The 143,361-nt window shown below is 40.5% G+C and overlaps 8 protein-coding genes across 17 annotated transcripts in view; 6 read left to right on the top strand and 2 right to left on the bottom strand.

The window, feature by feature from the left end:
- Positions 1-9,863, top strand: part of saal1 (serum amyloid A-like 1) — a 14,966-nt gene extending 5,103 nt beyond the window's left edge. The window contains exons 6-14 of one of the 3 annotated variants that reach the window (XM_053641116.1): positions 954-1,033; positions 1,171-1,230; positions 3,657-3,772; positions 3,948-4,110; positions 4,312-4,394; positions 7,408-7,578; positions 7,665-7,858; positions 8,594-8,686; positions 9,307-9,861. In XM_053641116.1, coding sequence (XP_053497091.1) covers positions 954-1,033; positions 1,171-1,230; positions 3,657-3,772; positions 3,948-4,110; positions 4,312-4,394; positions 7,408-7,578; positions 7,665-7,858; positions 8,594-8,686; positions 9,307-9,420 — 1,074 coding nt within the window. In that variant the 3' untranslated portion in view covers positions 9,421-9,861. Of the gene's footprint in view, positions 1-953; positions 1,034-1,170; positions 1,231-3,656; positions 3,773-3,947; positions 4,111-4,311; positions 4,395-7,407; positions 7,579-7,664; positions 7,859-8,593; positions 8,687-9,306 lie in introns of all 3 variants that reach the window. The other 2 variants (XM_053641118.1, XM_053641117.1) reach the window with 2 other exon arrangements.
- Positions 9,864-22,867: 13,004 nt separating this feature from the next.
- On the top strand, positions 22,868-31,242 carry tph1a (tryptophan hydroxylase 1 (tryptophan 5-monooxygenase) a). Of its 2 annotated transcripts, none has more exons than XM_053641114.1 (11): positions 22,868-23,128; positions 24,988-25,125; positions 25,657-25,879; positions 26,495-26,595; positions 26,809-26,876; positions 28,180-28,376; positions 28,517-28,652; positions 29,287-29,413; positions 29,544-29,639; positions 29,816-29,949; positions 30,327-31,242. In XM_053641114.1, exons 1-11 carry the CDS (start codon positions 23,033-23,035, stop codon positions 30,499-30,501), a joined length of 1,491 nt encoding a protein of 496 aa, XP_053497089.1. In that variant the 5' UTR covers positions 22,868-23,032; the 3' UTR covers positions 30,502-31,242. The 2 variants fall into 2 exon arrangements, with proteins under 2 accessions (XP_053497089.1, XP_053497090.1); XM_053641115.1 differs by having other exon boundaries at positions 25,657-25,840.
- Positions 31,243-34,971: 3,729 nt separating this feature from the next.
- sergef (secretion regulating guanine nucleotide exchange factor) lies at positions 34,972-52,918 on the top strand. Of its 4 annotated transcripts, none has more exons than XM_053641121.1 (12): positions 34,972-35,818; positions 37,233-37,368; positions 38,524-38,679; positions 40,211-40,305; positions 40,447-40,507; positions 40,599-40,712; positions 40,798-40,860; positions 41,148-41,306; positions 41,923-42,047; positions 47,084-47,120; positions 51,783-51,982; positions 52,795-52,918. In XM_053641121.1, exons 1-11 carry the CDS (start codon positions 35,780-35,782, stop codon positions 51,965-51,967), a joined length of 1,170 nt encoding a protein of 389 aa, XP_053497096.1. In that variant the 5' UTR covers positions 34,972-35,779; the 3' UTR covers positions 51,968-51,982; positions 52,795-52,918. The 4 variants fall into 4 exon arrangements, with proteins under 4 accessions (XP_053497096.1, XP_053497095.1, XP_053497097.1 ...); XM_053641120.1 differs by having other exon boundaries at positions 52,741-52,870; XM_053641119.1 differs by lacking the exon at positions 52,795-52,918 and adding an exon at positions 52,595-52,732 and having other exon boundaries at positions 34,976-35,818.
- A 2,067-nt stretch (positions 52,919-54,985) lies between these two features.
- kcnc1b (potassium voltage-gated channel, Shaw-related subfamily, member 1b) lies at positions 54,986-80,456 on the bottom strand. Of its 3 annotated transcripts, none has more exons than XM_053641112.1 (4): positions 79,872-80,456; positions 65,717-66,650; positions 63,376-63,549; positions 54,986-57,985 (listed from the first exon to the last, which is right to left on the bottom strand). In XM_053641112.1, the coding sequence occupies exons 1-4, from the start codon at positions 80,454-80,456 to the stop codon at positions 57,876-57,878; spliced, it is 1,803 nt and encodes a 600-aa protein (XP_053497087.1). In that variant the 3' UTR covers positions 54,986-57,875. The 3 variants fall into 3 exon arrangements, 2 of the variants coding, with proteins under 2 accessions (XP_053497087.1, XP_053497085.1); XM_053641110.1 differs by lacking the exon at positions 54,986-57,985 and adding an exon at positions 60,083-60,204; XR_008387627.1 differs by lacking the exons at positions 63,376-63,549; positions 65,717-66,650; positions 79,872-80,456 and adding an exon at positions 58,138-58,785.
- Positions 80,457-90,390: 9,934 nt separating this feature from the next.
- On the top strand, positions 90,391-106,107 carry dhtkd1 (dehydrogenase E1 and transketolase domain containing 1). 2 transcript variants are annotated; one of them, XR_008387626.1, is made up of 17 exons: positions 90,391-90,871; positions 91,163-91,315; positions 91,460-91,671; positions 93,820-94,014; positions 96,189-96,458; positions 99,243-99,414; positions 100,310-100,508; positions 100,584-100,896; positions 101,586-101,670; positions 101,838-101,977; positions 102,157-102,307; positions 103,201-103,307; positions 103,397-103,561; positions 104,103-104,185; positions 104,304-105,095; positions 105,158-105,512; positions 105,624-105,683. XR_008387626.1 is itself a non-coding variant. In XM_053641106.1 (17 exons), exons 1-17 carry the CDS (start codon positions 90,679-90,681, stop codon positions 105,723-105,725), a joined length of 2,796 nt encoding a protein of 931 aa, XP_053497081.1. In that variant the 5' UTR covers positions 90,391-90,678; the 3' UTR covers positions 105,726-106,107. The 2 variants fall into 2 exon arrangements, 1 of the variants encoding a protein (XP_053497081.1); XM_053641106.1 differs by having other exon boundaries at positions 104,304-104,473; positions 105,427-105,512; positions 105,624-106,107.
- Positions 106,108-112,731: 6,624 nt separating this feature from the next.
- Positions 112,732-125,470, top strand: camk1db (calcium/calmodulin-dependent protein kinase 1Db). Its single transcript, XM_053641127.1, has 11 exons — positions 112,732-113,191; positions 118,524-118,655; positions 122,320-122,394; positions 122,728-122,866; positions 122,964-123,093; positions 123,285-123,360; positions 123,458-123,570; positions 123,676-123,754; positions 124,346-124,433; positions 124,544-124,706; positions 124,783-125,470. The coding sequence occupies exons 1-11, from the start codon at positions 112,968-112,970 to the stop codon at positions 124,872-124,874; spliced, it is 1,311 nt and encodes a 436-aa protein (XP_053497102.1). The 5' UTR covers positions 112,732-112,967; the 3' UTR covers positions 124,875-125,470.
- A 2,693-nt stretch (positions 125,471-128,163) lies between these two features.
- Positions 128,164-133,002, bottom strand: ucmab (upper zone of growth plate and cartilage matrix associated b). Its single transcript, XM_053641126.1, has 5 exons — positions 131,936-133,002; positions 131,670-131,738; positions 131,394-131,489; positions 130,065-130,163; positions 128,164-129,039 (listed from the first exon to the last, which is right to left on the bottom strand). Exons 1-5 carry the CDS (start codon positions 132,108-132,110, stop codon positions 128,942-128,944), a joined length of 537 nt encoding a protein of 178 aa, XP_053497101.1. The 5' UTR covers positions 132,111-133,002; the 3' UTR covers positions 128,164-128,941.
- A 4,374-nt stretch (positions 133,003-137,376) lies between these two features.
- The window catches only part of hal (histidine ammonia-lyase), an 8,864-nt gene continuing 2,879 nt past the window's right edge, over positions 137,377-143,361 (top strand). The window contains exons 1-16 of the mRNA XM_053641109.1: positions 137,377-138,168; positions 138,309-138,369; positions 138,500-138,527; positions 138,764-138,838; positions 139,066-139,138; positions 139,324-139,390; positions 139,517-139,554; positions 139,678-139,803; positions 139,992-140,131; positions 140,234-140,281; positions 140,597-140,744; positions 142,576-142,671; positions 142,761-142,819; positions 142,908-142,988; positions 143,105-143,170; positions 143,275-143,361. The exon at positions 143,275-143,361 is cut by the window's right edge and continues 79 nt beyond it. Coding sequence (XP_053497084.1) covers positions 137,892-138,168; positions 138,309-138,369; positions 138,500-138,527; positions 138,764-138,838; positions 139,066-139,138; positions 139,324-139,390; positions 139,517-139,554; positions 139,678-139,803; positions 139,992-140,131; positions 140,234-140,281; positions 140,597-140,744; positions 142,576-142,671; positions 142,761-142,819; positions 142,908-142,988; positions 143,105-143,170; positions 143,275-143,361 — 1,470 coding nt within the window. The 5' untranslated portion in view covers positions 137,377-137,891. The remainder of the gene's footprint in view (positions 138,169-138,308; positions 138,370-138,499; positions 138,528-138,763; positions 138,839-139,065; positions 139,139-139,323; positions 139,391-139,516; positions 139,555-139,677; positions 139,804-139,991; positions 140,132-140,233; positions 140,282-140,596; positions 140,745-142,575; positions 142,672-142,760; positions 142,820-142,907; positions 142,989-143,104; positions 143,171-143,274) is intronic.

Consider the following 143,361-nt stretch of genomic DNA (forward strand, 5'->3'; position numbering starts at 1 on the left):
CAATAGAAATATTGTGGAAGAACCTGAAGCAAGCAGTTCATGTGAGGAAACCCACCAACATCCCAGAGTTGGAGCTGTTCTGTACTGAGGAACGGGCTAAAACCCCTCCAAGCCGATGTGCAGGACTGTTCAACATACTTTTTGTCAGTCACAGATATGTAATATTGGATCATTTTCCTCAATAAATAAGTGACTAAGTATAATATTTGTGTCTCATTTGTTTAATTGAGTTCTCTTTATCTACTTTTAGGACTTTTGTAAAAAATCTGACGATGCTTGAGGTCATATTTATGCAGAGATATAGAACGTCAAAAAGGGTTCACAAACTTTCAAGCACCATTTTATAGTCAAATAAATTGCCAGGCATCTAAACTCCACCTACTGCAGTATACAGACTCGACCCTCCACCTAAGGTTTACAGTTGCTATTCCTTCTAGATCTCGTTATATTAGTAATATAGCGTATTTATTGTATACACTTTCTCCATTATATACACTTTTTAAATTATTTTATTATTATTATTATTTTTTTTTAAGTTAACTGACTGCTTTGTTGCTGGAGCTCTGTGACATAAGAGTTGCACTCACGTTTTACAAGCTTGTCCTGTGTAAACTGTGACATGGCAGAGAGTCTAACGTCACAGGTTTCCTGAACACGGGAAGGTGAAACTAAAAGAAACATGCCATTTCTCATATGGAGTAATTCAGACACATCCTAATAAAGCAGCCATCTTAGTATCATGTACATTGCTGTCACTGTATGAGCCAGCAATAAAAAATTTTTAAAAAAAGCCTAATCCTAAACAATATTCCATAAAATATAATGTTAGTATACAATATATTATAATGATATCAGAAGAGGAGAGAGAAAAAGAGCAGAAGCGGAGTCAGTAGAATATGTGCTTGTTTTATTTATCCATAGTTTGTCAGATAAACCCACACCCTCTGTTACAGGAAATCTGTGTAGGAATTTTGGGAAATATGGCCTGTTTCCCTGATACGTGTGCGTTCATTAGCCAGAATGACGGACTAGGGTATGTAAACTTCCTTATGTACGAGCAAGTAGTTTCATTTTTAGTCTTCAAACCCTTACATTTAAACACTGAACATTTATACTAGCTCCAAAGTGTGATGATTCAATGATTATATATATATATTTTTTTCCCCCCAGTGCTGTGCTGCTCTTACTTTTGGGCGACAGTGATCCTCCCACATTGTTAGAGACATGCAGGTGAGAAACTCGCTAAAGACTCGATTATAACAGGTAGGTTGTACCTGATATAGCTGTAATGGTTTCATTTAATTTTACAAACAGTTAGTTAGACTGTGATACGAAGCATGCGGTGGCATGATACGTCATTTCATTTGGACCAGAAATGCATTTGATTTGAAATGGCGGAGCGCATTACAACAGAGAAACCCTCCTGTCTTTTATAAAAATAAAAACTTCTATGAGGAATATTTCAATTTGTAATCAATCATTTGTCAGAATGAGAAAAGCAGTGGAAGCCTGATGTCCCTGCTTAATTCTTGTGTATTAACCATTGTGTATTGAGCTGTGTACTAGCTTATCCTTTTTTTCCCCGTAGACAGCTCGCTGGTCTTCATGTTGGTTTATCCTTTCGAACAACAAACAGTCTTCTGAGCTGAAATCCAGGGCTCAAACCAAGAGTAGAAATTCAGCGCTATTAATTCTTTAAACAAACAATTTATCAGGGCACACCTGGACAGAAACACACACCTATCCAGTCGTGTGTTCCAATATTTTTGATTACTTGGGGAAAAAATGGGTGGGTGCAAACAAAAGGCAGAATGATCTAAGTTGTTTAACACATCTAGATGTAAATATGAGGAAATGAAAGCTGTAATTGTGATCTGGCGTCTTGTTCATCTTTTGACACTCAAATGTATTCAGTGTCTAGCGAAAACAACATTATTGGCCTTGCTGTTCCAATACTTGGGGGGTGGGGTCATGGTCATGGTCATGTTTATTCCTCTTTCTTGCCTTACCAGAAAACATTAACCCTTGCTATTTTGGACACAATTCAGTAACAGTGACTGAACATAATCTTGAGTGAATGATTAGATCATGCAGCAGTGTTTTCTCGTTTCAACGTACATCTCATGTTATGAAGCTAGTGCATTAAGCGTTGTTAGACAGCAAGTAGTGAAGCTATTTGAATCCGTAAGCTTGTACATAACAATTTTAGCATACACAGTATATATATTATGTGTGTCAAGTCGCCATCCTGCTTTCGGTTCACAGAAAAGAGTCGATTTACTGATTCCAGGAAAAGAAAACTAAGTCAGTCTCATAGCTTTGGAGTCACCTGCCCCCCCCCCCCACACCCCCCCCCACACACACACACAGAGCAAGCCAAACTAGTTAAGTATATTTTCAATTAGCGAGACAACCAGCGCATTTTTATTTTGCCTTTATTTTGATTTTGTCTGGTTGGAAATGCGCGTAAGATGTGCGTGTGTATATATAGTTCTGAAACGTGTGCAGATCCAGTAAATAAATAAATAAAATAAAGTACAAAATACCATCGCTTTGCTAATTAGTGTGTTACATTTGGTTTATATAAACACTTGGTAATGGGTGTATCCTGTGACAGATGATCTGATAAATGTCAGTAATGTTGTATTGTAGTTAGTGACCTGTTATTTACTGAAGTCTAGTTAAGCGTTCTGAAGTGGAATTAGTGGAATGAAATGCTGCAAATAAAGATTTTTGCTATATATATTCTGGTTCTTCCAGAAGTTAACCCAAAATCAAGCAAAGTCCACAATATTCGGCGACACGTACAATTTTTTTCTAAATTACAGCCGACATTCCTCAGATTTGGGCCGAGATGCGTCACATGACATCATCGCAATGCACATTCAGCCAAATCCCTCTTCGTTTCACGTACATCTCCATAACTACAGCTAAAAGGCCTCTTTTCATCACTGCGAAAGACCGTCAAAACAATTTTGTACAGTTGCTATTTCACCAGTTCAAGTAGTTTTCAGCAAAAAAAAAACACACAAAAGCTCATACGGACTGATTATGTTTTTAAAAAATAACGTTTAATTGAAAGGTAGAAAATTGATGTATTCATTGATTATCAATATAATCATCAGAAAGCTCTAATTCTGACAGACCTAATGTTAATGTAACTAATGTAGCTCAGGCTATGTTACAAGGAGTGCCTACTTTTCTTTTTGTTTTGTTGTTTGTTCTGTTTTTTTAACTTAAACATGACACTGAAAATCTGAAATTTTGAAATCAGATTCGCGACACTTTCCTGGCTGGTTATGTATCCGATACATGCAGGTCATTTAACCACAAAGAGGACGCACATTACAGAATCATGCAGTTTGATTGGGGATTTATTGGATTTAGATTTTGAAAATATGGTCATGTAAATCCTTTAATAGCCGAGGTCTGTTCACTATAATGAATGTGTGGCTCCAAACATCAATGTTGAACGGTCAAGGCAACAAGCTTGTAATATGACTGTAGCCGTACTGTCCTCTAACATTTATCCAGCCAGTTCATGTAAAAATATGTGACCTGTTGGGTTAGTACATGTACCAGTTTGTAGTTCTACCATCATTTATTTTCACCTTGTGCACAGGTTTCCACTGTCCTTAGTTCGTACTATTTTTCAGGCTTCTCCTGACCTGTGTCTCTCAAGCTGATGTCGCTCCCTTGTGGCTGGAGAGGATACAGCAGCAGACGGCCACATGCAACAGCCTTTGCTTCATAATGCGCAGTTCCACTAACGGTAATCATCTAGAAGAGATCTAACTATTGTTGTCTTCTTGGTTAAACACAAGTTTAAATACATTTTTCATCTTGTTTAATCTTGTTATATTTGTATGTGTGTGCCTCTATGTGGTCCCTCTCTCTCTCTCTCTCTCTCTCTCTCTCTCTCTCTCTCTCTCTCTCTTTTTTATTAGTGGAATTATTGATAAAGGTAGGAGAGCTTGTTGATAAGCTGTTTGATGAGGACGAGGAGCTGATGAAGAGCTGGCTGTCTGGACCATCTAGCGAGAGTGACCAGGACAAGGACACACACCAGGACGTCGCTTCTGCGTTACTGGAAGCCGCTGTACAGCTTCGGTTGGACACTAATTAATCGTGATAATCGATACATAAAACCTAAAAAGACACGTCAAGTGGATAATCCCTTTGCTGCACATGACCAAGCTTGAATATTACAGGAGTTATTTAATTTTCACTTGAAATTTGACATCCAAAGACTAAATTGTAGAATGTGAAGGATATTACTTACACGTGTGTGTGTGTGTGTGTGTTTTTCAGGAAGGAGAGTCCAAAGGCCCTTGAAGCGTATCTGCATGCTCTTCAGCTCTTAACTACGGTAGATGAAGGGCTGCAGAATCTCGGTGAGACTCGATTTGACTTCATGGTGTAAATACCACTGTATATGTACAGATGATCCAGTGCAAGTGTCATCATATGTGACTCTTTATTTATTACCTTCATTATATTTACAGTAGTCAGTGTGAAGGCTTCACAGCAAAAGGTTTGTCGGTTCTATCATCCTAGTTTTGGTTACCAGTGAATGGTAAAAGCCTAGGCTGCTGAATGAAGCACAAAAATCGAACTCGTGGAACAAACAGTGACGTCCACGATGTCTTTATTAGAGGTCGATTGATAGCGGATTTTAGTGTTAACGAAGTTGGGCAGTTCCTGCCGATAACCGCTTGATCAACCGATTGATACTGAATGAAATCATCCCATGCAAAGTAAAATATTTCTGAACTTTATTACAAAAATAAACAGTACTGACTGTACCGTGAAAATGTACTGTACGTTTTTAAATGAAATAAATATTCATATTTATTAACTATGAATAAATAGTAAAGTAAATAAAAGATATACATCCAAACTGAACGAAAAAGTGACCGAGACATCTAAAATGAATCAAAAAGCCCTTCAAATAACAACAGTATTTTGTCAATGATGGTTTTTATCTCACCTCTAGAGGCCTCTATCGTAGTGTATAACGACAGCGGATTCAAACACCGGATGCAACCCGGGAAAGACTACCGGTGTGGATTTTTGCCGGTAACAGATAGTTCCAGCATTCGTTTATCGGTGCCGATTAATCCGCAAAATCGGTCAACCAATAGTCTTTATATGTACAAAAAAAGGACAGCATTTATAGTGTAGAGGGAATATGGAATTAGTTCCTTCTTCATGCTGTCCAATCCCTAATTAACGAACACTCGGAGCATATTACAGTGGTGACAGTTTTGCAAGTTGAATAGGCCGTCCACATGAATCATGAATGATGTATCATGTAATCGCTCCTCTCATACAAAAGCTGTACAGCAGCAGATCGTGGACATTATTTGGCTAATCCATAGACTGTGTTTTATTTCTGTAGACCAGTCAGAGCCAAGATAACAATCTAAGATATTTCGACTGATTGTCATTTACCTAGATGACGCTACTGAATTGAAAATAAGCTCATTTATTCACTCCATGACATTGTACATTTTGTCTAACTCTCTGAAGTTTTAGCTCCTGTAGCATTAATTTGCTAACTTCACAGAGCTAAGATTAACTCGCAGTTCGTTGAATAGAAAGATTTCTGCAGAACCGTTGCTGGGCTGTGCAGTTTGGCGTATCGGCTGCTGTTATGTGTATATATCCTTATTTATATAAACCACAAACAGACACAAACTACAATATGTGAGCGTGTAAGCTTTTTTGTTGCACCAATCGGGAGAGGCCTAAGCAATCACCCTTAAGGCTACTTGTCTGTAATCTTCTTACTGATTGTATTACTGATTACATTGATTACACTTCGTGTTTAAATTTACCCTAAGGCAAATTTAGGATTTAAACTGAACAGGCTGAACAGTTCCTGTTGTCAGCTAAAACATATATTTTGGTAATACTACACCTCCCAGAGTCAATAAACTATGCCTGTGGTTTTCATTCTTCTGTAGACATACACCACTACTGACCTAAAAGCACAAGAAAAGTTGCTCAAAATCATATAAATAAGCCACAGAAGTTTTGGGATTCTGTTCTATGGAGCAATGAAACAAAGCTTTTCTGCACGATGGATCAGCGGTATGTCTGGAGGAAGAAGAATGAAGAAAGAACACTCTGTCCACAGTCAAGCATGGTGGTGGCTCGGTGATGCTCTGGGGCTGCTTTGCATCCTCTGGCACCGGAAACCTGCAGCGTGTGGAAGATAAGATGGATTCATTGGAGTATCAGGAAATCCTAGCAGAAAACGTCATGCTGTCTGTGAGGAAGCTGAAGCTTGGGTGTCATTGGACCTTCCAACAGGACAATGATCCCAAGCATACCTCAGAAGATCTCTGGTGGGATTTGAAGAAGGCGGTTACAGCATGCAAACCCGAGAATATTACTGAACTGGAGGCCATTGCTCATGAGTAATCAGCTAAGATTCTTCAGGAACGCTGCCAGAAGCGCTGCATCTCGTTTGCAGCAGGTCATAACAGCAAAATGGTGCTATACTATCTCTGGTTTCCTCCACCAGTCCAAAGACATGCATGGTAGGCTGATTGGCATGTCCAAGGTGTCTGTAGTGTGTGAATGGGTGTGTGAATGTGTATGTGATTGTGCCCTGTGATGGATTGGCACCCTGTCCAGGGTGTAAACCCGCCTTGTGCCCCATGCTCCCTGGAATAGGCTCCAGGTTTCCCCGTGACCCTGAAGGAAGGATAAGCGGTATAGAAGATGGATGGATGGATGGATGGATGGATGGGTGCTCCTACTAAGTACTAAAGATGCTTGCCATGAAGGGGTTGAATAATTTTGAAACTGGAGAAATCATTATAAGTTGCATTTTCAGTTGAATTTGGGGAAACCACTTGAAGCATTCGTTGTGTTGAACTATTTCAATTGCTTTTGTTTGATTTGTTCATCGCAAACAGTGAGATAGAGAGAGAGATTTTTTAAGGTCCTGTTCCTTACACACATACAAGACTGGTTTCAAGTTGCAGTGATAATAGTGTTTGTTCAACCAAAACCTTCTGTTTTCATTCCTTTAAGGGTCATGTAACATAATAATAATAGTTAATAATAATAATGTAATGCCGTATACCATGAAACCATGATATTTTCTGAGACCGTTCTCACTGTACCGTGAAAATCGTATACCATTGTAACCCTAAACATTCAGACAACAGGACAAAACGATGCAACAAGACTAACTCTTTTCAAGTTCATGCAGGAGTATCTGTCTATAGGAAATCTATATTTTTATACTTTAGACAATTGACACACAGCAGTACTCCTAAAGACAATTCAGTTTTATTGTAGATGAGTTTCTGCCAAATATAACTTTAATACAGAGCTGATTAATCTCTCTCTCTCTCTCTCTCTCTCCTTTCACTATGCATGTACGTGCAGTTTCAGATGGAGGGTGTGGTGTCTCAGTATGGAAGGTGGTGTGTGAAGTGGTGTGTGAGGATCTGTGTCAGCCGGACGACCCTCCTCTCATCCTGCAGGAGCAGAAGGCACTCCTGGCCCCCGCCCTCGCTCTGCTCTCTGCCTTATACGGCAACCTTCAGACAAACATCAGTGAGGACACACGCATTCTATAGACCCCGACCCCCCCCCCCCCCCCCCGACGTGTCGCACTCTTTTAATATCACCAATGTGTTTAGGTTCAGCGTTGGTGGCTAGTCTTCTTCGCATCCTGTACTTTGATCATGAAAATCAGCTTGGGGAGGAGAGTCATCACGAGTCGGGAAATGGACCAACAGACGGAAAGACGGACGGGGAAAGAGACGTACAGCTCCAGGTGTTGGCTGAGATAGCAGCGGAGTTGCTTTCTACTCTGCTCACAGATGTGCCCATGGTGAGATGTACAGAATGTATGGATAGGTTACAGACCTCATATCACTAATATTCTTGCTTGGTTATTCTCAACAAATAATTATTGAAAACATGTAGTGTTTAAATGAATTTAAATGTTTAGCCTGTAATTTTATACCTTTTATGGACAGAATGATCATTAGCATTAGAGCTACATGTCTGACTGTCTATCATGCAAACCACAGAAGGTGTAGATATTTGAATTCTTGAACAAATAGAAACCACAAGGAGTCTGATAATTTTATCATAAACTTTAACTTGTCTGATTTGCTTTTGTTTATTTATCTGTAGTGCTCTTGCTGATCTTGGCTACATTTTACGTTTCGTAGGCTACCCAACATCCTCAAAATAAAACACTTTAATGTCTCCCTAGATATATACACACACACTATATAGAATATAAGAACGTACACTGGGTATTTTAAGCACTATATGCTCTAGGCTGCTATTTGATACGTTTTCTTTTTCTAAAATAAACTCTTAGGACGTGTAGTTTTGCCTTTATATTTAATTAGAAATTAATTTTTTTTAATGAGTTATAAATTGCTTGCATTTAGACCAATTAAAGTGACGGGTCGTTGGACCAGAAAGATTACGTTACGTGTTTCGATAGACTTGCACCAGATGACTAAAAGGGATTTTGGATTGGATTTTTGTTTGCCATTGACTATACAAGTTTTTTTTAATGTAAACAGCTAATTTTATTCTGATCTTGTAGGAAGTTGTGTCAGAGTTGCTGAAAATGGATCAGCTTACCGAGAAGATCTGGGTGTCTGCGTTAAAGACACTATTGCCACAGCACAACACATCTGTGAGTCCATCACCCAGTCTGTCCGTCCACCCATCCATCCTCCCATCCACCCATCCATCCACCCACCCATTCATCCGCCCTCCCATCCACCCACCCATCCATCTGCCCTCCCATCCACCCACCCATCCATCCGCCCTCCCATCCACCCACCCATCCATCCGCCCTCCCATCCGCCCTCCCATCCGCCCTCCCATCCATCCTCCCATCCATCCTCCCATCCATCCACCCATCCACCCACCCACCCATCCATCCGCCCACTCATTCATCCACCCTCCCACTCATCCATTCATCCATCAATCCACCCATCCATCCATTCATCCATCTATCTATCCACCCACCCTCCCACTCATCCATCCACCCACCCTCCCATCCATCCACCCTCCCACCCATCCATCCATCCACCCACCCATCCATCCATCCACCCTCCCACCCATCCATCCATCCATCCACCTATCCATCCACCTATCCATCCATCCATCCATCCACCCTCCCATCCATCCACCCACTCATCCACCCTCCTACTCATCCATCCATCCATGAGTTATTTAATACACATACTGTCTTCCATCCATCCCATCCCTCCCTCCCTCCCTCAGAGTTTTTTCTTTCTCTATGCGCAGGTGCTCTGCTTCATTTCCACACTGACCGAGGTGGAGCCTAAACTAGCAGACGTTATAAAGAAGGAGTGTTCCATCACATCAGACTCAAACGAGCCTAAACCAGAGCCAACATAAACTACACCATTTTGGATTAGACATGCCGATTCGATCCTTGTATATAAAGAGGGCTAGGGAGCCTGTTGGAGCTCTTTGTGGTGAAGGAAGATCCTCTCGTGCACATTTTTTCATCTTTCAAATTTACAGCACGGAACTGGACTCTTAGATATGGTGTCCAGTTTTGTTATGGACTGAAACAAAACAATATTTGACTCTCAGATGCTGAAATTGTTGCGTTTATATTGTCTTTTGTGTGCGCGCATTGTTGTGACAGTCAGCCTATTTAATAAAGAAATGTTTCTAAAATTACTGTTACAGGTTTGATGTATGACAAGATAGCCACTTGCTTATTCTTGGAGATAGAGCGTCAAAATTATACCTTGTAAATTTATAGTCTTAATCCACCTTATTACAAATACTTTTACAGCTGTCATGCAACTATCCACTCAGTCGATCATGTGGCAGCAGCCCAATGTATAATATATAGATACAGGTCAAGAGCTTCTGGTGTAAACTTGGCTGTTAAAGATGAGGGGAAAACGCCACCTGGCTGATAGAAGTGGAATCGATAAACATGAATCCATAAGATCGTAAACATAAAAACCAGGAAGGTGGCTTAGGACTACAAGTGCTTTGTTAGATTTAGGACTGGAGTTGCCAGAAACAGTTCTGCACTCAAGTCTCCATCAGTGAACACTGGATAAGTTCAACAAAACAGACTTCATGTGAAAACTATAATGAATTTCCTGGTTACACAATGGCACTTTTTGACTATTATAGCACACAGTTATAGAAGGGGATTATTTATAATATATATAATGACTATAATATAATGACTATCCGGTGTCACCCAGATGAGGACGGGTTCCCTTTTGAGTCTGGTTCCTCTTAAGGTTTCCTCCTCATGTTGTCTCAGGGATTTTTTCCTTGCCACCTTCACCTCTGGCTTGCTCGTTAGGGATACATTTATCCATTTAAAATTTATATCCTGAATTTATATATTTCTGTAAAGCTCCTTTCTGACAATGTCTGTTGTTAAAATTGCAATCGAATTGAATTGAATAGTTCGTCTGCCTCAAGGTTCGACATGCTGTGCGGTCTGAGATGCTTTTCTGCTCACCATGGTTGGAGAGTGCTTATTGTACAGAGCGTTACTATAGTCCTCCTATAGGACCAGTCTGTCCATTCTCTTTTGACCTTTCTCATCAACAAAGCGTTTGCTCCCATAAAACCTCTGCTTGCTGGATGTTTTTTTGTTTTTTGCACCATTCTGTTTTTTCTGAATTACTCAAACCAGGCTTTAACATTCACTGAGCTCATATTTCCCCCATTCTGATGTCTGATGTGAGCATTAACTGAAGCTCTTAAGCTGTATCTGCATGATTTTATGCATCATGCTTCTTCTTATAACTATTTATATGCAGATGCATTCATTATTCGACCAGTCCTTCCGTTTAATAGTATTTTTGTGACATAACATGAAAAGTAATTCAGAATTGGTCACTTGCTTTCTGATTGGCTTGGTCTTTGAGTCCATTCTATTTCTGATTTTCAAGTTGTCTCGTGTACAGGATGTAGCCCACCCTGAATGCCATCTAAGCAAAGCAAAACCAAATTTAAATAAGTAATATACATTTTCACATCATTCACCCGGCTCCTCTCCATAGGAAACCATTGCGCACAAGATCTAGGCAGTGACGCCAGCAAGAATATAACAGCTTTTTAATTAACGCTTGGGATTGATGTGCAGAGCAGCAAACGGCTCAATTATCATGGAAATACAGAGTGTAGGAGGAAGACCTGGCGGATGCGTGCAGCAAAGGCTCAATCTGAGCAAAACCACGGTCATGATGCTTGCCTGCTGATATTATTAGTATTAAAGCTGATCTAACAGGCATGATTTTTAGGTTTTGAGTTGGCCCGAAAGGTCAGAGAGTGGCCGTCGTTTCATGGCTTACTTGGCTCGAGTTGATTAAGTGTGAAGGTGCCCATGTCTGCTGGAGATCCTGAGAGGTTTGGAGGTGCATGTGTGCTTCCTGGGCTTGTAGATTGATGAGAAGTCACTAGTGTCTGGACATCTAATTTAAAAAAATAACCCTAGCAAAGAACAGAGACACGGAACAAAAGATAATTAAAGGCTGATGGATGTTCCTAAGCTAAAATGGTTCATGGGTAGGGTCCACAACAACAGATTCAAGTTAAACAGAACACCACATATAGTATAAATCATATAAAATAAATCTAAGGATTTGGAGTATTTTTTTTTTTTTTAAATTATTGTTGTTGATTGTTCCATTTGAAAAGTAATAGAGGCACAATCATCAGACCCAAGAATAAAGGATTTTTACTAAGGATTTTATTTATTTTTGGAAGAATACATGATCATAGAAATGTGCAACACATGAACTTGCACACATTTTGTAGCACTCTTCCCGCTGCTCCCTGGAGCTCATTGAAATGAACAGACCTGAACATACAAGTCTACCTGGGAACTGTTTCAAAAGACTAACAATACAGTGATTAAAAATACATGAGCGTCGACAATACGAAGCGGTTGAAGAGGCATATGCGTGTACAAATATATGTTGCCTGGCACGTACACGGTTCCATTCATTCCTCTCTCTCCCTTGCTCACTCGCACACTCTCTTATCGTGTCTTTCCCAGTCTCTCCTCCTCCCCCCTTTCACCTGTCTCATTAAAGCGTTAGTAACTCCGTCTAATCAGAGTCGCTTTGTCATTTCCTGCAGCCGGCGCTTCTCTATCTCCTGTCAACAGTCTCACAATGAAAGTTTCCCCTCCGCCGTCACCATCATGAATCCTTCTGTTCCTGTTGGCCCAGAATAGACTGCTGACGCCATCACACCTTTGATTGCTCCTGTCTGTGTTTTATTTATTTTTTTTAATGGTTTTTTGTTTGTTTGTTGTTGTCCTCTTTGAGGATTAGATTCTTGCTTAGATTTCTTCTTACATTTCTGATATTGAGTGCAAGTGGATTGATAAAACACTGAAAGTTCACTGAGACATATCTCCAGGATTGATATGAGTGATCAGCTTCATTTAAAGGAAGCTCTTGTCATGCTCGTTGGGTTGTTCGGTAGCAATCTACAATCCCATCAGAGAAGATACATCTGTTTCTTTTGTGTTTAAGCAATCGTTCCTTAAATATCTGACTTGTGTAATGGAAAGTAATAAGGGAAATAAGTTCATGTACAATGAAGATTGTGGACACGTGTGTGTGTGTGTGTGTGTGTGTGTGTGTGTGTAGGTAGTTGTCTGGGATAACAGACCCACCTGTATTAGCGGCCATATTAGGCATGCAAAGAAATTGCAAATGTAGATGCACTTGTATTGACCTCCCACTTAGTCGGAGTCTGTTTCAGGAGAATAATTAAAAAATCCGCAGATCAAATTTCTTTTGTGCATACTGCTCTCCTTCGCTATGTAAAGTAAGGAATAAAACATGCTGGCATGCTGTAATAGAAAAATAATCAATGACAGGATGTTGTGTTGCGCCAGAAAGCGGAGGTTGATTCATTTCCAATAGCAGTGTGTTTTTTTTTATTCCTCTAATACCATAGTGATGTGTAAATGCTTACAATTATCAAATTCATAATGAATGACAGTTGCTTAGCGGTTAGCACGTTTGCCTCACATGTCCGGGGTTGGAGGTTTGAGTCCTGCCTCCGCCCTGTGTGGTGGAGTTTGCATGTTCTCCACGTGCTTTGGGGGATTTCTCTAGGTAATAGGTTTCCTCCCCCAGTCCAAAGACAAGCATTGTAGGCTGATTGGCATTTCTAAATCGTCCTTTGTGTGTGCGATTGTACCCCGTGATGTGTTGGCACCCTGTCCAGGATATCCCCCACCTTGTGCCCTGAGTTCCCTGGGATAGGCTCCAGGCTCCACACAACCCATCCATCCATCCATCTTCTCCCGCTTACTCCTTTTCAGGGTCACGGGGAACCTGGAGCCTATCCCAGGGAGCATCGGGCACAAGGCGGGGTACACCCTGGACAGGGTGCCAATCCATCGCAGGGCACAATCACATACACACTCACACACCCATTCATACACTACGGACACTTTGGACATGCCAATCAGCCTACCATGCATGTCTTTGGACTGGGGGAGGAAACCGGAGTACCCGGAGGAAACCCCCGCAGCACGGGGAGAACATGCAAACTCCGCACACACAGGGCCACGACGGGACTCGAACCTGTGTAGCATAAGCGGTACAGAAAATGGATGGGATGAATGACATCATACTTTTAAACCGTTTGGTTACTTTTAACGCTGTAGGACGTCCATAAGACAAGTTAGTTCCTGTCAGCACTTTATACATTATAGGTGCTATACACAGTTATTCCCTCACCAGCCTCTCTTTTACTCTCTCTTGTTAAGTTTTTGAAGACATCTAGTCCACCCCTAGATTCTCCCATGACAGAAATCTTATTGAGTGTTACAAAGCACTTACACCCAAGACTCCTTCCATAAAGTTTTGTCTCTTATGTCTCCTTACAAGAAAGTTCACCAAAAATAAGAAATTATACTACTTTTTTTTTTTCTTTTCTTAAAGAACATGTTTTTTTTGTTGTTGTTTTGTTTTTTTTTAGCAGTGTCAGAGATGCTATTCGAGTTAATGAATCATTTGAAAATTGGAAACAATGCTCAGGTATAAATATACAGCACATATTGTATAGACTCGGCCCTCAACATTCACGAGTTTGCAATTAGTATTTACATGGGAATTTTGTTGGAGTTTTGCAAAGTTTAGTAAGTACTATATGCATAAAATATATGTATTACTTAATCAATTTATCATTTACTACCATAAGTATATACACAAATGTATTATAAAAAGTTATAAAAAGTGTCAGTGCGCTGAAGAACTGCGGACTAAGCACTCTTTGGGGACGCCACGCTCTGAGTCTCGGTAGTAGCCAACCTCACTCTAGCTGTTTTGTGTCTCATTGTGCATTGTATCTCACTTTTCTCTCAACTATTTGCTTCTTAAAGTGCAGTATAACATCGACTGTAATCTTGTGTCCAAGCGCAGTGCCTCTGAAAGTGCTCCCAAGAGGCAAAATTAAGTGAAGACCATACAAGAAAAGGTCGAATTATTAGATATATTTCATACAGCGAAGTAAGCTACTACGGTTGCTCGCCATTACGGCATCTGTTGTAGTACAGAGTAGGCTACTGTTGTACTTTTTGTGTGTTAAATTTGGGGCCTAGAGACATTCAGGTTTTTTTCCACCTTAGCGGGGGTTAGGGTTAGCAGGACCCCTGCGAATGTGGAAAAAACGTGAATATCTTTAGGGCTGACTGTATATTCAAAATCTTTTCAAATCCTTGACACTGTGTATATGTGAAGCATCCATGAGCTTTGTTTAGCCTCGGGCATTATAGATGGATATAGCTAGTTTGTGTGTGTCCCTGTATGTACTGTCACATTGGGGTATTTGGTGAGATTAGCAGGATCTCCAAGTGTGCGTGCGTGCGTGCGTGCATGTAGGCACGTGTCTAAATCCTCTGAATAATATGAACAGAAACCACACAGATGTTATGTCTGGTTGACGTTGTTTCTTTGCCGCCTGTACACACATACAGTACATGAATGACTAGCTTCTGAAGACTCTGTATGGTTTCTGTATTATCATGCCTTTGAAATGAAAAATCGACTTTTCCATCATATTCAAATTTTTGGAGATACCCTTGTATACCTACCGAGTTGAGCGAGCATTTTCTTTGGTTTTTCCGAGTCATGTTTTTGTCGAATGCACAGACATCATATACATATAATGACTCTCTTATGTGGACATACAGTTGTCTAGATGTTACATAATGTGGAATTGTATTCAATTACAATTATTCATTAAAACCACACACAGGTGACGTGAATAATATTGAGTATCTCATTTCAGTGGCACCGGTCAAAGAGTGAGATATATTAGGCAGCAAGTGAACGGTCAATTCTCGATGACGTGTTGGAAGCAGGAAAAATGGGCAAGCGTAAGGATCTGAGCGACTTTAACAAGGGATAAATTGTGATGGCTAGACGTCTGGGTCAGAGCATCTTCAAAACAGCAGGTCTTGTGGGGTGTTGCCAATAAGCAGTGGTTAGTACCTAGCAAAAGCGGTCCAAGGAAGGACAATCAATGAACCGGCGACAGGGTCATGGGCGCCCAAGACTCATTGATGCACAAGGGGAGTGAAGGCTAGCCTGTCTGGTCCAGTCCCACAGAAGAGCTACTGTAGCACAAATTATTGAAAAAGTTAATGCTGGCTCTGATAGAAAGGTGTCAGAACACACAGTGCATCGCAGTTTGCTATGTATGGGGTTATAAGTACACCCCTTCATGGCAAAGTTATTCCCTAATGGCAGTGGCCTCTTTCAGCAGGATAACGCTCCCTGCCACACTGCACAAATTGTTCAGGAACGCTTTGAGGAACACGACAAAGAGTTGGCCTCCATATTCCCCAGATCTCAATCCGATCGAGCGTCTTGTGAAGTCCATGCTTCGACAGGTCAGAGCTTGTTTTGGGGGCACAAGGGGGTGGCGGGAGGTGGTTTCAATGTCATGGCTGATCAGTATAATTCAATAATGTTGGTCTAACTTTGGGCAGTTTGCTGGCTTTTCATCCAGGCTGCAGGTTAAACTGTAGGTTTTCAAATGACTCAGATTCGCAGTTATAATCTTCAAACGGTATCCCTTAAATTGGCTGGAATCATGAGATTTGGCGAATTGCTTCAAGGACTGCTACCTAAAGCTGGACCCAGTATTAGGGTTGATCACCGATGAATCGAGCTTTGTTGTGTCTTTTACTGGTTGTCTGCCAAATGAGCCTGTGTAATGAGGTGAGTCTGTAATGAGATGAGTGGGCACCGTTGAGCTGACAATAACACGGCGCTTTCTCTACAGCAGGAGAGAGCCTCTTCAGCACAAAGGGCTAGAAGCTGCATAATGTCAGCCTACCCTGTCTTTAATTAACACTGAGCTCCTTTTGTGCGAAGAGAAAAAGGGGAGGGCGAGAAATAAGCCCGAGCTAATACGTCTAATAAATTATTTTACTTTAGTTTATTGCTATTACGGCTCAAGTACTGCGTGTGTACTGCAGGATCGATGGCTTCATATTTACATCCTTCATATCCAGAATTGAAATATGAATTGATATTTCCAGATCCAGCAACACTGAAATGTCGGTAATCCGAAATGAATTTGAGACCAATTGTCATACACCAAGTGGTGTACGAATCCTATACCTAAACACCCAAAGGCGTCAGATGACATGACATTTCTAATTCTCACACACCATGTAATGGCTAGCAGCATCTTAACCTAATTATCAGTGTTCGGATACCAGAAAGAGCATTCCATGCTAACACTGACTGCTCATGATAACGAGCTATGACGGAGTGTCTTTTATTTCTTCTCTGTACATTTCAGCCGATGAAAGGCAGCTACATTGACACTGATGGTGTTCATAAAGCATAATTGTTCCTTTACACTAAGAGATCCCTAATTAAAGACAAGAACACAGAGCAGGCTCTGTACCTGTAGATGTGGCCTGGTGTTTATCAGGTCCATCACCAAAGTACATCCTGTCTCTCCAGATCCCAGAGGATAGCGCTTTGATCCTCTTTTCCTCCCCAATCCAGACCCCTCAATAGCTCTCTGATGTTGATGCGAGTTTGTTTGCCTTCCGCCAGGTGAGTCTTATCAGGGTTTACACACTGCCCATGACAGCATACACACTGTAAACATACACATCGGTAGCACTGTGCATTAACATCACACATTATTTTCGGAACACTGCGTAATGTTAAGTCGAGCACTTTTTATCGTTTTTATCTTATATACACTATATGGCCAAAGGTTTGTGGACACCTGACTATCACACCCATATCTGTTTTTTCAGTTCAGATTTAGTCCCTCTTTGCAGTTATAATAAGCTCCACTCTTCTTGGAAGGCTTTCCATTAGATTTTAGAACATGGCTTTGGGGGATTTGCCCATTCAGCTACAAGAGCATTAGTGAAGTCTGGCACGTAGTCGATGTAGTCGGCATGCATGAGACATTCAGCTACAAATTCCTGGGAATCCTCCAATCAAATGTTAGATGTTCTTCATATATACTGTACACTACGTGTATAGCCAAAAATATGTAGACACCTGATCATCACATCAATATGTGCTTGTTGGACATACCGTTCCAAATTCAGTCCCCACTTTGCTGTTATAATAACCTCCACGATTCTAGGAAGGCTTTCCATTAGATTTTGGAGCGTGGGTGTGGGGATTTGTGTTCATTCAGGTACAAGATTATTACTGAGATCAGTTACTGATGTTGGGGTGAGGAGGTCTGGAGTGCAGTCGGTGTTACAGTTCATCCCAAAGGTGTTCAGTGGGGCTGAGGTCAGGGCTCAGTCGAGTTCTTCATCTCCAACCTTGGCACATCACATTGTCATGCTGGAACAGGTTTGGGCCTAGAAGTTCTGAATTGTTAAGCTACAGCATACAAAGACATTCTATACAATTGGGTGTTTCCAACTTTGTGGTAACAGTTCGGTGAAGACTCACATATGGGTGTGATGTCCACATACTTTTGGCCGTACAGTGGAATGGGATACTGTGTTATCATGGTCAGAGTGCAACATTCAAAACAATATAAAACCTGTGTACACAGGACAACTGGTGTAAGATAAGATTCAGTGTTCAAAACCAGAATTCCAGTAAAACAAGCACACACATGCAGCATAATACTATTAATCCACCAGATATGCAGGTTTTTTTTAATCATGAGTAGCACATCAGATCCAGTCTACAAGAGTGATAAAACACTTACCAAAGGACAGTGAATGATTGAATGAAATGCAGTGGTGCTTGAAAGTTTCTGCACCCCAGAATTTCCTATATATCGGCATTCATAAATAAATGACCGGGTATAATATTTTTGTCTCATTTGTTTAACTCGGTTCTCTTTGTCTGCTTTTAGGACTGGTGGGCAAATCTGATGATGTTTTAGGTCATATTTATGCAGATATCTAGAAAATTCTAAAGGGTTCACAAACTTTCAAGCACCATTGTATCTAAGTATTTACTTTAGCTGTGGACTGACTGATAATATGATCACTCACTCACTCACTCACTCACTCACATTCAGTAACTGCTTTATCCTGGTCAGGGCAGCAGTAGATCTGGAGCTTATCCCAGGATCACTGGCAGGAATACACCCTAGATGGTCACTGATAACATCAGTTGTAATGTAATCATAAATTTGTAATTATTATATTTAAAAAAAAAAAACCAAAAAGGAATATAAAATTACCAAACAGCCTATAAAATACCATTCATGTTAAATATTAGTCAATATCTTTACTGGAAAAAAAAAAGATAAGATTCATAATGTAAATGTATGGTCTAATATTTAACATAATTTGTATTTTTATAGGTTTGGTATATTTTATATCCTAACCCCAGTGCCACGCCCCACCGGATGAAAACCCCTGTGTTTGCCCATAAATGCTATTTCAGAGTCTCATTATACAGCTCAGGTTTGTTTGCTGATATGTGTTTCAAGTTATCAGATATATTAATCACTAACGCACTGTGTGAGTGTGTTATTTGCTCACGACGATGGATCTCTGTGTTGAAGGAAAATTAAGTGCTTAATAAATTAAGCAAATATACCAGTATACACAGTCGTGGGCTAATGTCCCAATCATGTTTAACACCACTGATAGTGAACAATTGGTGCACATTTAGACAGGCTGACATGTGGGACAATTTTGTCAACTGCCAGTTATGTGAAGGATATTGCTTTTTATATTATTTATTTATTTATTTTTAAAGAAAATATTTTCCTAGTAACTAAATTGTGTTTTCATCAAGGTAGAACTTTGGGATTTACAGCTGAACCTCAGTGCCAACTCATGCATTTGACAATACACTTGATAAATATTAGGATAAATGCAGCAGTTAAAATCTCAGTGTATATGCAGATGGTGGTTTTAGTAAAAATAAATAGTAATCCCAGTCTCTGTTAATCTCCATTCATAGTTTACTGACTGAAATATGTCTAAATGTTATTATTTAGTACTTATTTTGTATGATACCCATGAGAAAGAATTTTTCATGGTCAAGCTTTTTTTTTTTTTTTTTTTTTTTGGAGATGCATGTTTTTCATTGGACAATTATGACATCTAAAATGCACAGTTTACATGGTCCTTCAATTGATGAGTATAATTTCGTCATTCTGATGATTTTTTTTTTTTCAATCATTATGATTGATTTTGACCTGACGATATATACCGATGACTCTAACATCAGTGAAGAGGAAAATGAATGGAAAATCCCGACTAGGCTATAATCACGCTTTCGGGTTTTTACACTGTTATTTCCAATAGAGTGTTTCTTCCCCTTCCTCTGTATGAGGAAGTGCTCTTGACTACCTCTCTCTCTCTCTCTCTCTCTCTCTCTCTCTACATGCTATAGAAGCTTGACAGCATCGCTCTGATCCTAGCTCCTTGAGAAACAACCCACCATTAAATCTGAACATGAACAAAAAAAAATCCATCTGCTATAAAGGACTTTGCGAGGGAAAGAGAGATCATGATTTCTGAACACTCTTTATTGTAGTTCATCTTACTGAAACGAAGCATCTATGTAATATGTGTCACTACGTTAGACATGAAGCCTTGGGGAGCTGTGGCCACAAAGGTACAGTGAAGACGAGACATAATCCTCTTAGCCTTTTACCCTACATGTGCATCACGTCTGAAAAATTACTGCCCCACATTTGCACGGTGCATCAGAGTGTCTGGATCAAATGGGTCACGCTGACTGTCCTGTACCACACTTTTACCCCATCAGATCTTTTATTTTAATGCTCTTTATACTACGCTTTACATGAGCAAAGGACATTTTGAAATACTGTTCTTTTCAAGAGATGCGTAAATGTACAGTATTATGGTCAAATGTACAGTACCTGTGATATCAAAACTGAATGTTACATTTCTGATATGTAGGAAAAAATATGCGTTGTAGACTGACTGGCATCTCTAAATTGTGCGTAGTGTGCGAATGGGTGTGTGAGTGTGTATGCGATTGTGCCCACCCGTCCAGGGTGTCCCCCGCCCTGTGGCCCGAGTTCCCTGGGATAGGCTCCAGGTGTAGGATAAGCGTACATGTACCATTGCAAAACAAATGAATATGAACTTACCGTACCTATGGAATAATTGTGTACAGTGGTGCTTGAATGTTTGTGAACTCTTTAGAATTTTCTATGTATCTGCATAAAAAGCCTGTTCGGTGAGGTAGGGGTCTGATTTTCTTGATGTTGTACAGGATGAACCTACAGGACCGTGCAGTTGTACAGACCACATCTCAACAATGCACGGTCCTGTAGGTTCATCCTGTACAACATCAAGAAAATCGGACCCTACCTCACCGAACAGGCTACACAGATACTAGTCCAGGCTCTTGTTATCTCAAAACTGGGCTACCGCAACTCACTATTCTCGGGCCTCCCGGCCAGCTCCATCAAACTCCTTCAAATGATTCAGGATGCAGCAGCATGCCTCGTCTTCAACCAGCCCAAGAGAACCCATGTCACACCCCTCTTCATCTCCCTCCACTGGCTTCCTGTAGACGCCCGTATCAAATTCAAGGCCTTGATGCTCACCTACAAGACCTTGTCTGGATCAGCACCCTCCTACCTCAACTCTCCTGAAGGCTTACGTTCCCTCACGCAATCTGTGATCGAGTAATGACCGACACTTAGTACTACCTACTCAGCGTGGCTCAAGGTCCCTTTCCAGAACCTTCACACTAACCGTCCCTCAGTGGTGGAATGAACTTCCAACCTCAATCCGGACCGCAGAATCTCTCACCATTTTCAAAACACAGCTAAAGACCCACCTCTTCCGTGAACACCTACCTAACCCCTAAAATAAATAAATAAATAAATAAAAATTTACTCCGGCACTTTGCTTCTTCTGGAACTCAATTAACGGATCTTATATAGTAGCACTACTTGTATTGTTCTCTGCTTGATATATCGCTTTGCTTATATTTTCTCATTTGTAAGTCGCTTTGGATAAAAGCGTCTGCTAAATGAATAAACGTAAATGTAAATCAATATGACCTCAGACAACATCAGATTTTCACACAAAGTCCTAAAACTAGATAAAGAGAACCTAATTAAACAAATGAGACACAAATATTATATTTGGTGATTTAGTTATTGAGGAAAATTTATTGATCCATTATTACATACCTGTGAGTGGTAACAGTAGGTGAACCTCTAGGATTATCAGTTTAATTTGAAGGTGAAATTAGAGTCTGGTGTCTTTAATCAATGAGATGACAATCAGGTGTGAGTGAGTGAGCGAGCGTCCTGTTTTATTTAAAGAACAGGGATCTATCAAAGTCTGATCTTCACAACACGTTTGTGGAAGTGTATCATGGCACGAGCAAAGGAGATTTCTGAGGAAATGGTCTACTTTTAGGACTTGTGTGAAAATCTGTTTTATGCAGATATATAGAAAATTCTAAAGGGATCACAATCTTTCAAGCACCACTATAGGTCAGGATGGAAAACAGAAGTTAGTGCTCTAACCGTTAAATATGTGGAGTGGAATGATATTTGAATCATTATTCTTTTTTAATAATGCATGCCTCCATTTCCACCAATGCACACAAAGCCCGCCCCCCCTCCCCATCCCCATCCCCACCCCCACCCCAATGTAGTTCACCTATGTTGAACATGTCATCACTTTCAAATGAACTCGGACATCCAACTGCTTTAAAGCCAAGTTACACCTCATGACATACAGCAGGCTATACACCTGCTCTTAACAAAGTTCTCCTCACAATGATTGAAGAGGATGTAAAGAGGATACACATACAAACAACCATTCCGGACCGGAAGGCAGGTTACCAAACTGCACCCTCCCCCAGCTTTGTAGTACAACTTTTTCTGTGAAAATGGCTTAAACTATTATTATTATTATTATTATTATTATTATTATTATTTAAAAATCATTTCTACTGTCCATAATTGTCTCCATTGCTTATACTAGTCAGAAATGACAAATATTGACTATTGCACCTTTATGGAGCAGGACACAAATTTCTAAATAAAGGACTTGTATGGTCTTGTTTTTATAGTCACACCGGATGCATTCAGAGAATATATGAGGGTTTTGACTATTATGGCAATTTTCTATAGCCTGTCCTCGTGACTTTATTGATGTTGTTGTTTGTTTGTTTGTTTCTTGATGTGGCTCATTACTCATTTGGTGACGAAATCCTCTGCGTTTACACTACGCATTTTGTGTATGAAGAGAAAATTAAAAATGCGCACACAAACACACACACACACACACACACACAAACACACACACACACACACACACACACAAAGGCGTGGGTCTTGTGGCCCATGACGTGAAGCGTGCTGCTGTTTTTTCATTCGCTATGCGGGGGAAGATTATCATCCATCCTCCTGTCCCTCCTCACTGGCGTCCATAAGTAGCATCGTTCACTCCTCCACTGCATCACTCCATCCTGCAGAATAACACACTGACCCAGGGGTCCGAATAAAAAGCGCGCGTCCAAGCCAACTCACTATGTACTCCAGCAGAAGCGAGGGGCCACGCAGAGGAAGGTCATTCGACTCCATGAACCTCGGCTTGTGTTTGGAAGAAAAGCAACTTAACAATGAGGTGAGACTCCGCCGCAGTCCGACTTGTGCACGGGTTTGAGTTCCCAGGGTTGGTTTGTGCGCACTGATGCAATTTGTGAACGTTGGTTTTTACGCACCGTGAAAGTCAACTCTACTTTATTCTTAAGCAGTATCTTTACGTTTCAAGTCGATGTGTAGGTCCTGAGATGTCTCACGCATGCACTGGTGTGTGTGCGTGTGTGGTCGAATTATTAACTAGACACGAGCTTTAATAAAGTCGTTAAGCCGAGCCACTGGGGCCAGACCACTCGTGCGTCAGGCTTTAAGAAGGTCGATGCATTGAGAAACAAAACAGCACTGACGACTCATCACATTTCACTCGAGATGTCGAATTAACCTACTTTGGGGGTAATTAGGCTATAGTCCAGTGGTCACCAACCCTGTTCCTGGAGATCTCCCTTCCTGAAGACTTGAGCTCCAACCATAATCGTGCCCACCTGACCATCTCATCATCGCCTTAGGGAGATCTTGATCATCTAAATCACAGGTGCGTTAGATTTTGGTTGGTGATGAAACCTGTAGGAAGGTAGATCTCAAGGAAGAGTGCTGGAGACCACTGGGAGACCACTGGGCTAGATCAGATTTTAGGATGAGACCCTGTGGTTCACATGGAACATGGAAGCGTCAAAGCGCAGGGGGTAAACTTAGAGAGACAACAAAAAAAAACAAAAACAAAAGAGAGGCGACTTAGGCTGTTAACTGAGGGTACTTACGAAATAAATAAATAAATAAATAAAAAGTCAGAACCTATAAACTCAGCCAAATCTACTTTATCCGGACTATTAAGGAGCATGCGTAAATGCAATGCGCGTAAGAACAGTGATTAATTGCACCACAATCCGTGTTAAGATTAAGGTAAGCCGATGTTATTAATAGCCTTCTTCGCACTCCAAATGGGATTGAGGTAAGGAGACTCGTGCTGGTTAAAGTGAACCTCATGCTCTCAGCACTACAGACGGGACAGCGCGCGCACAGACAGCTGCTTCAGCTCGCGCTTGCGCGCTCTACAGCGGTCAGTACCTGAGCTGCGTGTTTCTGAATTATATGTCTCATCTTAAATATATATATATGTTTTGAAATCTCCATATATCTTGATAAAACTAAAAGAATAGGAAAATAATCAACATGTTGGAGACCGTTCAGCGTGTGAGTGAGCTCTGTCCGTCGTGCTGAACACTGAGTACTGACACTGTAGTGTGACAACTCAAAATGTAAAAAAAAAATAAATGAAAAAAAAGAAGAAGAAATGGTATTTATTTTCTTGAAAGTATTTTACTGGAAGACTACGTGCAGAAAATTGAAACCTATTGAAACTGAATATCATTTAGGCAACTCCTTGTCTTGTTTGTAGAGACAGACAGAGAGAGAGAGACACACACAGGGAGAGAGAGAGAGAGAGAGAGAGAGAGACAGGGAGAGAGAGAGAGATGACAAGTATTTATTAGGCTATGTAATAAATTAATTAAATGGTGCTGAACACTGAGTACTGACACTAAATTCTGACTACTCAAAATGTAAAATGAATATATGAAACCAAAACATTATGTATTTTATCGAAAGTATTTTATTGGAGAACTACGTGGAGTAAATAACCTATTAGAACTGATTATCATTTAGGTTTCACGTCTTGTCTTGTTGAGAGAGAGAGAGAGAGAGAGAGAGAGAGAGAGAAAGATGACAAGTACTTAGTAAGTAAGTAAGTAAGTAAATTTTATTTATAAAGCACATTTAACACAGTGAAGCTGACCAAAGTGCTGAACAGAGTAAAGAAAAGTAAAATAGAAAACAGAATAAAACCAAATAAAGACAGACAATGTTTTGTTTTGGTGTCTTTTCCAGATGAACAAATCAACCTTTTCTAAGATCGATGAAAACAAAGATAACAAGAGTGTGTCTGGAGAAAAGGGTCGTGCAGCTATAGTATTCACACTGAAGAATGAAGTCGGGGGGCTCGTCAAAGCACTGAAACTGTTCCAGGTAATCTTATTCCGTCGCTGTTTTTAATACTTACTTAGGTCATACTGTACGATAGAGTTCAAACCAAGAACAGCATCTGACATCCGTAGGCCTATTTAAATTATTTCCCTAAAATATTAATAATAATAATAATAATAATAATAATAAAACATCGTCTTCAAATTCTTATTTAAGTTCATTTTGCAACCCTTATTATTTAAAAAAATTATCCTGTCAGATATGACCAAGCGTACTTTTAGGCTTACTGTATAGATTTTTTTAAACCACAACTGTTATTTATATCGAATCGTCTTTTATATTTCTTACTTTTATACTATATTCCTCCCTGGTTCGAATCTGCACAAGATTTTGCACATTTTCTTAAAAAATGTTGTTGATCCTTTTTATTTTTTAATATTATTTGTCCTTTATTATTATTATTATTTTTTTATTATTTTTTTTAAATTTTTTTTTACCGCACCATCCATGAGGATTTCATTGTGCAAAGAAAGATTCAAGTAACGTTCTTGAATCTTGATTTCTACTCAACAGGAAAACCACGTCAACCTTGTGCACATCGAATCCCGAAAGTCCAAGAGGCGCAACTCGGAGTTTGAGATCTTGGTGGATTGCGACAGTAACCGTGAGCAGCTCGGTGACATCATCCAGCTGCTGAGTAAACACGTCAACGTGCTCGAGCTGGACGCACCCGACAACCGCCTTCCGGAAGAGAGTGGTACGAACCGGAAATCATGGCTGCACGCCAAACAGCACAGTAAACAGTCTGACCGAACTGTACACCTATGTGGACCCCTTTACAATTTCTAACCATTTTACATCATTTTGTGTAGACTAATGACTGAATATATGATTAATTATTACTAAGAATGATACAGACCAATTACGGGGCGGCTGGGGCTCAGGTGGTAGAGCGAGTTGCCCACTAATCGTAGGGTTGGTGGTTCGATTCCCGTCCCACGTGACTCCACATGCCGAAGTGTCCTTGGGCAAGACACTGAACCCCAAGTTGCTCCCGATGGCAAGTTAGCGCCTTGCGTGGCGGCTCTGCTTCCATTGGTGTGTGAGTGTGTGTGCGAATGGGTGAATGAGGACCAGTGTAAAGCGCTTTGTAGAGCCGCTAAGGTTAAAAAAGCGCTAAATAAGTACAGACCATTTCCAATGGCTCAACCGCTTGGACACTGAACAAATGAAGCGATTTTTTCTTCAAATCAGTCTTAACATTTTCTCCAACATACATATAATAAATCAGCTAATTGTAAAGACATATTTTCACAGTTTTTTTTTTTTTAACCAGTATCTTCATTCAGACACTGTTTACAATTACACACATGTACACTGTATATAAATGAAAATGATTATTCTTTCACAGAAATGGAAAATGTCCCCTGGTTCCCCAGGAAGATCTCTGACCTGGATAAGTGCGCGAACCGTGTGTTGATGTATGGCTCGGATCTGGATGCAGATCACCCGGTAAACACTGTTAATTAGTTGACACAGAAGCATGATTTGCTAAACGATAACACAAATGAATAAATGTGCTGTACGTTTTAGCTCCTGTCTTGTGTTGGTATTTTATCGATCCTCTGCTGCTTTAATATCAAAATCTACCTACTACGACTACGAGGAACTAGACATCGGTCTTTAGAGTCTTCCTCCCCTCACTGTCATCCTTCTGTTCTGCAGGGATTTAAGGACAACGTCTACCGCAAAAGGAGAAAATATTTTGCAGATCTGGCTATGAGTTACAAGCAGTGAGTGTCTTGATAAGGATTATTTTGTAATGTATTTAATGTAAGAAGTATTTACAGTAGATATACGATAAGTAAGGAGTAAAACACAACAAGGCATGCTGTTATAGGGAAATAACCAATGACAGGGTGGTGTGATTAATAATATATTAATTAATTTACTCTAACAGCACATCCTGACGTGTCTTATTCTTTACTAATATGATCTCTTTGATTATTTTCTTAAATCACCACTCCCCATCATGTTTTATTACTCTTATACCACAGCAAATTGCCAAGGATGACAATTTTTAAAAAATGTATTCAAGAAGTACGTCATCACTTTTTTTTTTTTATCCTTTTTCAGTTACATTTGTAGAATGTCCTCGAAACAATTCAGCTCCTCTTATCGCTCTCATCCCCTCACTTTCTCTTAAAGATTTCGTTACAGATAGAAATTTACATTTACGTTTATTCATTTAGCAGACGCTTTTATCCAAAGCGACTTACAAATGAGGAAATACAAGCAAAGCGATATATCAAGCGGAGAACAATACAAGTAGTGCTATCATACAAGATCTGTTAATTGAGTTCCAGAAGAAGCAAAGTACGCTGAGAAGAGGTGTAAGTGCCAGAGTAAGGTTTTTTTTAGGATAATGTGGGGTTGGCATTTTAGGGGTTAGTTAGGTGTTCACGGAAGAGGTGGGCCTTTAGCTGTTTTTTGAAGATGGTGAGAGATTCTGCGGTCCGGATTGAGGTTGGAAGTTCATTCCACCACTGAGGGACGGTTAGTGTGAAGGTTCTGGAAAGGGACCTTGAGCCACGCTGAGTAGGTAGTACTAAGCGTCGGTCGTTGATCGATCGCAGATTGCGTGAGGGAACGTAAGCCTTCAGGAGAGTTGAGGTAGGAGGGTGCTGATCCAGACACGGTCTTGTAGGTGAGCATCAAGGCCTTGAATTTGATACGGACGGCTACAGGAAGCCAGTGGAGGGAGATGAAGAGGGGTGTGACATGGGTTCTCTTGGGCTGGTTGAAGACGAGACATGCTGCTGCATTCTGAATCAGAAATCAACAATGATATGTTTTCTTTGTTAAATAACGGGTTTGAAAATCCGTTTATTATTAGGCTTAGATTACATAGAGCATTTGCTATACAAGTCTCTTAGAATGAATGCATTAATAGAAACCTGCGATCAGAGCTGCAGGTTTTTAAAAAAAAATGCACAACAAGCTCTGACCAGTCAATGTGAGAATCTAACTAAGATATTAACTATACATATCTATCTTTTTTGTTTTGTTTTTTTTTGCCGTGTCGCCGTTTACCAGCGGAAACCCCATTCCCCGAATTGAGTTTACAGAGGAGGAGGTGAAGACATGGGGGGTCGTGTTCCGAGAGCTCAATAATCTCTACCCCACTCACGCCTGCCGCGAGTATCTGAAAAACTTACCTCTGCTCACCAAGTACTGTGGCTATCGCGAGGACAACATCCCACAGCTGGAGGACATCTCATGCTTCCTGAAAGGTGAGACAGAGGTCATTGCACTCTGAAACTTTTATTTAAATGTATTTACAGTTAAAGACAGACAGACAGAGAGAGAGAGAAAGAGAGAGTTTGTCCACAGTTTATTTGGAAATATTTTGACTGTATTATTGCATCTTCAGAGCGTACAGGGTTCACCATCAGACCAGTGGCAGGATATCTCTCCCCAAGAGACTTCCTGGCAGGACTGGCTTTCCGTGTGTTCCACTGCACACAGTACGTCCGTCATAGCTCAGACCCTCTCTACACACCTGAACCGTGAGTACACGCGGCATCATTTCATATCTCAGTATGTAAATATTGACCATGAAAGCACTAAAATTGAATTTAAGTTGGAGTAAAGTTTACTGAAATTGGCAAACCAGAACTCAGACTTAGTCACGGCCCACTGGCAAACACATTATTAAAGACTAGAACAAAGCAGTCAATAAGTCAGGCAGTGTTTAGTTGCAAGTAAGCGAAAAAATAAACGAACGATCAAAATATGGGATGCTGAGAGTACTGGACTAAGAGACTACGCTAACGAATCTATAAATTAGGGACGGTGCAGGTGATAAAGAGTGGGTAAGATCAGGAAAGAACCTGGTAGAAACCTGCTAGAGGATCATGGGAGTTACCGGTGATGAGAATCTGTGGGCGGTCGAGACAAGGACGTGATTAAAAAAGACTTTACAGTGGTAAATGCTGAGGTCTTAGATGATCAAGTTAGTTAAGAAGCCAGCCAAATGTTTCTAAACTGTTTTACCTGCTACAACACGTTCCAGATGTTCAAAATGATTAAGCAAGTAAAGAAAGTTCACATAGCGCTGAGGACGAAATATTACAAACAACAGTCCTAATATGTCTGGAAGGTATGAGTTTAGAATAGCACTAAAGACAATGTGTTTTTCAGGGACACGTGTCATGAATTGCTGGGTCACGTGCCTCTTCTGGCAGAGCCCAGCTTCGCACAGTTCAGTCAGGAGATTGGACTTGCATCACTTGGGGTATCCGATGAGGAAATTCAGAAACTAGCCACAGTGAGTAAAAAGCCCAGTTATGGATACTTAAGGATCATTTTATGTCACGCTTTGTGTATGCAAATCCTTTCAATGTTAATAGTACCATGTCTACAGATGAATATTTATCGAATGTTCTCTTTGAACGCAGTGTTACTTCTTCACCGTGGAGTTTGGACTCTGTAAGCAGGAAGGGAAGCTGAGAGCATATGGTGCAGGCCTGCTGTCCTCCATCAGTGAGCTAAAGGTAATATTTGACTTATTTACTATCTGTCTCGTCCTAGCGATCGAATGTATATGATCGCTATACATTTTTTCAAACTATTTTACACTGACAACTCTTCAAGCTGTCTTTAAATACGTTGTTGTGATGTTCCAGTACCTGCACATGCTGCTTGTCTAATTAGAACATTTCTCTCCCAGCATGCTTTGTCAGGGAACGCCTGCATCATGCCCTTTGACCCCAAAGTCACATGCAAACAGGAGTGCATTATAACAACATTCCAGGAGGTCTATTTTATGTCAGAGAGCTTCGAGGTGGCCAAAGTCCAAATGAGGTATGCAGGATGCAGAGATTAAAACAGACTTTGAAACGAAATGACTTTGCAATCTTAGCACGTGAAAATATCTTGAATATACCTAGTATTTGCTATTATAAGATTACAATAAACCAAAAATAAGATTATTCAGTCTATAGTCTTGTCCTTTTGGCAGCTAATATTAGGAGGATCATCTGCCAGTACAATATATCTGTAAATGTCTGTTTATATAATCTTATATTTGGTTTATTTTATATCTTATAATAGCAAATGTCGGCCACATTTCCCGCAGTGAATCGTCCGTCGTTGGACTTGACGTTACTGAATTTCATTGACTTGTTCTTTGCGTCTGTATGCTGTCAATACGCTTTACTCTGATTGATTTCATCTTTCAGGGAGTTTGCAAAGACAGTCAAGCGACCATTTACGGTGCGTTATAACCCCTACACTCAGAGTGTGGATGTGCTGAAGGACACGACCAGCATCAACTGTGTGGTGGAGGAGCTGAGACACGAGCTGGACATTGTGGGAGACGCTCTGAACAGACTCAATAAACACTCCGGCGTCTGAATAACTGTTCCCGTAGAAATATATATTCCGCTTTATATAAAACTTTTCAAAATGCTTCAGCATTATTATATTCTTTTCAAGGCAATCACAGGAAATTCCACGAGTTGTTGTTAACTATGTGCGTAATAAAAAGAAGAAGCAAAAGCCGTTAAAATGACGCACCTTGCTGTTAATCGTACTTTCAGTGTTGAAGGTTTATGCAAGGATATTAAAGAAAATGTATTTTTCGTTGCACATGACTATTATTTTCTCTCCGGACATGTCATTGTGCTAACGTTATGGAGGCTCTGCTCAGAGTTATGCGTTTGCGATTACAGCTTTTTGTGTAAAAGTCATTGAACTCCTTTGTGTAATGATATTTTCTATTCTTTATTATGAGCTTACTGTATATCTCATAGCGTTCGTATAATTTTTTGGCTTTTTCTCTGTGAGGGAAATGACAAGCATGTGTAATGTTTTGTCTCTGTGAACTCAATTGAACCTGATGATTATATACTATGTTCCTACATCTATATACGTTCTGTCTCGCATTGCTGTTTGTCATGTCTGATCTCTTGTCTACTAATACAGTCAGAGCTTGCACTCGTTTAGAATGACGACTATTGGTGTAAATATGTCAATGTTAATTTAAGGGTCATTTTTACAAGTGTCAAGAATGCTTAGCTAACCAAATGAGTGATGTAAAACAGTCCTTCTGCAATACAATGCAGGTTTTAAACTGCTAGATGAATGTGAATTTAGTCGCGGAAGAGGTCATTAAATAAAATTCCTTATTTTTGTAACAATGCCACACTGTGTGTGTGTGTGTGTGTGTGTGTGTGTGTGTGTGTTTGGCTGAGTGTGTATCTTTCTGAATCTCAAAAATGCAATGCAAACAGGCCATTACTGCAAAAATATATATATACAGGGGTGTCCCAAAAGTCTCTATACATATGGGGACCGTGTTTGCCAGCACAATATCGGTTGTCTTCGTCAGTGGATGTTGGTGGACGTCCACTTCTCGGTCCTCAACACTTCCAGTCTTTTTGAATTGGTTAATAAGTTTGGCAGCAGTGTCGTGTGTGATGTCCTTGCTATGTTTCCTGATCCAGCCATGAATGAGAACGATTTCAATACGTTCTTCTTTTGTCAAAGGTATTCTTAAAGGCTATCTGAAAAAATATATACAGTTGTGCTCGGTGTAAATTGTTATTATTTTGTCTTCTGGGAGATGTGTAACTGTCTTATTTACCGTCTGAAGGGCGGTACTAAATGAAAAATGAAAAAAAAGATCTTTAAACTAAATAATAACAATTTACACTGATCAACCTGTTCAAAAGTTTACACCCCCCTGGCTCTTAATGTATCGTGTTGCCTTCTTGAGCATCAGTGAATGTTTGCTCCTTTTGTAATAGTCGTGTACGAGTCCCTCGTCCTCGGTGTGAAAAGATGGATCTGAACATCATATAGTCGCTGTTGGAAAGGGGTCAAATATGCAGAAGAGGCTGGAAAAGTAAAGAATGTGCAGGACCTGGAGGATTTTTCTGAAGAACAGTGGGCAGTTTAACTGCTCAGGACAAACAAGAGACTCATGAAGAACTATCACAAAACATAAACACAGTCGCTGATCATCCACGTAACGACACATAGGTTTAATAATCATGGGTATGTAAACTTCTGTAAAATTAAAAATTTTATTATCTTATCTTGTGGACTATGGGTAAACATCTGTTATGTGAAATCGCTTATTCAGGACAGAACTAAATAAAAAAACATGGGATTTTTATGATCAATCTTATTTTGGTAACAGTGTTACGATTTAGCAGATTCTGCAAGGGGTGTGCAAACTTTTGGGCACAACTGTAAGAATAATACAAACTAAGTATAAACTAAGCAAATTCTGGATGACATTTCTCTAAAAAGTGTTCATTTCCCTGAAGTATAGAGAGTTTTGGGACGCCCTGTAGACAAATCTCTCTAGTGTTTCCTATTATAATATATCACAAAACCAAATATACGATTATTAAACCTATTTCTAGACATTTCTTTTTCAAATTTCAAGCTTTAAATGTTCTTTTTCTGTTGAAATATTCCATCTTATTCCACTGATGTGATTTCCACAATTCCAAGATGTCAGAACTGTGATACAGTTTCTGTATTAGGTTTTTATTTTAGTTAGGTTTGACTGCATTGTATATGATACCAACAGCCAGAATGAAACCACAGACAGTTTGCGAACTTATAAGCTTGCTGCAGTGGTTTCAGCTTCTGACATCCCTCGCAAAATTCATTTTATTGAAAGTATACCATGGTTTTTTAAGGTCCTCTTAATGCAAGTGCTATTAGACGTAATTAGACATCATCTCATGCGAGTTGTAAACAAGGATGACTGGTCATGGCTATAGGTCTTGGAGATGCATTTCCACATATCAAATGCTCTGAGATCAGCAGATAAATGTTCCCCTTCCCTTTGGGTCAGCTCTGTTGTTCGTAAGTCTGTGTGAGTTGATGTCTTAAACCCCCTGCAATGGCAGAGTCTGTGCATACACCTTTATCTGGACAATTGGCTGCTGGGCAGAGATTCCCACCAGCAGGTGTTTAGCTAGACAAATGTCCTGATCTTGCAGATGGACTAAAATTCGGTCACAAAATAAGTCACTTGACTCTAGATTTCAGATGTTAAATGGCATTCGGCTTGGATTACGTACCATGCAAGCCATGTAGTGTCATCACAATTATGCATACAGTCATGAAATTATGAGTGGCCACATGTCATCCATATGCAGCCTTTCTAGGTCTGGCTGGGATGCAATTATAATGTTGCACCACATACTATTTTTGTGTTAGCTAAATACGAAATACGTGTTTGCTCAATATAGCGGTTCTCTCTCACCATACTGCACTCTCCAACACCGAGCTTTCAAAGTCAGCTAGGTTCCTCTAACACACATACAGGAGTTGGAGTTGAATTTCTCTTGATTCCCACATATTGAGTGAGACCTCAGATGGGGATTGGATTCAGTCCCACAGCCTCCGAACACCTAACACAATTAAGCGGCTTGCCATGTCTACAATGGAGCTTGTTCCATTGGCCAGCCTGCTGCGCTCTCTTAATGATTCCTCTTTATCTACCCTCACTTCACCAACTAACCAACCTATGGTCCTGTAGCTAAGCGTTGCTAGTGTGTTGCGAAGCTGCTCATAACTGGAGTACTACATTAACCAGTTTGTTGATAACACAAACTGGGGTTGGAGCCAAGTCTTCTCCACTAACCCCTCTTTCCTCCAAGCGATTATATTCCCTCAACTGCAATTAGTTCCTGAGTTTCTACATCCCCTGTGTTTGAGAACTAGCGATTTTTGCTAGTGTATTCAAGTGACTCCACTATACACAGCTTCTGCTCCGATGAGTGGCTCCAAAGAGCAATGCTACAAGACTTGCACTCATGCTTTCAATGTCTAGACTTCCTGAAAGCCAAGGACAAACACTAGCAATGTGTCTGCTGCCTTGGCATTAACCATCTTAGAGAAGCAATCTAGTTTTGAAATAAACTTCCAGACTTTACAGTGATGCCGATGCAAACACAGCACGATTGGCTGGTTTATTTAGACCATAATTCAGAGTCCTGACCCAATTGCTGCAGCCATAAAAAGCTGCTGATAATAAATGTCCATCCCAGCGATGACTGATAAACAGATTAAGAAGCCAAGCTGAGAAAGCGTTTTTGGTTACCAGGCTGGAACTCAGGCTTCTGAGTTCTGTGAAGCAGAATGCAGATTAAAGTGAACAAATCCAGTGGATGGCTAGTTTATTAGACATGGATTGGACACTGGCGAGTATAAATCCCAAAACAGGTGAACATGGCCATCCTGAAAGTGAACCAAAGCCTACACAGTGCACACCAAACTACCTGCGAGTGCAGTAAAAATGCTGTTTTGCCTGTAAACATCATTCAGTCTCACAGACTGAGTCTCTTTAAATTAGCAGGGCATATGCTTGACTAACTCTAAGTTTGCTAAAGATTGATCAGAAGTAATATATCCTGCAAATAACCACTAGCTCGAATTTGACTTGCTGCCTTGCCAATTTATGTTTATCTTTTGGAATTGATGCCAGTCTACTCTGGCATTAGCCAATGAAAACTTAAATATAGCTTATATTAAATATTATATAAAAGTTAACTATAGGCAGCTGACATTAGCAAATTAGCTAAATTTACTTCAACATGCTTTTTTTTTAATTAGATGGAGTTCTAGGATGCCTTCTAGGAAATGAAAGAGGACATCTTATTTTATAGTATTCGCTTACTCTGGCATATGAAACATTTCACTGAGGTAGTGGCAGGAGCACTCATCCTCAAGTTCAACACTGCAGCCTGGTGGATTATCCATGTTCAAACACACACGAATAACTCGAACTACATTGTGTAGCATGAGAAAGTCACAGCAGATGACAAATGAATGCAATTCTTTTTAGTTTTATTCTACATTGATAAACTTGATTGGATGCTAAACTAAAGTCCATTTGATTGAGATACTGTAGCGTACATTCATCAGCTAGGATGAGAAATGAGACCTTCAAGATTTATAAGAGATGCACTGTGTGTTCTGACACCTTTCTATCATAACCAGCATTAACTGTCACAGCAGTTTTTGCTACAGTAGCTCTTCTGTTGGATCGGACCAGACGGGCTAGCCTTCACTCCCCACACAAATCAGTGAACCTTGGGCGCCCATGACCCTGTTACTGGTTCACCGGTTGTCCTTCCTTGAACCACTTTTGGTGTGTACTAACCACTGCATAGCTGGAACACCCCACAAGACCTGCTGTTTTGGAGATGCTCTAACCCAGTCGTCTAACCATCACTATTTGGCCATTGTCAAAGTCGCTCAGATCCTTATGCTTGCCCATTTTTCCTGCTTCCAACACATCAACTTCGAGATCTGACTGTTCACTTGCTAATAAATATATCCCACCCCTTGACAGGTGCCACTGTAACGTGATAATCAGTGTTATTCACTTCACCTGTCAGTGGTTTTAATGTTATGGCTGATTAGTGTAGTTAACTCATTTCCATATCAATTTAAAAACTTAAGTCATTTGCTGAAATGAAACATATTCTGATATTACAGACTTTCAATTTAGAACTAATTACCACGTAGACTGCCTGGTTTACAATTCGCTTTTAAATAATAAATAAATTCAAAATAAAACCTCAACACAAACACGCCGCACCAGACATGAAGACTCTTCAGCCCGCTGTTGCGTGACGTCATCACTCTGCGCCCACCAAAACAAATGGAAACATCGACGAGAAAATGCACACTGTACACCTGGGTAAGCTTCAGACAGTCTACTAATCACTTCACAGTGAAGACGACGCGAACTACAACACTATATTTTTATTTTATTTTATTATTTAAACGTCTTTCTCCTACTCTTGTTGCTTAGCCTGGTCCAAGCAAGGAGTGTAAGATGTAGGGCTAGAAGATTGGGGTAGTGAACAACACGACAATAAAGCATAACATACGTAGGAGGCAATTTGTTCAAGCCATAACGCTTTGCAAAACTGTCATCTCGTTTTGTGTGCAAAGAAATCTTAGAAGACATCTAGGAATACGGCCCTTTTACGGATATTTTGAATGATGAGTGTTGCTTTTTAAACATTTGTTCAAGTGTCGTTAAGCATGATGGGATCAGATCACTGCAGACGGGAGGACCCAGGAAGTTAGCTCCTGTCATGCATATGTACATTGAAATGCTGGTTGTGAGGCTCAGGTACTCTACAGCTCAGGTACTCTACAATCAGGCCGAATTGTAGTCGATGGATGAATAGCAGTCTCAGATCGTTCTTCCTCCTCATGTCTGGATGGTATAAGGTGGAGTGCAGCAGTTGGGAGATGGCATCGTTGGTACTTCTGTTGGGTCTGTAGGTAAACTCGAATGCGAGCTGAGGAAGGAGAAGCCAGTGTAGTCCTTCACTGGTCTTTCAAAGCATTTGATCAGCAGAGCTACAGGATGGTAGTCATTCAGACATGATGGTTTGTTGTTCTTAGGCACAGGTACAGTTGTGGACTGCTTGAAGCATGTGAGGACCAGATACTGAGCTTGAGATGTGCCAAAGGTTGAGGTAAATACTGTTATAAGTAGCTGGTCAGCAGAGCTGTTTATTTGACAGACATGTATCTTGGTTAATTGGACTGAAGATAGACCCTAAAAGGTGGAGTCATGTCATGAGGAAATTTTTGTAGTACTTCCACTTGAAAGAACTAGTGCTGCTGTATGGGGATGAACATGAAAAGTTGGAAAAACCTGATTACTGCATTCAGAGATAAAAACAAAAAAACAAAAACTAATAATATGATGGTCCTGAGATGATGACAGTCCTGTAATAGTAATCACAGTCAGTGGTGTCACATCATAATTGGTGGGAAATTTACAGGCATATGCCATACACCAGGTCATACACCATACACCATCAGTCTGTTCATATTCTTGTTGGAATTACCCAAACCACACAATCATCCATTATAGCACCCCCACCAAACATTATTTTTTAATACTGCTGTGTACAATACATTTGGCTATGATAGGAAAGACACTGGGCTTTAAAAGCAGCGCATGGCATTTTGGGAGTCGCAGATTCTGAGTCTTGATATTAGGTTGTTATGCACAGATTGAAATGTCGTAATCTGAAATACAGAAAAATCATGTCTTAGTCCTGCTCAGTTTCCTCTGTGACCTCTGTCAGGGCGCTAACAGTTTTGGGCAGCTGGGGCTAAAGAATGCTGAAGATCAGGTGAAGCCGCAGCGTGCAGAGTATGGAGAGGAAGCAAGAACATTACGGGCCATCACAGGCGGAGGTGGACATTCAGCATTCATTACTGGTGAGTGAAATTTATTTATTTATGTATGTATTTATTTATTTGAGAAAAGAAAAAAATGTTACATTTCAACTATTTCCTGTTCTGTAGTTGATAACAGATTCTTGGAATGCATTAAAAACCTATATAAAATACATTAATATTTAAAACAGTGGTTCTCAACCGGAGGGGGTGGGTAGGGGCGCCCCTCTAGAGGGGCGCAGAGAGATCGGAAGAGGGGTGCGAATTGTTTTCAAGAAAAGAAAACACAGACAGTACATCATTTGTGTTCTCAGTGTATTTTATTGCTTTTCAAATAGAGTGTGCATAAATGAAAAACCCCGTGTTCCCTCTCCCTCTGAATTTTCTTTTTGCTGGGGAGAGGCAGAGCTTAGCCTGTCTTTAATCTAGCTGTCAGTGCAGACCAGTGTTGCCGATTTAGCGACTTTTCAGACCCTTTTAGCGACTTTTTTTTGCAAAAAAAACAACATAGCGCCTAGCAACTTTTTGGACAAACTTTAGCAACTTAGTACAGTCTTGCAAGCGCGAGCTCTTGCTTTCCCACTGCACACTCACCTCGCTCTGCGTCTACTCTGTTCAGCGAGTGTCTGAGAGCCGGAGATTTAACAATGTCATGGATAACGAGACTCGACCATCGTCCCAATTTACATCATTCTTATGCGAATGTTTTTAGAACGCAAGACGCATGTAATGCAACGTGTTTTACATGTAAAATAGTACACTATATTACAGCCTAGTTCTCTTGTTCAAAGTAGTTATTACTATAAATAGGGTTCAGAAATATATATATGAGAACTTCTGCTTTAGAATGTTATATCAAAGATGGGAATTTTTTTTTTTTTTTTTTTCCGTAAATAAGCATGTTGTTGCATTTTAGGATTTTGCATGTGTCCGTGGTGGTGTTGGTTAAACGTGTTGATTTAATCATATACCCAGCTAGTGTTGTTCTAAAGGCTGCTTCTGAAGTCTACTCAGAATGTTGCTACCTTTGTCACTTGTCTATAAAGTTCCCAAACAGCTTTAATAACACCCCAAATAAGTTGCTAGAGCTGGCGGTTCCGCTCAGTTGTTTTGCTTGTAGGTGAGTTTATACAGTATCGTTATCGGTCTAGGGGCTCTTGGTGCAAAAATGACGACATATTTTTCTCTCTTCTGCAGAGTCTGGGGAGCTGCTGGTATGTGGACAGAATCACAAAGGCCAGCTTGGACTTGGCCATGTATCAGAGGTCATAACCTTTCAGCTTTGCCAGTTACCTGGTGCCAGGAGTGTTCAGCAAGTGTCATGTGGCTGGGACTTCACCATCATTCTTACAGGTGATGTAATCTACAAATTGATGTCATGATAAACCTTTAACACCGGCTTTACAGGCTTTGACTTATTTACCACTAGGTAGGTTGGTGTGATATAACAATCTAATAGTCCCTACACAATTTTACACTGCTACGATGTTTAGAGCCATTTACTCCGGTTATATTATATTACCAGGACAGGTTAGTGAGCCTGTTCCAGAAGCCGTGACACTACCTCCACCATGCTTCACAGATGAGCTTGTATGTTTTGGATCATGAGCAGATCCTTTCTTTCTCCACACTTTGACCTTTCCATCACTTTGGTAGAGGTTCATCTTGGTTCCAGAACTTTTGCGGCTCATCTCTGTATTTCTTTGTGAATTCCAGTCTGGCTTTCTGGCTTTTTTTATGGCCTCTATATTTCTGCTCTTGAAGTCTTCTTCGAACAGTGGATTGTGATACCTTCACCCTGTCCTGTGGAGGTTGTTGGTGATGTCACTAACTGTTGATTTTGGGTTTTTCTTCACAGCTCTCACAAAGTTTCTGTCATCAGCTGTTGTTGTTTTCCTTGGTCGACCCATTCGATGTCTGTTGCTCAGCACACCAGTGGATTCTTTTTTTTTTTTTTTCAGGACATTCCAAATTGTTTTATTCTTTTGCAGTGGCTCTGATTGATTTTCCCTCGTGCTTTTCTCCTGTAGACATCTCTCCCCTTCATATTGGTTTATCCTTTTGAACAGCAACTGCGGTCTTCACAGGCGAAACCCAGGTCTCAGACCGAGAGTAGATGTTCAGAGCTATTCATTGTTACTTTGAGCAACGCCTGCCAGTCACATGTTCCAATATTTTTGATCACAAAAATGGTTGGGTTCAAACAAAAGGCGCCATGTTCGAAGTCGTTTAACACGTCTAGACGTAAATACCGGAACACGATAGCTGAAATTCCGCTCTGCCGTCTCATATTCATCTTTTGATCTAAAACACAATTGTCATCAGTGTATAGCAAAAAGAAAAAGAAAAGAGAATTGGCCTTGCCGTTCCCATACTTTCGGAGGGGACTGTATGTACATTGAGAATGTACTGTTTTTTGTGATTGCCTCTGCCAGCAAGCAGTTTCTGCCTCCACAGCTGATGGTAATATAATTACACCTTCCCCTACTCTCCTTAAACTTGAAATAGTGCAAGTGCTCGTTTTTTTTCCTGTCTTTTTTACACCATCACTTCTGGACAGTTATATAATTTATTGCAATTTTTTATTTTTATTTTTACAATGGTAAATCACAAGAAATAAAAATCAGTGTTGTACGAGCCTACCGCTAGGGATTCATCAATACCACTTTCTCTTTTTGATACTCAGAGCCCTGTTATTGGTACTGTATCAACGGATACTCGATACTGCTACTAATACCACAAGGAATAACCCACGTCTGTAGATCGGATTGGATAATATGTCATCTGATCTGATACAATCCAGCTTTTCAAAACGGTATTGGATCAAATGATCACAAATCCTTAGATAGAATTTCAACATGAAACGTCGTGCTTTATCTTGTAGATGACGGACATGTCCTGGCATGTGGCTCAAATGCTTTTGGTCAGTTGGGCGTCTCGCCACAGGCACGATACACGGCGCAGCCTCTGCTAATCACGGTAAGAGCGTGCTATTTCTGCTCTATATATGGGTTATGCACGCCACTGAAAAAGTCCGTACATGTTTAGTGTTTGTACTTCCAGCCTTGTAATCTGTCTCAGTTAAAATGATTCTTTCGCATGTCTTGTCTTTCTCGTTAGTCTTTAAGGGAACCTGTCATCAGTGTAACAGCGGGTCTTAGACATGCACTCGCAGTAACAGGTACATGCACGATGAGCTCTGTGTTTTCTTTCATCCTTCCCTCGCTCCCTCCACACTCCATTTGTTTGTATTTCCATTTGTTTATGTGAAGGTTCAGGTGGTGTGTATCAGTGGGGTACAGGTCTGTTAAGTCGAGCGAAACGAGCACTGAATCCTCAGCCTGTCCCGGCCCACCTCAGCTCCAAGGAGCCCTGCTTAGTCACAGGTAGACTTTACGGTGGACTTTATGGCGATTTTGCAGGAAACTCTAACACTAAACACCTCATTAAACCTTGCTTCTTCACCTGTAGGGCTGGACCAGGTACCTGCCAAGAGTGTGACTGCAGGCTCTGCGCACTGTGCCTGTTTGACAGGTGAGGTCCTGATTCCTGATTAGAACAGTCTTCGTAATTTGACCGATTGTTCATATTCCTCTAAACCAGGCCATAGAGATATAGGCAAAACCTCCATTTAAAATGTCTCGTCTATAAGCCTGACCACACACAGGTCATGTGATCTCTAGTCTCATTGCAGCGGGCGGTACATTCACAGCAATAAACCATTATTCTAGCTAACCTTGTGGTGTTGGAACAGGTTCTACTCATGTAGTTTTAATATCAATGTTTGGATTGAAAAAAATCACGGGTTGTTGTTTGTCTAGTGTCCGGTGATTTGTTCCTATGGGGCAGTAATAAACACGGCCAGCTGTGTAGAAAAGAGACCTTCCTACCTCTGCCTACAGCTTTAGACCGGTCCCTATTAAATGGAGAAAGCGTTTCAGCTATACACAGTGGCTGGACACACCTAATCGCCCAAACAGGTATGAACGCAAATTAGTAATCACACATGCACTGAGTGCATTATTTGGATCTTGATGTCATTGATTTCTAATCTCTGGTTCTGACTTATTAAGTGACTTCCTGGTATAGTGGTATCATGAGACAAGGAAATGATTGGGATCACATAAACATCATTTCTGTGTGCACAGTAGTTATAAATAAAACACCCCCTAGGGATTATTTCTGTTTTTGCCATGATGCTAACACCACCATCCTTGATGGTAGAAATGGTGTTACCTGTATTTTGGACTGTATTTGCATAACATAACATTTCGCTTTCGGACAGAATGACTCAAGATCTTTTTCCATAACGCCCAGATTTTGTCATATATCATCTATCATCAACTCCAGGAATCAAAGCTAATGCTCTTGTCAAATTTCTCTTATTTCAGCCATTGAGCTCTGTAAGCTCAGTGTCGTATAAGGCTGTTCTAGGTAGCGGTGGTTATAGTTCAATATAGTGCACAAAGTTTCCAATAAACAGAACTGTTCAGGTGGAAGCAGAGTGCTTGTAAGGCTGTAGTGAAACCAGCAGATATTTGAAAAAGGCTCGTACTGTCAACGTTTGATTTTATCCCAGGCCTATCTAACTTTTAGAGAGTGGGAGAGTCCTTACATGGGGAAGAGCCAGTTATGGACAGCTTGGGAGACAAGTGACCGTCAATGACAGTACCGAATCAAGTCTTCCTTCAGAGGTCAGGACACTTCATGGAGCCACTCAGGTATGGGTTTCTCAGTGGTGTTAAAGGGAAATGTTTATGCTATTTAAACACTCCTTTAACAGAGCTGTTGCAACATGCTAAAATAGCGTTTCATTATTCTCTGGTTAATTGTCAATGGTCTTGTATCTCATTGTAAGATGTAGTGTGCAAACAGAGCCAGCAGGTGGCGACGTCAGTGTGAATATTTTCATTGTTTCTTGCATCCTGCCCAGAGACAGAGCATTCAGTCATTGAAGGTCACCACTAACCTTGGAGATGGTGTGTTTGGGTGTGTGTGTGTGTGTGTGTGTGTGTGTGTGTGTGTGTGTGTGTGTGTAAACCAATATTCATTTGAAAAGTTTGAGTCTCAGTTCCTGAAATGATTGTAAATACAAAATGTGGCTTACAGGTGCATAAGCAGACACAATACACACAATACTCGCTTGTTGTTGTTGTTGTTGTTGTTGTTGTTGTTGTTTGTGTCCTTCTCAGGGAAAGAACGTTAACATACACTCATTACTGATATTGGATAAGCATCTGTGTGTGTATGTGTGTGTGCATGCATGCATGCATGCATGCATGTATGAGTGCTTGTGTGTGTGTGTGTGTGTGTGTGTGTGTGTGTGTGTGTGTGTGTGTCTAAACATCATTTATTTAAACTGTGTCACTCTTAGACCTTGAATGTGAATAGAAGCTAGATTTCAGGGTACATGGTGTGTGTGTGTGTGTGTGTGTGTGTGTGTGCCTGTTAGTGTGTGTCTAAACATCATTTATTTAAACTGTGTCACTCTTAGACCTTGAATGTGAATGAAGCTAGATTTGAGGATTCATGGTGTGTGTGTGTGTGTGTGTGTGTGTGTGTGTGTGTAAGGGAGAAAAGTACAGCGTGTAATAAGGCAAAGAAGCAAGACAATGCGAGTTTCAGACTGGCATGACATGTGCCATGCCGCATTTATTTCCTGCTGAGATTTCAGAGTCGGATCTGTCCACATCCTGTCTCTGTAGTTCAGCATTCCCTTCTTACTCAAAGATTTGGGCAGCTGTCCTGATCTGACTTGTTTTTTTACGCCGCGTCTTTTTAATTTTTATTCCCCCTGCATTGTGTGGTTTTATCCCTCATCATATTTAATCTTGAAAAGCTGCTGATTCTACACTGTCCCTGTTCGGTGATATCTTCTTGTACGGCCGGTGCTGTTGAGAAAGGGAACGGTGAAGGGCAGAACGTGCTGTAACGTGCTGCGAAGTGTGCTGTTCTTAATGAAAGCGAGAGGCAGAGAGACTGGAGAGTGCACAATCGGCCCTCAGGACGCGTGTACAGTCAGCGAGGGAGCACAGTGCTGAAATGCGAAGTTTCCATCCTTAATGCATTTTGTCTGAAAGTCCTTGCCTGGGGCTTTATGTAAGATCTCATCCATCAACTCCAGCAAGGGCATCCAAAAGAAAGACGATTTATTGCATCTAAGTGGTGGCTTAGATCTGCATCTAGACATTTACTTTAATGTACATTCTTTTGGCAGATGATTTATTATTATTATTTTTTTTTTTTTATCAGTAGAAAGCCACATCTGTAGTCATGTAGTCATCTCATCAGCCAAGCATATGGCAGTGCATAAAATAATGCAGATTACAGGTCAAGATCAAAAAAGGTTCAACAATGAAGACAATCTGTCACAGCCGTCTTTGCTTATATTTACCAAGGGTGCCAATATTATCGGAGGGCACCGTATACTAGTCTTAACCTAAATGAACTACCTACTAAAGCTATAAATAAGCAGGTGGTTGACATCTTCAGGGCTGACCTGCTGAGAGAAGACCTAGAATCACACGGTGATGATAGTCCAGGCCTATTTTAAGCAAAAGTGCTTAGCTTTAAGGAATTCTTTCATTAAAAAAAGACAAACAGCGCACGGGACGCTGCATTTATCTAGCCGGTTTGTGTTAGCATGCATGTTAGTTGATCATCAGAGCTTTTAGCTTTCATTAATAAGCGTTAGTTGATGTTTACTCACATTTCTTGGTTCTTTGGTGCATTCATTTATTGTTGTTAAGAAAATCAGTGTATGATTTGAGGCACCGATGTCTTCACACTTGTGGTTCTTTCTTGTACTTTTCCGTTCAGATTTTGAGTAAATGTAACTTGATTCAATAATTTAAAGTTTTTCTATTTATATAGATTTGATAGCGTTTCCACTTTTAAGATAAGATCATACTTTATTAATCCCCAGATGGAGAAATTAGGGGTTTTACTTAAGTAATGAGTTTCTGTACTTCTACCACCTCTGGAATTTGGGTACATGTGCAGTTAATTTGCATCACTGTCTATAACAATGCATAAAATGTACTATAATTGTGTGTCTGGTTAATTAGCAGTACAATGCTCTATTGTGATCGCAGCAATTTTAATCATTTCACAAGAGATGTCTTTTGTTTTTCCCTTGGAATGGATGTCCCAATTATTTGACACTTCTGAAATGAGTCCTTTTCACACCCTTCTTTGTTATTATTTTTTTAAATGCGTGTTTAGTTATCTTGATAAAGTGGGAGAAAACGTAGTATAAATGTAATCCTAAGACATTGCCTTCCTAAAGAATGTATTAAGATCCCTGCATGTGGGTTCTGTGCTTTAGCTCATACCACAGTTTTCTGAAGTGAGGTAGATATCTACAGTTGTAGTAATTTTTTATTTTTTTTTCATTTAAAAGAAAAAGCAAAACAAGGAGGATGATTAAAATTGCATTTCGTTGTTTATTTAGTCCTGAATAAGCTATTTCACAAGACACAATAATAACTGAATTTACACAAATGAACCGGTTCAGAAGTTTCCACACGCTTGATTTGTAAATACTGTGTGTCGTTACCTGGATGATCAACAGATACCTGGATGAGTCCTGAGCACTTAAACTGCCCACTGTTCTTCAGAAAAATCCCCCGGTAATCCTCAGGTAACGACACACACGGCATTAAGAATCGAGTGTGTGTGAACTTTTGAACTGGTTCATTTTGTTCAAATTCAGTTACTATTGTGTCTTGTGGACTTCACGGAAACATCTGTTATGAACTTAATAAACAGCGAAATGCAATTTTGAACAAATTATTAACATTTTGCAGATTCTGCAACGCGTACGTAAACTTATGACCTCAAGTGTAAGTAGGACATGGGACTGCAAAAAGAGCACGGCTTTGGATCATTGTCCTACTGCTTGTTCGAGTGGTTATTCAAGTTTAAGGTCGGAGCACAAAGCGAGCATCACCTAAGTCATCACAGCTCATCATACAGTCTGTGACATTGGGGAAGGTTCTTCTCCATCCATCTTCTATACCGCTTAATCCTTTTCAGGGTCACGGGGGAACCTGGAGCCTATCCCAGGGAGCATCGGGCACAAGGCGGGGTACACCCTTCTATGAATGAATATTTATGCGAATCTACATTTGTGACCAAAATAAGCTTTGTTCTTATCGGGCGCAAAAAAAAAAAGACCTTCCAGTGATTCCAGGTGCTTAAGAATCTGCTTTGCCTCCTTGTTAAACAGCTAGCTGGCATTGAGGTGGTGTTTTCAAGGTTTTTTCGAGATTTGTCAAGCGGCATTTGAAACCATTTAAGAATGAGTTTTTCTTTTTAAAGCATACTTCTGATTATTACTGCAGACAAAATGCACGTGTGTCCTTTAACGGCGGGTGAGGGACGGGAAACGAGGCTACAGTAGGAAGGCGACTCAAACAGGTTTTTGGTGAAAAACATATTGTTCACTAACTATTAGAAATGATTGAATAATTACAGAAAAGGTAACAGGAAATGGTTGTAGTTACGAGAATAAGGAATTTACGACTAATGTAAATTGCTCGAGGGTGGCAGAACCAGTGGCCAGCTTTTCCAGACAGTCGTTTTTGTTCTCTCTCTCTCTCTCACACACACACACTCACACACACATACAGTGATGTTTTTTTTTCTTTCTGCTGTGCTTTGTAAAGCTGTGTGCTTGTCGAAAGGACAGCCTGTTCTGTAACTGATGTTAAGAAAAACAGACAGGTTTCAGGACAGAGCTTCTCCATGCCTTCCTCCAAATTCTGAACAATGTGTTTAAAAAAAAAAAAAAAAAAACAACCTTTAAAACCATCGCATTTTCTTCTTATACTTGCTTTGTACCATGCACGTGTAAACATTTCACAGCAGGGGTAGATGCAGTGCTGGGTTAGAGTTTTATGCTACTTATTACATAATAATTATCCATAATGTTTTTTTTTTTTTTTTCATAAGTGTAGATTTACAATGAAGATTTTTTTTGAAAGAAAATAAAAACTGGAAATTAAAATAATACAGTTAATTAGAGATGGCACCAACTGATATCGGTAAAAATGGTGGAGAGGATTTTTTTTTGGGGGGGGGGGGGGTGAATTTGATCAAATCTTGTAACCAATGGAAAAGTTTGGAAGTGGGTTTGGAAAAGTACTTTTTGAAACTGTAGATGCTTATATATACTTACACTTGACTGTGCTTTGTACTTTATCTGGAATGTTAAGGGGGTTTTTTTTGTGTGTGTGAAAGCTACAGTATCGTGTTTTTTTCCCCTGTATTTTTAAAGTGCTTTAGTTAAATTATTATTGTTATTATTTTTAATCTTTGTGGTTTTAAAAAGAAAAGAATATTGGGTGGGTATCGGTATCGGCTGATACTCAAGGTTTCAGTATCAGAAAAGAAAAAGTGCTATTGTGCCATCTTTACAACGGTTAAGATGCAATGATTCGAATATATTACATATCTTTGCAATGGTACAAAAATATGAAGTTTTGGGTTAGAATTTTCATTACTGACTCCGTGTCAAACATGTATACAGCCTTAGAGTAATGTAGCGCTAATTTAACCCCACCCAAAAAAATTTCTAATTTTAAAATTGCACATTTTGTGTACACAATTAAACTTTTTTGCTATGAGTACACAGAGAAAAATCTTTAATAGCTGCACTCCTGGAGATTTGTAAACAGTTGTTTGCATCCTGTAATTCCAGTGAGATGAACATGACTCCTTCACGTTTTGTGTTTGTTTTCTTTTCTGGATACAGATTGCATGTGGCTCGGAGCACAACCTTGCCATCGTCGGTGAGTACATTTCTCTCACGTGTTCATGCAGTGTCGTATCTTGTTACTTCATGATGTTAATGTTAAAAAGAAGCACTCCGTGTCCTCCTGGAATTATGGCTTGTCTAAACAGTTAGTGGTATATTGTAATTTAATAAAGCCTGATTTGAGCATTGAGAGCACTGATGTGATGGAGGTGTGAAGAGATAACACAGCTGGTGTTTGACTCGCTTCGGAAGTGAGAATTTGAAGCTCAGAATTGCGTCATTTTAGCAACAATCAAGCCAGCTAACTGTGATGAGTGATGTACAGGGTGTCCCAAAAGTCTCCATACAAATGAGGACCGTGCTCGCCAGCACCGTGTAGGTTGTGTGGATGGTGGTGGACGTCCGCAAATAAGTATGAAACTTTTGGAAGATATTTTGCTAAAAAGCCTTAACTTCCCCTAGGTATAGAGACTTATGGGACACCCTGTATATTTTCCTCCTCGAAACAGTGAGCTGTGTAGTCAGTATGCCTGTATGTTGATTGATCTAAAGCAAATACGTGGGTATACTGTATTTACAGGTAAGTGGTGCTACTTTTCCGTATTGGTATGACGTCACTTGCTGAACTCTGATGAAATCACAGTTGAGGAGACCATCCCAAGTTCTCGAGTAGGGATTCCTAGTTTAGGAGGCATTTTCTGTGGTTTTTCCTGGTCATAGGTCGGAAATTACGAGTTACACCCGCTAGTCAAATGCAGCATAATGGCTTATCGTAGGCCTTAGAGAGGTTGATGTCTGGATTTCCTGGGTTGACCTTGGGGATAAATAAAGAGCTATGGATAAGTAGCCAGGACCAGAATCAATATGAGCTTTTAAAGAGGCTTTGAAAAAATATTTTGAGGTAATGTAGGCTTTAATGTACAAGGCTATTTTGTTGTATGCAGATATTAGAAGGTATGCACCCTGATAGAAGCCCAGGGTTGATGGGGAAAAGACAAAACCCAACTTTATTACTCAAAGAGCAGTGCCAATCGTGCCCGTTTGGACTATAAGTGGCTGCACTACTGGCAAGAATAGCGTGCTTTGAAAAATAATCCCAATTAAAATATCAAATATATAATAAATGTGTAAAATAAGTGATTTGGATGTAGGTATTTATTTTAACCAAGTTAAAGTTGAAGAGCTGTATTTTGTGGGTTGCTCTTAGAGCTGGGAGGCAATATGATACTTTTCTGAGATTTTGTAATATCTTTTTATAACCATTTTATTTGCAAAAAAAAAACAAACAAACAACTGCAATCTTACAATTTTATGTTAAAATTTCAAATAAATTCCTGGTTCAGTGTTCATTTAATATTACAATAAAAAGTCAAAGTAATGATGTGAAATTAAATAATTATTACATTTTCATTGATTTAAAAAAAATATATATATATATTTTAATTCAGATTTTTTAATGCCGCAGTTTTTTTTTTTAACCAACCTATCTATCATGATTATATATCTTGTATCGTATATAGTCCCATCTAAAACGGAAAGCCAATCCCAATTTATTTATTTTTTTGCTGCATTCTGAAGACATTTGGGTTTGAGATTAAAATATGAAAATAAGAAGAGAGTTTATCATTTCAGCTTTTTATTTCCTGGTATTTATTTTTAGATGTGTTAAACGACATGGAACATAGACCAGTTTGTATCAGACCACCCAGTTTTGCAAAAATATTGGAACGTGACTGACTGGTGTTTCCTGTTACCCAGGTGTGACCTGTTAGATTGACTGTTTAAACAATAACTAGCTCGGAGCATCTAGTCTTGGTTTTATCCTTCAGTTTCACCGGTGAAGACTGCATTTCTTGTGAAAAAGAATAAACCAACATGAAGGTCAGAGAGCTGTCTATGGGAGAGAAGTAAGCCATTTTGAAGCTGAAAAAAGAGGGAGATGTTTAACACGTCTAGATGTAAATACCAGGAAATCAAAGCTGGAATCCTAAACTCTCGTGTCATGTCTTTGGTGTATAGCGCAAACAGACGAACTGTCCTCGCAGTTCCAGTAGTTTCAGAGGGGACTGTAAATGTCTTTTAATATTATGATATTCCTTGTCATATCACCCACCCCATGTTGCTCTCAGAAAGGACTTCTTTTGTACTATTTTCAAGTACAAACAGCTTGTTGTCATGGAGGTGGCGTCCATGTCCGTCTGTCAACCAGGAAGTGTTTCAGATTTGGGATTAAAGGACCAGGCTTCAGAGTTTCTCTCAAGTTCATAGTTTCATAAGATGGCAACATGTTTCGTTGCATATATACAACCTTTTTGTGTGCTGTTTAGATACCATAGTACCATATTTCAAAGTTTCATATTTTTGAGATATTACTGAAATTTGTGTGGATGGGAAGGATCAGTGATTTTCAGCTGATTTTACTTATAGAAACAGTGTATTTATTACAGATTGGTTCACTAGCCAGTCCAATGAAAAGGATCTCTCATGTGACTGTAAGGGAGAAACATGTTGTTGTTTTTTTTTGTTGTTTTTTTGGCTCTATTATTGAAGATGAATATATATTATGCCTTATTTTGCTATAGTCTATATGTTTGTTGCTATGGCAACAGCCATGCACTTCCTTTCAGTGACTGAATGCTGCCCTGTTGCTGAATGAAGTGTGCTCTAATCTTTCTATTTGGTAAAGCTCTCCCAATGAGCTTTTAATCCTTTCACACTTAACCGCTTAGCTGCTACTACCAGTACATTGCTTAACGACTGGAACAGACAGCCATAAGCAAACGTTTTGTTCGCTTTGTTGTCGCACGAGTGGGATTTTTAGATGCTAGGTTGTTGTGCGGTTCGTGTTTTTGGAATGAATACCGAGAGTGAGAAATCTGAGAAAAACTAGTCTCCCCTTGAGAAAAGCAAGCTCACTTCAGGTTGCCACGGCAATGAGGCAGTTATGCAACAGTGTTGCCACGACACGTGTTGCCAGTGCACGTGTTTCCATGGTGGCGCAGGCTTGACCACGCCCACCAACTGGATGAACTCGATTACAAGAGGATCATTATAGTTATTTACTAGAGTACTAGATACCAGATACAGCTTATTCAGAAGCATTTACTATACTCCTATGCTATATTTCCGTATTCGTACGTGTAAAATACTTCTCAGTTCGTTTAGTTCTAACCAAAGAAGCAGTACCTGATTGTGTGAAGGCTCGTGTGTGTGTATTTACTTCAATTGCTGAATGGACCCAGTGGATTACCTTCTTCTTCTATCTGGCAGTGAGCAGTTTTTTTTATGGTTTTGCTGATTGTATTGTTGGATACCAGGATCGCAGATCATATGATGTTGCATCAGCAGCTGCAGACTGTTCTAACTGATCATCAGCAAAGGTTTATGTGCTAAAGTGCCATCATTTTAAAGAGCTTAATCGTTTGAGTTGATGAAATTTGGTCAGCTTTTTCATGTGATGGAACAGTAGCACAGGAGCCATACTAAAATTTCATTAAAATGCCGCTATGAAATGTTTACAAGTGTGCCTGCTGTACATTCTTCGTTACTCTTGGTTGTTTCGCGAATCGGGAAGTCCGAACTCATACGGTTTATTTAATGCAAACTGGTTTTGGTGGACGGCGCAGCCTGCATGAGAAGGTCCATAGATGCGCCAGCGATGCACAGCTACACTGGGAGTCGACGAGTGTATCCCGGGTGTTTTTTGAGTAGTAAACGTACCTCAATGTTTATTGGACGGTACGCGCTTCCTAATTGTGTTTGGGAAGTCCTCTGAAAAGGGCTGAAAGCTGTAGCCAAGCGCCAATCATGAAAAGGTAATGAACGTGACTGACAAGTGAACAGCAGACCCTCAGAGTGCTCAGAGTTTTAGTAGTGATCGGTCGAGTAACCTAATTTATAGATATTCTAAGTAGGTTGTAAGTATGAAGTTCTTTTTGTGTTCTTTTCAGAAATTTGATGTTTATTTTTTTTTTAGGTAGTTATTACGTTCTTCAATACAATTTTTAGGTACTTTTAGCCTTTTTTTTTTTATGGGCGTGACATGGCAGAGACTCCTAATGTTGTCGGGTTTGTTTTGGAAACGTCTTAGAGAGACTGAGAATTAAACAGGAGGCCAAACCAACACCTAAGTTTAATTTAATTAAGAAGTCATGGAGCAAAAACAGATCCTTTCTGTTCTCCTGGTTTGGTAAATTTGATTGGCTGACTGGTAGTGCTGTGAGCAAGGGCGTGTACTGATAGACAGCGGTGATTCCTCTGTTTAACAAACCCACCAGTCTGCATGGCATGGCGGTGCAGCAGGTAGTATTGGTGTCTTCCTGCTCTAAGCTCCGGGGTTTGACTTTGTGATGGGTGAGCGGAGTTTTGTATGTTTTTGTATGAAGAATGAATGAATAAATGAGGCATGTACGCTGAGTATTAAGTACTTGATGAAATCTATGACTTCAGCTCATTAATAGCACTTCACAGATGGGAGTATTTCACAACGTTCACACCAGTTTTCCGGGATTATTCTCAGTAGGACACAAGATGGTGGTCTAGGAGAAAAAACCTATTATATAAAACCTCTATAAATTGCCTGTTTTGGAGCACACTAGCTTACAGATAACCTTAAGGTGAACATATTCATCCTAAAAGACATCAAAAAATGTAGATTTTTATGCTGGACATTATTTGATTTGATCTCTCTTTTTAGGGAATCGGGTCTTTTCCTGGGGTTGGAATGAGCATGGAATGTGTGGCGATGGTTCTCTTTGTGATGTCATCCGGCCGCAGCCAATCCCTGATCTCCAGAAAGCCAAAGCTCTCCTGATTGGCTGTGGAGCAGGACATTCCTTGGCACTTTGTTGTTTGAAGACCAGTGAGGATACTGAAAGCTGAACAGTATTTAGAAAGGTTTTTACGTCCTCTTTGTTTCATTTGTTTGTCTTTTGTTTCTCACAGCATGCGCAAAGACGTCTTGATAAAAGAGCCGTTAATGAGCTTGAAGAAAGTTTTACTGAATCTATATGATTTTTTAAAGTTGTTTAAAGAAGTGAAGAAACTGATCACTTATCAGATTGTTATGGTCTAGAGTGCCTGTTCTTTTACCCCTTTAAGGATATCTGTCTCTCTCTCACTCTCTCTCTCTCTTTCCCCCCCACATTCCCCCCCTCTCTCTTGCACTCTCTCCCCCCCTCTCTCTTTCTCTTGCATTCTCTCTCTCTACCTCTACCTTTCTCTCTCTACGCCTCCCTCTACCTCTCTCTCTCTACTTCTCCCTCTACCTCTCTCTCTACGTCTCTCTACCTCTCTCTCACTCCCCCCGCTCCCCTCTCCCCCCTTTCCCTACGTCTCCCTCTATCTCTCTCTCTCTCGTTCTCTCTCTCTCCTCTTTCTCTCTCTCTCTACCTCTCTATCTCTTGCGCTCTCTCCCCCCTCTCTCTTTCTCTTGCATTTTCTCTCTCTCTATCTCTCTCTCTACCTCTCTCTCCCTCCCCCCACTCCCCTCTCCCCCCCTCTCTCTAGGTCTCCCTCTACCTCTCTCTCGTTCTCTCTGTCTCTCTCTACCTCTCTGTCTCTTGCGCTCTCTCCCCCCCCTCTCTCTTTCTCTTGCATTCTCTCTCTCTCTATCTCTCTCTCTACCTCTCTCTCCCTCCCCCCCCTCTCTCTAGGTCTCCCTCTACCTCTCTATCGCTCTCTCTCTCTCTCTCTCTCTCTCTCTACAGTGAGGGAAAGAAGTATTTGGCCACCATGGCCAAGACCAAAGAGCTCTCCAAGGATGTCAGGGACAAGATTGTAGACCTACACAAGTCTGGAATGGGCTACAAGACCATTGCCAAGCAGCTTGGTGAGAAGGTGACAACAGTTGGTGCGATTCTTCGCAAATGGAATAAACACAAAAGAACTGACAATCTCCCTCGGTCTGGGGCTCCATGCAAGATCTCACCTCGTGGAGTTGCAATGATCATGAGAACAGTGAGGAATCAGCCCAGAACTACACAGGAGGATCTTGTCAATGATCTCAAGGCAGCTGGGACCATAGTCACCAAGAAAACAATTGGTAACACACTACGCCGTGAAGGACTGAAATCCTGCAGCGCCCGCAAGGTCCCCCTGCTCAAGAAAGCACATATACATGCCCGTCTGAAGTTTGCCAATGAACATCTGAATGATTCAGAGGACAACTGGGTGAACGTGTTGTGGTCAGATGAGACCAAAATGGAGCTCTTTGGCATCAACTCAACTCGCCGTGTTTGGAGGAGGAGGAATGCTGCCTATGACCCCAAGAGCACCATCCCCACCGTCAAACATGGAGGTGGAAACATTATGCTTTGGGGGTGTTTTTCTGCTAAGGGGACAGGACAACTTCACTGCATCAAAGGGACGATGGACGAGGCCATGTACCGTCAAATCTTGGGTGAGAACCTCCTTCCCTCAGCCAGGGCATTGAAAATGGGTCGTGGATGGGTATTCCAGCATGACAATGACCCAAAACACACGGCCAAGGCAACACAGGAGTGGCTCAAGAAGAAGCACATTAAGGTCCTGGAGTTGCCTAGCCAGTCTCCAGACCTTAATCCCATAGAAAATCTGTGGAGGGAGCTGAAGGTTCGAGTTGCCAAACGTCAGCCTCGAAACCTTAATGACTTGGAGAAGATCTGCAAAGAGGAGTGGGAAAAAATCCCTCCTGAGATGTGTGCAAACCTGGTGGCCAACTACAAGGAACGTCTGACCTCTGTGATTGCCAGCAAGGGTTTTGCCACCAAGTACTAAGTCATGTTTTGCAGAGGGGGTCAAATACTTAGTTCCCTCATTAAAATGCAAATCAATTTATAACATTTTTGACATGCGTTTTTCTGGATTTTCTTGTTGTTATTCTGTCTCTCACTGTTCAAATAAATCTACCATTAAAATTATAGAATGATCATTTCTTGGTCAGTGGGCAAACGTACAAAATCAGCAGGGGATCAAATACTTCTTTCCCTCACTGTACCTCTCTCTCTCTATGTCTCCCTCTACCTCTCTCTCTACATCTCTCTCTATGTCTCTCTCCCTCTCTCTCTCTCTCTCTCTCTCTACGTCTCTCTCTCTATGTCTCCCTCTCTCTCTCTCTCTCTACGTCTCCCTTTACCTCTCTCTCTACATCTCTCTACCTCTCTTTCTACCTCTCTCTCTACATCTCTCTCTACATCTCTCTCCCTCCCCCCCCTCTCTCTCTCTACCTCTCTCTCTACGTCTCCCTCTACCTCTCTCTCTGCATCTCTCTCTACATCTCTCTCCCTCCCCCCCTCTCTCTACCTCTCTCTCTACGTCTCCCTCTACTTCTCTCTACGTCTCCCTCTACCTCTCTCTCTGCATCTCTCTCTACATCTCTCTCCCTCCCCCCCCTCTCTCTACCTCTCTCTCTACGTCTCCCTCTACCTCTCTCTACCTCTCTCTACCTCTCTCTCTACATCTCTCTCTCTCTCTCTCTCTCTCTCTCTCTCTACCTCTCTCTCTCTACGTCTCCCTCTACCTCTCTCTCTACATCTCTCCCTACGTCTCTCCCCCCCCCACCTCTCTCTCTCCTCTTTCTCTAGTCTGCTGAACTGCTCGAGTGGCGACACTCAAATGACCGAGCATCTTTTAATAACTCCATCATTTTCTCATCTTCACATACATATTCCACTGTGATTTATATCACTACAGCAGCCCAGGATTACATCTTCTCAGGAAGCACTTCAGAAAGCCAGAAATGATGTCATCTCTTCGATCTACCGCTGCTATCACTTATACAGGGCCCTCCAATAATATTGGCACCCTTGGTAAATATGAGCGAAGAAGGCTGTGGAAAATTGTCTTTATTGTTTAACCTTTTGATCTTTTTTTTTATATATATATATATATAAACCTGTGTTTTGTTTGCAATAGTTTTGATATCCATCAGAGCAGATCATTTTTTTGTGAATTTATTTTTTTTTTTTTTTACAAAAGATCAAAAGGTTAAATAGACAAGTTTTCACAGCCTTCTTTGCTCATATTTACCAAGGGTGCCAATATTAGTGGAGAGCGCTGTATATGCAACCAATTTTATGTTAAAGCCACTCCAGTCACCAAATACAGTAGATATATGTATTATCTGAAATATCTTCTGTTTTGATCTTGACATTTAATGATAAAGACTGTTTATCATCATATTTACATAAAAATGTCATTTTAAATCTCCAGTATCCGACCTCCTACAGCAAGGGTAGACTTGGACATTTTGACACTTTTGGCACTTTTCTGGGGGAAGTGCAACATATCTGGCACAATGATTTCATCCAACCTGATTTTTTTTATTTATTCCAGTCTCCACATGGTATTGAATATTTCATAGCTGTCTTACTGATGATTAGCCGAAATAAAAACTCAAACGTTATCTGTGCGCTCGTTAACTTCTTCCCACAGTCTGACTCAGGAAAGTGAGCTGAATGTTAATATGTACACAGTGGTCAAAAGTTTGTGGACACCTGACCATCGCAGCCATATGCGCTCGTTCTCCAAACTGTTGCCACAAACCTGGAAGCACACAATTGCATAGGATGTCTTTGCATGTTCTCTAGCATTACAATTCATCTTCACTGGAACTAAGAGGCCCAAACCTGTTCCAGCATGGCAACGCCCCTGTGCACAGTGAAGACATGCTTTGTGAAGACAAGGTTTAGTGTAGAAGAACTCGAGTGTCCTGCACAGAGCCCTGACCTCACCCCCACTGAACACCTTTGGGATGAACTGAAACGCCGACTGCACCCCAGACCTCCTCACCTAACATCAGTGCCTGTTCTCACTAATGCTCTTGTGGCTGAATGAACACAAATCCACACAGCCACGCTCCAAAATCTAGTCGAAAGACTTCCCAGAAGAGTGGAGCTTATTATAACAGCACATGAGGAATAAATCTGGAATGGGATGTTTTAAAAAAAAAAAAAAAAAAAAACACCATATGGATGTGAGTTTCAGGTGTCCGTGTACTTTTGGCTATACAGTGTATGTCTAAATGAAATTCTTTAACCATATAAAGAGACACCATTTTCAGCCATAATTCTGGAGAAATCTCAGCAATGGTACAAAAAAACAACCAAGAAACAAATGTGTAAAAAAAAAAAAAAAAAGTTATAAATTTATTCTATTTACATTTTTGTGCCATAATAATCTTCTAATATTATTTTCTATATTTATTGTACTATATATATCCATCCATTCATCCATCTTCTATACCACTTATCCTTTTCAGGGTCACGGGGAACCTGGAGCCTATCCCAGGGAGCATCGGGCACAAGGCGGGGTACACCCTGGACAGGGTGCCAGTCCATCGCAGGGCACAATCACATACACATTCACACACCCATTCATACACTACAGACACTTTAGACACGCCAATCAACCTACCATGCATGTCTTTGGACTGGGGGAGGAAACCGGAGTACCCGGGGAGAACATGCATACTCCGTGCACACAGGGCCATGGCGGGAATCGAACCCCCGACCCTGGAGGTGTGAGGCGAACGTGCTAACCTTTTTTTTTTTTTTTTTCCGTCTTATCATCTTCCAACAATTTTTCCAATTTTTTTTTGTTTTTTTTTTTTAATCTGAGAAACACAACACACACAAAACACACTTTATTCATATTTTATTTCTGTTTAGTTTGATCGTTGTCATTATTTATTTATTTTTTTTCTTCCTCAGGAAAAAGACACAAATTTGCTTCAACAAATCAAACCATCAATGAAAACAACATCTTGTTTTGAATCACTATTCGCACTATACAGTATGTCGATCGAACAGCACTCTGAAACATCTCATCACTGACACATGTGATACATATGCTCTTGTGGTGTTGGGTGTACAAATAGTCCAGCATATTGTTACAGTTACAGTGTGATCTCCACATCCCCAAAGGTTGTGATTGGCAGTGTTTCAGATTGGTCCCAAAGAACTAGGCGCATTGTACATTTCCACAAACATGAAAAATAAACATTGGACTGAACCTAAGACGCAGTATTGTTTCCTTTCTGACGTGCACCTCTCTGTTAGAAACCCTGTCATAGATAAACGAGCGTACCACAAGCGCTTCGTGGTTTATTGTGCTGGATTGTTAGATGAAAAACGTCTAAAAGTCATTCTTACAGATAGAACAATCCGGACACACTACAGCGTCGTTGAAAAAAAAATCCTTACGGAGTTTGGTCCTGTGGTTTTGTGAGCCAAATTCCCTTATCCGCTTCACTTTAAACTGCAGAATGACAAGCTTAGGTTTCCAACTGTCTTTATCTATTCTAGACGAAGGAACAGGTGCGGACGGTGCGGAGGCGTTTACTATATAATCGCTACGTTAGTACAAAAACAAAAGTCTTTCTCTAAATGCTTTATTCGATGTATTTTTTTTTTCCTACATGGACTACGTGTCTAATTATTTAAAAAGTACTGGAGCGACATTTCACAACATTAAAACACAGCAAAATCATAATATTTGCTAGTTAAAACAATAAATAAAAAAAAAAAAAGTCACATTTTTGATGCACCAGCACACACAAGCACTATATACAACACCGACACACACAAAACAATAGGCACTTCACACAATTCAACAGCACAATAAATAAACAGTCACGGAACACAGGTACATACGGCTGAACGACAACAGCGTCTCTGTGCTACATCTATGCTGAGTTCATGTCTGTCACTCAGAAATAATGCTGTGTAATCTAGTGTACGCGCGCACACTCGAACAAAGGCATCCACACGCACTTACATCCACATGCGTAACGACACACGCTACAGGACTATCAGGTGGGAGAGGTGGCTTTATGGTTGACACACATAGTGGTTGGCACACCATGGTTCATAACACACACTGACTCTGTCGGTTGTCTGCTTCGGCTCGCTCGCTTGGCTTCTAAAAAACACATAAAGAAGAGAAAACAACAACAACAAACAACAAGGAAAGAAATCATATTAATACACCAAACGAGCACAACGGGGGAAAAAAGAAGACAGATGGAGGGGAACGGGGAGCGAACCATGCAAGCGGACACAGTGAGGACGTACCAAGGCAGTGAAACGGACACTAGCGGAAATATGCTTTGCCAAAGACTCATGGGAAATGTCATGAGTTTTTAACCATGCTTGGTCAAAAAAATAAATAATAATAATAAAGTAGCATTCACCACACCGGCAGTGTACACAGACGTATATCATGGTACGAAAGTCTCTCGCATCTCAACATGCTTTGTGAACCGAACGTTCACGGGACGTTACACATTAGTTTCTCGCATGCTCAGGAGTCATGCTAGCGTATGAAGCAGGGCAAAGTCGTCGACCGCTCCTGCTTTCTCTCTCTTCATACACCGCCTAAAGGTCACGTCCTCTTTGACCTCGCTGACCTCTTACGAGATCCAATGACACATCTCTCGCACCACTACTACAACTACGGCTCTTCGGAATTTAGCGTGTACCACCGCCGTAGAAAACAATTCGACGAATGAAAGAGGTGAAAGGTCAAAGAGAAGCCATCGTAATGGAGGTGCGGAGCTTGTTGCCAGGCAACGAGAGTGATGTGCATGTGTGTTCTGTCAAATAAAAACAGAGTCCAAACATGGATTCAATACAAAATTTATTTCATGCAATGTTTTTATTTACAGTGTCATTCGCATAGGGTAATTCTTAGTTTGCATAAAAGTGCATGCATTTACCTTTCCCCAAATAACTCCAAACGTACATACATATTTAGTTGTTTGTTTGTTTGTTTTTTTCTGCGAAGTGCACATATTCTTACGTAATACTCTTTTTTTTTTTTTTTTTTTTTTTTAATGTTTGATTTGCTACAGAGAACAACAAATATTAATCCAAAATACCATGGTATGAAACTGAATTTATGAAAAATAAACGCCAAACTCAAACACGTATTGTAATTTCCTTCAGATTTGGAGTACAGTCGAACAAGTCTGCTCTTTTAAGAAACGTCAAAATGATGCTTATCAAAGTTAAAGTGCATTATTACACTAGTTGCATTTTTTTTTTAGTCTTTTTTTTCCAAAAAAAGGAAAACTGTATGGTCGAACTGACCGCTGCTACTGGTAGAAATATGGCGTGCTCAAACGCACACAAGCTCACGGTTTGGGGAAAGGCAAAAAAAAATAGAAATGTCAGCAAAAGAAAATGTCCTCATTGCTACATGTCATTTCTATCATCTTAAATGATAATACACTGTATCTGCATTCATGGTTTTCTTGTGTGTGTGTGTGTTTTTTTTTTTTTTTTTGTAAAGAAGCTCTGGATGTTAAATGTAAAACAAAATATTTTCCTTACATGATTTCATTAGACTTACATTTGTTTTCTCAGTTTCCCATGCAAGGCATGCAATGCAAATGAGTTTTCTTCAGTCATAGTTTTATGTTGGTGATTGTGTGCATCACTATAATCATGGTTAGTGGTTAGTGTTACTAGCTGTTTTTATTCCATGGCTATTTTCTGAATGCTTTATGAAATACTATATGAAAAGGTCATTGTCTTGTCTTTTCTTTATCTTTTCTTTTTTTCTTTCTTTTTCAAACTGGTGTCCGATAGCACCTGATGAAAAACCACAGCGTTATAAACAGTGAAAGAGGGGAAGGGAGGGTTGGGAGAAAGAAGGGATAGTGAGATAGAGAAAGGGAAAGCATTAAAAGGAAGTGCAGGGCCTGGAGAGAGGACAGGAGAAAAGACATGATGAGAGGAGGAGGAGGAGGAGGAGGAGGAAGAAGAGAAAACGAAAGAAGGGGAAGACTATGTAGGGAAAAAGAACACAATGTCAGTAGATGTTTGAGAGAACAGAATCCAAACTATGAGAAAACCAGAAGAGTGATGACAGAGACAGAAGAAGAAGAAGATGATGGGAATGCTGGGAAAGTGATACTGAAGAACTGATGAGAGACGGATGGTACACAGTGTGGGCGGGCGTCTCAGCGCAGCGCTGCAGAGCGGAGCCTCTGATTGGTTAGTTTGCTTGTCCATGCTACAGGATGGATGGGATGGGGGAGTGGGCCTGCTGCATGAGACAGGGCGGGCTGCAGGGGAGGGCCGACACTGAGGCCACGCCTCCAGACATGCTGCTATGGCTCCATGGCTTTTCATAACCTTCATTTGAAGAGAGAAAGGGCTTTCAGTACACCAAAGTGCAGTCTCAAACTCCAGACATGTGTGTGAGTGTGTAATGTGTGTTCATGGGCATATTTATGACTAAGAGCATATTTAAGCACTTGGGGTGCATTAGTGTGTTAGACCCGTCATGTAGTTATGCACTTGGTGAGCCAGTTGACAGTGACCATTCACCAAGTCAACCGCATCATCCTCCATGCGTGTTATGCGTTATGCATTAGACTGTCTACTGCATGCACGGGGTGGTATCACAGTGCTAACCATAACAACACAGCTTTAAAGAGACACCAAAGAACACAGCCAGACACATCAGCTTGATGAAACTACATGCCAACTTATCAGGCTATTAAAGTTCAGAATGAAAAATAAAAAAATCAGGGCAAAATAGTTCTCTCGTATGTGTACGTGTCATTTTGTTTACGATGTGCGTTTAAAAATAAATAAATACATCACAGTTGTTCAGTGTGCTGTTCTGTGGATTTCACTGGAATGATCAAGCTTCTGTCTGCTCCAATTATATCCTAACATCAGAGCTGACTGTGTTTCACAGTGAAAACAATCTCACCTTGGCATCAAACGAGGTACGGTATAATTGCAGTCATCCTGCTCAAGCAACAGGAAGTGGTCTGAGTCAGCTTTTGGTCACATCTTTGGAGTTATGTGATTCTCCAGAATGAAATAACACACTCATAATTGAAACATTAGGTCACCTTACCTTAGAGGATTGCTGGTTTGGCTCTGCAGTGAGTTACAGTGGTAGAATTTTCTAAATTTCTGCATCAACATGACTTAAAACATCATCAGATTTTCACACAAGTCCTAAAAGTAGATAAAGAGAACCCAATTAAACAAATGAGACAAATATTATACTTGGTCATTTATTTATTAAGGAAAATGATCCAATATTACATATCTGTGAGTGGTAACAGTAGGTGAACCTCTAGGATTATCAGTTTAATTTGAAGGTGAAATTAGAGTCATGTGATTTCAATCAATGGGATGACAATCAGGTGTGAGTGAGCGTCCTGTTTTATTTAAAGAACAGGGATCTATCAAAGTCAGATCTTTATGACAGATGTTTGTGGAAGTGTATCATGGCATGAACAAAGGAGATTTCTGAGGACCTCAGTAAAAGAGTTGTTGATGCTCCTCAGGCTGGAAAAGCTTACAAAACCATCTCTAAAGAGTTTGGACTCCACCAATCCACAGTCAGACAAATTGTGTAGAAATGGAGGAAATTCAACACCATTGTTTCCCTCCCCAGGAGTGGAGACCAACAAAGATCACTCCAAGAGCAAGACGTGTAATAGTCCACAAGGTCACAAAAGAACCCAGGTTCATTTCTGAGCGTCTAAAGGTCTCTCTCACATTGGCGAATGTTCATGAATCCAACATCAGGTGAACACTGAACAACAATGGCATGGTTGCAAAGAGAAAGCCACTGATCTCCAAAAAGAACATCGCTGCCCTTCTGTAGTTTGCTAACAATCACGTGGACAAGCCAGAAGGCTTTTGGAAAAATGTTTCTGATCAAGCTTATGTCTGCTCCAATTATATCCTAACATCAGAGCTGACTGTGTTTCACAGTGAAAACGATCTCATCTTGGCATCAAATGCGGTACTGTATAATATCAGTCATCCTGCTCAAGCAACAGGAAGTGGTCTGAGTCAGCTTTTGGTCACATCTTTGGAGTTATGTAGTTTTCCAGAATGAAATAACACACTCATAATTGAAACATTAGGTCACAAATCAACAGTCCTGATCAACAGTTACCAGAAACATTTACATTTCAGTTATTGCTGCACAAAGGGGTCACACCAGATACTGAAATCAAAGGTTCACATACTTTTGCCACTCACAGATATATAATATTGGGTCATTTTCCTCAATAAATAAATCACCAAGTATAATATTTGTGTCTTATTTGTTTAATTGGGTTCTCTTTATCTACTTTTAGGACTTGTGTGAAAATCTGATGATATTTTAGGTCATATTTATGCAGATATATAGAAAATTCTAAAGAGTTCACAAACTTTCAAGCACCACTGTAGTTTGTATTACCACTGAGGCTAAAAGTTAAGATCACCATAACATTACAGGGTTTAAGTGACAGAAATCCGATGTTTTGCCAAAATGTCACAAAATTTGATACTTCAGATTTTTTTGTGTTTGAACGCAAAAAAACCCAGATTTTTTTTTTACCCAATTAGATATAAGTCTGGCATCTCATCATTGGTGTACTCCTGCCTTGCGTCCAGTGTTCCAGAGATAGACTCTAATCAGGATAAAGTGGCTACTGAGAATGAATGAATGAATGAAAAGTTTTGATCCACTTTTCCCACTCAAATGCATGTCCTATGTGGCCATGAAATTAGAATGAGAACTTTTTTCTTTTTTTTTTCTTTTTTTTTTTTTTATACAATGTAGAGATCAGACTACATTAGGAAAACAGGCTATTTACAAATGAACCACTGACACAAGAAGATTGGATTTGAGCAAAACATCAGAACTGAGCAATAAGCCTATAATGTGGATATAATGTCAATGTAGCCTAAGAGCCTTGCACTGGCTGTGTTCTTGTCATGTGACCACATGCCTTATACCCCATGCTGGACCTCTCTGAGGTTCACCATCACCAATTCCATCTGCCATAGTACATCTGCATGCATGACTTGTTACCAGGCAAGAACATCTATTAAGGTCCCTGTAATGAATTGTAGTTCATTTTCAAATAAGAATTTGATAAAATTCTAATATTACCAACCAGTTTTGAACTGATTTCGAATCTTATTGACATTGAAGACCTGCATCTCCGCTTGAGGAAGTAATGTAATATATATTTTAAAAAATCAACCCTAGTAGTTCATAACAGTAAATTGTCGTACCTTTTCCATGTCACAAACGAGTTAGGTCAGAGAAGAGAAAAGCAAATGTGTCAACAGAATGTTATTTCTGTTACTTAGGTCGTACTGCCAGTCTGAGCAAGGTCTGAAGGGCCGAGGCATAGACTGCATTGTGAGACTGCTAGTTAGTTAATCTATCTGCAGTGAAAAAGCCGTCTTGATCGACAGCTGCTCCGTTTCACAGTAAGCACCTTGCGTGCTCTTTCTAATCTAGACATGGTCAACAGGGACTGGCTGGTTACGTACCCTTCCTGACTCTTGCCCCTATGTGATTGCCCCGATCTGCAGAGGTGAGCAGGAAACAGGGTCTCTCACGGTCTACAGGGCTGAAAACTTCCTCCGGTGATACAGCCTGGTCGATGTGGGGACAGTCTTCGTTGGCCAGGGCCGCTTTAGACGGCTCTCCGTTCACTTTAAAATCTGCAATTACAAACAGGGACAGACAGGACACTTCCGGGTCGGACACGGACATCTTTCATCCAATAGCATTCACTAAGTTACAGCTCATAGCTGGCAACAGAAGAATGAGAAGGTCAAGTTAAGCTTAATGTCAACTGTATGACACTCTTGGTCATGCTTACATTTCTTTGAATTAAAGCTGACAGTCTGTATTTTAAACTTGTATGCATTGCATCATTTCAAATCCGGTTTGTTATAGAACCCAGAGTGGGTCCACAAGTCTGAGACCACATTGAAAATCTGGGTCTTGGAGGGTTTTTTCATTAAAATTGTAACTAGAATTTTGAAATATTTAAAACAAAGTAAATATTCAATATCTTGAATATTTAATATTCAAGATTCTGCACTATTTCTAGGTCCCTATTTAAATGTCAGCAAATGTGTGATATTGATTTTTGTCAGATTGTGGTCAGATTTTCCTCATGTCTAATCTCTTCCATTGAAGCACGTGTTCAAATCCTATGGATCTGACCTAAACCGGATCATCAGGTTTTGCACAAACCCGTGGAGCTCAAGTGCACACTGGCTTTAAATCAAAAAGGGGACGTACCAAATACTAGAGACTCTGGAATTCATGTAAACATTTCAAAGATTCTACTTTTCACCTCAGTTGTTGTCAGTGATATAATCTGTAATTAAAATTGTTGTATTAAATTAGAAAATAATGCAAAATAGAAACATTTTCACTAGTGCGTGCTTTCAGACTTTTGGACATCACTGTATATTGGTTCTGAATACCTACTGTATATAATCCTGACCCGAAGAGCCTATATAACAATTATATATAACAAAACTCTCATGACAGAGACAGCAATATGATTTGACAGACCTGGGGAGTTAAATGCAGTGACCGAACGACAGAACGGAGAAAGACAGAACTGATTAGTTCTTCATAAATCTATTGAATGAATTGCTCAAGGTGAAGAGTTTGATCATAATTGCAAAGCTTTATCATATGAGATGAAACAAATTCAAGTAAGTGGTTGGTTTTCTCCAAAATCTTTAATTAACCATTTTACCCACTATCTATAAATATTAAATTCTACATAAGGCTGGGAAATCACATAAGAATCAGATAGGCCCAGGTTCAGCCGATGATTGATATATATATATATATATATATATATATATATATATATATATATATATATATATATATATTTGTTTTTTTATGACGTCTACATTTTCGAGTCAGTACAAAAACATTTTAGTTTCCCCAAACAGATTTCCAGCACATAATTAAATGTTACAGAAAAATGTTTGTATGTCAGTAAAGAAAGCAGTATATTACATAAGAGACCACTTTTCAGACAAAAACCACAATGAAGGCTGCTGGGTTTTGCTGCAAAAATAAGAAGCGAGTGCGACAGTCAAAGTCTCCAGAAGAACCGTGTCTGGTTCTGTAAGATGCTCAATAACACTTACAGCTCATTTCCTTATAAAACTGCACTAATTGTACTGGAGACTACTATTTTATTGATATTTTTTTAATAATTAATTTCATTATTGTGCTCTACAGCATTTCTTTGCATGTGTCTAAAACTTTTTCACAGTATTGTGTGTATATATACATATATATATATAAACATTTATCACTGAAAAAGAAAAAAATTAATAGAAATCCCAAAAATTTACATTTTCCAATTGTAAAGATTTATGGGTTTTTTTTTTTACATCACATCAGCTGCTTCCATTCAGTTTGTAATTATTTTTTAAAATGTAAAAGAAAAGTTAAACATAAAAAAATGAATAATATAATTATAGTATAGTAGATCACCCAGCCCTAGTCAAGACACAAATACAGTTGTTCTAGATGTAAGAAAGTGTTTGCATCATATTTAAGTAGCATCCTAAATAATAACAATGTAATAATATTCAATAGTCTGAAATATTCTGACGTGCAAAACTATTCCTACAATTTCATCACATAATTCACAATCACATAAAGTTTTATAATTACGTAATAAAATAAACTATAATTAAATTACTGATAATGACAGTAATGTATGTAATGCAATGGCCAATTTTTGTTGTTGTTGTTTTTGTTGTTGTTTTTGCATTGTTATTGATGTACTCAGTGCTTGGTAAATTGGTTTTTGTGAATCAGGTATGTTAGTGGATGTCCTACCTTGGTATCTAATCTCAGAGACTTCTTCCTGGGCCAGAGGGCAGGTATCACTGTGAGTGCTGGGTCTTGGCGAGTTAATGGCTGACTTACAGTAGTTGGGGGACCCCAGTTGGTGTGCCCGTGGGATATGCTTGTTCTTTTTTTTTGGTAGTTTTTGTTTAGCCATTGCCAAAGAATAATACATGCCGAAGTTGTTGACAATCACAGGCACAGGCATGGCAATGGTCAGCACACCAGCCAGTGCACAAAGCGCCCCCACCAACATGCCTGACGTCGTCTGAGGAAACATGTCACCGTAGCCAAGTGTTGTCATGGTGACCACAGCCCACCAGAAACCAATGGGGATGTTTTTGAAATGTGTGTGTTCACTAGCACGGGGATCGTTAGGGTTGGCTCCGATACGTTCTGCGTAGTAAATCATGGTGGCAAATATGAGGACACCAAGGGCCAGGAAGATGATGAGAAGGATGAATTCATTGGTACTGGCACGAAGTGTGTGTCCCAGCACCCGCAGACCAACAAAGTGCCGCGTCAGTTTGAAGATGCGCAGAATCCGGACAAAGCGCACAACGCGCAGGAACCCCAGCACGTCTTTTGCGGCTTTGGAGGACAGGCCACTCAGTCCTACTTCCAGGTAGAAAGGCAGGATGGCCACAAAATCGATGATGTTGAGGGCGTTTTTTATGAATTTGAGTTTGTCAGGGCAGAAAGTGATTCTTATTAAAAACTCAAAGGTGAACCAGATCACACAGACTCCCTCGACGTATGTGAGCTGCACCATGGTCTCGGTCTCTGGGTAAATACGCACCACGGTTTCATTGTCCACCATTTCGATCTCTGTGCGGTTGATGATGGGGTTAAATGCCTCGTGAGTCTCCAGACAAAATGTAGTGATGGACACCAGGATAAAGAACAGAGATGCAAAAGCCACCCGCTGTGTGGGGGAAAAAAAGAGAAGAAAGAAATTACCAAACAAAGAAATGTGTGTGTGTGTGTGTGTGTGTGTGTGTGTGTGTGTGTGTGTGTGTGTGTGGAGAGGAGTTAGAGTTCTGAATTGGAATCAATTACATCAAATGATTTATTCAGGGAGTCAGTGTAAGCAGTATGCTTCCTTACTTACAATTCCCAGCTATTTCATACATCACTTCCTGTTGTATTGCACTCATTGCCCTGCACTGTCATGTCCCTGCACCATGCTACTATACTGTATATGTGTACAGGTTATCAGCTGCATGTTGATAACCTGCAGGTCCTCGAATCCACTTCATATTCTGCAAACTGAGAAGGGGACAATGGAGTAAAAGGACAAAACGCACCATCATAGCAATACTAATTGCCACTAAACAGCTATTTCAGCAGAAATCAGAAGGATAATGTTGCTGCTTCAGTTTCTCTATGAGTCATACAATACTGCCGTGTCAACAGGAGTGTGTCACTTAAGCCGTTCTCCTTCTTCTAGTGCTACTGAAGCTCAAGGTCACCACTTGAGCCCAAGGACAATGGAGAAAGTGGTGCCAACCCAGCTCTCTGGGCTAATTTTATCTGTAAGCCTCTCTCACTGGAGACTGCAGGCTGCCTAAGGCAAGGTCAGCAAGGGCACATTGATTCATCCTGGAGGACGGATGATGAGACATTTTGAAGTTGAGAAAAATCAATCAAAAATCAAAAATCAATCAAAGCCTTTGCACAAGCATTGGGCATAGCCAGTACAACAATTTGGTTTGTCCTGATAAAGAAAGAAACCACTGGTGTACTGAACAACCAGACATGGAACAGGTCGGCCAAGGAAAACAACAACAGTTGATGACAGAAACATTGTGAGAGCTGTGAAGAAAAATACAAAAACAACAGTCAGTGACATCACCAAATACCTCCACAGGTCAGGGGTGAAGGTATCACGATCCAGCATTCGAAGAAGACTTCAAAAGCAGAAATATAGAGGCCATACAACAAGATGCAAAAACCACTCATCAGCAGTAAGAATCAGAAAGCCAGACTGGAATTTGCAAAGAAATACAGAGATGAGCCACAAAAGTTCTGGAACCAAGATTAACCTCTACCAAAGTGATGGAGAGGCCAAAGTGTGGAGAAAGAAAGGATCTGCTCATGATCCAAAACGTACAAGCTCATCTGTGAAGCATGGTGGAGGTAGTGTCATGGCTTGGGCTTGCACGGTTGCTTCTGGAACAGACTCACTAATCTTTATTGATGATGGAACTCGTCATGGCAGCAGCAGAATGAATTCAGAAGTTTACAGAAACGTTCAGTCTGCTAATTTACAGAGAAATGAATCCAATTTAATTGGGAGGAACTTCATCATGCAGCAAGACAATGATCCAAAACACACTACCAACTCAACAAAGAATTTTATCAAGGGGGAAAGTGGGAGGGTTTAAACTGACCAAGTCAATCCCCAGACCTTAACCCATTTGAGCAGCATTCCACCTCCTGAAGAGGAGACTGAAGGGAGAAGCCCTGAAACAAAAAACAACTGAAAGAAGCTGCAGTAAAAGCCTGGAAAAGCAACAGTTTGGTGATATCAGTGAGTCGCAGGCGTAATGCAGGTATTGCAAGCAAGGGATATGCAACCAAATATTAAGTGTTATTTACTTTAACTATCTGTTCCTATACTTTTGCTCACCTAAAATTGTGTGGTCTGATACAAAATGTACCATGTTTTAAATTGTTTAACACATCTAAATGTAAATATCAGGAAATCAAAGCTGAAATTCTGATCTATGGTCTCATATCCATCGTTTGATCTCAAACGCAGATGTCTTCAATGTATTGCAAAAAAAATAGACTTGCCCTTGCTGTTCCAGTAGTTTCGGAGAGTACAAAACTTTTACACCATCATTATTATCAAGCTTTACCAAAGCTTCCATAAAACTGCCTCTCAGTTTAGCATCAACCTAATCATAGTCTATTTAAACAAAGACTTAATGAAGACATTAATTGATCTTTACTAATGGTTTTATCCTGGTCAAGGTCGCAGTGGAACTGGAGCCAATCCCAGAAACACTGGGCGCGAGACAGGATTACACCCTGTATAGAACGCCACTCCATCACAGGGTATCACACACTCATTCACACCCAGAGGCAATTCAGTGAAACCAATCCACCTACTGGCATGTTAGAAGGAAACCGGAGAATACGTATAGGGGAAACCCATGTGGACACACGGAGAACATGAGAAAACTCTACACAGACAGTAACTCGAGCTCACGGTTGATCCAGGACCCTAGAGCAGTGAGGCAGTGATACTAAACCATCCAATACAACACTACGCTCAAAACAAGGGAACATACAGTCAGTCAGATTTAGGAGAAACTACAATGTATATAGTTTCTCTGTCTTCCAAACACGGTTTTATTGCTTATATAAAATTTAATTTAAACACATATCGAATCTACTAGTTTGAATTATGTAGCGTGATCGTAATCAATTTACTTAGTATTAACGTGATACGATTACATTATAAAATCTCACAAGGATGTTGATGCTGACTGGAAGAAATGACTGTAGTACTAAATTAATTTGATTAAAGTGTGTGTGGCGTGACCGTGCACCATGACCACGCTGCTGCCTCACAATGCCAGGGTCCTGGGCTTGATCCTGAGCTTGGGTGACTGTGTGGAGTTCACTTTTCATTCCAGGGATTTGAAAATACATGATCAAATAATGTTTGCTGTACGAAAACAGCAAACATTATTGACATTATTAATTGCCACCGTGTGGTTATTGACAATGTCAATATTGACTCTGTCAATAACCACACGGTGGCAATTAATAATGTCAATAATGTTTGCTGTTTTCGAACAGCTTAGTGGTTAGCACGTTCGCCTCACACCTCCAGGCTCGGGGGTTCGATTCCCACTGTGGCCCTGTGTGTATGGAGTTTGCATGTTCTCCCCGTGCTGCGGGGGTTTCCTCCGGGTGCTCCGGTTTCCTCCCCCAGTCCAAAGACATGCATGGTAGGCTGATTGGCATGTCTAAAGTGTCCATTGTGAGTGTGTGTGTGATTGTGCCCTGCGATGGACTGGCATCCTGTCCAGGGTGTACCCTGTCTTGTGCCCGATGCTACCTGGGATTGGCTCCAGGTTCCCTGTGACCCTGAAAAGGAGTAAGCGGTAGATGGATGGATGGATGGCTGTACTCGGGATGCAGCAATATTCCGAATATGATGTTTCTATTCGTACAGGCATCGGAATATTCCTGCATGCTTGTTGTAAGTATGTCGAACTACACATGCGCTTTTCCTTTCCTGCTGTTATTTCCTGGGAGATTCAAGATGCTGCCGTCATGACCCGCAATTCCGAGCATATATTTCCTTTCAGTGGATTATCTGAATAAGGTGTTTACATGCAACAAACTTCCAATTAAACCAGGCATATTCCAGGGACGGGAATCAGAATTTGGAGAACCAGAATAATGTCTTAATCTGAATCGGGCAATCGGATTGCAGCGTTTACGTGATTAGAATCTTGCCAAATTCAGATTGATATCAGAATACTGATGTGCATGTAAACGTAGTCACTGTAACTCATTTCATCTACATGGAGCCAATGCGCACATTTGAATTAAGTAAAATCAATGAAGGTATTTTTTTTCCCCCCAATGAACTGTATTTTATTCTTGTAGAAGCAAGTTAAGCTGTGCAATCTGTCAATTTTATTAGATTGTCATTGGCTGTCAGACGGCGAAGACGGATGCAGGTGCAGGTATGAATTTAATCAAACAAAACGCAAGAACTAACACAATAAACTAAATACATAAAACATGAACTATGAACTATGGGCAGAGAGAAATAACACGGACTAGACAACATAACAACGGCAACAGGAGACAAACACGAGATAATGTGCGTAGGCGTATTACCCCTGTTTTACAGTCTTTACAATGGCTACTTGTTCATTATAGAATTGGTTTTAAAATGCTCTTATTGGTTTTTAACTCTCTGACCTGCTGATAGATCACCGCCCAGTGAGAGCTCTTAGGTCTGCCGATCAAAGCCTTTTAGTTCTTCCAGAATTTAGGTTAAAGTCTAGGGGTGATCGGGCATTCGCCGTAGCCACTCCTAAACGTTGGAACAGCCTGCCAATTCAAATTAGAACTGCACCCACACTACCCATTTTTAAATCTAAGCTAAAAACATTTCTATTTGATCCGGCCTACAATTTGTGATGTGATACTCTACTGTATATGCTCTGTTTTTGTTTTATATGTGTGACTTTGTGCCTGTCTGATTGTATTTGACGGTAATTTATGTTTTACTGTATTGTACAGCACATTGGTCAACGGTAGTTGTTTTTAATAGCGCTTTATATATATGTAAGCGATCGTTAACCCCAAACGTGGATCATGTGTAAAGATAAAGTCATGTGACATGATCAGGTGAGGTGCAGTGCCTGATGGGAATGGTAGTCTCTAATCTTTCTCCGGTGTTTACATGCCATTGGCAACAAAATGGCAAGCATTAGCTATTGATTGAATTATTTATTAAAGTTTAATGGATCATCCAAGAGCTGGATTGGCCTGCAAACATTTACACAGCTATTCTCCTGTATGCCATTCTCCACTGCTCTGTTTGAAAGTCTTTCCACAGCATATTGCATCTCACTAGGTCTCTCTGTCTCTTCACAGGAGCTTTATATCTGGGTCACCCAGTACTTAATCAAACAGACGAAATTCCTTGGATCTGCTTTGTTAGTCATTTGTGGGGAGCTGGGATATTTTGTTTCAGCCACCGAGAAAACACACATACACACATACAAACACACAAACAGGGCTTTTATCATTTCTCATTAGGATCACCTTCCTCTGCGCACTGGGGCGGGAAGCCTGCGTTTGCTCTGAGACTGACTTGTGTGGCTCTGTAAGGCGGCACTGTGGAACCGAATAGCCAGAGAGAAAACTGCATTAGATTTTAAAAGGGGAGGAGGGGGATGAAATGGAGTGCAAAATCAGGAATAATGAGGAGGGGGAAATGAAGGACGTGTATACTGAAGGACAAGGGAGATGATAGGTTTCTCATGAAGACAGAGAGACAGAGACAGAGAGAGAAAGGCAGAGGAGCAATCTGCTGGGGGAAAAGGACTCAAAGGAACGCCCGTCATCGAATATGTCAAAGCAGGAGGAGTGTGTAAAAAAAGGAAGATGGAAAGGAGAATTATGCTATTTTTGGAATTAAGGGAAGAAAGCATTAAGTGAAGTCTGAATGAGAAGGGGGAAAGAGAGTGGAGAAGAATTCACGAAGGAATGACATAGGAAAGGAGGGAGAGATTTATATAATGACGAGCGTTACAGAGACAGCAGACAAACTCCGGATAAATCACTTTTACTGTGAAACATGCTGATATCGACAGCTCGGCGTAGTAGGGTAACCACACTGACTAGAAAATGCTTTGAATAATTGATTCCAGTAAGAAAAGAGTGCCTTAATGACCATCAGCATAAATAGAGCCCGGTATTCAATCTCATGAGTCGATAAGAGCGGTCTCATCGTGCCCATCATGCGTTAGATATATATTTGACTGTTTGTTAACTTTTGACCCCCCCAGACATACTCAAGCATCTGTGAGTGTTTTCATTAGGTAATAGATCAAAGTTGGCTATGCAGTCACGTGTGTGTGTGTGTGTGTGTATAGTTTCAAAAGCACTTAGTGATCTCACCTTATCTAACATTACCTTACAATCTAATGCATCACATTGTGAGACAGGAACTATTTGATCACGCACGTCTGGGTTGTCATATGATATCTCTCAGTGCTCTTTGCCTTGCTGTGCCACCGCAGTGACCTCAGCAGGTGTTACCTTAATGCTCTGATGAATTACTAAGCATGATCACAGGTCAGACACTTCTGAGATGCTCAGCTAATGGACTGATGCTTTGTAAGATGTAAAATACGAATGCCATCTTACTTACGATTCGCTTCTGTGTACCTTCGTTTTTCTTTCTTTCTTTCGCTTTTGTTTCAAAATGAAAATGGGAAACTGAGGGAACAGCTTTTTGGTTTTATTTTCGTTTTGTTTTCTTTTGCACAAACTAAAGAAAATTACAATAGGTATAAATAATGACATTTTGTCATGTTTTTTTTCGAATCGTTTCTGCCCACATTTCACCACAGGTTAGAAATCAAATATCCATGAATCCAAAAATTTTTTTTTTTAAAATGCCCATTGCAGTGCACTGTACATTTTTATAAAAGAAACAGTATCCTGCTGATTTTTTCACCCACCGTGTCATCCGTCTTTACAGTTATTTTTGAAACCGTATTGGCACTACATCAGGAACTAACAGCAATCTTTAATCTACCCGGTAACTACTGACACACATCCGGGTCATTCAAGATTGTTTGATGAATGAATCTGAAATGATGGAAAAACTAGCAAAGAGCTGTTTACATGCCTGATATTTATCATTTTAAAAGCCAAAAAACATCCCATTTGCATTTCTTTTTTCATTTCGAAGCAGAACGATACAAACGTGCCCAAATCACTGGTCACTACAGTCAGCTGCAGATATTTAAACCATGTTAAAGCTCCACTGTGTTCGAGCTGTAGCATCATTCTAGGCTGAAATGTTTGTCTCACTTGTTATGTATTAATAGCAGAAGCTAGGCTTCGTTCTTCTACATGGACTACTGAGTTAGTTGGTGTGACATGATCCCCAGATTTTTTGGTTCTTCAAAAAGCTTCTATTGGCCAAAATAAGTAGTCTGAAAGCTGTAACCAGATCAGGAGGAGTTTTTTCTCAATGTAAACAAAATTAGATTTAGACTACCGTATGCGTTTTACGTGTTTTGTACATGAAATTGGAGCGATAACACACGGCAATGTGTTCTCTCTCTAGTTTCTATTCTTCAGTGAATACAATTGTCCTCGAATTAAAAAAATTGTACCCTCGTTTTTGTATAATGTGTGCTCTCATATGTTGAAAATGTGCACGCATTTCCCGAATAGACTCAGCAAGCAGATTACAGTTCGGTTTAAGTAAAAGGACTTCATCATTTTCTGATATGGATAGAGATTTGAGATGAAAATGAACTTCGGCATGGGATCGTGTTACAGAGACATGCTGGGACTTGCTGCTGTTGAACTGTTTGTCTCTTACATACAGTAGTGTGCAAATGTTCTTTAATAGAAAAATACAGATTGACCAAAATGATGGCACAGTTGTGCTCATAAATTTACACACCCCTTGCAGAATCTGCTAAATGTGAATCATTGGGAAAAAAAGGTGGAATAATTAAAATTGCATTTTGTTGTTTATTTAGTTCTGCCCCGAATAAACTGTTTCAGATAACAGATGTTTACATAAAGTCCACAAGACACAATGATAACTGAATTTACACAAATGAACCAGTTCAGAAGTTTGAATACACTTGATTATTAATCCTGTGTGTTGTTACCTGGATGATCAGCGACTGTGTTTATGTTTTGTGAGAGTTGTTCATGAGTCTCTTGTTTGTCCAGTTATACCGCCCACTGTTCTTCAGAAAAATCCTCCAGGTCCTGCACATTCTTTACTTTTCCAGCATCTTCTGCATATTTGACCCCTTTCCAACAGCGACTATATGATGTTCAGATCCATCTTTTCACACTGAGGACGACTGAGGGACTCGTACACGACTATTACAAAAGGTGCACACATTCACTGATGCTCAAGAAGACAACATACGATACATGAAGATCCAGGGGGGTGTAAACTTTTAAACATGATGATCGGTGTAAATTCTTATTGTTTTATCTTCTGGGAAACATGTCAATATATTCTGTAGCGTCTGAAGATTGTGCACATTTCATGACCTTGATTTAGTTTTTAGTTGTCCCATCAGTGGCCTCTCAATGGCTTTGTGCCTTTCTATTAGCTAACGATTGACGTGCTTTTAATCTCAATGTACACTGCATGGCCAAAAGTATGTGGACACCTGACCACTGAATGTCCCTTTTTAAAACCATGGGCATTAATATAGAGGTTGTTCCCCCAACCCCCATTTGCTGCTATAATAACCTCCACTCTTCTGGGAAGGCTTTCCACTAGATTTTGGAAAGTGGCTGTTGAGCACAGATGAGGAGGCGTGGTGCGCAGTCGAGGTTCCAGGTCATTCCAAAAGTCAAATTTGGGATTCACACCTTGTTTTCAACCAGCCCAAACGGACCCACTTCACACCCCTCTTCGTCTCCCTCCACCGGCTTCCTGTAGCCGCCCATATCAAATTCAAGGTCTCACATACTCTACAAGACCTTGTCTGGAACAGCACCTCCATACCTCAACACTCTCCTTCAGGTTTACGTTCCCTCTCGCAACCTGCGATCGGTTAACGACCGACGCCTGGTAGTGCCTACTCAGCGAGGTCCCTTTCCAGAACCTTCAAACTGACTGTCCCTCAGTGGTGGAATGAACTTCAAACCTCAATCCGGACAGCAGAATCCGTCACTATCTTCAAAATCCGGCTAAAGATCCACCTCTTCCATGAACACATAACTAACCCCTAACTCAAAACAAATCTGCACTTACACTGGCTCTTACACCTCTACTCTGTGCACTTTGCTCCTCTAGCACTCAGTGAAAATTCTTATATGGTACAGTAGCACTACTTATATTGTTCTCTTCTTGCATTTCCTAATTTGTAAGTCGCTTTGGATAAAAAGCGTCGGCTAAATGAATAAACGTAAAATCATGGGGTTGAGGTCAGAGCTCCGTGTAGACCACTCGCATTCTTCCACTTCCAAACTTGCTAAATCTTATCTTTATGAACCTCGCTGTGTTCACAGGAGCACTGTCATGCTGGAACAGGTTTGCACCTCTTAGTTTCAGTGATGGGAAAAATGTAATGCTAATGCATGCAGTTGTGTCTTTCCTATTCTGTGGCAACAGTTTGGGGAAGAACCACATATGCTTGGTCTGGTCACGTGTCCACATAACTTTGGCTTTATAGTGTATCTGCCTTATCCAGTCAACATGCGCACAATCACCTTAGAGCAGGTGTGGGCAATCTTATCCGGAAAGGGCGGGTGTGGGTGCAGGTTTTCATTCCAACCAAGCAGGAGCCAGACCTGATTCCACCGGTTTAATCAGTTATTCTTGGTTTTCAATAGATTCAGGTGTGGCTTGTACTCGGTTGGAATGAAAACCTGCACCCACTCCCGCCCTTTCCGAATAAGATTGCCCACCCTTGCCTTAGAGTCACAGAAAACTCAATTTAGCTACTATAATCCAGTTCTCATTTGTAGTCATAGACCCAAAATAGAACCAAATTACTATGATGAGTAAGCCTTACATGCATGCGTCATCTTAACTTACGTATTTGTTATGTGATATATGAAGAATAGAGCCTCCTGTAGGCTGATGTTGTGCTGTTAATACTGAGTATTGTTTACCCCCTCACCACACACACACACACACACACACACACACACACACACACCACATCAATGCAGGCTAATGAATGACATGTGGGAGGATAATTACTGAGAAAGCGAGTCTGGACAAGCCTACACTCAGGCCCACAGTTCAATCAACCATCTTCTCAACACACATTTACAGTCAGCTGGCCTCTACACGTGCAACCAAAACCAACAATGGACTGATCTCTGTACTCAGAATCTACAATAAAACATCTGTACAAGTGTTATAAGTACCTAAAATACACCTTGTGTATATTATAAATCCGAGCACAGAGAAGCAGACATCAGAAAACAACGTCAAATGTCTTTAACACATATCACATTCCAGGCCACCTTTCATTCTCCATTACTGTCACAGCATAGCGGTTGTACCTGAGCTACACACGTGTAGTACTGTTCTTTCAGTGTTTCACCATATCAACATTCTTTACTGAACAGCTGTCTCCAAAAAGGAACCATGAACCGTGAATAAAGTACTATTCAAATATTTTACGTGATTTAAATACTCAGGCGATACGACGACGCGTTCAATTGTTGGCCACTTCGTTTGCCATACATGGTGATTATTATGCTGAAATAATCCTAGTTTAGGATATGTAAACATATTTGCTCATTCAGAACATTAAAGCTATTAAATACACTCACCGACCATTTTATTAGGAACACCTGTACACATGCTCAGTTATCCAATCAAGTGGCAGCAGCCCAAGGCAAAAAAAAAAAAAAAAAAAATTATGCAGATCCACATTATAAGCTTCACTTAATGTTCACATCAAACATCAGAGTGGGAGAAAAAAGACCTCAGTGACTCTGACTGTTTATGGTGCCAGATGGTCCACGATTTTAGAATCAATTGCTGTGTCCCGATTCGCCGACATATACTATGCACTGAAAGTGTGTACTCTTTTTGTAAAGAAAAAGTACATATGTATGAATGTGTAGCAAAAGAGTACGCAAGTACTGGGACACACTAACACGTCGTGTAACGGAAGAGAACGTTGTTGCCAAGTTACGCACACTGTCTCCTCGTTGCATTTCAGCTTTTGAATCCGTATATAACGTATACGATATAATTGAATTTTACCGTTCCATTGATTTATATTTCCACATTTCATTTACACCTGTCACCACGTTCGCAGGTTGAATTCGACGAAGCAAACTGTCACGGAACTTCTCATCCATCGCGCAAGGATCCACACTTCGGAAATCTACCGGAAATAGTTGACCACCTGGGTACCTCTGGGATCCTCGTTTCAACATCCTACAATTTGGGACACGCTATTTCTAATCTCGGATACTGTTTAGGATGGATAGTAGGCGAATTAGGACGCAGAAAATGTCACAGAAAAATTGAGGATGTTTCATGGGCAAAGGTGAGTCCTACCTACTTTGGGGTTCCTAATAAAGTGGCCCTTGAATGTATGTCCTACAAATGACTGTGATATTGTACTTGGATAGGGCGGCATGGTGTAACATTGCTGCCTCAAAGCTCCACAGTCCACAGTTCAATCCTGAGCTCAGGTTCCTCTCTGTGTGGCGTGTCGCAAGTTCTCCTGTGTCCTTTTGGATTTCTTCAAGGTTCTCTGGTTTCCTTCGACCTCCCAAAATCATGCTGGTAGGTAGACTGGCTATACTAAATTGCCCCTAGGATCCATTATCATCCCTGATCAGGATGAAGTGGTGAATGAACAAGTAAATGAATGAATGTACTTGAAGAGTATCTAAGCTCTGCCTGAAGCAGAAGAGTTTTACGTGGAATCAGGACAGCACCAGTCACCACTGGAGCCTTGAAGGACGCTCCTCACTCCATAATCCACGCTCCTGAATTTTTTTTCTTCCCTGATCTCTTGATTGCCCAAATGAGTCTCACACCTCACTGGAGACATCCCTCTGAGGGTTCCATTCTTTAAGTAGAGATAAAGAGATACATCGGCAGTGATTGCAGCAAGTAATTGAGTTGTCAAGTGGTAATGCAATTAAGATCTACAGTTTGATGGAGGGAGACTAAAAATAGCTCGCACACAATTCAATTGGCTCGGGAAAAACACACCCAGTCCAGTTCCTTCATGCGGAGAAGAAGACCCTAAAGCATTAACACAGATGCTTGCAGCACAGTACGCTCCATGCAAGGTCTTAAAACGATCCATGAATAGAATCGGCAACACAAAATATCCAGATTCGAACCCTTGTGCGTTTGATAGCGCCCACAGCTTAACTGAAGTCACTTTTCATAGTTCACGTTCAGTGAAACGTTCCTTATAGTAGGCACACAACACTGAGTAGTGAGCAGTGCTGTCTTCTAGTAAGTGTCTAGACATTTCTAGACATAAGAAACTTCATTAGCATGCTAGTGATCGGGATGTTCATCATTCTTGGTGGTGGGATCAGCAGCTCCAGCAGCTCTCAGCCATGGCAGATACACAGTCCAGCCTAACTCGTGGAGAAGGATAACCCTGGTCACAGCCAAATGAATAAAACATCTCCTTTCAGCAGCACTATCCTTCAGAAGCAGATGCAAACAGCAGTGTGTGTGTTGGTGGAATTTTGGCAGATGCCCTTATCCAGAGCAACTTACATTTATAAATCTGAGTAGCTGAGGGTTACGGGGTCTTGCTCAAGGGCCCAGCAGCGACAGTTTAGTGGTGCAGGAGTTTGAACTCATGACCTTCCGAGCAGTACATTACAGCATTACATTACAGCATTTGTCAGACGCCCTTATTCAGAGCGACTTACGATTATCTCATTATTTTTTTATACAACTGGGCCTTGGCAGGGCTGGGGTTTGAACTCATGCCCTTCCAATCAGTAGTCCAAAACAACCACAGAGCTACCACGGCATCAAGTCAAGGCATCGAGTCAAGGCTTTCTCACACACTGGCTTTTTGATTAGATGCCCTTCAGCTCTTTCACAGAGCCTGCTCATTTTGGGTTTGGAAACCTGCCATCTTGTACTTTTCCTGTGCCAGACCTTCAGGTCATAGACAACCTATTTCACCTAACCTGTTTTAACCTTACTGCCAAAACTTGTGTGAAACCTGTGACCACATTCAGACCTACTTAGAAGCTTATTGGCTACATGGTGAGAATGCTGCTGGGATCATAGTACGAAGAGTGGCTGGATATGGGCCAGTCTTATCTTTTGGTGTGTGTGTGTGTGTGTGTGTGTGTGTGTGTGTTTCATGGGTGGAGTTTGCAGCTTTTAGGACATCAAAGTAAACGCACAGTGCTCGGTGACAAGAGAGAATGCACCTTGTCTTCACAATGATAGATATAATGGACTTATTTGCAGTGTTTTAAACAAAATGCAACATGCTTCCACGAACATAACAGGAACCCTGAAACGACTGACAGTCGCTAGGCAAGAACGAGCGTGGGAAAGAGTCGAAATTACTCATTAGGAACTCGTGAAGAACATAAACAGAAGATGGACATACATTCATGAGTTATCTTCATTCATTCATGGTGTGTTAATATGAACATTATGGAGCCTAGGTGTCTCAGTTAAGCAGGCAGAAGAGGATGAAATAGTGATGTTTTCCTCTTCAAGGTCATTCACCAGGCTACTGAAGTGGGAGCTCTGGAAGTTGCCTAAGCAACAGCATTAATGATCTTGTGATGGACAGATACAGCTCTTTTTTATTATTATTATTTCTCAGTCATTATGAGACATACCGTATAGGCAGGTTATGTTATATACTCGCGATAATAAACGCTGCAGCGTTACGCTCATCCTGCACTCACTCACCCGCGCGTATTTGGAGGAATAGGGGTCCTCGAAGAGCGCCCACATCTTCCTCTGCCATCGGCTCCAGCGGCCTGAGCGGCTTTCGGGCGAGTCCCCGTGCGCGAGGCGCCGCGTCATTTCCGCTCCCTCGTCCCCTTCGGCGGGCGCCTCGTGCGTGCCGCCTTCTGCCTCCGTATCATCGTGTGCGCCACCGCCATCGAGCAACGCGCCGCCGCCGAAACTCACCAGCGCCTCCTCGGCCTCGCGGTGCTGCCGGTAGGTCATCCAGCAGCACGGCTCCACGTCCGTCTCGTCGATGCCCCAGAAGGCGAGCTCCTCCTCGTAGAGCGGACCGCACACATCCGCTGGGCAGTGCAGCTTGCCCGTGCGGTAGTAGTTCAGGATGTGCGCGAAGACAACCGGGTGCCGGTCGAAGAAGAACTCACCAGCCGTCGCGTCGTAGTCGAAGTGACTTGCTGCGTCGGGCTCAGCGAGCCACGAGAGCCGCGTGCCGGGCAGCGTGCGCAGCGTGCCGCGGTACGTCTGGTGCTTGATGCCGCCCACGTTGATCACAATGCGGTCCTTCTCGTCGCCGTGGTGGCCCATCGCGACGCCCTGGGCATTATCTTCCACCTACCTCGGGCATGGCTACCGGGAAACAGGGCTGAGGAGGAGAATGCCAACAGGCCAGCGCAGCTCGTATTTATGCAAGACACGCATCTACAGAGCCGTGCAAAGAAAACAAAGCACACGACACTTCTGAACACAGGTAACACCTGTAAGGATGTGCTGATGGTGATGGTGCCAGTCTCGTCTTCAGCGCGCAGATTCCGAAGCGTGAATTCTCACCGCTGAACAGGACAACCGAGCGACGCAAACGCGAACCTCATCTGAGCTCTACAGTGCCGTGTAGTCGGTAACTTGAGGATGAAGGCGCGTTATCTGCAGGCGCTGTGCATCACTGCGCGCTCGTCTCGGCGCAAGGTGACTGTGGCGGTGCTGCCGTCGCGTCTCCATCATCCCGCCGTCCTCCTCTCTAAAGCAGGTGTCCTCTGTTCTCAACCCGTCCCAAGAACAACAACAACAATGATAATAATAATAATAATAAAAATAATAATAATAATAATAATAAGGATCCGCGCCTCGTATGGAATTTGATGAAAATGTTCAAATGAAATGTTACACCAGTGCGTTCACGCGTTCACACAACGCGCACCGCGACGCGTCTTCAGCCTCCCGCAGCAGGTCGAGCGCCGCCGGTCACGTGATCGCTGGAACTACGTTAGGAATCGAGGCGATACACAAAGAACAGATCGCTGGGGTTGAAGACCAGCCGAATGGAGATGTTTCTTTTTTTTTAATCCTCCGTTCACTGAGCGCAACAGTCTGCTGATACGTGTTTGTGTAAACCTGCGCGTCCCTTTGAAATGTGTGCGCACGCGTAGCGTGTGTGTGTGTGTTTATATCTCGTTGAGGACCAAATTTTATGTTCCCACGAGAATAGCAATGATAGTATTGACATGTAGGCCTTTTTTTTTTTTTTTTTAAAAAGAAAAAGAAAATGGCACCTTTTATTTAAGAAACTACCATAACATTACACATGCCATTATTTAATTGGGTTATTTTCTCAGTTTGGGTTATTTTCTCAGTCTTGGGTAGTTTTGTGTAACCCAACTGTTGGGTTATTGGCTGGGTCGTTTTCACTGACAGTTGAATCAATGCACCCCTCCCCCACCCCGACCCATCAGCTCAGCTCCTGGGGTCAAATCAACTCAGTGCGGACTGTTAGATTTATTTGGAGAAACTACGTTCGTATCAATATATCTATCCATAAAACCATTACTGTACACTAAAAAAAGCAAAAATGTGTGAAAACAGTCCAGTTTACATGACATTAAATGCACCGCTATCTTCGTTAGACTTGTTTGTAATGGCCACTGGGTTGTACGTTGGTTACTCAGTTTTTCTGATGTTTTTGGATGTTTTAAACATCTCCGATCAAACTCCTGCCTCACTGCTGCAGCGCCGAGTGTAAAATTTTATCAGTGCTGAGATTACAGAGATTACAAACTGCAGTTTTGTCGTCATACCACACGAGAGACATCATCTTTACACACAGCACAAAATCGATGTGTTTTCCCACCCTCTTTTGATCGACAGGATATAATCGGCCCTGATCATCGGAGGTTTGTAAACTATCGTATGATAGCCGATAGCGGGAAAAATTGCCCGGGTGATACGTGTACAAAATGTATCGGCCGACACATCAGTGCATCTCTAATTAAAACCTACTCTAACCCCATCCTCTCTTTTTCTCACGTTAACCTTGTGTAGAACTTTTGGCCTCGACATTACTGAGCTAGCTAAGTTCTGTTAGTCACTGACTGTCTGCACCTGTTACCCAGCATTAACATTCACCGAATACAGGAAAAAACACGGCTCTAACCCATTCTCCTAATGCTAATTACTACAGCTTGCCTTGTCCAAAACACTTCCTAAATGTAGTTAACGTTAACCCACTCTCTGTATTACATCATGGTGAATAACTGTAATGCTAGGTTATCGTTAACTTTCAAAAAGGGAATGGGATTGTCTAACATTACCGCGAGCTGTATGCTAAACTAAAGTTATCAAGTGAGCGTCTACTTTAGCATCACTCATCCCTACTGTGATTGGTGACAGCATCCAGCTAGCTAACCCTAACTCGGAGCCTCAGATAAGATCCAGACCCAGAGATTTATATAATAACCTCAGTCCATATTTCACAGCCAACATAAACACATGACACTAGTAGCGTAACAGCAGCACTGAGGAAGCAGTACATGATATTCACTTTTGAAGCCATAGCGATAGGTAAAGTTAATTATCCCTTGCCGAGTTATTGTTTTCCAGTGAATATATTTTCGAGAGCTCCCTGCTGAAACGTCACAAACTCAGCCAGGAATTTTCAGCAGCTTTAACGCTAAATAGTGATAAAGGCTAACTTACCTGTGTTCGTTTGATTTCCTCGCCTCAGGACTCCGACTCCACTGTCACAATCAAAAGGTCAAAGCAAGAAACATTCCCCTTGAGGCGAGTTTAGAGTTGGGTGATGACGTCAGCAGTGTGATTGGACAATAATTTAACATGTTGTGTTGGTCTTTTTTTTAAACACATGTATTGGAGTATTTAACACAACATGTGTTGAAATAGTAATAACACAATAAGTGTGTAGGATATTAACACACCCTTTCTGAGTGTGCAACTTGACTGGTTAGTTTTGCCCAAAATGTGTTCTGTCCTATATTTACTCAGCCGTTTGGGCTAAAAATAACTCAATTTGGTTTGTTTGTTTTTTTTACCCAGTTTTTTAGAGTGTAATAATGTCAGTGGAAGATCCTTACAAGGACTATGACCCACTGATTCTGCTTACTGTGGTTCTCATTGTTCATTTAAGCTCATTGTATTTAAGTTCTTCTTGTGTACTATTGCGTAAGACTTATTTTATGTTTTGCTAACCACAAATGCATGTGTGTGTCTCTTCCTTGACTTCAGGTGCTTGAAAATCAAAATAGAAAAAAACACTGCAGTGGATGAACTGTTTTCAGGAGCTGTCATCGTTGATTTGGAAAAATTCTAGATACACCATCTGGCCAAAAGTATGTGGACACCTGTCCATCACGCACGTGTGTTCCTTCCCCAAATTGTTAGCACAAGGTTGGATTGAATGTCTTTTGATGTTGTAGCATTACAGTTTCCCTTCACTGGAATTAAGTGGCCCAAACCTGTTCCAGTATGACAATGTCCCTGTGCACAAAGCGAGCTCCATGAAGTCATGGTGTACCAAGGTTGGACTTGAAGAACTTGAGTGTCTTGCACAGAGCCCTGAATGCCCAACCCCACTGAACATCTATGGGATGAATTGAAACTCTGCACCCCAGACCTTCTCGTCCAACATCAGTGCCTGACCCCACTAATGCTCTTTTAGCTGAATGAATCCACACCCACAAATTCCCACAGCCATGCTCCAAAATCTAGTGGAAAGCCTTCCCAGAAGAGTGGAGGTTATTATAACAGCAAAGAGTTAATAAAACTGGAATGGGATGTTCATCAAGCCTATATGAGTGTGATGGCCAGGTGTGTACATATATTTTGTCATGTTGCTGTCCGTGGTACTGATCTTGATCTACAGTCTTTTATAAGCAACTTCTATAGTTACATCAATGCCCTCTTTCTAATTTCCAATGCGTTACGTTTTTTTTTTTAACCACACAATTATTCATTCCAGCATATGAGTCAAAGTTAGAACACTGTTTGTACTGTCTTTGGACCACCTGATATAAGTCTGGAGATTCTCAGCTGAGAGCAGGTTTGGCTGCTGTCATCACCCTCCAATGTCTAAAATGGAGCCAGTAAAATATCATTTTCAGTATTAATAGGGGGTGATGTTTTTACTGCAACAGACCAGACCATGTTGATGTATAGTTCTACTCTGTAATACGTTTATTGTTTGCATAACTGAGATAATAATATCTCAGCACTAATATCAGTCGTGTTAGATTTCCTGTTATATTTTTTCCTTTGTCACACTGTACTACAAAAGCTTTTAGAAAACACACGAAACATATACAGGGGATGAAATACTCCCTGACCTCCAGAAGCAAACTGAAACAAACAAACAAACAAACCATAGGCCAAAAGGGAGTACAGCAGTGGTTACTACTGATAATACCACCAGGTTGTTTTTCTGTCTGCATTCTCCTCATTATACTCTTAATTGGCTTTTCTGGACGCTGTAACAACAAACAGACTATTTCTTCTACTCATGCCATGTGTGAAATAAGAGTTACCACTGCATATCATTAATACATTTACAAAGAAGTACTCTGTGATTTCTGCAGGTCTACAGATGGCACCATGAACATGACCCACTAGTAGTTTCTTTGGGTACAAAGTCCCTCTGTTATTCCCTCCAGATAGTGTATCCTAATGCCTCAGGGAATATAAGCATTCCTGCTAACTCGAATCTCACTGGCTACGAAACATTAAAATCATTCACCATTTGGAATAAATTTCCGAGCATCAAGAAACCTTTAAGCAAATACGCCAATGTGTTATAACAACTGCACCAGGCCTTCTCGCCCCCTTGCTCTTGTAACTGAATGAGTGGAAGAACTCGAATGTTCTGCACAGAACCCTGACCTCAACCCCACTGAACACCTTTGGGATGAAATGGAACACCAGGCCGCACCCAACATCACTGCCTGACCTCATTAATGCTCTTGTGGCTGAATGAACACAAATCCCCACAGCCACACTCCAAAATCTATTTGAAAGCCTTCCCAGAAGAGTGGAGGATGATATAAGAGCAAAGAAAGGACTCAATCTGGAATGGGATGTTCAACAAGCACATACAGGTGTGATGGTCAGGTGTTCATAAATGTTCGGCCAGTACTGTGCAAAAATCCTAGGCAGCCTTTTTAGCATGTTAGCATGTTTTCGCAGGTTTGCCTCGTACCTCCGGGGGTTGGGGTTCGAATCCCGTCTCCGCCCTCTTTGAGCGAAGTTTGCATGTTCTCCCAGTCCTTCAGGGGTTTCCTCAGGGTACGCTGGTTTCCTCCTGCAGTCCAAAGACATGCGTTTTAGGTTGATTGGCATTTCCAAATTGTCCGTAGTGTGTGAATGTGTGTGCGATTGTGGCAAAACCAAGTTTGACAGTTGGAGTCTCCAGAAGAGCTGTGTCAGGTTCTCCAAGATGCTTAGTAAAACTGAGCAGCCAATTTCCTTATAAAACTGCACAAAATATCCGTGACGCTACTGATACATTTTTAAAGACAAAGCGTGGTCACCAAATATTGACTTTGTTTAGTTTAATGCTGTTAACTGCTATTTATAGAAGTTATTTTTTTTAAATGTAGACGAAATGTAATTGCATTATTTTTGAAGGCATCTTTGTTTTACAGTATTTCTTTACATGTAGTGTGATGTGGCATGGCAATAACGTGAATAGTTAATATTAATGCGTTTGTTCCGATATGTTATTGTTTCTAGCAACACTTCATTCACAGTGACTTGTATACTGGATACCCCTCATAATCTAAGACTTCTAAGTTTGTTTGTTTGTTTTGTTAGGACACATTTACGGAAGTAGTCTCCAGTGTCAGCGCTTTGTAACAGTTACAGTGCTTTGCAAAGATTCCCAGCACGGGTAAGTCTTCAGGAGAAAATGGTTTTATGGTTGCTATAATGTCAATGAAAACAATGAAAACTATTCTCGCAGACGTTCCACAGCATTAAATCTAACTATAAACAGTTAAAATGTGCGAAGTGTCATTCTTTAAAATAAACATTCCAATCATTGGCAAATCGCTGTGGTATAAGCAGAAGCACTGAAAGCACAATCAACCTGGATATATGGAAGCCCGACCTTTGTAGTATAGTTATAATAATAATATTTGGAGAATATTCAATTCAATTCTATTCTATTTTTATATCGCGTGTAGCGATGGACATTGTCTCATAGCAGCTTTACAGAAACATATAAACACAGGATGCAGATTTTAAGTGAGTGAATTTATCCCTATTGAGCGAGCAGGTGGCGACGGTGGCGAGGAAAAACTCCCTAAGATGATATGAGGAAGAAACCTTGAGAGGAACCAGACTCAGAAGGGAACCCGTCCTCATCTGGGTCACAACAGATAGTGTGAAAGTAAAGGAAAGTTCATTATGGTTTTAATAATTGTTGGAGCAAACTAATTAAGCATGCTAGAATGTTACCTGTTTGTGTAGTAAACACCAAGCTCCTGAAAACTCCAATACTGATGTCATCTGTAATCAGACCTGGACAGAAATAACCATAGTGTTGGATATGGTGTGTCTCCATGCTGCCCAAACTCAGAACACTGTTACAATGTTACATTTTATTTTAGTAACTTTAAGCTAATGTTGTACCTTCTCTGTAGACTGTTGATGATTACTTTTAAGGCTAAGTCTCCATTTGCATATGTCTACATACAGTCATGCTTGAAATTTTGCGAACCCATTGCACAAACAGAGATTTTTTGCTTTATTAACCACACAATGCGTATGTAATCGGTGTGTCACTCCCTAATTGAAGCAAAGTGTAAATGTTTAACATCTTGAGTGTTTTGAGAGACAATGTTCACTCAGCAAAGTAATACACATAGTATACAGAAATTGTTCTGGTGGGAAAATAAGAGAACCCTCAGTTTTCTTATGTACATCAAGGTAAAGCAAGATCACGTGCGTCGATGACAGAGCTTTAAACAATTAAGGACGCTAACAAATGAAACTGAAGTTCTGAGGCAATATGTTAGGGAGGAGCAAACATAAATAATTGGAAGAATGCAGGTCAGTCTATGCCATCATGCCTCAAATGAAGGACATATAAGAAGAGCTAAGAAAAAAGTAATGGATGCTCATCAAGCTGGACAAGGTTGTAGAGCCATTTCAGAAACCTTTGGACTCCATAAATCCACCTTTAGACAAATAGTATACAAGTAGAAGGCATTCAAAACTATTGTAACCTTGCCAAGAAATTGACCTCCTCCAAAGGTCATGAAGAGGTCAGAGTTAATCGGAAAATAACATCAAGTGTCTCCTGGTAGAAGCCTATCCTTTCAAAAAAGGCAGACGTTTTCCAAAACCACCTCGAAAAAACCTGAAGAGATCTGGAAGTCTGTTTGCTGAACAGATCAGTACAAAATTGAATTCTCTGAGCATACAAAGAGGGCTCAAGTTGGCAAAGAGCCAACACAGCTTACCACCAACAAAACCTTATCCCTATTGTCAAGTATGGTGGTGGGAGTGTCCTTCTATGGGGCAACTTGACATCATTAAAGGAATCATGAACACTGAGAAATATCGAGGAATTCTTTGGAATAATGCCAATTCGGAAACTCAGGTTGAGTACAAACTCAATCCTAATCCTATATATTCATGTATGTCCACAAGATAATGGCTTAGAAGAAGAGGTTCTGGGTAATGGAATGGCCAAACCAATGCTCTGACCTGAATCCTACTGAGATGTGGTGGCAGGATCTGAATAGAGCCAGGATCCTGCCATGAACTCAAACGGTATGCAAAGCTGGGAGAAACCTGCCCCAACAGACTGCAAGCTGTTGTTGCAACAAAAGGTGGTTCTACCAAGTACTATTCTGAAGGAGTTGAATATGTATGCAAGCAGCATTTTTTAGTTATGTTAAGCTGAACAAATATTGATTTTTGACTTACAAATTTTACTTTGCAGGCATATTGGTCTGTAATTAAAAAAAATAAATAAAATACTGGCTGAAACAATCTGTGTAACAGTCTGATGGCTTTAAAGGGGGTTGAGTACTTTTGCAAGCCACCATATATCTATAATAATAATAATAATAACAATAAGAAGAAGAAGAAGAAGAAGAAGAAATAACTACTACCTTGAAGGGTTCACAAACTTTCAAGCATGACTGTAGTGTTTGTTTGATTTTTTTTTTTAAATACTACAATGCCTTTTTATTACTCCCAACCATGTAGTGAATGAGCAAATAGAGGTATTTAACACAGAGTAATAGCTCTGGATGAGATAGTGACTTTCATCACACCACTATAGTGCAGTGATTTTTATTGCTAAAGTTGAACACTGATTCAGTTCTTGCACTGCCCACATTTAGAAACATTTCCACGATTGTGCAATTGGTGTTAGGAGCAATTATCAGCTGTCCCTTCAGTCACATCAGTGTGCAACTATGAGTTGTGGCTAGAAGAAAAACAGAACCTGGGAAATGGAAGTCATTCTTCATACAGTTATACAGTTTAAGAAAAGATCCAAGAGACACATGAGGTGTGCACCACATGGCAGTAATAGGCACAGATTAGGGTGACCAATATATCTATCTATCCATCTATCTATCTATCTCTCTCTCTCTCTCTCTCTCTCTCTCTCTCTCTATATATATATAGTTACATGTCATTGTGTTTGTATTTGTGTGCTCATTCTCTGCTCTCTAGGATGAGGCTTCTGTTCTGAACAAGGGTGTTTATTAAGGTTGTTGTCAGCCACAGCCACGCTTACACACCCGGCTTGTTTCAGAGAACCTCACTTGAACAGCGGTGAACTCCTATCTCCTCCCCCTCCCCAGAGCCCCTCACACACACATAGGGGGCAGGGCCTCTTCCTCACTTGACCCGAACATTTAATAACAGTTCTCAAACATTGACTGAATAAAATGAAACCTTATACATTAAACACATATGTCCCTTAAAACAATAGCACCATTCTGAATACATTACAATATATGATAATATGATGTTGTTATTACTATGCTTATTACTGAACTGTGCCTCACTGAGGCACTTTGGGAATACCACACAATGCCACGTTGCATCAGTCAAGCTTAGCACACTCTTTAAAAAGTGCTGAAAATACTTTCTTGTGGTATTTAGAGTTTTGTTTAATTTTTAGTTAATTATTTTTAAATTAATAATAAGATATATTTGTTACTCCTATGTAATAACTATGAGTTGGGTTATGGGTACTGTTACTGTTTCAGTCAGTTTGATCCTGAGCTCAGGTTATTGACTGCGTGGAGTTTTGTATGTTCTCGCTTTTGCATTTTGCATGTTCCCTCTATTGTGTGTGTGTGTGTTTCCTCCAGGGTCTCTGGCTTCTTCTCAGCTACCAAAAAATGTTATGCTAAAAATTGCTCCTAGGGTGTGAATCTGGCAGCAGACCAACAGAGGAGCTTTGTGACTTTTTTTTTTCCAAATGTTATATTATTGTTGTATTTATTTAGACAATTCAATAATTAATTCATTTTGTTGTTTTATTTATTAGTCATTTTAAGTGTGAAAAGTCAGGTACTGCATCTTTAATGTATATTAAACATCACCATCACCATCAAATAATATCTATTACACCACATGATCAAAAGTGTCATGAAGTGAAGTGAAATCTTAAACCTACAACATACAAAGACATTCTAGACCCGTGGTCACCAACCGTGTTCCTGGAGCTCTACCTTCCTGAAGACTTTAGCTCCAACCATAATCGTGTCCACCCGACCATCTAATCACTGCTATAAGAAGCTCTTGATCAACTAAAACAGGTGTGTTCGATTTTGGTTGGACATGAAACCTGCAGGAAGGTAGATCTCGAGGAAGAAGGTTGTTAACCACTGTTCTAGACAATATTGTGCCTCCAACATTTTATTTTATGTATCCCAGCCATATATTTCTGTGATCCCTGCTGAACAAAACAAAACAAAACAAAAAACAACAGAAACCATGACATCCGAAAGTCTAATGGTTTCCACTACAAATACCATTACAAACCATCAGCTAACCATTATTGATCCTTAATGGTATCCACTAGACTATAACATGCCACCAGTAGAAGGCAACAAATTACCAGTAGAGACCCACAGGGATCATTAAATGTATTGGTTTCCATTAAAACCAATAGAATTCCCATTATAGCCATTGAAATAAATTCTATGAGGGTTTCTATTGTTTGTTGTTGTTGTTGTTTTTCAGCAGGGATGGTACTGTAAGGGGCCCACATAATTTTGTCCGTATAGTGTATCTTTTACCCGAGGCCTAATTAGTCAAATGTCACCCCAATACCTTGCTATACCATTGCTTGCTTCCGACATGAATGGACCATTGGTTAATCAGGTGATTCCGTGATCCAATCAGCAACGATTTACCAAATTTGCCCTCTTCATGCAGCCAATAGGAGTCGAGGAATCTGTCACCGCCCCTCGTTCATGCCTATGGCCGCTTCCTATAGCGTGTACAGACTTTAATCGGCTCAGTATCGCGTTGTTTTGAAGGACTCCATGTCAAAATGTCTGCCGGTGTTATGCTAAAGAGTTTACATAAGGTTAGTAGATATTCGTTGGTGGTGTCGAGGGCGCCGTTAGTAGCTTCCTACCACACAGAGAGAGGAGTTTTTGGATACAGACCGCGGAGAGGAAACTCGGAGGAACCGGACGCAGAGCTGCACGCGCTGCTGAACACACACTCCTGTCTCAATCAAGGTCAGGTGGCTTACTCTTTACTTATTTACACACTGACATCAAACAATGCGAGATGCAAACGAGCATTAATCATATTAGATCATATTAGGCACATTATCTTATTTAGCTGCTGTTTACTGTGCATGCATTTTATTATTATTATTATTATTATTAATATGCTGTGTATTATGACATAAGTGTCAGTGCGTGATGTAATCACGTGCTTCTCGAAAATAATTATGGCATTTCTGACTTTACAGCTTGTTTATTTTACAGTTAATGTTAGTTTGTGCACTTGCTTTGTGTGAACAGACCATGGCCTGGCTCGGTTGGTGGAGGCCTATCGCACACATGGGCACAAAGCTGCTAAAATTAACCCTTTAATGCCCAATGCACCTCTTCTGGACAAAGTACCAGAGATCAGCATCCTCAATGGCAGCCTCCCAGGAACCCTTAGGACATCTGGTACGCACCGTTTTGTCGTTCACTTATTTGTTTGTGCTGATCGTGTCATGTAAAGCTCGAGGTCGCAAAATATTCCTGTTAACCGTAGCTTGGTGTTGCGCTCTTGCGTCATTGTGTGCCTCGGGTTTATGGTTCGTCCTGCAGGTTTGAGGCACTTTGGGAAAGTGGAGGCCAGGATGGAGGAGGTGGTTGCGTACTTGGAGGACACCTATTGCGGGAGGGTCTCTGTGGAGACCAGTCAGCTACAGAGTCTGGAGGAGAGCGTGTGGCTCACGGATCGCTTTGAGGAGCTCAAGAAGGAGAGCTTCACTGCTGAAGAGAGGAGGCAGCTGGCGAAACTCATGCTGGAATCACAGGTAGACATGCCAGTACGGCGCGTAGTCTTGTAAAGCCAAGATGAAATGATCTGATTTGTAGACGCAATTCATGCAACCTATAATTGGTGTATTTTATTAGAACAAGGGATTTGTTCACGGAAAAAACAATCCATCCATCCATCCATTTTCCATACCACTTATACTGGAGACAGAGCTTGGAGCCTATCCAAGGAACTTGGGCACAAGCTGGGGGACACCCTGAATGGCGTGGCAACCCATCGCAGGGCACAATCGCACACATTCACACACAACGGACAATTTGGAAATTCAATGCATGTCTTTGGACTGGGAGGAGGAAACCTCCTGAACCGAAGCACGAGGAGGACATGCAAACTTCATGCACACATTGTGGAGGTAGAATTTGAACCCCCCCAACCTTGGACATGCGAGGCAGACATGCTAAACCACTAAGCCGCTGTGCCTGCCGTAAAAAAAAAAAAAAAATCTATATGTTAATAAATGTATTATAAATGTAATTTTGGCTGCTTCAGTCGCTCCTCCGCAATTCATAATGAAATATGGACCCTTTATGCTATCGAAGCCTCTACTATAAAACTTTTCTTACTAATGTTCCATCAACTCATTCGTATACCGATTAGTTTGTGTTAGCGTTTAACATATCGCTCGTTTTTTACTTGCTAGATATACTGCTAATGATAGCACTAGTGTTAGTGTAGTATTGTTTAGCTCTATAATTATAGCTCTATTCAGCTTCCCTTTAGACTTATCACAATGTGCTGATCACGGAGGTGACCGCTCGGACAACGTGTTGTATCTCGTTCAACCGATCTAATGCAGGCTTGAAGGGAAGTGTGGAAAGCTTTTGTGGTGAACGCTGTACTCTTCAGTCTCCGTGTTGGTTGGGTAGATGGAAACAGACATTGTGTCAAACGGTACTCAGATTTACGAATGAGTTGTTCCTTTAAACAGTAGTTTGCCAGGTGCAAATTATACTAAAGGCTGAATTCTGTACTCGAAAACATGCTGTATCTGCACTAATAGAGTGTGAATACAGGCTTTCAGACACCTTTGTAGTGAAGCATAGTAAGCTGTTTGGTATTATGTTTCACTGCAGATATCCAGACAGTCTACGCTTGCATTAAGGATGCATGACTTGTGTTTTGACCTCAATGAATAATTTGAGAGTACACAGATGTATCACAATTACAAGGACACACGTGGTTGACTTTCCCCGGTGAAACTGGTGTAATTTGACATACATTGACACAGACATGTATGCCATCTTCAGGTAACCACCTCTTGGTCCTTAGGGGGAGATTTTACTACTCAAAATAAAGTCAATCCTGAGCTGGAGTTACTGTCTGCCTGAAGTTTCAGTGCATGTTCTCCACGTGTCCATGTGAGTTTCCTCTGGGTTCTCCGGTTTTCCTAATACCACGTATTAAACCTGCCAGTAGGTGGATTGGTCACTCGATATCTGTGTGTATGATGCCCTGTGATAGACTGGCATCCCAACCAGAATGTATTCCTGCCTTGAGTCCTGTGTTCCCAGGGTAGCTGATAAGTGTCTCACACACATTGGTCACACACAACACGTCCTGTCTGTACCCCAACCCCTAAAATGAATTGAATGACTAAGGACTAGTCGAAATCAATGCTGGACATACTTTTATATTTTATAGGTGTATTACTAAAGGCAATTTAGCATGTGTAGTAAGTCTGGTATTGGGATATAAATAAAAGATAACATGCCAGGGCTTGCTGATATCAGCTGGATGCAGCAGTATAGAACACCACAGTGTGAATCAGGGTTCTTCTTATCTTGCTTATATCATGGCTGTTTGCCAAAATGGAGGCCTTGTGCATGTTTTGTTCATGAGCCTAACAGATCTGTTATGACACCTGCCAGCCAATCAGAAACGAGCATTGGCCATGTAATCAGTGGCCATGGAACCGTTTATATCGGGGATATTTCTGCATTGTGAGATCCTGCCTGTCTCATATTGGTGCGTTTAGTGTTATTGTAGTCAGAAAGGAAACGCCGGCACTGTTGTTTGATTTGGAAAATCATGTCTCAAAAAGATGGTTAAATATGAGATTGATTATAGCATTGATGTGAAATCAAAAACTGCTACTCTGTCGTTGTTGTTTTTTTTGTCATTATAGGAATTTGACCACTTTCTAGGCACCAAGTTTGCCACAGTGAAGCGGTACGGAGGAGAGGGAGCAGAGAGCATGATGGGATTTTTCTTTGAGCTTTTTCGTTCAGCAGCAAAGGGTGGCGTAAGAGATGTTGTAATGGGAATGCCTCACCGTGGACGCCTTAACTTGCTTACTGGACTTCTGCGTTTCCCACCTGAGGTGAGTAAAAACAGTGGAAGGAAGGGATGTGAATGTTTTAACCGTTCGTTCTATATCTCACTGTCCTTGTCCGTTCATCCACACACGGGATCCGTTGATCTCCATGACAGCAAAAACGTAACGGTGCTAAAACCTTAGTAAAAGTACTGCCTCGTGGATGTATAAATCGTGAATGTTTTTACATTTAAATGGGAACAGCGAGGACTTTTGTTTGAATGCTCTGTCGGTTTCTTTCCTGGCACGAGTTACAGAATGTTTTACATAATGGTAATGATGGAGACCAGAAAAGCTGTAGAACATCCTGGGTGTATCAGGCCCATTTTGTCTAGTTCCAGTGTAGCTACGTAAAAATATACATGCACAGGTAATTCACTGTTCTTTTCCTGAAGTGTAATAAGTGTAATAAGATCCATCAGAGGTATTAAAGAAACTGTTTTAATCCAAGTAAAATGTTGCTCCAGAAATGGTTTTATATGTGAAACAGTACATGCCTGGTAAGCACGGTTGCAGAGCAGTGAAACACCTAGTCCTGTAGAGAAAGTTTGCGACTCGTTGTGAATTCGATGAGTTAGCATGCCGGCATGCACAGCTGGCAAAGTCTGTCAACATGCTCGCCGAACCCAGGAGGAGATTAGAGGCCCATAACAAAACATTATGATGAAAGAGTGATACGCCTTGGTTCAGCTTATCACTATGACTACAAAAACAACAGGAAAGTCTGTTTTAAAAAACGGACCCTATTCCAGCTGGATTAGTTTTACTCGGGGAGATGATATAATAAAGTACAAAACGTCTCTCAACTTATTTCAGCAGGCAGAAGATTGGATGTGTAAAATAAAATGGGGGGCGCGGGGGGGGGGGGGGGTCATTGGCATGTAAAACAACATCTTTTAAGCAGATTTCACAAATTCCTCATTGGTTGGTTGGTCTGAGCCAGCTATATTATCTAACCCTAGCTGTGTTCTTCTGTTTCACACAAGCCAGAAATCGAATTTCTTAATACACTTTTAACAGCAGAAGCAAACAATAGACTGGCAGCAATATATTGTGAAATATGAAGAGAAAGAAAGAACACCTAGGCTACTTGTGGTAATTTGGAGGTATCTTAGTGGATATTTAGAAATGACACAGAACCTGACAGAACGATGGATTTTTTAATTTTGACTCCAGACCAGAAGTCCAGCTCAGCATTTTTTTTTTATTATTTAAAAAAAAAAAAAAAAGCACGTTCCTGAATCTGTTATCAGTTAACGCTCAGAGAACATCATCTTCTTTGTTGTAACTAAATTGTACTGACTTTTCTTGCTAGCGGTTTAGACATTAACGGTTGTGTGTTGAGTTATTTTGAGGGGACGGCAAATTTACACTGTTACACAAGCTGTACACTCACTACTTTACATTGTAGCAAAGTGTCATTTCTACAGTGTTGTCACATGAAAAGATATCATCAAATATTTACAAAAATGTGAGGGGTGTACTCACTTTTATGAGATACTGTAACATCTTTCAGGGCTTTAACAAACTTTCCTGTTGAGGGCTTGTCGGTGTTCTAGTTACTGGCTTGTTTTAAACCCGTGTTTGTCTGTTTTTCCCCGTACACCGATTATTCTGATGAGGTTGATAATGCTGATGCTGTATTGGTGTCATTTGTATAACATTCAGCCTCCAATGGTCTTGAAAGCCTTGAAATAACCAAGGGAAAGGTTTTAGAAACGTATGATTGTGAAACATAGAACATGAACGAATCGCCTGCTCATGTGAGGCCTGATAGCAGGATAGAGCACGTAAAAGCAAGAATTGAAGATGAAGACTATCATATTCTACGTAAGTCAGTAACCAGTCAAAATATAATGTGGGCCAAATATTCAAAGCTGTGTCATTGCCTAGCTATGGTGAGGTTTAATATTTACATTGTTTTTACATGAAAATTTCGTGAAAATATCATACTGCAGGATATGTGTGTGTGTGTGTGTGTGTGTGTGTGTGTGTGTGTGTTTGTATAAGCCCTTTTACACTTTTTTATGCCGTGTTTTCAGAAATCGAATAATGAAGCAGATCACGGCTTTGTGCCCTTTATTGATAAATAATATTCTACTCCTGTGAGTCACTTCCAACACCGGCTCATTTGCATTCTCCACTTTTCTTTCTTTCTTTTCTTTCTTTTTTTACTCTAGTTGATGTTTCGTAAAATGAGAGGTCTCAGCGAATTTCCGGAGAACTCTCCCGCCATTGGAGATGTCCTCTCTCACCTCACCTCTTCTGTGGACCTGGAAATGGGCACTGACCACCCCCTCCACGTGACCATGCTACCCAACCCATCCCATTTGGAGGCCATTAACCCGGTTGCTCAGGGGAAAACGCGTGGCCGACAACAAGTCAAACAGGATGGGGATTATTCTAACGACAGCCAAGCTAGGCCTGGAGACAAAGTCATCTGTTTGCAGGTACCATTGAAGCTTTTGTATAAAGGCTTGTGTCATGGCATCACCTTGCGTTTTTAAAATTTTCGATGAATTTAGCTCAGTTTGTAGCTGCAGGAACAAAAAGGTAACATATTTTCAGAAATGATTCCAAATAGTATGGAATCACCAGATATTATGGATTTTAGATGGACTGATCTCTAAGGCGCTGCTCATAAGATCAAGGGACGTTTCAGCTTGCAACAAAATATGGCTGAACATATAACCGAGCTCCGCACGGTGGCTTGGTGGTTAGCACGTTCGCCTCACACCTCCAGGGTCGGGGGTTCGATTCCCGCCGTGGCCCTGTGTGTGCGGAGTTTGCATGTTCTCCCCGGGTACTCCGGTTTCCTCCCCCAGTCCAAAGACATGCATGGTAGGCTGATTGGCATGTCCAAAGTGTCTGTAGTGTATGAATGGGTGTGAGAGTGTGTGTGTGATTGTGCCCTGTGATGGATTGGCAGGGTGTACCCCGCCTTGTGCCCGATGCGCCCTGGCTCCAGGTTTCCCCGTGACCCTGAAAAGGATAAAGTGGTATAGAAGATGGATGGATGGATGGATGTAACTGAGCTTGTATGTGGAGGAAAACCTGCCTGGATACTAGAGCTGTAACTAATGATTATTTTGATGATCTGTTAGTATTATTAGTATTGTTAGTATTAGTATTGTGTTGTTGTTTTTTTAAATACTATAAAAATATAACAAGTCCTTAACTGGCATGCAGTATTACTGATATTTTTCTGACAGTCTGTTATTGGATGAGAATATCCTCATGTGCTTAGATCGACCAATTCACCCAAAGTAACATATTCCGTAGGGTTTTATTTATTTATTTACTGTTCCTGCACGTCTTTTTGCACCTACAAGGGTGAGTCAAATGAAAAGCTTAAAAGTGCAACATAAATTTGAGAAACAGACTCTACACAGATGTACATGAATCATCAGCAACATCCTGTTTTTGGACCACTAAAGGAGGCACTGGGTGGAAAGACCTTCCTGTTGGATGAAGAAGTACAACAGATGGTGCACACACAGCAGGACGATTTTTTTTTTTTTTTTTTTTTAGTAGAGGAATCTGGACACTTGTTAAGTGCTAGACCACGTGCATTGAACGAAATGGAGCTAATGTAGAAACATGATTCACTTTTGTGACACCTGTTTACAATAAACAATGCAAAATTTGAGAAGGGGGGGAAAAAAAAAGGTTTTCATTCGACTCACTGGAAGAGGGACTTGCCTGTGTTTCCACTGTCCGTCTCTGAAGCACTCAGATGCTTGAATGCATTTTGCTTGCTCGCTCCAAAATGTTAAAGTGTTAGCTCAGTGGTTAAGACGTTGATCTACTGATTACTACCAAGCTGCCTATGTTGGGCCCTTGAGCAAGACCCTTAACCCTCAACTGCTCAGATGTATGAATGAAATGAAATGTAAGTCACTCTGGACAAGGGTGTCTGCTAAATGCCATAAATGTAAATGTATTTGTATTATCAGGGAATCAGCTCTTTTTGGGATCGACGTCCGATACCCTCGATGTGAATCAAAAGCAGGAAGACTTGACACGCAGTGAAAGCTGTAACGTGCTAACCCAGCCCCATGTTTTGGTTGCCCAGAAACCTAATTGACTAAGTTTTAAAAATGGTAGCTAACATAACGTAATAAAATGTGGCAGGCTAGACAGCTGGTTAAGTCCTTAATACACAGACACAAACCATAGTGATTATTCTTTTCTAAGAGGTAGATGTGTATTTTTTTCAAATCCCATTTCCACCCACTCCTAAAGGAATTCTCTCCAATCCCACCTACTTTAGTAGTTAATATTGTTTACATTTGCCCACAATATTTTATGACTAACTTGGGTAGTTCTGTTTGTCTGCTTGTAAACAAATGAATAACGGAAACATCTGTGACTCTGACAAGGATAAAGCCGTTACTCGTTGTGAAAAAATGGCGATTGAATATCTTTAGCCTGGGTGTATGTAAACGTTTGGCCTTGACTATGTAAGCTAAATGGTGTGCAGTGTATGTTTTAGGTCAAATCCCCACTTACTGAATGCGCTGTTTAGAGCTGCAAAAACTAATCGATAATAATCGATTATGAAAATCGTTGTCGACGAATCTCATTATCGATTAGTCGGTCTGCGTGCGGCACGAGGGAGATTTACTCATTACGTTACTTCTGTTCCAGAAACACGCTTCGGAGAGCAAATACTAAAGTCGTGTCCCAAATGACGTACAACACACTTACACTATGCACTATGTACTCTGCCGTCTAGTGTATGAATTTTAGAAAGGTAAGATCATCTCCAAAGGATCACTAGTGGTTTCTTTTACTAACCGGAAGTATAAGCCGCTTCCTAGTCGACGGCGCATGACGTCAAACGCACTTAATGTGACGCCGCTAGCTTTAGCAGATACCCAAAGTCACCGACAATGACTTTCTTCAGTTACTGTTTGTCAACGTTACCTTTTATAAAAAGTAATGCATAAATACTATTATATAATATAAACTTATATATTAGTTTATATTATATAAGTATTTATGCGTTATTGTTTATGGATGCACAAAAAGCACTGAATTAAACTACAGTCCTAAATGAATAATATATATTCTGGTGTGTGTCTGTGTGTATTGGGTCTAATATAACTGGACAAATGGTTGTGTAAAGTTTTAGTCTGAAGTTTGTATTTGTAACACTCAGTTTGTGGATTTTATTTTAAATAAATGAAATTTTGCAGCCCTAATTCTGTTATCTCTTGTTATGTCTTCAGGTTCACGGTGATGCCTCATTCTCAGGGCAAGGAATTGTGCCAGAAACATTCACCCTGTCAAATCTCCCTCACTTCAGAGTTGGTGGAAGCATCCATCTTATTGTGAACAATCAAGTGGGCTATACCACTCCCTCTGAGAGAGCCCGCTCGTCCTTGTACTGCAGTGATATTGGTATGTTTGAGGACCAACTCTATGATGTGTAGTGCAGTCGATTTGAAGAAAAATGTATGTCAGTTGTGAAAGAAGTACAAATTCTTTAGTGAGTACTATGTGGGGAAATAAACAGAAAGCATCTTAGAATCGACTTGGGTTAAAGAAATAAGCAGCAATAAGTAAACCGATTCATGTCAAATGTGCTAGTATGTAAGAGCCGGGTATGAATTTACACATGAAATATATCTGGATTGGCTTTTGTGTAGCTTTAGTTTCGTTTATATGATTATGATTATGATTATTTGTGTTTAGTAACTCCTAAAATTAAAAGGTGTAACTTGCAGGGTAGTGAATGTACTGAATGTAGTAGTCAAGCATAGGATTGAATCTCAGCCATCGGTAAAGGAGTGAAAGTGTTAAAAAACAACAACAACAAAGCACTTTATTACACTAATAATAGAATACATTTAATACACTCTTTCGGATGAGACGTTAAACCGAGGTCCTGACTCTCTGTGGTTATTAAAATTCCCCCATTTGCCCTTATCTATCACGGCCCCCTAATAATCACCATTCTTTAATTGGCTCCATCACTCTCCTCTCCTCTCCACCAATAGCTGGTGTGTGGTGGGTGTTCTGGCGCACTATGGCTGGCTGTGTGTATCATCCAGGTGGATGCTACACACCAGTGGTGGTTGAGGAGATTCCCTCCCCATACAATGTAAAAGCGCTTTGAGTGCCTAGAAAAGAGCTATATAAAGCTAAGGAATTATTATTATTATTATTATTATTATTATTATTGTTATTATTAGGATTTGGCTTTGCTTGTACTCTACTGTACCACACACTCGTGAGACATGGATTTACACACTGATGACTGCATGCTATAAGCCTGCTTTGGTGTTTCTTTCAGGTAAAATGGTGGGTTGTGCTGTGATCCATGTAAACGGCGATGATGCTGAAGACGTTCTCAGAGCCACACGGTTATCTGTGGAGTATCAAAGACGCTTCAGGAAAGACGTTATAGTGGACCTGCTGTGTTACCGGCAGTGGGGTCACAACGAGCTGGACGAGCCATTTTTCACAAACCCTGCCATGTACAAAATCATCCGGTGAGCTTCTCACTCTGTCCTGACTTCAGTTATTTGGGCCACGAATACATTATAATGATCTCCTTCATTTGGTAGCTCAAGGAAGAGCGTCCCTGATTCCTACGCTGACCAGCTGATCTCCGAGGGATTGATGACTGAGGAAGAACGCAGTCAGATTAAAACAGCCTACCACTCCTTGCTCAGTGATCGTCTGGCCAACATGACCTTCTATAGCCCCCCACCCACCAACCTGCAGGGCCGCTGGGGAGATCTGATGGAGCCACAGAACAGAGTTTCAGCCTGGGACACTGGCGTGGCTGTTCCGTTGCTTCAGTATGTCGGAGCAAAGTCAGTGGAGATCCCTGAGGAGGTCCAGGTGCACAGTCACCTTGTGAAGACGCATGTAAAGGTAGAGGTTTTATAGCTCTTCTAACATTTCCTTCTGTGTGTCATACATTTTTGTTTTTCCAATTTCTTTAGGCCATTTTTGCCACATTTGATACACGTCCATAAAGAAATCTATACATATTACCATTTGAATCTATTACATTGGTTTAAACTCTTCAAACTTGTGCGCAATCGCTTATTATTTTATTGTGTTTTATTGTATTTGGGCATATGATCATGTCTATTGCATTGAACATTGTAAATAGTTTTGAAAGAAAATGCAAATCACATGAAGGAAGTTGCAGAAAGGAATGACATTTTAGCTTCAAGCCCAAATCATTTAAAATATGTGTGGTGGTCCGGGGGAAAATAAACCATCAGGTGGTTCTGCGGCCTTGGCCAACTCCGGAGGTGCTAGCCGCTAAGCTACTGCATCCCACCAGGACCTTCACAATAAAGGCTATATGAAAAACTCCCCAGTACTTCTTATTAATTATCTGTTGTTTATCTGATCTGCAAATTTATTAAGAGATGTTACAAAACAGCAATTATTTGCATACATGACAGTGTCCTTTTATTATACTCTGTTATTATTATATAATAATAGGAAAGATAAGGATTTAATCTATATTTGTTTGAAAACTACATTTGTTTGTGTCTCTGGTGTTTGGTGGCAATTGATTGAATCTGCTTTTTCGTTGAACTTCACAGTCGAGACTGCAGAAACTTGAAGCGGGAACTGCACTGGACTGGTCCACTGCTGAGGCGCTGGCGTTCGGCACACTTCTCTGTCAGGGTAAGCAGTCTCCATCAGTAAATGAGGCTTTCAAACTGCGCATACTCTTGTGAAGGTTTAAGCCTTCCATTTGTTTTCCTTCATTTTTGATCTGATTTTACAGGATGTTTGTGATACAAACGTTTTTTTTGTTTTGTTTTGTTTTTTTCCTGCTTGCTTTAATGCAGGTTTCGACGTGCGGATAAGCGGCCAGGATGTTGGCCGTGGTACATTTAGTCAGCGTCATGCCATGGTTGTGTGCCAGGAGTCCAATGACATGTATATCCCTCTCAATCACATTGACCCTCAACAAAAAGGCTATCTGGAGGTCAGATTAGCACAGTCTGATAAAACAACCCTGATTGTGATTTAAATGATCGAGTAGCCTTTTACCCCGGTTTATCCTTTCGTCACTTTACAATGAATAACGGTGAATTATTTGAATTTTCAGTACCGCGTCAGTGGTGTGGACATTGTGTATGAGTTGTACGTGTGTTTTTGTTTCAGGTGTGTAACAGTGCACTGTCTGAAGAGGCGGTGTTAGGTTTTGAGTACGGGATGAGTATTGAACAGCCAAAACTGCTGCCAATATGGGAAGCTCAGTTCGGGGATTTCTTCAATGGAGCGCAAATCATCTTTGACACCTTTATCTCTGGAGGTAATAATAATAATAATGAAAATAATTTCAACATCTCGGTAATTATTATTGTAACTGTGCTGAAGCCTGGGAAAACCAGTCGGATGTCACCATGGTTGTATTCTGGAAAACAGATGGACGAAAAATTTGGCCAAAATTGTTTTTTTGGGTTTTTTTTTTTGTGTGCCTATAAACATACTTGGACACACTGTCAGTCTGTACGGGATTTTTTTTAGTGCTAGTCTTTCGCAGTGATGTTTGTTGGTAAATGGGACCTTTTAGCTGTACTCGTATTCGAAGCATGTGAATCGGTTGAATGCGTGTCGTGATGTCGTCACGTGACTCGTCTTGGCCCAAACCTGCGGAAAATCTGCGGTCACTTTGAAAAATCGCGAGCTCCTCCGAACATCACGGAGTTTTTCTCGATTTCCGTGTTAATTTCTGCGATCGTAGAGGGACTGCAATATATGCCGTAATATTTAGGAAGCCATAAATATATTCCACCAAAAACCTGCTAGCTATCTGTGATTATCCATGTAGCTATTCCTGTTGGATCGCCACATGCCGTAGCAAAACAGAACTTGGATGAATCGATTCTGTTTCTAATTAGATACTGGCCGTCACAAAATGTCTGTGATGCTCCTGCACTGCATTCGGAATGAAATCTTTAAATACACTTTCTTCCTTTTCACTTTTGGGAGCTTGCTTGTGCAAAAGAGCAAAATGTTTCAGTTTGTCCAAGCCTGTAGTTTACAGAGCTGCTGTGTATGTATATGTGTTTTCCCAGGCCCACACACAATTCTACTGAAGTGCATAACTACTACTTCTTCAGCAATTAAAGACTAGTGATTTCCTGCCAAGGTTTTCGCATTTCAGTATATCCTATTGTAAAAAAGTGATTTTTCTTCTTCTAGGTGAGGCAAAGTGGTTGCTGCAGAGCGGCATGGTCATCCTGCTTCCACACGGCTACGACGGAGCCGGACCCGAGCACTCGTCCTGCCGCATCGAGCGTTTCTTACAAGTGAGCGGTCTATTACACGGAATTCTGTTCAAGTACAAGTCCTGCTTTATTGATCGTTATTATTAAGCCCCTTTTTCTTCCCCTAACAGCTCTGTGACAGTAAGGAGGAAGGCATCGACGGTGACGTAGTCAATATGGCCATGGTGAATCCGACAACTCCGGCTCAGTACTTCCACCTGCTGAGGAGACAAATGATCCGAAACTTCCGCAAACCACTCATTGTGGCCTCACCCAAAACTCTGTTGCGTTTTTCTGTGAGTTCTCCAACATGATGCATGTTGAGCACACTGTTTTATTTTTAGTCTGTTTATTTTCACTGGTGGCTCAGTTTATGCCAGCATATTAGACACTTTATGGAAGACTAAACATTTTTACTGCTACCCTACTAATAGTTTATAGTTTACCAGCCCATAAAAACGCTTGATTTTGTACTCATGTTCGACTCGCGTGAATCTTAGGGGGCTTTGGCTGAATGCACGTTGTGATGACGTCACATGACCCAAATCGGCGGAAAATCTGCCATAAGCTCCTCCGTATTTTGCAGCGTTTCCTTGATTTTGCATACATTTCTACAATCGCAAAATCCTGGAGAGACTGGTTTACAGCCTATGTTCTGTGTTATTGTCCTGCACTCATCTCACACTGTTGTTTATTTGCACTCTATGAAGTCTTGCGTATTATGTGTTGCACCCTGGTCCCGGAGAAACGACATTTCGTTCCAGTGTATATGAGCTGTAAAGAGGAATGACAATAAAAACACACTTGACTTGATTGTGTTATTCTGTGTAACACTAGGGGGCAGTGTCGAGCTTGGAGGAAATGGGACCTGGAACTTCTTTCAAGCCTGTAATAGGCGACACCTCTGTAAATCCTGAGAGGTAAGCCGTGCAGTGAAGAAGCGCATTTTGTTGATGTTCAACTCTAATGCTGAATAATAATCATATCTGTCTGTAATCCTGTAATAATCTCGACATTTTCTCTGATGTGTGGCACTAGTGTGCAGAGAGTGCTGCTTTGCTCAGGCAAGCACTATTATGCACTGCTAAAACAAAGAGAGACCCTGCCTGAGGCATGTAAGAACACGGCACTGATCAGAGTAGAGGAGCTTTGCCCTTTCCCCACAGACGCCTTACAGCAGGAGCTCCACAGATACAGCAATGCCAAAGGTGAGGTCTTGCTATGATATCAATAGAACAATGAGAGGATTTACATATTGTATTCCATTATGCTGTTATATAAAAAAAAAAAGGCTTTTCCTTAAGTTTCCCTCAAACACAGGTCTTTGTGTTTGCTTTTTTGTAAGTAATATGTTAATTTCTATGATAAACAACAGTATCCATGACACATATGATGGCGACGTACCAATGTGTTACTGCATGATGGAGTGTTTGAGCCAGTGTTTGATATATTTTACGACATGATGGTGTGTGTTACTGGCTGATATAACACAGATCGTACATGAACACAAATTGTCTTGACCTGTGACGTTTCACCTTAATTGCATTACTTGCTGTTATAATAACCTCCACTCTTCTGGGAAGGCTAGATTTTGGAGCGTGGCTGTGGGGATCTGTGTTCGTTCAACTACAGGAGTATTAATGAGGTCAGGCTGATGTCAGGTGAGGAGGTCTGGGGTGCAGTCAATGTTCCAGTTCATCCCAAAAAGTGGTCAGTGGGGTTGATGTCAGAGCTCTGTGTAGGGCACTCAAGTTCTTCCAGTCCATCCTTGGCAAACCATGTCTTCATGGAGCTCGCTTTGTGCACAGGGGCGTCGTCATGCTGGAACAGGTTTGTTCCAGCGAACAAAACAGGTTTGTTCCAGCGAAACAAAACCTGCTGGAACAAAACAGGTTTGTTCCAGCGAAGGGAAACTGTAATGCTACAGCATACAGAGACATTCTAGACACTTGTCTCCTTCCAAGTTTGTGGCAACAGTTTGGAGAAGGAACGCACATATGGGTTTGATGCTCAGGTGTCCACAAACTTTTGGCCATATAGTGTACCAGCTGAAAAAGTGTGATTGGCATTATCTGTAATACATAGTATATGGATTTGTGCTTGTGCAGTAACTCGATCATTTCTAATCCACTTTTAAAGCTTATCACAATTTTCTACTTAGAGTTTATCTGGAGCCAAGAAGAGCCACAGAACATGGGATGCTGGTTTTTTGTGTCTCCTCGTTTTGAAAAACAGCTTGCCTGTAAGGTGAGGATACGCAATTTTTTTCTCTTTTGGTTATTCCACTTGTGTCGTCTTTTGGACTATATTCAGGACAGTTCTAAGTAATGGGCTGTTTTGTTTGTTTTCTCTTCCTAGCTGCGATTGGTCAGTAGGCCTCCTCTGGCTGCCCCTGCTGTGGGCATCAGTACTCTTCACCATCAGCAGCACGAGGCCATTCTTACGGCCTCCTTCTCCTGATACACATAAAAGACTAACCTGACTCTGCCCAGTGCAGCACCTGGTGTACGGTACAGCTGCCACAGAGCACCTCTCCCAAGCAGCATCTGTGCCACATTTTTATTCTCTGCTAATTTTCTGTTATCATTTTTCAGTCAACATTCTTTTAATGAGTTTTCATTTATATTTTAAGGATATTAAGATGATAATCAGATCTACAGTAAAAAGTCAATGAAGGCTGTAACGTATGCTTTACTGTGTAAAAGTCGTTTCTTGAATACTGGAAAATGATGTAGAGCAAAAGGGGAATTTTTAGATATAGTGTTAAGAGGATGACTTCTTGTAGTTTACATACCAAGAATGTGAAATGTTTATAATAAATGTAGAATCATTACATCTTACACACACGCGCACAGTACTGTGTGAAAGGCACATGCAAAAAAATTTAAGAAAAATACTACATTCATCCATCCATTTTCTACACCTTTTGTCCTGGTGAGGGTGGCGGTGGCAGCATACTAAGCAGGGCAGACCAGACCTCCCTTTCCCCAGCGACAGATTCCACCTCCTCCTAGGGGATTCCCAGGCGTTCCCAGCCCAGCCGGGAGATATAATCCTTCCAGTGTGTCCTGGGTTGGCCTCGGGGTCTCCGCTCAGTGGGGTGTGCACGGTAGAGTTGTACAGGCAGCCTCTTGGGTGGCATCCTTACTTGATGCCCGAACCACCTCAACTGGCTCCTCTTGATCCGGAGAAGCAGCGACTCTTCTCCGAGGTTTTCCTGGATTACTGAACTCCTCACCTTATCCCTAAAGGTGAGTCCGGCAACCCTGCGGAGAAGCCTCATTTCTGTCGCTTGCACTTGTTATCCTGTCCTTTTGGTCATTACCCAACATTCATGACCATAGGTGAGGATGGGGAGATAGACTGACGTGTAAACCGTGAGTTTTGTCTGAGGGCACAGCTCCCGCTTAACCACCACGGACAGACACAGTGCCCGCGAATCTCATGCTCCCCTTTTCCATCACTCATGAACAATACCCCGAGATACGTAAATCCCTTCACTAAAGGCAGCTGCTCCCCCTCTAACCTCTTTTCCGAGAGAGAACCATAGTCACAGACTGATTACTGATTCTCATCCCAGCCGCTTCAAACTCGGCAGCGAAATGCTCGAGTGTGTGTTGGAGATCACAGTCGTATGGGGCAAGAAGCACAACATCACCTGCATACAGCAGTGATGCCACCTCCAAACCCCCAAAGTGCATACTCTCTCTACCTTGACTGCGCCATGATATCCTGTCCATGAAAATCACAAACAGGAGTGAGGACAAGACACCCTTGGTGGAGTCCAACACCCATGTTGAACGTCTCAACTTAACACAGAGAATACAGACACAGCTCTCGCTTTGGGATTAAAAGGACTGGATGGCACGCATAAGCGGCCCCGGTACCCCATACTCTTTCAACAACTCCCACAAGACCCGTGGAACACAGCCATATGCCTTCTACAAGGCCACAAAACACATGTAGATTGGATTAGCATACTCCCATGCCCCCTCAAATATCTGTAAAAGGACAATTAGCAAGGCCATTGTTCCACGGCCTGGACGGAATCCACATTGTTCCTCCTGAATCCAAAGTTCAACTATAGGAAGAATTCTCATCTCCAGCACTCTGGCATAGGCTTTACCAGGGAGACTGAGAAGTGTGATACCTCTGTAGTTGGAATACACCCTCTGGTCCCCTTTCTTGAAGATGGGGACAACCACCCCAGTTTGCCAATCCAGTGGAACTGAACCCACCTTCCACGCAACACTGAAGAGGTGCGTCAGCCACTTCACCCCAACATTGGCCAGCGCTTTCAACATCTCCAGACGCAAATCGTCTACCCCTGCAGCTTTACCGCCGTGGAGGCCCTTGACTACAGCACCAACCTCAGCTACAACGATGGAGCCGATCTTGCCAGAGCTATCCAGCACTGTTGGAGGGTGTGTCCAACAGGTTGAGGAGTTCCTCAAAGTGTTCCTTCCACCTCTCAAAGATCTCCTCATTAGTGGACAGTGTTTCCCCACTTTTGCTGAGAACATCTTGGGTGCCGTCCTGCTGTCCCCTCCTAAGGTGACGAATGGGTTGCCATAGCAACTTTGAATCCATCCAATAATAATTCTCCATGGCCTCTCCAAACTCCTCCCATATTCAAGCTTTCACTCTGGTGACCTCCCCTGCTGCAGCCCTCTTGGCCATCCTGTACCTCTCAATCGACTCCGGAGACCTATGCCCAAGCATTGTTTGGAAGGCCTCCTTTTTCTACTTGGCCGCTTCCCTCACCGCCGGTATCCACCAGTGGGTCCTGGGGTTGCCACCTTGACAGGCACCAGCCACTTTCATGCCACATCTTGTTGAGGCCGCCTCCACAGTTGAGGTCTTGAATAAGGTCTATTCAGACTCAATGTCCTTGGCCTCAGTTGGGTTACAGCATCGTCAGCTAGACATTCCCAGCAACCCTTGCTGCTCATTTGTGTCTCCCGGATCTATCTGGTCGGCGTCCTGTTCGTTGGATCCAACTTGCCACCAAATATAAAGTCAATTATTGACCTTCGGTGCAAGGTGCTCTGGTACCAAGTACACTTATGAGTATCCTTGGGCTTGAACATGGTGTTTGTTATGGACTAGCACAGAAGTCCAATAACAACTCACCGCTCAGCTTGAGATTGGAGAGGCCGTTCCTCCCAATCACCCCTTCCCCCTCCAAGTATCTCCATCGTTCCCTACGTGTGCGTTGAAGTCTCCTAGTAAGACTACAGAGTCGGTAGGCCACACCCCATCGAGCACCATACCTACCTTCTCCAAGAAGGCCGGATACTCTGAGCTGCTGTTTGGCGCATATGCATAGACAGCAGTCAAAGACACGAAGCCTCATCGAGGCAACCCTCTCGTCTACAGGGACAAACTCCAACTGTGCGGCACCCAGCCCGGGACTTGTGAGTATCCCCACACCTGCCTGGGGCCGCTCACATAGGTCCACTCCGAAGTAGGAGAGAGACCACCCCCGATCAAGAAGTTTGGTTCCAGAGCCAATGCTATGCATGGAGGTGAGACCAAAGATATCTAGTCGGTACCTTTCCACCTCCTCCACAAGCTCCGGCTCTTATCCCACCAGTGACATGACATTCCATGTCCCACAAGCCAGTCTCCATTGCCAAGGTCCAGTCCGTCTATGTCCATCCCTACTGCTGCCAATCTGGCATCGCAACAAACCCCCACCCATCCCCTTGCGGGTGGTGGGACCACAATGCGACAAAATTACTACAACATGCAGTAAGCAGTAATAAACTAAACAAAGTCAGTATTTGGTGTGACAACGCTTTTGCTTTTTTCCCCCTTAAATAGTAGTCCCAGGTACAATTTGTGCAATTTTATAAGGAAATGAGCTGGTACGTTTTACTGAGAGTCTTGGAGAATCTGACACACAGTTCTTCTGGAGACTTTGACTGTCACACTTGATTCTTATTTTTGCAGCAAAGCCCAGCAGCCTTCTTTATGCTTTTGTCTGAAAAATGGTCTCTTACATAATATGTTGCTTTCTTTGCTGACATACAAAATATTTATCTGTAAGATAATTTTTTGGAAAAGTAATGTTTGGAAATCTAAAATGGTTTTGTATGGACTCAATAATGATGAATTCATAAAATAAATATCTATGACACAATTTGTACCAAAAAAAAAGTAGGATGACTAAGACTTTTGTACAGTACTGTGTGTGATATATATGTGTATATATATATATATATATATATATATATATATATATATATATATATATATATATATATATATATATATATGTGTGTGTGTGTGTATATATATATATATATATATATATATATATATATATATATATATATATATATGTTTCATAAGAAAGGGCTACATCACTTCTTAATGAATGTAGATTTTCACTGCCATGATGTTTATTCTTTGTATAATATACAGTATGTATGTGCCTAATAAAACGGCAGAGATGGACTGATCACTGAAACGTCTGTTCACCAGCAAGTATAAGAGACAAATGTACATATTTTGCAAATGTATATTTCTTTGGGTGCAGCCAATTGTTATGTTATAAATATTATATAGTATGCGTATTATATTTATAAATTGTTCGAAACAAACTGGCAGTGGTATTGTGAACAATCTGGGTTTTGTTTCAAATATTTTACTTGTGAGACATGTAGGTTAACATTCATTTACCTACCAGTACAGGGAACAAGGACTCTGTAATTACAGTATTTCATTTTCTTAGCAAATCTGCAATTCAGCTGTAATTGACTACACTTTGACTTATGACCTCCTCTTCCCTGTTCTTTGAGTACCACTACTGTAGATTTATAGGAATTGAACACTCCAAAAAAAAAAAAAGATTTTATGTGACCTTGCTTGTAGCATATGCATACCTGGTAGTTCAGATTTGGGTTACAAAAGGAAAACAATGGCCAAAGGAAAGAGTTCTTGCAGAACTCTTGCATGCGTGCTAACCTTTGGCTTGCCATTACTTTGGTGGGTTGATAGCATTTTGTTCTGTACCATTGTTACCAAACTTCAAAATTTAACTTCATTTTATTTTAATCTAAGTGCTTTTAGCAATATAAATAGTCACAAAGCAGCTTTACAGGAATCTAGATGCAGATTTATATCCCTGATACATAAACCTGAGGCGACAGTGGTGAGGGAAAACTCTCCGAGACGTCAAGAGGAGGAAGCCTTGAGAGGAACTAAAATCAAAAGGAAACCCATCTTCTTCTGTAGGACACACCAGCTATTGGGATTGTAAATCATTACAGTATACAGCTGTAGAAAAGTAAAAACAGAAAGCACTAAGTGTGTTGAAATGATGGTTATGTTCAGTCTTATTGTGTGAAAGAGTCCTGGGTTCAGCACAGAATTTATAAGACGGTACAAGTCTACACTGGGATTATCCAGTAAAACAAGGGTGAATCTTGGATTGCGAAGTGCAAATGTATTTAATTGATCAGATCCCCAGGGACCCTGTTTACATCTTTTCATTGATCATGAGTCCTGTATCTAGACTGTGTTCTGGTAATATTTTAACCACATTTTAATTTACAGTACACTTGTATTTAAATGTGCCTCCAGTCAGACAGACTGAAATCCAGTTGCGATATTACTCATATAACCTCTAATGTCATTCCTTATTTTTAGTTTTATGAAATAAGATGGTTGCTGCATCAAAAATCTTGATTTATTTATTTATTTTGTGTGTGTGTGTGTGTGTGCAGGACAGCAAATTTGACATTTGTGTATCACAGTTGCATTTACACTTGTATAACATGGCTAAAATGCTTCTCAGACCTCTTGTGAAGTGGTTTGAGCAATCACTTTTAACTTTGCTTCAAATGCGTCTTTTGCATTTGAAAATGCATCTTTGGTGCATTTATACTCTGCAGGTATAATCCTGATACTCACGTCAGTGTTGACTTCTCATGAGCAGCAAAGTAGCATGCAGAAGTCCAATGAGGCAGGAATCCTGATGGGATTAACCCCAGATGGGTTTATTTTCCACACCCCTGTATCCCAGAAAATTTCCCTTGGACCCCATGTTCTGGACTGTTGAAATTGTCCCGCCTCCAGCACAACTGCAAAAATGGAGTCTTTACATGGGGCAACAAGTATTTCACACACATTTCTGATGTGTGGACATTATCCAATCCATAATCCCTCTTCCAATCTTTACAATGTATCTTACAATAGAAATTCTGTACATCATAGACACATTGTGTGTCTAATTTGCTTTACCAGATTATTTGCTATAAAACAAAATCTTTTCTGCCATGGAGGATTTATTATTTTTTTTTTAAAATCAAGGCCAATCTGGCAACCCTGCCTTTAGCTGTCCTGTCCGCTTCTCCTAATCTGAAAATGTCCACAGAGTGAGCATGGGACAGTGCAAATCTTGTCCCTAGGGATGTCTGTTAACGCTTGTAGATGAGTGTGATTAGTCAGGTGTCCACTTAATTTTGGCCATGTAGAGTATTTGTTTTATTGATATAAATATCCCAATGGCTGAGCCACCACTGAATATAAATGTAAACTTTTGAATTAACCGATGAATGAAAATCGGATGTGGGTGTCCAGATGTGAGAGATCTTTTGGATTTAGAACAAGTCCATTAAAACAATCAATAGGTTGGTAATGTAAAAGCAGCCTTTGTTTTTTTTGTTTTTTTTTTTGCCTTCATTCTCAGTATATGATGCTGCACTGTATAGATCAGTTTACAGTATTCTCATGTTGAAATCTTCATCTAGCCTAGCCAAGCTCCATGACGACATAGTTTGGAGCGGAAAAACTCGAGTGTCCTGACTTCAACCCTACTGAACACCTTTGGGATGATCTGGAACACCGACCGCACCCCAGACCTCCTCACCTGGCATCAACCTGACCTCATTAACGCTCTTGTAGCTGAATGATCACAGCAAATCCCCACAGCTACTCTCCAAAATCTAGTGGAAAGCCTTCCCAGAAGAGTGGCAGCTGTTCCGTTCAAAGATAAACATAAGAACAGGTTGTTTTGTTCAGGTGTCCACAGACTTTTCACAAAATATAATAGTGAATGCATGCATATGTACATAGCTTTTATCTGCTTTGGTTATCAGGATTAAATTCTGATCAAGTTCAAGTCTTTATTATTATTATTATTATTATTATTATTATTATTATTATTTCTACCTGTTCTTTTATTTTTATGTATCTACTGCATGTTGAATCTGTTGTCACTAAACTAAATGTCAGAGTGACGAAGAGTAATTTCCTCAACTGGTTCTTCATGCTTAAGCTTCTATTTGTGTCTAACCCTAATACGTGTGCCAGGTCGTGTACTGGAGACTGACATTGTGCTGTACAGTAGTATATTGCAGTTAACAGCTTCCTCCCCTGTTGCAGTCTTGATCTTTGCTTTTGCTTCTCCTTCACCTGGGATGCAGATCCTTCATAATAGAGTGTGTGGAATAAAAGTGTGAGAGTGTTTTTCACCTCTTGTGCACTCGAATGCATTGTGGATGATCAAAAGAGAGAGAGAGAGAAAGATAGTTTGCTCTGAGTGAAAACATGCATTAGCTGCAGCAGAGCCAGTCGGTTGGATTAGTGCAGGTTTGCGGCTCTGCGTAAATCAGCTGTGAGATAGAGACGCGCGCGCGCGCGAACGCGCACCTACACGCACATACACGTACACACCCGCACACCTACACGCACATGCACACGCACATGCACACGCACACACTGTCTGACTTGCATTCATCGTTTCGTTTTCCTCTGGGTAAGACCACCGTGGTTGTATTCCTACTTGGTAACAAGGTTATTTCTTTACGCACGGTTGAACCCATGGCCAAGGGAAACGAAGGCTCGGGAAAGGGCTCGTGGAAAAAGCAAGTCGATGACATCAAGAGGATTTTCGAGTTGAAGGAGATTCTCGGGACGTGAGTAGCTCAATACTGCTGCATCACCATCATTTACACATTGTACACATTGCACACCGCACGCGCTTGGATCCATTCATTCTTAGTTGAGCAATAAGACCTGGTTTTAAGCTAAATATCACACCAGTTGTGCAGTGACTAATTGCACACTTGAGGAATGTCAGCACTTCAGTCTGCCCCTCAGTCTGATTCAAGGCAGAACTCAGATTTGTAAACAATATATATATATATAATATATATAATTTTTAAAATGTATTTATTGGCATGAACAATTATTATTGTTTATTCTGTATTCTGATTGTTTCCTGCATGATGGCATTTGCTCCACTGTACACAAGTACTTGATGTTCATTCATGCATTCAGAGCTCTGTGTATCCATAGTGTTGGAGGATATATTGCAGACGGGGGAAAAAAATAAATCAATTCCACAGCATCCAAACTGACTGTGATTGAGATCACCTGGGATCACTGTTGACATTTTGATTGACATTAGATTCACTTAGTCCATTCATGCTTTCTACCCCAATCTCCCCCCCCCCCCTTTTTTTTTCTTTTTTTCCAAAGATTTGTGAATTGCATGGTAAATAAATCATGGTAAATATCAGATACGTACGGCTAATGTACACTATCCCGTATCCTGTAACCATAAGTTTGTGGACACCTGACCGTCACATCCATACGCTGACCTTCCTCAAATGGGCGCATTCAGTTGTATAGGATGTCTTGTATAGGATGTCTTGGTATTTTTTTTTCTTCACTGTTCACGTGTTCCAGCATGACAATGCGCCTGTGCACAAACCGAGCTCCATGAAGACGTGGTTTGCCAAGGTTGGAGTGGAAGAGTGAGTGGCCTGCACAGAGCCCTGACCTCAACCCCATTGAACATCTTTTGGGATGAACTGGAATACAGACTGCATCCCATGCCTCCTTTGCCTCACATCAGCGCCTTGCCTTGTAGCTGAATGAACACAAATCCCCACAGCCACATTACAAAACCTTGTGGAAAGCCTTTCCTAAAGAGTGGAGGCTGTTATAGCGGCAAAGGTGGAACCAAGCCCATAGTTTTGGAATGGGATATTCAAGGACAGGTTGAGGTGTAATTGTCAGGTGTCCACAAAGATATAGCCATATATTATATGTACGCATTTGTAGATAGATTTCAATAGGTAGCTTCGTTTATGAGGATGAAATTCTGAACAATATTTTTTTTCTGGCTGTGCCTAACACGCACAAAACCATCAGTAATAACGAGATTAATCTCTGTTATCATTAAGCGTGTTATGAAGGGTCATTTCTTCAACCGATTAGCATTTCCTTCTCCTAATGTGTCTCCTAATGCACTGTTTTCTGTCATCTAGAAAAGGCATTTATGCTTAGCGACCTAATTGACATCTCACTTCTGTTCTTTTCAGTTGTTTGGATGCGTTTATTTATCCAGTATCCAGCAATATCCCTCTAATGTACATGTACACGGCTTCCAGCCTTGGCCTTCAGATACATCTGGCTTTATTCCAATAAGACCAAAATAAGAGTGTATGACATAATTCTTTTGAAAAAGAAATGTGTGCAAAAATTTTGCCAAGAACTGAGTGCTTTCCCAGTGTAGAAACATTCTATATCTTGTGAGAAGTGAGTTATGTATCTCCTGGAGAGTATTTTCACGTGTTGCTTTGCTTATACTCTGTAGCTTGAAAACATTTTCAGGAAATCACCACCTCATTGATTGCTAATTGAGTCTTCAAGTTATGAATCACCGTTCACCAGTCACCCACCACCGTCCGACCGCACCACCCCCTCTCTGCTCCACTGTGCCGCCGCCTCCAATGTGGATTAGAATCATGCTGATGCATGAGAAGCTTTAGAGCTGTGAGGTCTATAATTATACGAGTTCTCTCCCTCTCTTTCTCCTCGAAACATTCATTTCACAGCCTCATAAATACAGAAGTAGCCATATGTTTCTAAAGTCAATTACATAAGTTACATAAAGAGCCAACAGAACTCTGGATTGAACTCGGGATTATGTCCTGAGGATTTCCAGTCCCGTCTCTTATATAAGACTCTGTGCAGTTAATGCGTCCTATACAAGATACTTCAGTCTGATTATTCAGCAAACTGTGGCAGAAGCCAGTGGCATCACTGTGCAACAATGCAAAATATCCAACTACTGATACTCCAAAAGATTTATTGCTTGCTCGCTCATATCTAATGTCCTGTATCCAGTCTTGTCCAGATTAAAGCACAAAGCCCGTGTAGCATGTGGCTAACTTTGTCTGCCTGTCAAAAATAGCTCATTTGTTCCCTGCAGTGGTGACTCAACAGAAATCTATTCTCAATCCAGTACACACTTACACACCTCCTCCTCATCCATGTCCTCTGGCATGTTGAAATGTGCTGCCTAATCGGGGTAGCTTTTAATCCTGCAACATGTTTAGATTGTTATTTTTAATCCTAATCGTATGTTTATGCTGGTAGCAGAAGGCACCTGCGTTTACAGCATGTCTAGTACAATTAGTGTGTTTCTATATGCAGGTTTGTGTTCAGACTGTTGTTACTCTTGTTGTAAGAGTAATTAAACTATGTTGCATGTCTTATTTCACACACAAACCCAACCCTATAGAACCCAATACAGACAAGACAGACAGTGACACACAGCATGGACAGATTGAGATTGAATTCATATGGACATCTTGCATTTATTCATATTTCAGCCAGTATAATCTCTAGTAGCACTACAAAGACAGCATGTTCATGTGTAAATCTCTTAGCACAAGCTAGCAAGCCTAAACGTAATTGCTAGCTTGTGGGTGGGAATTGGGAAAACCGGGAGTACAGGTATATGGGGATAAATAAATAAAAAAATTACTTCACAGTATCACTTCAATAGTATATTGTACACTATAGTGCATTTTAAACTTCTCTCCTGGTTCTCATTTTCAGATCCTATTTAAACTACTTGAATGTACTTCACTGCAGTAAGATACCGACTGTTTTCAGTATAATATACTGGGATACACATTGCTCATAGAGGCAACAGATGGAAGCTTCCTGTAGTTTTATTGTGCTCCGTATCCTAAAATAACAACGTTTTCCCTCTGTGTTTCAAACAAATCGGGGAATTGATTCAACTTTTATGAAACAATAGAGCTTTTAGTGCCAGTTATACAGCTCATTGAAATTCCAACAGCAGTTATATTAACAGCAAACCTTTCTTAGAGTTTGTGTAGTTTTAATGTTTGGATAATGGTTGGATAGAAAGATATGATCTTATAGTGATAGGCAAATGTATCATAAGAAGGGGTAAATAAATATAACGTTATGAAGATAGAAGGATAAAAGCTGATTTAATTTTCGGAGTTTTTCATTTACACTATTTATTTACTTACTTATTGTCATATATCTATCTTATATTGTAGCTGCGGGGGCACGGTGGCTTAGTGGGGGTTCGAATCCCACCTCCGCCCTGTGTGCACGACATTTGCATGTCCTTCCTGTGCTGTGGGGGTTTCCTCTGGGTACTCCGATTTCCTCCTCCAGTCCAAGGACGTGTTGTAGGCTGACTGGCATTTCCAAATTGTCTGTTGTGTGTGAGATCCTGAGTGTGAGATCCAGGGTGTCCCCCACCTTGTGTCCTGAGTTCCCTGGGATAGGCTCCAGGCTCCCTCGCGACCCTTTAAAGTTACGATAAGCGGTATAAGCTGGCTGATTAATAATAAATAAATAAAATGATATGCTCTCAGTCTATTGTAGGAACACGTCCTATGAAGTGATCATATCTTACAAATGACAGCTCTTATTTGTACTCTGCACAGGGCTGTATTTTACAGTGTGCAAACTCAAAGCATGTCATTAAAGTATTAAACTACTGTTTAAAACAAATACACAGACCGAAAGGCCTGCCAGTTTTTTGGTTGTTAAAGAAGACATTACTCTAAAGATTTGACTGCTGAATTCGCTAATGATGTACGTATGCAGGCGTACATCTATGAATCCTCATCTGAAGCTGCAATGAACCCCACTGACAGTATAATTTTGTTAAATACGATATTCCTTGTGTTCTGAAATCCAGGTTAGAGTATTGTGGCTGCTGAGCAAAGCTGCTAAATTTCCCTTTAATCTGTCTGACTTCATCTCCTGTGCTGGTGAAGGTCAGCTTCTGTTGACCTGCTGAGCTCTTAAAATCCGTCAGAGAAGGCCATGTGTAATGTTCTTTAAGTTGCTGTTATAGGATAATAATCAATGACGGCTACTACTTGATTATTTACGTATCAACCCATGTGATTAGTTTTTATTTGTTCATCATTACATTTCATATTGTCGAACATTTGTGTCTTCCATCCATCCATCCATCCATCCATCCACTTATAATACCAAAGGTTGCGAGGGAGCCTGGAGGAACCCATCGCAGGGCAGTTGTACACACACCCATTCACAAACTACAGAGAAATTGGAAACGCCAATCAGACTATAACGCATGTCTTTGGACTGGATGAGGAAACCGGAGTACCCGGAGGAAACCCCTGAAGCACCGGGAGAATATGCGAACTCCCTGGAGGTCCGAGGCAAACGTCCTAACCACTAAGCCTACACATTTGTGTCTTATTAAGTTTAAAAGAAAGAGAAAAAAAGAGAAACAAACTTGTTTTGTAGAAATTCCACACCATTAAATGTAACTATAAATGTATAAACATTGTAATTGTTTGTAGATTGCTGTGGTGTTAGAGGAATAAAACATTTGTTTTATTATATGCAATTAGCGCACAGTTATTTTCCAGTAATGTCCGTTTATTATATAAGCACTCACCCCATTGTGATTTATTACTTATTTAATCTACAAATTGCGTAATTTATACTTTGTTTTTATCTGATTTTTCTCCCATCTTTTGGGATTTCTTCTTATCACGAGTTCCACATTGATTACCCATACTGTATACCCATACCTGTCAATGTCTCAGGTGACCCTTGGAATATATTTTACGCAATGTAGATGGATATTTTATTAGGCACTCAGAAATTGCCTTTGAACTGTGAAGAATTACAAGCTTGCTGGTGTCATGACATACAACACACACGAGTGAACAGAGCAGTGGCCTTTTGTGAGGTCTGACCTGCACTCCTGTGACCTTGTGCTGATAGTCAGGTGTGCATGTTTCACTGTGCGTGGTCTGAGGGATTACTGAGGATTTTCAGTCCCCATGGAAGGCTTAGCTGGAGACTGTACACTGCAGATCACTTAAGAACATGTGAGCAACTGAACACACACACACACACACACACACAGTAGATACAACACTGAAGGTTTTTTTTCTTTCTTTCCATCTGATCCTTTCTCAGTGGCGCGTTCTCAGAAGTGGTTCTTGCTCAGGAGAGGGCCACAGGGAAGATGTATGCGGTCAAATGCATCCCGAAGAAAGCTTTAAGAGGGAAAGAGAGCAGCATAGAGAACGAAATCGCTGTGCTCAGGAAGTAAGTATTGCTCAACACGTACGTAAAGAGAGCACAACACGATCAAACACTAACATGATTTTCCAATAAACAATTAAAATCCTTGCACAAAAATAACCCCCAAGGAGAATGGAAGTGATAATTGGTTTCGCTAGCTCTTGCTTCCATTCTCCTCTAAGAGCTAGAGATGAGTCAGGCCGTCCCCCAAAACCACCTCCACCTTCTATTAACAGTCTGCAATGGCCACATGAAGGACCGCATTCTTTATACAAATTGTCATTAGCTGGTAGCTTATTGTTCACTGTGTGCATGTAGTGCACTAGGGTTACAACACTGCAGCAGGTAATTGTTTATTATTATTATTATTATTATTATTATTATTATTATTATTATTATTATTATTATTGTTTGGGAACCTGCGTGGTGCTCTCCTGCACACAGCCCATTTCCCTCCCTCAGCAGTGACTCATGCTGCCTGCTCTGCAGACCTCGCTATTCTACACACGTTTGCGCCCGAGTCCAACCTGATGGTTGTCATGGTAAAAGAGGAGCAGGGCTGGTTATGATCAAGACGAGGGCCTATGCAGACAGCCGGGGATCAGCTGCTCAAAACAGTGTGCGTGCAGTGCTGTAGGGCTACAACGCATCCGCAGACAAACCTAAGAGTTTTATTTATTTATTTTATACTTGGGAAAGCTAGGAGTGATCATTTGCTGGAAGGATTCGACTTCAGAGTGCAGATTTTCTGGTTGTTTGACTCCTTTACCTTTTATATGAAAGGATTCATAGCGAAACAATGGCTGTGTGGTTAACTTTTGAGTATTAAAGGTATTAAATGTATATCTACATGCATGAATCCCACAGAAATAATATGCCTTTTTAAACACAGTGCCCCATTTCAACTGACCAAAATAATAATTATTAATGATAATATAAATGATTTGACTTGCTAAGTGCTGTTGCAACTGATCACGCGACGACGTTCTTTCATGGAGAGCGTGAGTCATTACCAAAATTGGAATCCTCTGCACTTGTGAAGTGCCTGATAGCACCTGAGGACAACAACTGACACATGCCATGTTATAAAAGAGCTCTTCAGTAGTAACGATGGCAGCTGTGCGCTTCTGTGATCTACTGTGCCTGATAAAGAGGCCACGGATTTGGGGCATTTTAGCCAACTTCGGAGATTTATTTTCAGCTACAATGACACCTCAGGCGTTACCATGGAGATCATTATGTTTGAATCGATCATTTTATCGATAGTTTTTAAAATTGATACTGAATGAAAGCATGATGCTGAAAGTAAAATACTGATGAGCTTTATTACAATATACATGCAACATACAATATAAATAAACAGTACTGACTGTACCATGAAAATGTACTGTACTTTTTAAAATTAAATATATATATATATATATATATATATATATATATATATATATATATATATATATATATATATATTAATATATATTAACTATTAATAAATATTAAAGTAAATAAAAGATATACATCCAAACTGAACCAAAAAGTAACACTCCAAATAACAAATAAAAAAGAGGCCTCCAAAATGAATAAAAAACACTTCAAATAACACAACAAAATTTTCCAGTGATAGTTTTTATGTTGCCTCTAGAGGCCGCTCTCGTACTGTGTAATAATGACAGCGGACCCTTCTCAGCCGCTCCCGCACAACGGATGCACCTGGGAAAAACTATCGGTGTGGATTTGTGCGTATAACCGATAGTTCCAGCAACTATCACGACGAATTGGTCGACCTCTAGTGTGTACAGTGCCAGCTGTCTGTACACATGCTAGCATTTTTTCCTGTTTTAGATTCCATATTGGTAACATCATCAGGGAATGAATGTGTATAGTAGATAACGGTGCATGTGACTATATTTTAACTCTATGTTGGATGGCAATTCCTTACCAGAGATCTGTGAGCCATAAACCGTATCAGATCACGGGTCTCTTATGATGATGCTGTGCTTGGTCTGTGTAAAGTAACCATTGTCAACTCCAGCCTATTTCAGATTTTTACACATTCCACTTTTTAACCCTGAAAAACTCCATAGTTACCATCGCAGCAGGTTTCTTGGCATTTCAGTGGTGCGAGATAATGCATGTAGATTTATTCGTACTGCTGGCGTTAACTTGGATCGTAAATTGGATGTTTCTGTCCACTTCAACAGTCACTTCGCCATTACAAACAAACGCCACAGTAAACATCTCTTGCTAATTTGTGTCTGAACAAACAATACCGAGACACACGACAGGCCAGGAAAACACTGAGCAGTGCTGCTTCACTTCACTCGGAAGGACTATTCATAAAAATAGTACTCTTCACTTAAAGATGTCATTACACACTAGCTTTATAAGTACAGGATTGTTGTAGTATACCACGGTCCAGTTATATAAGGCTGCATTGCTTAGGATGGTACCACTTGAAGTGCCATGGAAATAGATTTGGACCTCAATTCCACATGGACGTTCTCGCTGTGGTTGCTGGGACTACGGTTGCTGCGATGGCCTTGAGACTGCAATTACCACGTACAGTTTTGCACTCAGGTCTCTTTTAGTGAACAGTGGACTAGTTCAACAAACAGACTTCATATACAACCATAATGAACTTTCTTTAACTTTCACACTATCCGTTGTGACCCAGATGAGGACGGGTTCCCTTCTGAGTCTGGTTCCTCTCAAGGTTTCTTCCTCAGATCATCTTAGGGAGTTTTTCCACGCCACCGTCACCACCGGCTCGCTCAATAGGGATAAATTCACACACTTAAAATCTCTATCCTGTGTTTATATATTTCTGTAAAGCTGCTTTGAGACAATGTCTATTGTTAAAAGTGCTATACAGATAAAATTGAATTGAATTGAATTGAATCGAAGTACCAACTATGATTACAACATATTTTAAATCCTGTGAGATGACAGAACAGAGAAGAACCTCAATCCATTATGCCATTATAATTCAACTGTTTGAGACTGTCGCATCTGTCATTTTAACCTCATTTTGCCTTCACAAACAGCACATTTATTAAGCACTGATAAAACGTCTGTCATCTATCCTTTTGCATTAAAAACTATTATGAAATACCAAGAAGTGCATATTCCAAATGTCAAATGAATAATTTTAATTCCCTCAACAGCTATAATAGTAATCAAATGTGCATTTACATTAGTGAAGCACTGTGTACTATTATACTAGTACCTATTATATGCTTTTTGAGTGCCTTGAATGTGCTGTTAGTCAAAATTAACGAATAAGTTTTTTGCAAGATAAGGATAAAAATCTTTATCGGTTGATCCATAACAGTCACTCTTGTGTGTGTGTGTGTGTGTGTGTGTGTGTGTGTGTGTTGAATGTATCATGTTCTGACCAAACACCAAGAAAAATTCCTAATACATATAAATGTATATGGCGAAGAAATGATTGTGAACTCTTATTCTGATGCCATGTTCACATAGCACCTGGGAGATGTATATTTTAAGTATTTAAGCAGTCATTATATCAGTCAGTTGCCGTGAATTTAGCTATAAGATCCCTATTCTTAAGTAAACTGTTACCAAATATTCTTCTTCAGTTACCTCCCACTTGTGAAAACATTTAGAGTGCTGAGCAATGCATGTACAGTAGCACAAGCTGATCAGGTTTATTGTTTTCTTTCTTCAGGATCAAGCATGAGAACATTGTTGCTCTTGAGGACATCTATGAAAGCCCCAACCATCTGTACCTCATCATGCAGCTGTGAGCATAACGAAAGTGGCCACTTATGCCTCAGTCTTAGAAGAGGCGTTCCTCTTACCAGCAACCTAAGACCAGCTTCACTCTTTACTCTTTGAGAATAAATTGCAAAACTAATCAGAACACTGATTACTTTATACTAAAGAGTATAAAAGCAGGTCGCTTAAACGAGTAGAGCTTTTCACTCCATACATTAAAGATGGATTGTCAGCCGTTGTCATGTGGATTATAGTTTAAAGTAGTACATACTTTACAAACAGATCCATAGATGACTTGTTTTATTCCAGAAAGCTCCGTTGTATTCAGGAATAAAGCTGCTTCCTCTGTCTTTTCCAGCGTGTCTGGAGGAGAACTGTTTGATCGAATTGTCGAGAAGGGCTTCTATACTGAAAAAGACGCCAGTGCTTTGATCAAACAAGTTCTGGATGCGGTCAACTACCTCCACTCACTGGGCATAGTCCACAGAGATCTGAAGGTTAGCAAAAGAAATGAAATTCAAGGGATGCACTTACATAAAGCTGTTATCAACAGGAGAATTTCATCTGTCTTTCATTCTGTCTTCTGTCTGTCAGCCAGAGAATTTGTTATATTTCAACCCTCATGATGAGTCTAAAATAATGATTAGTGACTTTGGCCTGTCAAAGATGGAAGGAGCAGCAAATGACATCATGTCCACCGCCTGTGGGACTCCAGGATATGTCGGTGAGGTTGTCAAACATTTGCTGTAGCTTGCACTCTTTCTGCTCCAATGTAGTAGCACCATTTCCTCCTGTAAGATTGAAAACAATCTGCCACTAGGTGGCAGTATGAGGTCAGATATTTCAGATGTTTGTTTTGTTGTTCACTGGCATTTGTATGCTTGAGTATTGAGTATTCTTCTTCTGTATCACTAGCTCCAGAGGTCCTGGCACAGAAGCCCTACAGTAAAGCAGTAGATTGTTGGTCTATTGGAGTTATTTCTTACATATTGTGAGTAGCTATATCCAGTATATATGCAGTCTCCTTCATTACGAAAGAGAATAACCTCACAACAGTGGATATAAATTGGCCGTCCTCTGTGTTCCAGGTTATGCGGCTATCCTCCTTTTTACGATGAGAATGATTCCAAGCTATTTGAGCAGATCCTTAAGGCTGAGTATGAATTCGATTCGCCCTACTGGGATGATATCTCAGACTCAGGTGAGTAGTAATTCTGAAATGTTATATGTCATTGATTATTTTACATGTAAAGGTTTTGGGCTTTTGTGTAAGTATAGATTGTGAAAGTATCCTGGTGTCAAACAGCCAAAGATTTCATCAATAATCTGATGCAGAAGGATCCAGAGAAGAGGTTCACGTGTGACGAGGCTCTTCGGCATCCCTGGTTAGTACACCTTTGCACAATAACTAATAATAATAAGAGATTTTTTTTTTTAAATGGAAATAAAGCTGTGTCAAAATGAACGTGAGGAGATTAGTTGTGGTATGATATCGCAAAAGTATATCGTCAGCGTTTAAGTATAAAGTGTGAAGTAAGCGGTAGTGCTTGGGATGTTTTACTGGAGGTTTATTGTAAATTTTGTGCGCGTGAGTGCAGCTACATGATTTGCTCAAATTATTATAAATATAATTATCTAAGAGCTGATGGAGGTCAGGGGATTATGCAAATGCTTGTTATAGTAATGAAATCACATTAAGGGTTGAAAAATGTGTGGTGCATTTTAATAGATCGAAACAATATATAAATTATATATATATGTGTATGTGTGTGTGTGTGTATATATATATATATATATATATCTATATATATCTACACATACACATATATATACATACGTATGTGTATATATATATATATATATATATATATATATATATATATATATGTACACACACACAGATCCTCAGGTACTGGCTCAAATATATGTATCAAAGAGATGTTACAGACATGGCAGAGGTATATTTTTCCCTTTAGGATAGCTGGAGACACGGCTCTTTGTAAGAACATTCATGAGTCAGTCAGCCGGCAGATGAAGAAAAACTTTGCCAAAGCCAAATGGAGGGTGAGTAATTCCTCTTTTCTTTCATTATAAGAGAGCGAGGCCATTTCCTGTAAACCGGTACATTATGTAGAGTACAACACGAATCAGGAACTCAGCGTCTTCTTTCACAGCAAGCGTTTAACGCTACAGCAGTGATCCGACATATGAAGCGCCTGCAGCTGGGCAGCAGTTTAGGCAGCAGCATGGACGCCACCCTGCACAGGACTGAGAACCAAGCACAAATGCGTGCCAAAAGCCAGTCTATCGATGTCTCCTCCATCAACCACAAGGACTGTAAGTTAATGTCTGACTGATATTCTTCTAAGTTCATTATAGCAGTGATCATGAGAAAAGTGTTATTTTGGTGTAGATGCGCCCCGTAGAGTCTCGAACACAGGGGCGACGGAGAAGCGATGCACGCGGCCTTCCACCGTCACCACCATCATCACCGGGTCCAAGTGACGCTGCTTTCCCAGAGAGCCACTGTACTTTCACAATTCCTTGGTCACTTCTCACCACCTTGTTCAATCCTTGTTGTGCTAGTCACCGGTCAGTAGCACACAATTCTGCATGATGGTAACAGAATAACAGAAGGTGCTACTTGAGAAGTTTAACCAAGTCCGTGAAGTGATGGAAGACTCCGTTATTGATCAGCACCGCTGCTGAAGACCCGAGTGGGACGTCCTGTCGATTTCAGGGCTGTGTTTGCTTGGTGGATTCGTTCAAGAAGTGATTCGATATGGAGTTTATGACTGTTTAAAGCTGCTTTTAATACCATGGAATAAACACCAAGTAGAGGAGTTGTATAGAGTTGCTTTAATGTGGTCTATAGTTCATTTCAGCTGGTCCTTGATTTCTTCCATTATACAGTAACTTAATGAGCAAATGAAGCACCATTTCCACTAAATCTGAATGTAAAGTTAGATAACTGTGTATAGCAGAGAATCTGAATTTCTCCTGGTTTTACCTGTATTTTCAGGTAATATCCTGCTCTGGTTTTGTAAGTACGCACATAATTAAATGCCATTAATCAAGATACTTATTGTTTTGTTTTGTTTTGTTTTGTATCGTGTCTCAGAATGGTAGTGATTCGTTAATTTGTAGGTAAAAATCTGTCAAGAAATTTGACACGAATGATTCGAGAGTGGATAATCCGGTAACATTTTACAATAACAGTACATGAATAATCATGCACTATAACCTGAATTAATACGTACTTAAATATGAACTAACGCTGAGTTAAGGCGTGTACTAATCACAAACTAATCACAAGCGAACCTTAACTACGACGTGAGCCTTATGAATTCATGCGTAAATAACGACCACCTTAAGTACATATTAGTGTATCTTTGTTAGTTAATGTATTCATTAACACATAAGGGTAAACTAAATCAAGCACGCTTGATTCTCCATCCATCCACCCATCTTCAACCGCTTTATCCTTTTCAGGGTCACGGGGAACCTGGAGCATCCCAGGGAGCATCGGGCACAAGGCGGGGTACACCCTGGACAGGGTGCCAGTCCATCACAGGGCACAATCACATATACATTCATACACTACAGACACTTTAGACACGCCCAATCAGCCTATCATGCATGTCTTTGGACTGGGGGAGGAAACTGGAGTACCCGGAGGAAACCCCCGCAGAATCAGGGAGAACATGCACACACAGAGGTACGGGAATCGAACCCCGACCCTGGCGGCGTGAGGCGAACGTGCTAACCACTAAGCTAACCAATAAACACTGTTTATTATCGAACGTAGAAAGACGCACTAATAATAAACGCCAATCGTTTCATTTCAACCCGTGCACAGAGATTTTGAGGGGCAGTGGCCCAAACCATGAGCAAGAGAACAAGATAGAAATGGGAGACATAATGAGTTGAAGTTCATAATGAGCCGGGAGACCCGATTGACATCGACGCAGTAAAGCAGTCAAAATAAACGCAGCGACATCTAAGACTAAAACACCGGAACATAATCTTATAGAACACTGGTTTTAAATGTTAAGATAATAGCGTTTGCTATATGGATAAATGTTACTGTATTAATTTCACCCTTGTGGATAAAGGAGCAGTGGCCCCGGGCCCTCGCCATCCAGATCACGTACTAGTACTACAGTGGGATTTAAAGAGAACTGAATGGAGAAAATGGGTTGAGATGAAATTATTAGTGTTTTATTATTAGTGCATCTTTCTGCGTTCGATAAGGAGGATCAGTGGACATTGTGAAAGTAATCCAGCACCATCCAGTGATGTTTGTGTACACATCTGCATATGGCAAACAATATCTCGTTTAATTCATATTCTTTCATACAGAGCAGGTTTGATTGAGTTTGCACCTATGTGTTAATGAATACATTAACTAACAAACCTGTACTACAGTATCATGTTCTTAAGGTGGTCGTTATTCACGCATGAATTCATAAGACTCACGTCATAGTTAAGGTTCGCTCGTCATTAGTTTGTGATTAGTACACGCCTTAACTCATTTATTAGTTTACATTGAAGTAAGGATGAATTCAGGTATTAATGCATTATTATTCATGTACTGGCCCTGTGTGTGTGGAGTTCGCATGTTCTCCCCGTGCTGCGGGGGTTTCCTCCGGGTACTCCGGTTTCCTCCACCAGTCCAAAGACATGCGTGGTAGGCGGATTGGCGTGTCCAAAAGTGTCCGTAGTGTATGAATGGGTGTGTGAATGTGTATGTGAGTGTGCCCTGCGATGGATTGGCACCCTGTCCAGGGTGTACCCCGCCTTGTGCCCCATGCTCCCTGGGATAGGCTCCAGGTTTCCCCGTGACCCTGAAAAGGAATAAGCGGTATAGAAGACGGATGGATGGATATTCACGTGCTGTTATTGTAAAGTGTTATTGATAATCCTTATTATTATATGGTTAAGCAGATTGCCGAACCCCAGTTTCCCAAAGCATTGTACTGTACAGCCTGTCATGTGACTAAAGTGATACTTGCTCAATAGCGTTGCAGTGTTAATTGTAGTACATGAAACTGGATAAAAAAAACACGCTTGATTATCTTTGGTTTGGTTTGGTTTTCTTTCTCGTTCATCTGGGCTTAAATCACAGCTTGTAATTCAGCAGCAGTGAAATATACAGGGTTTTTCTTCTCAGCGTGTGTGTGGGTACTGCTGCAAATATCTCGTGTGATTTGTTCGAACGTTTAACATTCTCTTAAACCTGAGACTTGCTTTCAAATGTTATCAGAGGGGTGTATTGTTAGGGGTGGGGTTAGGGTAAGTGTAAGTGACACTAGTTATTATTCATTTATTATCCACAGAAAGTTTTTTCTTTAACGTACTGAAATGTATCAATGCTTTCAGAAATGCATTAAAAGCTTGACGGCAGTGATGTGTGTTATACACCGTTTTGTATTTATGTGTTCTTATTGTTATTTATTTAAGAGTAATGAATCATGAAGGAGGGGGGAAAAAAATAAATTCTTGTCACTCAGAAAAATGTCAGTCTTGATTTAGTGAGGAATCTCTGCGTGAAGTATTTAAGCATTTAATTAAAAATACATTTTAAAAATGAAATAAAGAAATCAGTGGTGCTTTGTATGTGCACAACTCTGTGCACTGGCAACCGGTATATTATTTGATTGAATGCAAACTTTCTGTGAAAGATGAAAATACACAGCTCATACTCATTTACTCAGTTTTTCGTCACAGTCTTCATAGAAATGCTTCGAATATAGCAGCTAGGTGCAGGTTTTCTCAGTCTCATGCTGAGGCCTTGTTTTTCTTCCCCCGCAAGGTCAATATTTTCACGACAGAAATCAGGCCTTGGAATTTGATATCGCTTTTTATTTAACTGATGTCGCTCATCACATCTGAAAGAGTAAAGATAACTTCACCTTAATGTCACATTCGTACCGTATCTTATCAGATATGATCCCATGTACAAGTACAGATTATACGCATAAACACGTTTCGACGTGGAATGCGGATTGCAGCTGAAAACAGCTGCTACTAAAATGGTTAACGCTGAATATTATAGTTGTGGAATGTCACATGTTTAATAAGAGATTAATAAGAGATCGATGATCTAATGATATATGTAACGTGCTAGTTGATCACACCGCATGCATAACCCCGTTCATTGCAAAAATATTTCTAATATATCAGAAAATAAGGCAATGTACTGTATGTAGTACTTTTATCTATGCATGTGATGACATCTGGAATAATGTCCATTCACACATCTGGTTTAAGCACAGCTTAAATACTAAATCAGCCCTTTTTTTATAAGTTGGGTGATACTATAACCGTTCTTCTACTTTTCTTCTACTTGCGTCCACGCCATATGGAACGGCTGCTTTAAACGGAACCACCGAGTTTTTGTCCAACAAACGGAGGTGAACCTCACACCTTGGGTTTTCGCAGAAGCCTTGCTGAAGTGGACCGGAACCTACTGTATACGAGTCCCATGCTAGTCAGGATGTTTTTACACATTTGGCAGTAAGAATAATTTTTGTGTCGCTGATAAAAGATTAAAAGTCTTTTGGACATCTTTAAACTGTGTGGCGGTTGTACTCATAAGAAGGGTCAAGGCCATCATGGTGGAACTCTCTCCACTGCTCTGTACTCTCCTGGGTTCTCTCGTCCTGCTCTGTAAGGAACATGAGGATGACTGAGATAGATAGAGATAGATTGTAGAGAATCTCTATAACAGACAGATAAATACTGCAGATAGATAGATAGATAGATAGATAGATAGATAGATAGATAGATAGATTGTACAGAGTATCAATAACAGACAGATAAATACTGTAGATAGATGGATAAAGACAGGCATAGAGAGATAGATAGATAGACAGACAGATAGATAGATAGAGATAGACAGACAGATAGACAGACAGGCAGACAGACAGATAGATAGATAGATATAGAAAAAGACAGACAGACAGACAGACGGATAGATAGATAGATAGACAGACAGACAGATAGATAGATAGATAGATAGATAGACAGACAGACAGACAGACAGACAGATAGATAGATAGATATAGAAAAAGATAGATAGACAGACAGACAAACCGACAGACAGACAGATAGATAGATAGATACATAGATAGATAGATAGATAGATAGATAGATAGATAGATATAGAGAAAGATAGACAGACAGACAGATAGATAGATAGATATAGAAAAAGATAGACAGACAGACAGACAGATAGATAGACAGACAGACAAACAGACAGACAGACAGACAGATAGATAGATAGATAGATAGATAGATAGATAGATAGATAGATAGATAGATAGATATAGAGAAAGATAGACAGACAGACAGATATATAGAGAGATAGATAGATGGATAGATAGATAGATAGACAGACAGACAGATAGATAGATAGATAGATAGATAGATAGATAGATAGACAGACAGACAGACAGGTAGATAGATATAGACAGACAGATATAGACAGACAGATAGATAGATAGATAGACAGACAGATAGACAGATAGATAGATAGATAGATAGATAGATAGATAGACAGACAGATAGACAGATAGATAGATAGATAGATAGATAGACAGACAGACAGACAGACAGGTAGACAGATAGATAGATAGATAGAGAGGCTTTGGATCGGCAGATAGACAGACAAATAGATATATAGATATTCACCATCATGCTCCTCCTCTGCATAATTTTCAAACTCATTCCTCTGCTCCTCGTGATATTCTCTCTTCCTCTCATCAGCTGCCAGCCTCTGTTGCTGCTCAACTAAAGGTCAAATATACATATGTATTTAAAAAGCTGTTGAGTTACATTTACATTTACATGTATTCATTTAGCAGACGCTTTTATCCAAACCGACTTACAAATGGCAAAGTTAAAGGCAATCAGTGGAAATGTGGTGGAAATGTGATGCCAGGCTTCTGATGAAAACCAAATCAAAACCACAATGATTTTTGAACTTAAAACTCGAGTTGCACATAATTACAGTTATACCTAATTTCAAAACTGTACTACTCAAGCAGATGAAATAACAATTCACAGACATCACATACCATAATTCTAACATACTGTAAAATGACACACGCAACGTTTGATGTAGCTACACGATATAAAAATACAAACATGACCAGTGATCATCACATTTCTAACTAGTTTTATTTGGTTACGGGGTTGCATGACATAACTTCTGAATAGTCAAAGTTAAAATAAAGTACAGAATGCTTCTCGGGGGAAAAGATCAGCATTCGAAGATGACCTTCCAGCTCAATGCTTGTTGAAGCAAAAAAGCTGTTTTTCTAGATTGCATTACACAAGCTCTGATATAACGGAGGAGTTTCATTCCACATTTCACACCTCGTATTGATCTTGAAGGTGTTTCTTTACTCAAGTCATGATTCTGAAACGCATCGCTGTGCCTGCCTAGAACCGCCTAGTTTTCTACGACGTTTCAGTTTCAAGCTTTACTGTTTATTTGCAAAAAAAAAAAAAAAAGGAAGTCAGGAAATCTTGGCTGAACAGGAAATTAAAACCATAAAAAAGTGAATAAAGCCTTTCATAGTGTGCAGCTTCTCTTGGAGCTGTGTTTGAAAGCTGATGAGAAAAAACTGGCTTCTCCATGATATCCTGTGGCTCCTACACCCTGCCTCACTGTATTTAGACCGGCCTGCATTCCTCAGCTGACTGCAACCACACTAGCACCTATAAACTATAAACTATAAACCTCCATCTTCTGACACAGTTACATTTGTTTTCTTGTATCATTAAAAATCCTCCATGTCAGGCCCTTGCATCCCTAGGCAAATTATATTCAGCTAAGGATCTGCTGGTCAAAACAGACCTGAAAGACTGCATTCGAAGTGTATTTTTTTCTTATTATACCACTCAAAAATGATTATTTTGATGTAACACCTTTGAGGTACAACGATGACTTACATCATCGTATTCAACAATCAACTGCGGCAGAAAGACTGTCTGGAGAAACGTAAACGAACTCACCGTTGAGTTCATCTTGTGATTTCACTGCCCTTCTGCCACGGCGCTTGAAAAAGTTGGTGGCATCACTTTCTTCCATGAAAATCCTTCTTAGCCCACCTTAGGATTAATACATACAGTAATAAGGAACATGTCTGACACAGATCATCCATGTGTGCAATCAATGAACTGCTTCCCCCAGGACATACTGTACAAAACCCCATATTAACACATTTGTTCTGAGGAGCTTATAATCGTTAGTGTTGGATGGGATTTCAGAGCTGATATTGTTTTTGTCACCTTGTAGACTCGCTGCTTCCTTACTCTCTTTGCCATCGGGCACGATTGCAGTGTCAACCTCGTAAAACACTGGAAAAGAATGTCACAAGTAAGTGTTTCCAACTCAGTCTCATACGACAGACTTAAACGATCATACTACCACCGCTGCTGTTGTTTTAGTCCAAACGTGTAATATCCAGAAAGTGAAAAAAAAAAAAGAAAACAAAGACACTCCATACAAAGTGTAGGTTAAAAAACATTCCCCGTCACCTGTGCGCCATACTCACAGGTGAGGACGAACAGCAGAGCCAGACAGGTGAGCAAGTCAGGGCGCATCCAAGACATTTTTAGACCTGTGTCCAAGCTACGGAGGAGAGAACCACACAGGAATACAAGCAAGCTCTGATGTGAGGTGGAGTTTGTTACTGGGGAGTGCCAGTAGGAAATCAGAGGATCAGTCATGGGAGGAGAGCATGAACTTTTTGTGTCATGGCAATTACGGCATTCGGAGTTGAATAATATGTAGTTTGTTTGTATAGCTTCTCACAGCCAAGTCAACTACAACAACATAAAGTGTTTATGTTTTCCAAGTTATGCTACGTGTCGCTAGGTTTGTTATGAAGTCTATCGGGTAGCACGGTGGCACAGCGGGTAGCTTGCACAGTTCTTGGGGGTGATGGGGTAAGGAAAGTAATTTTATAGTGTTTGCTGTTTCTAATGAAAAAGGTAAGGATCACTCCAACTCACAAGCACATGGGCTGCCATGAAGCAACATTCAGTCTGTAAAATCCGGCAAAGGTGGGCAGGGTACTCCACGTCACCGTGTCCACAAATAACATTCTTCTGAGTGCCACCAACACTCTTAGAACGTACTTAACTGTAACTTTCTTTGTTGCTCAGAAGGTACAACATTTTTTGTACCTTTAATATGTACGTTTCAGCTGGAAATGTGGATATACTCTAGTGTACCTTTTTCAGATACTGCAGGAGCACAGATAGGAGCCATTGTGTGGAGCACCTTTTGGCCTGCGTTCAAGTACTTTTGTGCAATCACTTCCTTCGGCCAATGAGCACCTGTCTTTAAACAGAAGAACCCTATTATAGTACTCTCCGTAGTACACACACTGTAGGTTATTAAAGAGTGATGTGTGCATTAAAGAGTGGTGTGAATCAGTAGGATTTTCAGCAAAAACATGCTACAACGGATCCGTTTTCAGTTGTGAAACGAATATAGAATTTGCGCGCACTTTTATTTTCTGACCCTTAGTAGTTTTATCAGTGAAATAAACATTGAGTTCTATTAAGAAAATGTTGTGGTTTATTTATTTATTTATTTATTTATTTATTTTTAAAGAGATAGGTGCCTTATAGCTGTTTGGCCTCAAAAGTCAAATTTACACCAGCGTAATATATATATATATATATATATATATATATATATATATATATATATATATATATATATATATATGAAGGTAACTCAGATTAGTTGGGTCTATACTAACAACCGAGTGGAAAGATTGACTAATTAAGTACTATATGTACATGGGGCAGTGTTGAAAAGTAAACTTTATCTTGTATGTATGATTCTTGTGCAGTTCCATGCAAATAGTGCATTCAAAATGCAAAAAATAACATCTTAGCAAGTGGAAATACTTTGAATAGAGTCAAATTGATGTAGTATTTGATATTATAAGATTACAGTAAACAAGACATGAGATAAGATATAAATAATAAATACAACAAATAAGATTATGAAAGCTATTTCAAGCCATTTGTACTCATTTCAAGCCTGAAATAGATTTCTATCGGCAGATAGTTTTAGTCGTTTTAAGCATTTATTCCTAAATTTATTTTTCTGCCAATACAATACAAGAAATACAAGAAAATGACGAGCTTGAAACGAGGAATAATGTCTAGAAATAGGTTTAATTATCTTATATTTGGTTTATTGTAATCTTATAATAAGAAATACTAGATACATTTAACGATATTCAAGATATTTTCACTTGCTAAGATGACTTTTTTTTTCTGTGCAAAATTTTGTGTCCTAGTATTTCTAGCTTAAAATATTACATACATCAAAATTGTGATTATATACCGTAAAGCGTGATTTATCCTACTCTAGTCGGAGTGAGATGTATGGTACCAGTCAAGGAGGTTGTCAGGAGCTTGATCTGAGGTCTTGTGATGAGGTTGTGGGCTCATGGGAGTTATTAAGAAGGTCGTGTAAAGAATTTAAAATGTCAAATTGTTTTGTTTAAAACTTGTTAAATGCATAATTCCATACCTGTTGTTCCATATGTTTAATTGCTAATATACAGTACTGTGCAAAAGTCTTAGGCACACGCAAAGAAATGCTGTAGAGCAAAGATGCCTTCAAAAATAATGAAACTAAATGTTTCTACATTTAAAAAAAAAAATATTGTAGTTTCTAGATCATTCGATATAAAATGATGTGTTTAGGCATAACGCAGTGCAAAGTGGAAAGAAGAGCTACAGGTTCTTACGCAGGTGCTAGAACAGAAGGCAAAGTGGTTGCCTCCAGAAGCTCTTAGTCATACAGCCTACACCAATCTGGCAACTATTTTCATATGATGCCACATAAAGTTTCTTACGGCCATGTACATAACACAAACTATAATATTACCGTTTCATCGTACCTGAGGAGCCATGGTTGGTATTGTCCTAACGGCTACACATTGCTTTACTGTCTATTAACGGATTGAGAGAACGTGTGATAGTTTACATTAAAACAAATCATACAAATGTCTACTGATGTACTGTAAATTACACCAAAACCCCTCCATGCGTTCACCACTGGTCTTGACTTTCATGTGTCAAGCCACAAGACAATAAATTTGAACATCATACATAATGTATATCCTGATATTTAACTTAGGTCAGGATAAAGTCAAACCAAGAACACAAACAAAACACCAACTAAACTGCAGTGCTATAATAGGAACATTTCAAAGCAAATCGTATTCATATTTAAAGAAAAAATGAATGAATTAATTAACAAAAGGGAACAAATAACTCAGTTATTTGTTATTCAAATTAAGATTCTTATCAAAAACCATATCATGGTAAAATGTTACTATGGTAAATGAACATCAACCAATTCTTGCCACAAGATACAATGCAAAAGTACAAATCTAACCCACAGACAATGTGCTATTTAGTAAACAAAAACTCTAATCCCTAAAGCTAATTTACGACAGCTACAGTACTGTTGAAAAAGTCATGCAAAGAAATGCTGTAGAGCATAGATGCCTTCAAAATAATGAAATGAAATGTTTCTACATTTAAAAAATCCCGACGTAAATATTCGATGTGACAAAAAATGAAATTAAAATAGTAGTCTCTGGTAGAATTAGTGCAGTTTTATAAGGAAATGAGCTGTAAGTGTTATTGAGCATGTTGCAGAACCAGACACGGTTCTTCGGGAGACTTTGACTGTCGCACTCGCTTCTTATTTTTGTAGCGAAACCCAGCAGCCTTCATTGTGTTTTTTTTTGTCTGAAAAGTGGTCTCTTATATAATATACTGCTTTCTTTACTGACATACAAACATTTTTCTGTAACATTTAATTTTGTGCTGGAAATCTAATGTTTGAGGAATCTAAAATGTTTTTGTACTGACTCGAAAAGTCATAAAATAAAAAATCTATATCAAAACTTGTACTAAAAAAAAATAGTGTGCCTAAAACTTTTGCACAGTACTGTATGTAATGTGTAAAGGGCAGTAAGGGCAGCACGGTGCAACAGGTTACATGGCACACATCACAACTCCAGGGGCCTGGATTTGATCCTGAGCTGTCTCTGGGTGAAGTTTTATATGTTTCATGAATTTTACTCCCCGTGTTTCCATGTATTTACTTTAAACCTAGTGTTGTGGAGTCTAGTCAAAATTGCACTGAGGTGTGAATGAGTGTGTGATGTGTAGGTGTTGCCTTTCAGCTCATCCAGGGTGTATTCCCACCTTGCCTCCAGTATTCGCACAACAGGCACCGGATACACCACCACCTTGACCAGGATAAAGCAGTTACTGAAGATGAATAAATAAAGACCATGATATACTGCACCTCAAAGAGGTCAGAGTTACCTGACTCTAACATTACAACACTATTAATTTGTATAAAAGCAACGATTGAAATGTCTTCACCTACCATGTGTTTTTTGGGCGGTTGTGGATCAGGTTCTGTACTAATCATAAGGTTGGCGGTTCGATCCTCAGCCTCCACATGCCGAAGTGTCCTTGGGCAAGACACTGAACCCCAAGTTGCACCCGATGGCAGGCTAGCACCTTGCATGGTAGCTCTGCTTCCATTGGTGTGTGAGTGTGAGTGTGTGTGTGTGAATGGGTGACCGCTAAGGTTAAAAGGCGCTGTATAAGCGCAGTACCATTTACTTTAAAATAAGTAGGTGTTGCATACAATCAACAAACTGAGCAATCGAGTGAGTGATAACAGTGGCTAGCCCTTGTGTATATGACTTCCCTAGCTAAAAAAAAGACTCTTTCAGGCCTCCTTGTGGTCACACATGGTAACTGGGGGTTTGTGGCTCCAGGCTTACTTGGAAGGGGATCTTGAAGCCCCAGTGGTCCCCAGAGATGATATGCAGACCCACAGCATAGACACGCCCTGGCATCAGCCAACCACTGTCCAGCTGCCTTGTGGGTTAGTCTGGGAAAACAAAAGGATAGAGGAGCACACCCTAAAAGAAAAGCAACACAGGGATAGTATGTGTAGGCACACCTCAACTAACCGAGGAGCCGGCAGCTGTCTACAATTGGTGAAGGGGGCCGGTGTACTGAAAAAGAACATAAAACATGAGAACCTGGAGGACGCTGCTGCTGACTGTAACACCTGGTGACATCTCACCCATGATGGGCCTCACATTGTGGAAGACAGATCCAGCGGAGGGGAGGGGCACACTGTGGAATGCACTGTGGGGTTTTTTTTATAATGTTTGCCAGTGTAGGAAGAAAACAAACAACTCATATTTAATTATAAAAATGTTGGACAGTGAACATTAGTGAAAATGTATAAATGTACAAAACTTGTAGAAAATATGTGTGTTAATGACATTTTTAGGCTATATATTTTAGTCCCTGTTATACCTGTTAGAGACAAGGAATCTCTGATTATGTCTTTCAGTCCTCCGTCAGCCTTACAGCCTTTTATTTCTCTTAACTCTTAGTTCTGTGCTGCTATGAGCTAGAAAGTGTGGTTTACCACAGAGTATTCGGGCGCCTGGAGAGTCTAAATGAACACACACACTGACTGACACACATGCTGTTTACAGAGACTTCCAGTTTATTTAGTCTAGAACAGGAGTATTTATACACATAGATAACAGCATTGCATAGTAGGCAGCTTTCTACTTGTGCAGGTGCTAGACAGATTTAGACAAAACACACAGCACACGACGAAAATAAGTCTTTTCAAAATATAGAAAATACATGTGTCAGCTATAATAAAGGATGGCAGTCGATCAGCTTATTCAAATAGGTAATTAAATGAATACATTCATCATAGGTATTTGACAGCAGTTCATAATATAAGAGAGTACATGATATAAGGGAATTCCCTTCAATACCACTGGTTGGTCCCCATGAGAATTTTTATTTATTTATTTATTTATTTATTTATTTTAAAATGACAGAAAATTTTAAGTAAAAGCATTTATTTTAACCTGATAAAGGTCCTTATAGTAAAGGACATCGTAAAGGACATCATCAATAAATAGAGAAAATGGAGCAATACAGTGACATCACCAAGAACAGGATTTACAAAAAGACTAGACAAAAACTTACCAGGAAGGCTGCCAGGAGACCTACAGCAACATTAAAGGAGCTGCAGGAATATCTGACAAGTAATGATTACTCTGTGCATGGGATAATGAACTCTTATATTCTTCACTATGGGCTATGGGGTAAAACATACAAGCTCAACTAAATCACCCCAAACCATGTGGCAAAATGTGTTATAAAACTGATTTTATAACGCTGATTTTATTAAAATGAACATTGTTTACTTACTTTTAGGCAAAGTTTCGGTGTGTGTGTGTTGAATGATAACTCTGACAAGGCTAGAGATAACTTGCTCAAACACAACCTAGGGTTCAACCGCCCTGCACTGAGGAGGGGTTCATTAGATGCCGGTTGATTGGTCTGTTCAGCCTGGTGGCCTCCACTAAATGTGGTCCTTCACTTATCTTCCCTCAGTAACCCGAGTAAATGTCAAACCTGGCAGACAAACGTGGCACAATGCCTCGTTTTACCGTGCATGTAAGAGATGAGTGGCTGACCGTGCCCTGTAAGGATACGTCCTGCACCATACAGTGGCTAGGAGTGGAGGCTCTCAAGCGCTATGTCAAGAACAAGCCTGATAATGGAGGGTTCCCTCATGTCAAAGAGGTGTGCTTTGTGGCCAGGAGGTGTCAGGGACAAGGACTGTTGGATGCTGATGATACGATAGATGACGTCTTGGAGGACAATGACTTTGTTGAGCTCGGTAATATTCAGCACATGACTCTTTCTTTTTATTTGCATTTACACTTCGTATGAGGTTGCTGTAATGAATCCTAATAACTGACTTGGTTTTCCGTGATTAAAGTTCAGTGATGTGTCCTTGTCTTATTTTAATTTGTCTAGAGATCAAAGGAGACACCATGTCTTCTGACTTCATTCCTAGCCAACCTGGAATGTCATATCTGTATCCTTATAAAACATCATATTATTGTATTATAATGTCTCTTCTCCTTGTGCTTGGAATTCATGTGCCTGGTAAGTTTATTTAAAAAGGCACTGTTTGAACAGTTGTCCACCTTAACAAGCATAACCAGAACAAGAGCCTACAGAGAGCCGGAGGAGGTGAGAAGGTTTCATTCCTAACATAACTGACAAAAAGGTTATAATCTCTGAATTATCCACTGGCGGGTGTCATGAACATGGCACCTTCAAAGAATGAAATTTTAGCTAAGCTTATTATTATGAGTGCTGATGGGATATTCCAAACATCTTTAAAGGGTGACTGACTTGCACTTTGACTACGAAAAGAGTCGGCATTATAATAAAATCTCCTGAGTGATGTGTTGATCTGTGTACAGTACCTTTTCCTAGATGGCAACAGTCTGAATTCCACTGACCTAGTCAACCTAGGAAGAGGCCGTTACAAGATTAAGGTATACTGTAGGAATTTGACATGGTGCAAATATTACATGACTGATACGTCATTCAATACAAAATAAAACCCACCAAAATGTCATTTGAAATCACTGGAATATTGTAATATTAAATATTTACAACACTGTACTAACAACTCTTTGCACGGCCAACCCATTTGAAAAAGCTTCCACGTTGAAACAAAGCATGTTTAGTGGTAAATATTGGTTGTTGTTATTATAACCAGTTGTCCCCTGAGGCTGAGAGAAAAGTAGAGCAGTCTAGAGAACTTCTGGACACCATAGTGAAAGAAAAAAAAGGTAAGCAGGTTATGCGTAACGCATTTTATCCACAGTCTTGCGTACTCATAATAGAAAATGCTTATGCTGCTTCGAGATTGTAAAGTTCCTAAACATTAAAAAAAAAAAAAATAAATAAATAATTGGTACTTATAATAAATTAAATAAGACTAGACTTATATCCGATTGTTTGCTGTACTCTCCAGTTGTGTATGGGATCACCACTGGATTCGGGAAGTTCGCTCGGACCGTCATCCCGATCGGCAAACTCAAGTACAATCACGCTTTTGATGTTTGATCGTTTGAGTAAATGCGTGTAAAAAAAAAAAAATCAGCCCAACAGATTTAAATAATGCATGAAAACTACTTACGTATGTTTAAGATATTTCTCTTTAATAGGGAACTACAGGAGAATCTTATTCGCTCACACTCAGCAGGTGAGACGATATCTAAGATTTTCAATATCTAGGTATTTACCGTTAACTAGATTCTCTACTAATTGATCTGAATTGTATTGCTGTACTGTGTGTGTGTGTGTGTGTGTGTGTGTGTGTGTGTAGGTGTGGGCAGCCCTCTGAGCCCTGAGAGAACTCGCATGTTGCTGGCTCTCAGAATAAACGTCCTGGCTAAAGGATACAGCGGGATCTCTCTGGAAACCCTGCACAGTATGATACAGGCATTCAACGGTACATTAAAGCTTTTAGTAGTGTTGCACTTGGAAAGCATTTCATTGATACTGATTTGTTCTTTTCTGCCAAGAAACACAAGACCACCAGAGACCTGTTAGAGACCTCTTTGTTGTGTGTATCTTCTGTTATCCTTTGGGACTCAAACAGCATTTTGAATACCATGCTATTTCCTCTTGTCTCCTCAGCGTCCTGTTTGTCTTTCGTTCCGGAGAAAGGAACAGTAGGGGCCAGTGGAGACCTCGCTCCTCTCTCACACTTAGCTCTGGGGCTGATGGGAGAAGGGAAAATGTGGTCACCTAAGAGTGGGTGGGCTGATGCAAAATATGTACGATCCTAGTACTCCGAAAGTGTCCCTGTGTTTACGAAGCGTAATAATAAAGGTATGAAGAACTTCTGTACTGACCTTTGACCTTTGCATTGTGCACAGGTGTTGGAAGCACACGGACTGAAGCCTATATCGCTGAAACCAAAAGAGGTATGACTCTAATCATTTCTGTCAGGCTTTAACCATGTTTATCTGTCTTAGTGTTGACATAGTGGTGATGGCCTCAGCTAGAAAATGTGCTCTTGACCCATGTCGAGCTTTTTTTTCTAACACCCTGGGATTATAGAAAATGCTAACTATGGGAGCTTGAAATAGAAAAATCCATAAAATTACTGCTTAACATTGTTGTAGATGCTAGAAGCAGGATATGTTTTGTTACAATCAATATTAACAAAGCTGGAAGGGGGTTGCGTTTAAGGAAGGAGGATATGATTGCTTTAACGTTCTACTTGTCCTGATATGCAGGGTCTGGCTCTGATTAATGGGACACAGATGATCACCTCAATGGGTGCAGAGGCTGTAGAGAGGGCAGAGTCCATCGCCAGACAGGCCGATATCATTGCTGCACTCACCCTGGAGGTCCTAAAGGGGACCACGAAAGCATTTGACAGTGGTGAGAAATTACTTTCCATTCTCCTTCATACCTGATCTCAATTTTCACAGGCAATTCAGACTTTTAAGTTTTCTTAAATAGTGTACTGAACTGGCACCCGTATGATTAATATCTGGTCAAGTCTCAGTAGAAAGAAGAACTTAACCTTTTCCTGTAATGTCTAAGATGGTTAGAGGCATTTGTAGAAGATCATGGCTACTCCTTTATGCAGAACATATTAAGACCTTTTATAGTCTTAGGTTCACTCATATCGAATTTCCTCATCAGGTTCAGACCACAGGTTATAATCCGGTAATTGAGATGATCATTAAAATATTTAAAATTTTTTCTGTTAATTATTTATGTGTTTTGATTTTAATGTATGTTTTGGGTATATCTATAGCCAAATTTTAACCGCCTGAATGAAGCAATCAGGTTTTGTGCTACAATGTCTTGGTACTTAGAAAGCTGAAGATGAATGACAAAGGGTTTGTACTGTCGTTGTGTCGAAAACGACTAGCAGTGTTCACGACCTTTTTTTACAACCCCAATTCCACAAAAGTTGGGACGTTGTGTTACATGTCAATAAAAACAGAACACAATGATCTGCAAATCTTATAAAGCCATATGTTATTCACAATAGAACATAGAAAACATATCAAATGATTAAACTGAGGAAATGTACCAGTTTAAGGGAAAAAAAATAAGGTCATTTTGAATTTCATGGCCGCAACACGTCTCAAAAAAGTTGGGACGGGGCAACAAAAGGCTGGAAAAGTAAGTCTTACTAAAGAGAAACAGCGGGAGGTTAATTGGGAAGAGGTCAGTAACATGATTGGGTATAAAACGCGTATCTTAGAGAGGCAGAGTCTTTCAGAAGTAAAGATAGGCAGAGGTTCACCAATCTGTGAAAAACTGACTCTACATTTTGTGGAACAAAATGTAAAATTGTGAAGACTATGAATATCTCATCATCTACAGTACATGATATCATCAAAAGATTCCAAGAATCTGGAGAAATCTCTGTGCGCAAGGGACAAGGGTGAAAATCAATACTGCATGCCCGTGATCTTCAGGCCCTCAGGTGGCACTGCATTAAAAAACAGGCATGATTCTGTAATGGAAATCACTGCATCGGCTCAGAAACACCTCCAGAACTCATTGTCTGTGAACACAGTTCACCGTGCCATCCGCAAACGCTGGTTAAAGCTCTATCATGCAGAGAAGAAGCCATATGTGAACATGATCCATGTATGAAACCTATTTATAACCTGGGGAAAAGGAAATGGTCAAAAACATCAACAACAACATTCCTAAAAATTCATTCCTTTGCATGTTTGCATTCCTTTAAAATATTCTTTATATTCCAGTAATTTGGCACACAGAGTATAATATATTACTATTTACAAACGATCATTTGAATTAGTTCTAATTCAAGTTAGAATTCAAAGAATTCAAGTTCTTTTATATTTCTTTTATATATCTTTTATATTCTTTATATATTTATTTTAGTACTTTTTAAAATATTATTTATGTATTCATTTTATGAAGGGTGCCAATAATTCTGGATGACACATATACATGGGAATCAATCCGTCGTTGTTTTGCTTCACCAGCTGTTCTTATAATTGGCCGTGATGTTGTGCACAGTGTAAAAGAAAGAGGGTCTGCTATAGTGATAAGAACGTCCTCAGTCAACCAACAGTTCGAATCTGACCGGGTCATAGTAGGAATCGAGAGTATTAATGATGAATAAATGGAGAAATTCAGTGAAACTTCTCCTTAAAATATGACCTGTTTCAGCACCTGTTTCAACAAAACTCCATACGCATACACACCAAACCTCTTGCAGACATCCATGAGCTGCGCCCCCACCCCGGACAGAAAGAGGTGGCCTTGCGTTTCCGTGCTCTTCTGGACTCTGATCACCACCCGTCTGAGATTGCAGGTGAAAAGCTGTGAAGCCTGTATAAACTCTATAAAGCTAACACAAACTGCTCGTTTCTGGCTAACTAGATTTGATGTTCACATTTATAGAAAGCCATAGGTTTTGCGACCGTGTCCAGGATGCCTACACCATGCGTTGCTGTCCCCAGGTAAGCCTTATGGGTGGAGAAACTGTGGTCTGTGGTCATTTTATATGGCGTTCTCTCAGCCTGATCAATACCATGCTTGTTTTTGCAGGTCCATGGCATCGTCAATGATACGATTGCTTTTGTGAAAAATATCATAAATACAGAAATTAACAGTGCTACGGATAATCCTGTATCCTTTCAGTATATTCGAATTTCCATGTCATAATGATCTGCACTATTAACTTTTTTTTTTTTAACTTCGCCTCTAAAACTGGTAACTCTTTAACCTTGATCAATAAACTATAGATGGTATTTGCAGAAAGAGGAGAGACCATTTCAGGAGGAAACTTCCATGGAGAGTATCCAGCAAAGGTATCGTTTATACACATTACATTTATAAGGTCTGTGAATAAACGGTACAAAATCAGCAAATAGCTGTTGTGTCTCACTCTTTGTCTCATGTTCTTTTCTTCTAGGCGCTAGATTATTTGTCCATAGGAGTTCACGAGTTGGCGTCCATCAGCGAGAGGCGTATCGAGCGTCTGTGTAACCCGTCTCTCAGT

The sequence above is a fragment of the Ictalurus furcatus genome, chromosome 14, assembly GCF_023375685.1.
Source record: "Ictalurus furcatus strain D&B chromosome 14, Billie_1.0, whole genome shotgun sequence".
Taxonomy (NCBI): domain Eukaryota; kingdom Metazoa; phylum Chordata; class Actinopteri; order Siluriformes; family Ictaluridae; genus Ictalurus; species Ictalurus furcatus.

Excerpts from the sequence above, each read along its gene's own strand:
- kcnc1b (XM_053641110.1), bottom strand. The coding sequence starts at position 80,456 with ATGGGCCACCACGGCGACGAGAAGGACCGCATTGTGATCAACGTGGGC. Across the intron at positions 63,550-65,716 it reads CTCTGAGATTAGATACCAAG|ATTTTAAAGTGAACGGAGAG; the intron begins GTAGGACATCCA and ends TTGTAATTGCAG. Across the intron at positions 60,205-63,375 it reads AGGGGCAAGAGTCAGGAAGG|GTTATGAAAAGCCATGGAGC; the intron begins GTACGTAACCAG and ends CTTCAAATGAAG.
- dhtkd1 (XM_053641106.1), top strand. The coding sequence starts at position 90,679 with ATGTCTGCCGGTGTTATGCTAAAGAGTTTACATAAGGTTAGTAGATAT. Across the intron at positions 90,872-91,162 it reads ACACTCCTGTCTCAATCAAG|ACCATGGCCTGGCTCGGTTG; the intron begins GTCAGGTGGCTT and ends TTGTGTGAACAG. Across the intron at positions 104,474-105,426 it reads CAGATACAGCAATGCCAAAG|AGTTTATCTGGAGCCAAGAA; the intron begins GTGAGGTCTTGC and ends TTTTCTACTTAG.
- ucmab (XM_053641126.1), bottom strand. The coding sequence starts at position 132,110 with ATGACTGATCCTCTGATTTCCTACTGGCACTCCCCAGTAACAAACTCC. Across the intron at positions 131,739-131,935 it reads TCTGCTGTTCGTCCTCACCT|TGTTTTACGAGGTTGACACT; the intron begins GTGAGTATGGCG and ends ATTCTTTTCCAG. Across the intron at positions 129,040-130,064 it reads TGCAGAGGAGGAGCATGATG|AGCAGGACGAGAGAACCCAG; the intron begins GTGAATATCTAT and ends TGTTCCTTACAG.
- tph1a (XM_053641114.1), top strand. The coding sequence starts at position 23,033 with ATGTACTCCAGCAGAAGCGAGGGGCCACGCAGAGGAAGGTCATTCGAC. Across the intron at positions 23,129-24,987 it reads AAAAGCAACTTAACAATGAG|ATGAACAAATCAACCTTTTC; the intron begins GTGAGACTCCGC and ends TGTCTTTTCCAG. Across the intron at positions 29,414-29,543 it reads AAATTCAGAAACTAGCCACA|TGTTACTTCTTCACCGTGGA; the intron begins GTGAGTAAAAAG and ends CTTTGAACGCAG.
- camk1db (XM_053641127.1), top strand. The coding sequence starts at position 112,968 with ATGCACACGCACATGCACACGCACACACTGTCTGACTTGCATTCATCG. Across the intron at positions 113,192-118,523 it reads TTGAAGGAGATTCTCGGGAC|TGGCGCGTTCTCAGAAGTGG; the intron begins GTGAGTAGCTCA and ends ATCCTTTCTCAG. Across the intron at positions 123,571-123,675 it reads GGATGATATCTCAGACTCAG|CCAAAGATTTCATCAATAAT; the intron begins GTGAGTAGTAAT and ends GGTGTCAAACAG.
- sergef (XM_053641121.1), top strand. The coding sequence starts at position 35,780 with ATGGAAACATCGACGAGAAAATGCACACTGTACACCTGG. Across the intron at positions 40,713-40,797 it reads GGAGCCCTGCTTAGTCACAG|GGCTGGACCAGGTACCTGCC; the intron begins GTAGACTTTACG and ends CTTCACCTGTAG. Across the intron at positions 42,048-47,083 it reads CACTTCATGGAGCCACTCAG|ATTGCATGTGGCTCGGAGCA; the intron begins GTATGGGTTTCT and ends TTCTGGATACAG.